Source organism: Zootoca vivipara, chromosome 7 (genome assembly GCF_965207765.1).
Source record: "Zootoca vivipara chromosome 7, rZooViv2.hap1.1, whole genome shotgun sequence".
Taxonomy (NCBI): Eukaryota; Metazoa; Chordata; class Lepidosauria; order Squamata; family Lacertidae; genus Zootoca; species Zootoca vivipara.
Window position 1 is genome coordinate 73,726,157 of NC_142590.1, and position 144,179 is coordinate 73,870,335.

The 144,179-nt window shown below is 44.2% G+C and overlaps 3 protein-coding genes and 1 long non-coding RNA gene across 5 annotated transcripts; 3 read left to right on the top strand and 1 right to left on the bottom strand.

Annotated features, from left to right (window-relative positions):
* Window positions 1-707: 707 nt before the first annotated feature.
* On the bottom strand, window positions 708-47,121 carry RBPJL (recombination signal binding protein for immunoglobulin kappa J region like). 2 transcript variants are annotated; one of them, XM_035121697.3, is made up of 13 exons: window positions 47,001-47,025; window positions 31,761-31,878; window positions 28,414-28,455; window positions 21,330-21,455; window positions 18,929-18,999; window positions 16,898-17,007; window positions 10,867-11,041; window positions 8,967-9,104; window positions 7,987-8,090; window positions 7,269-7,409; window positions 5,551-5,706; window positions 3,697-3,800; window positions 708-3,178 (listed from the first exon to the last, which is right to left on the bottom strand). In XM_035121697.3, exons 1-13 carry the CDS (start codon window positions 47,008-47,010, stop codon window positions 2,905-2,907), a joined length of 1,569 nt encoding a protein of 522 aa, XP_034977588.3. In that variant the 5' UTR covers window positions 47,011-47,025; the 3' UTR covers window positions 708-2,904. The 2 variants fall into 2 exon arrangements, with proteins under 2 accessions (XP_034977588.3, XP_034977589.3); XM_035121698.3 differs by lacking the exon at window positions 28,414-28,455 and having other exon boundaries at window positions 713-3,178; window positions 47,001-47,121.
* MATN4 (matrilin 4) lies at window positions 31,545-69,832 on the top strand. The gene is made up of 11 exons (XM_035121696.3): window positions 31,545-31,846; window positions 56,390-56,511; window positions 57,098-57,670; window positions 58,337-58,459; window positions 60,062-60,184; window positions 60,712-60,834; window positions 61,530-61,652; window positions 63,115-63,528; window positions 66,237-66,389; window positions 67,226-67,330; window positions 69,113-69,832. The coding sequence occupies exons 2-11, from the start codon at window positions 56,436-56,438 to the stop codon at window positions 69,166-69,168; spliced, it is 1,869 nt and encodes a 622-aa protein (XP_034977587.3). The 5' UTR covers window positions 31,545-31,846; window positions 56,390-56,435; the 3' UTR covers window positions 69,169-69,832.
* Window positions 69,833-81,500: 11,668 nt separating this feature from the next.
* Window positions 81,501-90,016, top strand: LOC148685140 (waprin-Enh1-like). The gene is made up of 4 exons (XM_088674591.1): window positions 81,501-81,695; window positions 84,066-84,197; window positions 86,056-86,187; window positions 87,541-90,016. The coding sequence occupies exons 1-3, from the start codon at window positions 81,614-81,616 to the stop codon at window positions 86,184-86,186; spliced, it is 345 nt and encodes a 114-aa protein (XP_088530717.1). The 5' UTR covers window positions 81,501-81,613; the 3' UTR covers window position 86,187; window positions 87,541-90,016.
* A 33,977-nt stretch (window positions 90,017-123,993) lies between these two features.
* LOC148685141 (uncharacterized) lies at window positions 123,994-130,424 on the top strand. The gene is made up of 3 exons (XR_015951151.1): window positions 123,994-124,421; window positions 127,583-127,798; window positions 129,726-130,424. It is a non-coding gene; the product is annotated as an uncharacterized LOC148685141 (long non-coding RNA).
* The last annotated feature ends 13,755 nt before the right edge of the window (window positions 130,425-144,179 follow it).

Consider the following 144,179-nt stretch of genomic DNA (forward strand, 5'->3'; position numbering starts at 1 on the left):
TCAGCAGAAGGCCATCAGTTGACCTATTCCCCCCTTCATGTGTTTTGAAATAATATCTGACATCATATACTTAGGTGGGGGTGATTTGGCCAAGGCAGCTTAATGGGGAGGCCTGGTTGACCCAGTTAAGTCTGGGGGCCAGACTTGTCCCACTACTGTCTGTCTCGAGAGACAATGGAGCTTCCCTCCAGCATTGAAGTTAAACAGCTGCATTAGCAACACTGGAGTGACCTCCCTGGGGCACAACAGTGTGTATGGAGGTTCTGGGCTGCCCAGACAACAAGACCCCCATCTCGGCCTCGCTGATGTGCTCCAAAGGAAAGCAGAGCAATATGTTTGGCACCAGCTTGGGGTGCAGGAGTTGCCAGAAGGAGGCGTACAAGCCACCATCCAACCGTCTTAGGGACCCCACTCCGGATTTGTGTAGGGCAGGCTTCCTCAACCTCGGCCCTCCAGATGTTTTGGCCTACAACTCCCATGACCCCTAGCTAACAGGACCAGTGGCCAGGGATGATGGGAATTGTAGTCTAAAACATCTGGAGGGCTGAAGGTTGGGGGTGCCTGCCTTAGCCTTTTCTTCTCCCGAAGATATCCTGCAAGGCAGCGAAAGTCTAGGATCAGAGTTTTCCTTCTAGATGGGCTTCCTTCCCAGGTTGGCGAAGCCCCATCTGGCTCTTGGAGCCCCTTATGCTGAACGTATAACATAAAAATGTAGGGTTGCATTCAACCTGAGGTGAACATTCCCGCAGTACAAGAACTTTCCTTAAGAAGTGGCATGTTCTCCCTTATCCTCCCTCTGTGTGCCCCCCTAAAATCTGATCTAGGGGTTCCCCCAATCCTCTGGACCATATTTAGGGATGGTGTGCATTACACCATAGGCAAAGGGTGTGTGTGTGAATACCATTGTTCTAGTAATAACCTGTTCGGGTTCAATTATTTATTTGAATATCACCTCTAATAAGTAAGATTTTGACAGCCCTCTCCTATAAATGTCAGGTTCCTTATTTTTATTTTTTTGGTCATGGGTCTGCTGTTGAACTGGGCAACAGTTGGCAACAAACTAGCTATGGGGCATCACTTTGGAGTTGAAAGGGTGGGCCAGGTGTTAACAAGGTCGGATTTTCATTTTTTCCTGTGAGCAAACGACTCTATGACAACACCCACCTTGACACAAAGCAGCATGGAAGCCCATCTCTCTGAAACCACCGGCACAAAATAACCCGAAATGCGCCAGCCACAGCTTTCCGCGGCTCCCACAAGACACACTGATGTACAAGAGACTCTTCCAGCTCTGGAGCCATGATCGGGGGAGGCAGAGAAAGGGCTTCTTGTTGGCACGACTCGCCTGGCACTTTGAGGATGCTGACGCTCGCTGGGCTGCGGTCTCTTTCCACCAGGCTCCTCTGTAGGCCTTCAGGAGTTCAACACAGGTTAAAAGCCAGTGTGTGGTTTTGGCACCGCACAGCTTTCTAAATAAGCTCCTAATGCTAAAGCAACATGCTTCAGAATATATGATTGGCCCTTTGATGCTGCATTCGCCCGAAGGTTCTAAATTAATCTTCAAAGCCCGCAACATGTGTACAGTGGGTATCTTGTGCATCCATGGAATTTGGATGCTTCTTGAGGCCCTTCCAAAACCGCTAGGGGACTCATTAATTAAAAAGCAGCTATGTGTGTGTTTGCCTATAAGTGGGACTGGACAGGGAAGATGTAGGGTTAGGCCCCACCTTAGGTGGCAGGTTGGGTGTGTGTGCATCCAGGAATGAGAGAGGAATCGCCTGAAATTGGATTGCAAAACAGACTCGCCTGTTCCAATCCAGGCAGATTATGATGATCTAGGCAGATCCTGCTCTTGTAATTTCAAAGCCCATGGCAGCAACAAGCCATGTGGCCCCTGGGACTGACCTGTGCTGGAGCTTTCCTAGGAAATGGTTAAAAGGACAGAGGCAACACTGCAGCCCTCAAGTCACCTTGCAAGTACTTTAATTTTCATTTATTTATTAACATTTATCTTGAAATGCAGGTGTCTGGCCATCTGAAAAATTTCTAACAATTGCTGTATGTACAGTACACTATCTTTTTTTATTTAAGTTTCAAATAAACGCAACGTAACTTATACAGCCCCGCATCCTCGTTCCATAGATAGTACAGCATATCATCTCCATAAGAAACAAGTCCAGGTGACCATCAAATGAATGTGTCTTTTCATATACAGGCATGTGATGCTGGTGTTCTGCAACTATGTTCTTTTGCCACTGCAGTCTAATAAGCGCTATTCCCCCCCCCCCACTCGTAATGTCCAAGAAATCCAGATTCTGCACTTGGAAAAGTTGAAATTCTGCAACCTGTATAAGTTATGCACATTGAACAATCCTGCATGATTTCCACGTAATGTATAATAGAATGCTATTTTGCACAATTTTTTTCAGCCTTGATAGTCACAACAGGCCCATCTTATTCAGCCACCTCTCTGGTGTTGGCGGTTTACAGGTGATATAGTTCATCACATACTTTCAGGTATATACATTAGGGCTGAGCGATATATCAATGTATCATACAAAACTTGTTTGAAGTCCATATTGTGATATCTGTGTCATAATTTTTGACCGGGCAATATATTGTGAATCATGATTGTGTGTGTGTGTGCTATGCAAAAATCACAATGCAGGAAAAAACTGTGAAGTCAGTCAATGCCTCTACATAGCTCCATCCCTATTTCAGAAATCATGATATACTGGTATATTGTGATGTTTAGCTGGTGATATATCACGATGCTGAAAACCAGATATTGCCCAGCCCTAAATAAGACATGAGAATTAAAGCTAAGATTCACAGGAAGCCAAATCTTTTGCTCTGTGCGTCGCCCAACTCCTGTTGAATCCTGGCATATACAGAGCACCAGCTCTAACTTTGCATGAAGAGGTGAAAGTTGGTCTTTGTGAACTGCTGATGGATGGTATCAAGCAAGGTGTCGGAATCGTGCATCACCTTTGGCAGGATTGGTTGTCCAGTGAAGAAACTCTGCTCTGGTGTGTATGTGAAACTGAAAGTGCTGGAATAAATCAGTCCGTCATTCCTTAGCAGTAGGAGAGGGACAGTGATGGGGTATCTCAGCCACCTCCAGTCACAGCTGAATGCAGAGATATCAGGAACAACACATACTAAGGTCTTGGGACTCCTAAGGAGGAAAAGAATGCACAACACAAGAAAAATGTGGTTTCTTCTCCCTTCCTGCAGTGACTCAAAGGTTTACATCAGCCCATTTCATTGAGCATTCATCCTGGTTTGCAGGAAAGTTATACGATGCCCATTGTTTATTGAACATTTGTTTAGATTTGTTTGTTATACAGTTATACAACACCACACCCAGCAATTATCCCACACATTCCAGTACATCTTCCATTCAAAGACTTCTGCAAGAACAAGGGGGCTTTCCCCCTCCTCTCCTTGCATGCCCCATACCCCCCAGGAGAATCTTTGGAACAGCACACAGGGGAAGGAGAAATGCTTTCGCTGATGGAGTGATCTGCTTAGTGCTATGTTGAATTCCTCCCTGTGAGTTTACAGCAAGTATACACTTGTTGAATGTAACCTGTGAACACCCCAGTTGTCTTGAACATACCCAAAGAATGGCAGCTGTGAAACTGCCCAGGTTAACATACCTTGTTTGCACAACAGATTGTCTCTTTGCTTTACCTGTACATGGTCTCGGCTTCCACATCTCCAAACCAAACCTTCAGGTTTGCATGCAAGTACTCGCCCTGCACTTCTAGCATCGCCACGTCCCCTCCACCTGCCAGCTGTGAGAAGCAGACCCAGTCGCAGGGAGAAAAGGTTATACACATCTCATCATGAAGTTAGAGCACAGCCTCGCCTCCCTCTTCCCCTTCCACCTTCTGAACCTTCTGGCATTAAAGAAAGCATGGGAGATTCCAGACTGGCTGTTTAATGGAGCATTCCTGCTGATGTATTTGGACAAGACTGTGTGGAGGTTATACAATGTTGCCTTTTCCTTGAGCATTCATCCTGATAAGGTGGTGTGGAGGTTACATGACATCTTGTTATCTCACATTTCCAGCGTAAATTCCTGGGACAGTTCTTATCTGACATAGGGCCTATAATATGGTTACCAGATTTTTTTTCAATGAATCCGGGGACACTTTGTTTTTGTTTTTTTAAAAACTGAGTAGCAACTGGGAGTCAGTAGTGGGGATCGCAAGGCAGAAGACCTTGGGCCCAAGCACACGTGCATATTGTATAAAGGTGCAAAACCCTTCTTTCATACCTTGTGAAACATAAATGCGCAGAGTTTTTAAAAAACTGGGCAACGGCGTGCCGCCCGCCATTGACTCCCAAGGCTTCCCCGATCTCCTGCCCCCTTCTCCCCTTTGTTTTGACAGATTGGGGGGAGGAGGCTCGGGAGTTGCGGGTGGGCTGCTGTTGCCCAAGAGGGGCGCAAGGTGTGCGGTTTCCCTACCAGGCAAGGTGCAAAGCACTTCTTTCACACCCTGTGAAACATAAATGCGCTGGTTTTTTAATTAAAAAAACTGGGCAACGGTCGGATGGCCGTGACTCCAGAGCCTCCCCCGACCAGTCAAAACAAAGGGGGCAGGGGGCAAGGGGCAGGGGATCTGTACCGCTGGATGTCCCCGGTTCCCCTTTGGCAGTGGCGGTGGTAGTGGCAGCCTCAGCAGCTCGGAGCCAGCCTGGTAGCGCAGTTGGCTCTGGCTGGCTTCAGGAGCTGCCTGCTGCTGTGGCGCCCGCCATTGTGCTGCACACAAGACACATCATATGGGGACTTCTGGAGAGGAAAAATGGTGGGTGGCACGGCAGCGAGCAGCTCCTGAAGCCAGCCAGAGCCAACTGTGCTACCATAATGTTGGCTGCCACATTTCCCGGGGACAGATTTGCAAATCTGGGAACATTCCGGGGCCAGAATTTGTCCGGGGACAGATTTGCAAATCTGGGGATATTCCAGGGACAGAATTTGTCCGGGGACAGATTTTCAAATCTGGGGACTGTCCCCGGGAGCCGGGGACGTCTGGTAACCCTAGCCTATAAAACATATTAAGAGGACAGAGAATAGGCAACAGCCTTCCAGCCAACATTTGTTAGATCTGAGTGATGTAGAGGCTGAACAATAGCATGTGGTGTCAACATAGTTCATTTAATATAAGTCACAAGTTTACCCTGTTTTCAACTCATCTTCCTTTCTCAAAGAGGCTCCCATATTACATACCCAAGTTTACACGCTTGTGGTTTACATTAAGTCAGCCAGAAGAATTGCTACCCTCCAATTTCACAGTCTGAATGACAAACCAGATGAGAACCCCCCTGGAACCCATCAGCATGCACTGAAAGAGTGAAAGAAGTGCACCTTCTGAGTATCCTGAGTATGGGAAGATGGGTGCGTGATTTAATCTCCTACAAGTAATCACATCCCAGGAAATGGGGATATTTCCGTATTTCATTAAAGCAGGTTCGCCAAAATTTCTGCCAGATTTTTTCCCTCTCCCTCACAAAGCAACCAGGCAGAAGAACTTGACTCACTTCCAGAGCTGTGATGAGAGGGACTGGGCTCACAGGATCCTGAATGCCAGTGAGGCAGTCACTGAATGTGTATTCTGCGGTTTCCGTCCCAATGATGGTCCAGCAAGAGCTGTCGTTCAGCAGCTCCCGGTTCACTTCCTTCGGACATGGTGATGCCTGTTTGAACCATCAACAACAACCTCACTGCGTATTTTAAAAAGAGGAGTTGAACTAAGCCCCAGTTCATGCTACCTGAATAGTGTGGTTGTGGTCAACTTTCTACTTGGAATTATTAAGGATCGCACTGGCAGTTCCCACATCAGTGCTGGTGACCCCCACCCACCCCAAGGAGGTGCTTTTCTGATGTGGGGGCTTTATGTCTGTAGCACTCCCAAGAGCTCATGGCACAGTATATGTGTCAGTCTTTAAGGTGTCATGTTGAGTTTAGTGTATTAGACTAACAAGGCTAGCCGTCTGGAAACTGTTCCAATTTCAGATGCCACTGACAGGTAGGTGATCCTGCTCACCTGTCAGAGTGGCCCATAGAGAGTTGGCTGCTTCTGGATCCAGTTCTCCCAACCAGATCCAGTTCTGGTGTATACAATGCTAAGTGAAGTGGACAATGCTGGCTCAATGAAAGGCAGGTTCCTACGTTCATACAAACGTTGCTGGACTCCAACTCCCATCAGCCCCAGATAGCATGTCTAATGGTCAGGGGCTGTGGGAGTTGTTGTCCAACACTATATTTGTGGACAGAGAAATAGGGATTTCTCAAAAAAAAAATTCCAAGGGGAGGAGAAATTCTCCAACAGTTTCTCAATCTAGGGTTCATTCACCATTAGCAACGGCAGTGACATAGGTTATTTTCTAAGCATTTTTCCACCACCCTGCTTCAAGTAGCAACACCACCAGCAGTGGCGGCAGCCAGGCCACCATTTTGTTTGAAGTCCAAAACTTGTTTGAAGTCCAAAACTTGTTTGAAGTCCATATTGTGATATCTGTTTCATATTTTTTGACCGGGCAATATATTGTGAATCAGGATTGTGTGTGTGTGTGTGCTATGCAAAAATCACAATGCAGGAAAAAACTGTGAAGCCAGTCAATGCCTCTACATAGCTCCATCCCTCTTTCAGACATCATGATATACTGGTATATTGTGATGTTTAGCTGGTGATATATCACGACGCTGAAAACCAGATATTGCCCAGCCCTAAATAAGACATGAGAATTAAAGCTAAGATTCACAGGAAGCCAAATCTTTTGCTCTGTGCGTCGCCCAACTCCTGTTGAATCCTGGCATATACAGAGCACCAGCTCTAACTTTGCATGAAGAGGTGAAAGTTGGTCTTTGTGAACTGCTGATGGATGGTATCAAGCAAGGTGTCGGAATCATGCATCACCTTTGGCAGGATTGATTGCGGCAGCCAGGCCACCATTTTGCATCTTCCACAATGTCTGGGACTTGTCATTATTTGGGGCACTGCATGTAGGAATGGCAACCGCCACTAAAATGGTTGAGAATGTCCACAGAAAATTCTGCAAAATGGTCTTCTTTTCCTGAGGGGCTTTGTTTCTCCCCCTTCTTGCTACTAAAAAAGGAATTCTGAAATAATTTCAGCTCTGCTCTAGCCCTGTGGCACAAATTCCAAATTAAATAATACAGCAATATTTTGATACAGCTGGGGTGGAGGGTGCTCTATCTCACTTGATCCCCCAGTTCTGCCCGTCATCCCTGTTACCTGGAACTGGACCACTTTCTCTGTGGAGAGGCTGAGATACATCCGGTCAGTGCCATGAAGCTGGAACGCACATTTATGCAGCTGGGAGACAGGTTCGTTCACATCCAACATCACTGATTGCTTAGCAACTTTCCGAATGATCTGGGGAGATGAATATACGCCTGGATTAACAGCAGCTCAGGGCGGGGGGAACCCTTCATGTTTTTGATTCTGGTATTGTCCTTAGGATACTGCTCTACTGAATTATCAGGACAGGGTTAGAAGGTTATCTCCAGATTTTACTGTACGGTTCTCAGTTCAAAAGACAAATAAAATGTGCATAAAAATTGTACTTTACAATTTTTACAATACTGCACAACACATATTTTGTGGAATATGACATTAAACGTAATATGGATTTTCATGAAGGGTGTTTTTTTTTAAAAAAATTGCAGAATGAATGCTGAACCTGGATGGAATGTATTTAGGACATGGACTACATAGTATGTGAAACACACATGATGGGCTGAAAAGATACTAATTGGTGGAATGTGGCAACCATGGCAAATTCCTGGGGAGGGAGAGGAGCTAGAAGAGGAGGCAACCATCACAAAATCTGGGTGAGGCACAGGATGCACGGCATAGTGTATTGAATTTCAGTTAACGCAAGAGAGTGACAGTGAGAAAGAGTTAAGATGGATTCTTGGTTTTTGCCTTCCAGTTGACTGCCAGTCCTTACCAGAGGGGGCAGGGCCATGCCGGTGGCTGTGCAGATGAGGCGAATGATGGAACCATAGTGAATGTATCCTTCTCGCAGGGGGAACTCACCCTGGGACTCACCCGCTCAATATAGACAAGGATGGGAGAAAAGGAAAAGAAAGAAAAGTGAGAAAAGGGTGAAAAGCTAGATGCAAAGAGCAAGAAGGAGAGACTTAACAGGAGCGCCTTATTTGACAAAAGGTTTTAAGACGGTGTGGGTAACCTCAGGCTTGGGGGCTGAGTACAGCCCTCCAGACCTTTCTTTCTGGCCCCCAGGCCACACCCCTTCCCAAGCCACACCCCTTCTTCCAAGGATGCACCCCTCACTGGCCCTGCCCCATGGCCTCCTTGAATGCTATTGCCTGGCTGCAAAGCACCCTTGAGCTGCGATAATGCCTTTTGCTTGCCTAGATGGAGGGGTGTAAACCTCTGGCACTTGTGTGGCTGGAATGTAGCCTAAGAGTCACACCTGTTTCTCCTCCCTCTTTTGCTTCTGGTCCCGCCCACCTTTGGCCTGTGGCCCCCAGAATGCTGCCTTTGAGGCATATGGCCCTTGAGCTGAAACACATTCCCCATCCCTGTTTTAAGGCAATCCCATTGATATAGACTCACTTGCAGTACCCAGATAGCAATCACAAAACAGTGTCTCCTTCCAAACCATATTTTATCCATCCCTTACACAAAACTCTCATCCCTTGGTCATTTTAACTCTATGGAGCAGTCCACCCTGGCCCCAAACATATTTATTAACTTCAACAGGGACGTTACAACGGATGCTAATTTTCCTAGTTTGATTAATTGCCAAGCCTTAATTAGCCACTTTTATTTTGGGCTAGGCTGCCACCCACTCCTGGGCACAGTGCCGCTGAATGTTGCAATGCCACTGGCTGGGAGGTCAGAACCACCAACGTCCCCACATTATTAGTGATTAAAAATGAAGATGTTGTTAGCAAACCTCACCCAGCTGAAGTGTAAAGGCTGCCCACTGCCTGGCACTTGCTGTGAAGGCGCCACCCTCAAACGAAAGATAACGGGTGCTGACAGTCTGGGAGCGCAGGCGGTTGAAGAGGGAGACCTTGGACCCAGATGGAATGCACACTGTGGGGTGGCAGGGGGATAGGAAGGAGAGCATCAGGGAAGAGATCAATGTAAATGGCTAAGTCCAGGTTTAATGCTGCAGCCCTGTACATGCTTACATAGGAACAAGCCCCATGAACACAGTGAGATTCGTGCAAGGAGTCAACATGTGCAGGATTTAGGGAAGCTGTTGCTGAAGACTCCACTTCTGCAACCCCAGAAATTTTGTCCTCCAGTAGCATTTTCCTCCTTTGCCAGGTGTTCTGTTGGGCTGGACAGAGGAGGAATGGTGGGAGCCCCCCCCCCTTTCCTGAACCTTCCCAAGGGCAGGAGACAGCATTGATTTAGAACAATGGTTTGCAGAAGAAGAAGAAGAGTTTGGATTTGATATCCCGCTTTATCACTACCCGAAGGAGTCTCAAAGCAGCTTACGAGTCTACCGCTCTTAACCACTACACCACACTGGCTCCACACTTTCAGAGGGGCATAGTCCTGGGGGGGGGGGGAAAGCTGGGAGATACTGGGTGAGGAACAGCTAGAAGTGGAAACACCAGGATAGAGAAAGCTGGCAGATTCAGTGTCTTTGGACAGCATTCCTGACCCCCCTTCGCCTAGGACTAGATGGGCTTTGACGGTGATAGAACAGAAAGCGCAGCGGTAACAAGCTCAGATTACCCAACGTAGGAGTGATGTAGATTAATAAGGATGGAGGGGGTGGGATATGCTTTCCTTTGTCTCTCACTGTATTAAATAAACTACTGTAACTGGTAATAATGCTCCTTTCGTTTGATCTGATTAATTACTGCCACTGGGGGAGGGATCCGATTCCCTGAAGCTGACATGTTCTTGCTTTAACATAGGAAGCTGCCTAATACCAGGTCAGAATATTTGTCCATCTATTCTCCAGGGGTGGGAACCTCAGGCTTGATGGCTGATGGTGGCCCCTCCAGGCATCTCCATCTTACTCTTGGACCTCTTCCCAGGCCACACCCCTCAACAGCCCTGCTTCACACCTTCCTTGAGAGTTTTTGCCTGGTGGAAATATGTCCTTGAGCTCTGATAATGCCACTTGCTTTTCTGGATGGCATACCCGCCAACATTTCTCCGCTGAAAACAGGGATGCACTATTCCGTTGTTGATGCTTTACTATTTAACCCCCCCCCATCTGACTGGGTTTACTCAGCCAACATATATAATAAAACATTAAACATAAAAAAATGCTTCCCTATACAGGTTTGCCTTCAGATGGCATGGGGGTCAGGTAACTCCACACCCTCCGACATTTCTTTGATGGAAATAGGGACATCCTAAGGAAAAGTGGGATGTTCTGGGTTCAAATCAGAAACTGGGACAGCTTCTGTAAATCTGGGACTGTCCCTGGAAAATAGAGATACTTGGAGGGTCTGGGATGGAGGATACAGAGTAAGTGTAGAAGCTATCCTACTGAACAAAGGAACATTTGGTTGCTCTGCTCACTTTTGTCTCTGGCCTTCCTACCTGGCACGTGGCCCTCAGAAGACTGCCCAGAAGAAGATGTGGCCCTTGAGCTGAGAAAGGTTCCCCACCTCTGGACTACTCTTACTTACTGGTACTGGTAGCAGCCATCTGGGATCTCAGATTCAGAGTCTGAACCAGCTTCTCCCATCTGCTCCTTTTAAGCATGTGCTCTATCTCCACGCTATGCCTCCTTCCTAGCCTGTTGCGTTACCTTCTCCAACTACAACCAGCCTAGCATCCTTTCTTGCGGCTTCCTGGCAAGGTGGCTGCCTCCATGTCCACTTACAGTCCGTATTCTTCAGGGATTGCTTCTTCTGGGAGGGCTTGGAGATCACTTTGATCAGCTTGCTGTGGAATGTGCCGATCTCCAGCCCGTTGCTGAAGAAGAGATTGACGACCAGCCGGAAGTGCTTCCTCTTGTCTGAGTCTGAAATGTACAGAGCTTTGGCACAGCTGAACACCTGCATCAAAGGGGGGGATTGTTATGGCTACAATCCTGTACACCAGTGGTTTTCAAAGGGTGGAAGAGGCTTGTTTATAATTATATTTTGGGAATGATGCATGTTCTTATGTAGCTGCATTGCTTTATACTTTCTTGACATCCCACGATCATATTATAAATCAGTCCTGTTCTATGTTATAAATCAAGCAGTGCTAAGAGTTGCTTCTGTTTGTTTTCCAATGCATTTCTTATCAATAAAAAAAATCCACTTTTTTATCCTGAAAGTGGGGCCCAGAGGAAAAAAAGCTTACACTTACCTTTGTGTAATGCCCATTGTACTCAAAGGGTCTTACTTACAGGTGGACACAAACATGATCGAACTGTTAGCGCAGGGGTCCCCAAACTAAGGCCTGGGGGCCGGATGCGGCCCAATCGCCTTCTAAATCCGGCCCACGGATGGTCCAGGAATCAGCATGTTTTTACATGAGTAGAATGTGTCCTTTTATTTAAAATGCATCTCTGGGTTATTTGTGGGGCATAGGAATTCGTTCATATTTCCCCCCAAAAAATATAGTCCGGCCCCCGACAAGGTCTGAGGGACAGTGGACTGGCCCCCTGCTGTAAAAGTTTGCTGACCCCTGTGTTAGTGTCTTCAATGTGCAGAACAGGAAGACTTTAACAACAACTGTGTAAATTGGATTACAAACCATCTTGCTTTGATAGAGAGATTAGGTTATACAACCCCTGGGAAAAAAAGCAGCAATGTTTTAACAAGATGAAAGGAAGGGATGGTGGGGGGGGGGACCTTCCAAGCAAGAAATATAAAGAAATGAGATGGTAGGGCATCGTTTTGTCTCCAGGACCAGTGAGCAGAAAAACAAACTGGCCTTCTCAGGGAATCGCATCAGTGTGAACTATCACTAGCTCAGCTTGTCACCAGCAAGAATGAAATGTGGGACGAAGCAACTCCCAGCAGAACTCATAATGGTCACCATTCACAGCCCTTTGAGGTTCATTTAAAGGGGAATGTGATTAGAGATGTTATTACAGGTGGGATGAAAAACTTGGGGATGGGGAAGGCTTTATTTACTTTGGGGTTAGGGAAATCCAAATGGAAAATTAATGTTCACGTGCAATTGGCTGTGCACAGCACAAGGAATCTCCTAGGTTTACAGTTCCCAGTCACCTTGGCGCTCCCTCCCCCCCCCTCTCTTCTGATAGGCTTTGCTTTCACAATGAGTTAAGCATTGCAGAGACAAAGGTCCCTTCTGTAGCCTTCTTGGCCCTTCTCCTGGCCCCAGCATTCTTCCAAGGCTGGAGATAATGCCACAGACATTTTGGTTCTATAAAAAGGTGCCAAGCTATCGCTCCCGCTCTTGATCTTTTGGGACCATTTAGGGGTTTCTTTCACCGCTTATCTGCCAATGAAAGAAGGTACTTTCACTTGGCAGCGAGCAATATCTATGTTCATCAGTAGAAGCCTACAGCTTTGCAAGCTGCGTAATCCCTGGCAGATCACCAGCCACGGAAAAAAAGCTGTGGAAGGACAAAGGCAGCGACGAAGGCAGATGGGTTTCTTTGAAGCTCCGGAGAGTCTGGCAAGAGGATAGTGATGTGAAGGAGTAAACAAAACTGACTTTTACGGAGGAAGAAACTGCGAATGCTGCAGAAGAAGGCAGAGGAGAACCAATATATTTGATCAAGTCTTCTGGAAAATGGTCAACATTTGAGCATTTCTAAGTGGATACCTGTAGCTATCCTTCGGGAGGTTGTGGAATCATCTTCATTGGAGGTTTATTAAGCAGAATTTGGATGGCCATCTGAAATGAATGCTTTAGTTGAGATTCCTGAATTGCAGGGGGTTAGACTAGATGACCCCTGGGGTTCCTTTGAACTCCACAACTTTATGATTCTACCTGCCTGATACATGTGTTGGTGAACTCACAGTTGTCTCATTTCACCCTTATTTTAAGGTGCGCGCCTAAATCATCTTTGGTGTACAGCAAATACGTGTGAAAGGAGCAGTGTGCAAAAATGTAAGGTGCCATGCGTTGAAGTATACATATTAAACTTTTGAAAATTCAATAAAAAAATGATTAACAAAAAAAAAGTAAGGCCCTTTCTCTGTTAGCTCATGTGATTGATCGAATGACCTAAGCTGTTGGCATCTGCCGTGGTTTGCGTGGGAAGTGAATTGCCATCTCTTCCTCCTAGTGGGAGGCTCCTGTCCTAGGGCCCTGACATTTTGTAGGCTAGTCTGTATGTCATCTGACATATATGCCCTTGCGGCACATGCCAGCCTGTAGCATGATGCTAGACTAGACTTCATCCAAGGGCAGTGTGCCTGTCTGGGGGCAGGCTTCCTGCAACTTTCCGTTACAGGAACGCAAAAGACATTCGAGCAAATCAAAGGCCTTTTAGTCTCTCAAGCAATAGTGCCCCGAGGGATCGTTCTCCTATCAAGTTACCAAGACTTTACGATCTAAGATGGGTGTTGCCTCTTCCTGCTCAAGGCACTAGCTGATCTCCTTAGAGACTTAATGCCCCCATACCAAGCCCAGCATTTCATTCGCCTCTTGGCTGAGGCCATGTTTAAGATGTCACAATGCTTGTTTATCCAATGGCAAAGGAGTGGTAATGGGAAATCACTTGGTGTTCCAATAACATCACACATTTATTTATAGGAATTGACCCCATATCCTTTTAATCTGGTGGCTATGTTTTGGTGGCTCGGCTCCAAAGAGGCTCCGCAGCTCATAAAGAATCAGAACTGGGAAGGATGGTAAATACGAGCACTGTGTCGAAATTTCACAACATTCAGATTTCATATTGGATTGTGGCACTGCCTTTTCTTCCTAGCGGTACGCAATGGTATGCAGTACCGCCACCTTTTTTTTGGTGGTGGTGGTTGGAAGGAAGCAGGAGGGCTCTTGGAGTCCGTTAGAGCATTGCGCCTCCTTCCCTAAGCTGGGCAAACACTTCCAGGGCTTGGAGGAAGGAGGCGTGAGCCTGTGTCCTGGCAGTCTGTGGGGCCGTATAACCCTGTGGCAGGCATCATCTGTTGTCTGATGCCAATGACTGATTCTCTCCCAATGCAAACACCAGCTTCAGAGGAGGTTTTTTTTTATCAAAACCACAGAAGGGGATTTGCAGTTTTAAAAAGAAACAAAGCTTATTCCTGTCAAACTGGCAAAAATCTATAGAACAAGTGCTAATAAGTGCTGGAAGTGTAAAGAGAAAGAAGGTCAATTTTACCACATGTGGTGGGAATTGTAAAATAATTAAAAGTTATTGGGAAATGATATATGATGAACTGAAGAAGATGTTTAAAATAACCTTTGTTAAAAAGCCAGAAGCTTTTCTGTTGGGTATAATTGGACAGGAACTACCAAAAGAGCAGAAAAAGTTGTTTTTGTATACTACAACGGCGGCTCGGATTATACTAACCCCAAAATGGAAGGACGACAACATACCAACAAAAGAAGAAAGGCAAGGCAAGCTTATGCAATATACAGAAATTGCAAAGCTGATGGAAAGAATCAGAGACAATGATAATGAAGAATTTAAAAAAGACTGGGAACCTTTTATTGTTGTATTTACAGAAATACTGTAAAGATATGGACTCACTAGAAGGGTTTGATTAAACACTTACAAGTAAGAAAATAAGATCAAAGGTTAAGTAAGGATAACATGGAATGAAATACACTATAAGATGTAATCCTGAAGGAAAATTTGGTATAAAACTGATAAGAAAATAAGAGTATCAAGGTATAAGATTATAAAAATAAGGTAATAATTAAGCAGTAGTAGTAAATATTTAAAGAACCAGAAAGGGAAGTCACGGTGTGTGTGTGTGTTCCTTTTATATGACAAATGTTACATTGTGTTGTTTGATTGAATATAAAACTGTAAACATTCAAGAAAATCTTTTTTAAAACCCCCCAAAATACCAACAAAGTTTGCTTGTTCAATGAGACTGCCAACAACCTGGCAGCATTAGGGAAGGGGGGAAAAAGGTATTCAGAGCTATTATATTAGAGACCAGTGACTTTTGATGTCCCCTCTCCTTTCCATCCCATCTCGTCATTAGAACTTACAACTAAAAACTTGATCTGGAGTTTGCCTATTTCCTCCTCCCTTCCTGTTCATTTTCCTTTTGTGCTTTGCCTTTTAAAATTGTAAGCCTTAGGGCAGGGAATTGGGTTTGTTTGTTTTAATAATAATCTGATCTGGGAGCCTTATCTGGCTGAGGAGTAGAATTTATAAAACACAAACAAACAACAAACAAACAAACAGATTCTAACTGCCATTGCATGGTAGATGGAAAGGCCCAACTTCCAACTCACTGGCAGTCCCAGTGAGGATCACATTGGCTGGGTTGTGTGATGTGTGGTGTACCTTATCTGAGTCTGATCCCTGCTAATCTATACCTTTCATGCACGATGGCCATCATGATGACATGGTGCCAACAAAATAAATAAAAAATTCCTTCCAGTAGCACTTTGGAGACCAACTAAGTTTGTCATTGGTATGAGCTTTCATGTGCATGCACACTTCTTCAGATGACAAACTTAGTTGGTCTCTAAGATGCTACTGGAAGGAATTTTTTTTCTTTCGACTACGTCAGACCAACACAGCTACCTACCTGTAACTAAATCATAGTGCCAAGTTACACAAGTTATGGACCTTGCCTTTCTCCCTGTGCACAGTGGAACCCTGTGAATGGCTGTACGCATAACACCACCTGCTGGATTTGGAAGACTGTACCTGAGTCCTTGGCTCAAACAATCCCCTTTGAGCTCTGTTTTCTTGCAAAATGTCACTGTTTATGAGGCTTCAACTTGTTTGAACTCTCACTACAACTCGAGCCATGCTCCACATCTTCTTTCTTCAGCATGTCTCAAGGCTGCTTTTGGATTGTTTCGGTACTGATCAGTCGATAAGGAACAATTTCTAATATGTAATTGCCCTTGCAAGACGTAAAAGATTACACACTAAACTATAGTATTTAAAATACTGTAAAAACAAACAGAGAAAAAGAATGGCATGTATGGGGCAGGGCAAAGAGGGCACAATCTAATGCATACCTACTCAGAAGTAAGCTCAAAGTTCAATGGGACTTATTCTCAGGTAACTGTACAGTATAGGACGGCAGGCTTAAAGCCAAAAAGATTAAAGCAAGTGTCGCATGTGGGTTAAATTCAGTTTAAACTGAATTCTCCCATTGAAAACAATTAATTTGACTGGGCCATGCCTCAAATTACTGGGGGAAAAATCAGGAAACAGCATCCCCCCCCTCTGCAAAAAAAGCAGCAGCAGTATTAAAAAAGAATGAGCATAAATATGTTCAATGCAAGACACAATTGTTATGTTTTGAGATCCATCATCATCATCATCATTTTTTTTTAAAGCGTGAGCTGAGTTTATTAACAATACATATCATAGCTGCCCTGAACAGATCCACCTTAGGAACATAGGGAGCTGCCTTATACCGAGTCAGACCATTGGTCTGTCTAGTTCAGATGGTCCATCTAGGCTCAGATGTAGCTGAGATGAGATGTAGAGCAGATGTAAATCAGATCTAGATCAGATGTGGTTCATCTAGCTCAGGCCATTGGTCTATCTAGCTCAGGTGTGTTTACAGTGACCTGAAGAGGCTCTCCAGGGTTTCAGACAAGGCTCTCTCCCAGCCCGACCTAGAGATGCTGGAGATTGACCTGAGGCCTTCTGTGTGCAATGCAGATGTTCTACCCATAGCTGTCAACTTTTCCCTATTCTCGTGAGGAATCCTATTCGGAATAAGGGAATTTCCCTTAAAAAATGGGGAAAAGTTGACAGCTATGGTTCTACCACTGAGCCTTCATTTGCTGCTTACCTTGGAATCTAGCTGCTCCTCAAAGTTTAGCTTCTGGGTCTCCACGTGGCTGCTGCTTGTGCCATCAAGTCCTATATAGCCACATACTTTGGAACTGAAGTCTGTTGGATCTTTGGCAGGAAAAGGAAAGGAAGTGAAGCAGAGATATCATGATGACCTCTAGGAAGCAGCAACATACGCAGAGAGTACCTCACTAGCTACACCTGATATGCAAAACCAACCCGGTCCACATGCTTGTTGATATTCTCAAAGAATTCTTTGTGGTCAGTTTTTATCTCCATCTAAAAAGAGGGTGTTGAAAAGAGAGCCCAGGACCTCCTATGTTCCAGCATAGCAGGGCTTGTTCACACTGGAGTTTACTGTGTGCTTGCAGCTGTTTGTGTTCCCATTTAATTTGCACAGTCCTCAAGAAATTACCCTTAATCTCACCAATATCATTGCTTCCCCCCTTGTAAATTCGTCACCTGATATGGGAAAAATCTGACTGCTTCCCCCCTTGTAAATTCGTCATCTGATATGGGAAAAATCTGACAAATTGGGGGAAATGGGGTTCCATTTTCATTGCAGATGCCCCCCCCAGTGCTTTTGAGTGGGTGCCTCAATTGTCACTTTCTGCTCCTCCTCCTTCTATGCTTTCATTTCTCTTCTGATTGTGCACTAGCCTATTTCCAGTATGCTCCTGGACAGAGGAATATATGTATTTATTTTGATCCCTTCTGATTTGCACAAACCCAGAAAACTGCACAAGCACATTTACAATTGCTTGACTGGGTGCCTTTGCACACTTCTTGTCTGGGGATTTTTTTTAAAAAAAATTACCCCCCCCCCCAAGATACACGTACATACAGCTATTTGTGTGCATGCCCTGTTCATACTTAACTGACATACAGGTAACTGAATCAAGAATTAGAAAGCATTACAATTCTATGATTTGATCACAAAAGTGAAAACCTGCAGGTAAGAACAGGAAACATTGAAGTTGCTTCACATATACAAATTCCAAATACATGCAGGTGTGGACTGCTCTGGTCTAATCTGAAGGAAGGGAAAGTGGATTAACAGCTAAATAATGTTCAAATGCAGACCCAGATCTCCCCTTTCAAAGCAATGCCGGTCTTTGTGTGATCACCTTCCTCTGCCCCTTGATGCGTCAGCAAATCCTGAGGCTGTAAAACTCTCCCTGTGGTCTGGACACATTTCCTGTAGTTGGCAGCCCAACCTGCAGCCCAACTGCTCCATATTTTGTGGTGTTTTTACAGGCTGATAGTTGGGGGGTGGTGGACTTCTCTGTAGCCACTGCAGTCAATAATCTGTCAAGTCTACTAGGAAGCAAGGGCCAAGGTAAACTTTGACCTAAGTACCGTAGACACATGTCCTGTTGATTCCCTTCGGTGTCCTATGGCAAAGAGTGATCAAAAGGAGCAGGGACACCCTTAGGCTAAGAAAGGAGGTGGCAACAGGGACTCTGCATGGCTCCAGATGAAAAACATAGTTGCATGGCGTGAGAACATAGTGGTGGCTCAGTTGAGAATGGGTGGCATTGAGCATATACTGTAGTGCTTTTCAACATTCAAAGCACCTCATGTGCATTATCTAGCTGCAATCTTTGCAAGAGACCTGTGACTTGAGTAAATGTTATTACACACACACACACACACCCTATTGCAGATGAAAGCAACTGGGGCTGAACTTGCCTAAGGACACCTAGTGAGTTCAGGGCAGAGGTGCGATCCAAACTGGGCACCTCCTGATTCTAAAGTAGGCACTTGTTCATTCAATGGCAAAAAAGGAGGAGCTACATCACCAAAAAAGAGAAAAACTATTTGCCCATTGACTTTTATGCATAGAGGCAAACTTAGAAATAATTACTATAATTTAAATAGAAATACAGTGATATAGAAACATTTGGGGGTTGTCCAGCCCAACTCCTCATCAAGGGACTCAGTGTCCCCCAAGTCCATGATCACTCAGAGAAGAATTAATGGCAACAGCGGAGAAGACTTCAGATGACAAGTGACAGCTGGGCAATACCTTTCATGTCTTCCTTCTTCAACTTCCAGCCTGGTCCAGTCAGGTAAACGCAAGGCGGGGGGCAGAAAAACCTGAGAAGAAAAGAAAAAGTATTTTGTCAGTAGCGAAAATGATTAAGCTGAGAACACTTCTCTGACAAGAGTCGTGGTCCCCCCCCCCCCCCCGAGAATTATGATACAAAACACATCACCATTATTTTATAAAAAGATGCAACGAAGGCTTGTACAAGGCAACACGCAGAAAAAAAATGGCAAGTATGGAAATAATTTTTTGAGCAACAAAATGGGGCAGGGTAGGATAAGAACAACAACAAAAAAGCAAACAAAGAGGGCCATATATTACTGTAATTCCTTTCCTAAGAACACCCACAAGGTTAGAAAATATAAAGGGGCTGTTTGAACAGGTAAACAGGTAAAATCGTTAGTAGGATTGGAATATCACTTGCCGTTTAAGGGTGAATTCTGGACACAATAGAGATGTAAAAGATTTGGATCATCATAAAAGATGCAGGAGGAAATTATTAATAATAGGACCCACAAAGGGGGAGGGTGGAAGTCCAGGAGATTCCTTGGAATCTTGTTTTTATGATTTCTGTTTGATATCTCTCTAAAATGTTAATTTGAAAAACCAAATCAATAAACTAAATAAAATAAAATATAAAGGGGCACCTATAAATAAAACTTTTCAGAAATCTTTTTTTCCTTATTAATTTATATAAGATTTAATACCAAGATAGCATTACTATGTACACTGTACAGGGATTTGTGTACAATATACACACAGAATTCCTATTATAACCTTCTGGATAACTAAATGATCACCCCTATTAAAGAGCAGTGGCATGGGCAAATGACTAAGCTGTCATGGTTCAATCTGGTACACACATGTTCCGATTCCTGCTGAGCCATAACATTCGCAGGATAACCTTGGACAGGTCATTACTTTGTATATGGAACTGTTTTTAATTGTTTCCAACATACGGAATTGTACTCATTGTTCATGTTTTTACCAAATTACTTTCCATAGTGCTGAGCAGGCACAGGGGTCTCTTGTTATGATCTGGGCTCCAGACATCAATATGGAGTAGCCACATCTATCAGAGGCGCAGCGAGCTCAACATGCCCCCCTACCGTGGAAGATGTGATTATATAGAGGGGAACGCTCTCGTTTCTTCACTTCTCCTTGAGGACTTGTCCCTGTGACTGTCTCAGCCTGGAATGTGGAAGTTTCACAGGCTGGGAACAGAGTTTACATTCACAGTGAGATCCTTAGACCAACACAAATAAATTGAGGTCCAAAGGTTTGGAAACGTGTTTTCCTGTGTTTTATTTGGGTTTCCGCTGTCTTTAAACTCACGTGAATGGCTAGGATTCATGCTGCATTGGTAGTGCGTAAAAACGTTGGTAATAAAACACACCAGAATGGGTGGTTTTATACTCCCATGCCATAATAGTATTTTTGAGGATGTTAATTATCTGACTCATTTAGACTTTAGCCTAACAAGTTTAGGGCCAGTTCTTTGGAAGGATAGCTGTGTTTCCGTTCATATATTGTTACTGGTGGCACAAATTAGGGAGTTTTGCATTAAAATTCAAAACAGAGTCATAATAGCAATAATAGCAATAATTTATATTAATGATGGTTTATTTCTTGTACCTCACCTATCTGACTGGATTACCCCAGCCACTCTGGGTGGTTTCCAACAAAATATAAAGGAACAAAACAAAACAGCAAACATTTAAAGCTTCCTGAAACAGGGCTGTCTTCCGATGTGTATGAAAGGACACATAAAACAAAAATTTATCCTCCATTGCTAGTGGAAACAATTCAGGTTTCAGCAACACAGTGTAATAGGGTTAAGCAAAAACGCAAGTGGGGAAATCTTCGCAAAAGTTATACATTGGCAACACAAGTGAATTCTGGCTCTATGCATTTCCTGGAAATGGTGATTCCACCAAAGAATCCTGTGAACTATAGTTTGTTATAGGTGATAGGAATTGTAGCTCCATGAGGAGGTAAGCTACCACTTTCAGGATTCTTTGGGTGAAGCCACATACCTTATATCAGTGGTGGCCAAACTTGGCCCTCCAGCTGTTTTTGCACTACAACTCCCATCACCCCTAGCTAGTCAGGGATGATGGGAACTGTAGTCCCAAAACAGCTGGAGAGCCAAGTTTGGCCACCGCTGCCTTATATGTTATAGTGTGGATGTGACCTAAGAAAGGGAATCGGATACCTCAGAAGCAGAGCTGGGTGTGCTTGAAAAACTACTGGAACACCATGAGACCCACAACTCATTTCACGCAGAGCACATACGCACACGCCACCTATTTAGTCTCTCTACTGTGGAGAGCCCCATGAAAATTCTGATTTTAACAGGAAGTTCAAGGTGATTTCCTACCTCTTTTCACTGCCATACGATTTCTGAGCAACTTTTGCATGGACTATCAGCACAGTCCGGTCAGATGGGAGCTGAAGGTACCTGCGAACTCCATTTTGGAGAGGGTCAGCTCCCTCTGGATTGGATCTGCATTGGAGGCAGTAGAGTAGAACCACAGGTATAAGTAAAGGGAGCTCAGGTGTATCATTTGAAAAGCCAGAACACATGATCAGCAGCCTCATGTATCACATTGATTACTGGATTCCTCCATTGGCCTGTGATATTGCGCTGCCTCTCTTTCTCCAGGGATACTTCCATAGTGTGAAATAACAAGGTGGTATACCACAATAATTTATTATAGTGTCAAAAGGCCCAGGAGAAATTATTTCTTTGATTCAGCCCTTAAATTCCAGATGTGGTTATATAAACCTCCTGTTGCATGTTGAATAACATATCTTGGCAAAAATAGAAGAAGAATAGCTGAATTGTACTCTATTAAATGAGAATCCCTTTAAGATGGCTCATCTACCAAGGATATGCTTTGGTAAGGAAACATAAATCCAACAGGAAAGAACACTGTTCTTTGCAACATCCAACAATGTTATTAAGCCACCCAAAGGCTTCAGCCAACTGGCTGGTTATCTCCTCTCATTGTTTTCTTTTTGCTCAGTCCCCTGCCTCCTCTGCCCTTTCCCCAGGTTCCAGGTTCCTTGTCTGTTTTGTACTCCCTTTCTCAGCCATCTCTTCCTCTGGGCTTCCTTCTCCTTAACTGTCCTGTCTCCTATGACCTACTTCCAATCCTCTAACTTCCTCATAAACCACTTCTGTCCTTTGGGCCAGTGTGAGGCTTTATCCCAGGCATAGGCAACCTTGGCTCTCCAGATGTTTTGGAACTACAACTCCCATGATCCCTAGCTAACAGGGCCAGGGGTCAGGAATCATGGGAGTTGTAGTTCCAAAACATCTGGAGAGCCAAGGTTGCCTCTGCCTGCTTTATCCCAAGCAAAGCTGACAATGATGCTTGCCCTCACATAAATTGGACTGACAACATGCTGACAATTCTTTACTCCTTGAAGTTGAAACCTTTCGAATCCTGGACAATCCATACCAGGAGATTTACTGCAAAAGCATGTTATACCTTCCAAGAAAATGCCATGTACTTGTGCAAAACTGTTGCCTTTACCTAGGTATTGCATTTTAAAACTGACAGCCACAGTGTGGTGTGGTGGGTATATTTGAGGGTAGCAGGTTATGAAGAAGCTCAACATTGATCACATTTCTCCTGATATATATAGGAACTGGGACGCCTGGTGGTGGAAAAACAATTCATGTTGCAGATCGCTCTGGTACAGAGCTATAAGCACTGACGTTTCTTTTGCCTGTCTATTTTATGCATTGATGGAAGGAGGGAAAAGAAAGCCTGCAATAAGACTGCAATCCTGTATATGCTTACCTGGGAGAAAACCTTGCTGAACACAATGGGACTTGCTTCCAAGTAAACACTCATAAGCATGCACTTTGATCTGAGAGGGCTTAGAAGCCTAAACGGCCAGCAGCTGGGTAATTATGCAAGGACACAGAAATTTTTTTTTTAATAATTATTTATTAAATTTTCCAAAATAAACACATTTAAAACATTATACAAGACAAACAAACACATAAACAAACATTCAAAAATACAAACATCCCAAAAAAACATGCTCCGCCAAGCTTGACTTCCCTCCCTCCCCTCAAAAGGTTTTCTAATCAGTTCTTATCTCGCAGTTCCTTTGTATCTAATCTTTAGGGTCAATTCGTAGGATTTATTTCACGCCTGCAAGTGTCTTTAAACCTTTACAGTTCATTTCCATATAGTCCACAAATTTACTCCAATCCCTTAGAAACCTTGTCTCCCTCTGGTTTCGAATCCTGCTAGTCAGTCTCGCTAATCTGCATATTCAATCATCTTTGTCTGCCAGTCTCCAATTGTCGGTAAGTCCTGGGTTTTCCATTTTTGGGCTAATAATGTCCTCGCCGCGGTTGTCGCATATAAGAAAAGGGTACTATCCTCCCTTGTTATCTCTTGGCCTATCAGTCCTAACAGAAAGGCCTCTGGTCTTTTGGGAAAAGTATATTTAAATATCTTTTTCAGTTCGTTATATATCATTTCCCAATATCCTTTAACCTTTTCACATTTCCACCACATATGATAAAAGTCCCCTTCCTTTTCATTACATTTCCAGCACATTCTATTACTCATTCTATACATTTTCGCTAATTTCACTGGAGTTAAGTGCCATCTATACATCATCTTCCAAACATTCTCTTTCAAAGCAGTACATGCTGTAAATTTTATTGTTTGGTTCCATAATTTCAACCACGCATCATATTCAATATTATGCCCAAAATCCTTAGCCCATTTTATCATTACCTCTTTCGTCAACTCATCTTTAGTATACCACTCTACCAGCAAGTTATACATTTTGGACAACAATTTCACTCTGCCCCCTAGCAACTCTGTTTGAAATTTGGACCTTCTCTCCTCAAAACCAATTTTTTTATCTTGCACAAATACATCATTAATTTGATGATATTGCAACCAACTCGTCAAATATACTTTCACCTCTTCATACGGTTTCAGTTTCCAACCTTGTTCCGATTGTCTTAGAAAATTTTCATATGTTGGTCTCTCACCTTCCATATTCACTTTTTTCACTATAATCACTTCCATTGGTGAGATCCACCATGGCGTCTTGGTCTCTAACAAGGCTTTATTTCTTTCCCATACTTCAAATAACGATCTTCTTATAACATGGTTCGTAAATCCTTTATGGGTTTTTTTCTTATCATACCATAGATATGAATGCCAACCTGCTCTGTTGTCAAATCCCTCCAAGTCCAACAAGTCCGTATTTTCCAATGTTATCCATTCTTTTATCCAACAGAGACATGACGCTTCAAAGTATAATTTCAAGTCTGGCATGGAGAATCCGCCTCTTTCGGTCTTGTCTACCAATATTTTATATTTTATTCTTGGTTTCTTCCCCTGCCAGACAAATCTTTGTAAATCTTTTTGCCATTCCTTGAATTGTCTTGTCCCCTTTATAATAGGTATTGTTTGAAACAAGAATAACATTTTGGGCAATACGTTCATCTTTACAGCTGCAATTCTACCGAGGAATGACAACTTCCTCCTATTCCATATCTCTAAATCTTTCTTTATTTCTTTCCATACCAATTCATAATTATCATTAAACAAATTTATATTTTTGGTTGTCATCCATATTCCAAGGTATTGTACCTTTTTTACGATCGCAATACCATATCTTTGCTGCAAATCTTCCTTCTCTTCTTTACCAAAATTTTTTATCATCATTTTCGTCTTTTGTTTATTCATTTTAAATCCTGCCAATTGTCCAAATTCTTCAATCACTTCTATCACTTCAGCAACACTTTCTTTGGGGTTCTCTAAAGTTACAACTACATCATCTGCAAATGCTTTCAGTTTGAATTCTTTCGCACCTAATTTAATTCCTTTGATGGATTGTTTTTCTCTAATTCTGTTTAGTAGCACTTCCAAGACCGTAATGAACAATAACGGGGACAGCGGGCATCCCTGTCTGGTCCCCTTTGTGATTTCAAATTCATCTGTCAAAATATTATTTACTATCAATTTTGCTCTTTGTTCCGAATATATTGCTTCAATCCCATTCAGGAAACATCCCCCTACCTTCATCTTTTCCAGGTTCTTTTTCATAAAATGCCAAGATATATTATCAAAAGCTTTCTCTGCATCAATGAACATCAGCGCCGCAGGTTTATCTATCCTAACCTCCAAGAATTCTATCACGTCTATAATATGTCTTACATTATCTTTTAATTGTCGGTTAGGTAGAAAACCTGCTTGGTCTTTATGGATCAAGTCCTTCAAGATCTCTTTCAATCTTGTTGCCATTATGTCTGCAAAAAGCTTATAATCATTATTCAATAATGAAATTGGTCTGTAGTTTTTTACATCTAAACCATCTGAACCTTGCTTCGGTATCAAAGTTATATAAGCTTCTTTCCATGTGTTTGGGGTCTTTCCTCCTTGAAGTATGTTATTCATTACTTCCACTAATACAGGGATCAACTGTCCATTCAGTACTTTATAATATTTTGCCGATAGTCCATCCGGTCCTGGCGCTTTTCCTTGCTTCATCTTCTTTATCGCATTCTGGATTTCTTGTGCAGTTATTGAGGCATTCAATATATTCTTCTCTTTTTCCATAATTTGCTTTAACTTATGTTTCTCCAAATATTCATTTATCTTTCTAGCATCTTCTTTTCCTTTACTATACAGGTTTTTATAATAATTTTGAAAGGCCCTTCTGATTTCTTTTGGGTCTTCAATTATTTCTTCCTGAACTTTAATTTTGTTTATTATGTTTTGATTTTGTCTTTTCCTCAGTTGCCAGGCCAACCATTTCCCTGTTTTATTTGCCGATTCAAAATTCTTTTGTTTCATCTGCTTTATCTTCCACTCTATTTCCTGATTCACCAACATGGAGAATTGTGTTTGCAACATCTTTATATTATTCTTAATTTGCTGATCGTACGGTTTGTCGATCAGCCTCTTCTCATTCTCCATGAGGTGTCTCAGAATTTCTTCTTTCTTCTTTTCTTTATTTTTCTTTAAATAACTATTTTTTTGTATTAAATAGCCTCTCATTACTGCTTTACTTGCATCCCAGACTATATCTATTCCAGTTTCTTTATGCAAGTTCCAATGGAAATAATCCTTCAAGATTTCTTTTGCTTTTTCCACAGTTTCTTTATTTTCCAACACTTCTTCATTCATTCTCCATCTAAAGGAATTCTGTTCTTTCCCTCTCATCTCCAAGAATACTGGATTGTGGTCCGACAATGTCCGTGGCGTTATTTCACTTTTTGTTGTCCTGGGTACTAATTCTTTAGAAATCCACATATGATCAATTCTTCCCGAACTTTGGTTTGGTTCTGAAAAAAAGGTAAATTGTTTCGTCGTCGGGTGTTTCACTCTCCATACATCTACTAGCCCCAGATTTTCCGTAAGTTCAAAGAACGATTTAGGTAATTTTCCATCATGCTTCCTCTTTTTTGTTCTGTCCAATTCAGGTATCGCCACTCCATTAAAATCAAGGACACAGAAATTGACTGAACTCTTTTTGGTATGTTTTGCAAATTACCCAGCATCTCAGTTCCTGTAATGACAGCTTTGATCCTAGCTCTATCTCTTTGCTGCATTCCTAGAACTCTGTGACACCTGAATAGAATTCAGAAACAGCCCGTGCTCTATGAAAACAGGTTCCTTATTCTTGGCTTAAAGGTCTGTAAAATAATCACAGCGAAAGCAGTGTTGATTATATAAGACAGGGATAGGGAAGGCTGTATTAGTGGAAGAACCATAGCTCATTGGTAGAGCATCTGCTTTGCATGCAGAAGGTCCCAGGTTCAATCCCCAGCATCTCCAGGTAGGGCTGGAAAAAAATCATGCTTGAAAGCTCTGAGAGTCACTGCCAGCCTATGGAAGCAATACTAGGCTAGATGGACCATGGGGTCTGACTCAGTAGAAGGAAGCTTCTTATATTCCTTGTGCTTCTATCACACCACCTTTGCCTCACTGTAAAACTATTGTCTCTTTCTGCTCTTTGTTTTACCTTGTGAAATGCAGTTTGGAAGCCCAGCCACTTGGCATGCTCAACCCAGTGGACCACATCTACCCTGTTCTTACACCACAACGGTCTATTGTTCTTAAAATTTTTGTTGGCTGAATTATTTCCATGTTCCATCTTCAGATTTCAAATCTACTGGAGACCACCCAACGTCCATCAGCTGGTTTAAATTTACATTTGTCAAAGTCTGTGGGCAATGGCTTTCTGGCACATGGTATATGTTTAGGATTACAGGGAAGTATTTGTTCCTTCTGACATTGATTATAGCCAATCCATACAAGGCTTTGAGTATTGTGTCATATTTATTACTTGGTCATGTCTGCACCAATGTGCTGCGCTGTTAGCTGGGATAGAGCTTTAATGTCTCTAAAGCACTTCTCTTCCAGTGCTTGAGCTCCCATCCAGGATTCAGATGGCTCTGCAAAGCAGTGCTAGGAAACATAATGTTATGAGTTTGGAGGAGTAGGCTGCATGTAGAGTAGGCTGCATCCAGGGTCTAACCCCTGGATCCAGCAAGTGTTAAAATGTAAGCCAGGCTAGCTTCCTGATGAGACAATTGTTTTTCAGCCATGACTATTCCATGAATCTTGGCCAGTGACTACAGGGGGTTCAGAACCATTTGGCTCTTTTCATGGATCTATAATTCACATGATGTTACGTGATATTTATCTATACATCTATTGATCAATCTGATGACCTATTTATTAATTCATAATGTAACTTAATGTGGAACTGCCACTTTTGGTCAAAATGCACAGCTCCACCATTTTTCTTCTCTATGGTCCTACGTGAATGGTATGCCAACTGATAATTAACACACGAGTGGGGATTTCTGCAGCTGCAAGCCATTATCACTATCAGTATTAAAGGGTATTCGCAAACGGCTAATTTTAACTATAGAACTGTAGAGGTGGAAGATATTTCAAAAGGTTCTCTAGTCTAACCCTCTGCCATTGCAGGGAAGCTGCTGCTATAAGATTCCTGATAGCTGGCCATCCAGTCTCTGCTTAAAAACATCTAATGAAAGAGAATCTGCCACTTCCCAAGGCAGTCCATGTTTACCGTACTTCAAATTCCTTATCTTGTAAGTTGAACCTATTGGTCCAGGGCCTGCCCCCTAGCACCAGAGAACAACTTTGCTTCATCATCTACAGGTATGTGCCAGTCCTTCAAATATTTGAAAGTGGCTATCGTATCACCTCTTTATCATCTCTTCTTTCTTTGTTGTTCTCCTTTGAACCTCTTCGTTTGTCGATATCCTTCCTAAACTGCAGGGCCCAGAACTTTACATTATACCTCCAGGTGAGACCTGGTCATATCAGAATCAGGTTGTACCAAGTCAAAGGGACAACTTCCTTAGAGCAGATACTCTTCTTATATTCTGGTAGTTTATTTGACATCTGAAAGTATCATCCTTGCCAGTTTCTACTCACTTGGCTAAGCTCCGTCCCCGTCCCCCCTGGCCAGGTCCAGCTCTGCACCAAACAGAAAGAATGTTTCCAAACACATACCAACAGTGGAATAAAGGAGAAAAACAAAACCCCTCCCTGGCTATTGAGGACTGTGGATAAAAAGCCTCAGAACGTGTGAATAATTTTTCAATTATGTAAAGTCAGAATTTGATGGACATGTTTCTTGATTGATATTTCCACCTGAACACAGCTGTCCTTACCACCCTCTTCTGGACAGGCAGCAACATGAAGCGCTCAAGACAAATTAAATGGAGGCATGATTGCTGTCCTGCCAAGGAAATTCCATGCAATTAAACACATCGCTAACATAAAAAGCAATGAAATGCTATTAATGTCCAGTTCATGTGCTGGCCAGTCAAGCACTCTCAGGACAGTACGAGTCTAACCTGTGCCAAGATTCTTGTTTACGTTTGTAGGAGTCACATGTACTCCAGCAGGTCCTGGGCCTGATTTCCTTCACACGTCTACACTCGATTACTCCTGTTTACCCCAATTTAAGTGGTGGAGCTTAAAGCCACCCAGAGCCAAATGTGGGTCATACATTCTTTGCACAGAAGGTGTACTAGAAGGCCCTAAATCTTTAAAAGACCAATACAGATTGGATAGCTTAATGCCTGATCACATCATATGCAGGTAACCCCCAATCTTTAATAGGAGCTGCAATATTGACAACACCCATTGACTCTTTCCAACATCAGCCAAGACTTGGGCAAATATCTCTTTAGCCTCTTGCCCTATTTTAACTGCTGAGCTGCTTTAATGGGGCTGTTTTACGATAGATTTAATAATGGGTGTTTATATCTTAATGTTTGGATGGGATCATTTTATTGTGTGTGGTGTAATTGTTTTTAAAACATTTTAAAAATTGGTTTCAGATAAATATGAAAACAAGAACCATTCAACACTTATCCAGCATCACATCTAATGCTGTTTGTTCTGTCCATTGACTTTAGACTTTAGGCTTATACATTCAATGGTCAAATACATTACTTAACGTCATCTATCCAAGCAGAAGACTGAGCAGACCTACATTGACTCCTAGTATGTTTCCGAGCACAATTCAAAGTGTTGATGCTGACCTTTAAAGCCCTAAATGGCCTTGGTCCAGTATACCTGAAGGAGCGTCTCCACTCCCATCATTCTGCCCAGACACTGAGGTCCAGCGCTGAGGGCCTTCTGGCGGTTACCTCGCTACGAGAAGCCAAAAGCCAAGTTACAGGGAACCAGGCAGAGGGCCTTCTTGGTAGTGGTGCCCACCCTGTGGAATGCCCTCCCACCAGAGGTCAAAGAGAACAACAATTACCAGACCTTTAGAAGGCATCTCAAGGCAGCCCTGTTTAGAGAAGCGTTTAATGTTTGATGGATTTCTGTATTTTAATATTTTGTTGGAAGCGCCCAGAGTGGCTGGGGGAACCCAGCCAGATGGATGGGGTATAAATAATAATAATAATAATAATAATAATAATAATAATATATTATTATTATTATTATTATTATTATTATTATTATTATTATTAAACAACAAGATCTTGATTCTGGTCAATAACATAGTTAAAGAGAGGGGTCCATGTTTCTTGAAAGGTACCTCTTTTTGCTTTGTCTTTAATCGCCCTCCTGTGTTTGGTGAGATGCTGAGACATTGTTGTATTCCAGATATTATTTTCCCATATATTAAGGAGTATTTCAGGGTGTAATATTAATTATTCTGTATTTTAACAATGTTGTGCAACTGTAAACAGCTTAGAAACCATATTGGTATCAAGTGGAATATAAATCCACACATAACAACAACAATAAGGATATTAACAACAGAGACTATGGTGGTGTGAGGGTCGAATTTAGGGGCAGGCAGTCCAGATGTTTGTCATGCTGTTATGTCTGTGTTGCGGGAAGGGGTCCCTACTGTTGCTTTTTAAATAATCTGTGGGGAAATGTAGAATGTCAGTGCCCATTCAACAAACTTCCTGTGTCAGAGTGATGGCGATGAGATCCATGGATGCACATTTAAGATATTCTATGACAGGGATAGGTCCCATGTTCAAACTATCCATCAAATTTGCAAAATGGGGTGTGTGGGATGAAACAAGTATCTGGTGATGGAAGCTAGGATAATGATGCCTGCTTTAAGCCTTTTCCAACCTGGTGCCCTCTACCTCTTCCAGCACATCCCAATGGTGAGGGCTGATGGGAGCTAGAAATCTGGAGGACATGTGGTTGGGGAGAGCAGAAACCAGAGATAACCAACACTGCATCCTCTGGTTGTTATTAGATGCCAGCTCCCATCAGCCCCGAACTACTGGCCAATGGGAATGGGAGTTGAAGTCCACCTTATCTAGAGGGCCCCAGGTTGACTGCCCCAGGCAGAGAACATGTGTGAAAACATGCATTTCCCTTTACATGCCATACTTTTAAATGTGTTTCTGAGAGGGGTTGGGGGTTACTGTTTTCTTTTCTTACTTTATTTTATGTATTTTGTGTTTTTATCTTGTGATCTATGCTGGGCACCGATGAAGCGCAGCATGCACTTTTAAAATAAATAATAACAATAATAATTATAAACTCTTGTTCCTTTGAATGATCTTCAAATATCTAAAGGGCTGTCACGTGGAAGATGGAGCAAGCTTGTTTTCCCCTGCTCTGGAGTGTAAGACTCAAACCACTGGCTTTAAGCTACAGGAAAGGAGCAATTAAACACAAGGAAGAACTTTCTGACAGTTAAGAGCTGTCGGACAGGGGAAACTCTATGGGAAGGTGGTAGGCTCTCCTTCCTCGGAGGTTTCCAAACAGAGTTTGGATGACCATCTGTCATGCATGCTTTAGCTGAGATTCCTCCGTCGCAGGAGGCAGGACTAGATGACCCCTGGGGTTCCCTTCTAGCTCTACGATTCTATGATCTGTCAGCCTGACTTGACCAGTCTCTTCCTTGGAGACTCGGGCTCCTGTCTCTCCCGCCTTCCTTGACCTTGCGAGACAGCCTCGGGGAACCCGCCCACCCCCACCCCGAAGATCTTCGTGGGAGAGGGCGGGAAGGAGACGGCGCCACCCACCCACCCACCCTGCGCGTTGCCAGGCGGCGTGGGTGGGGCCGGGCCCGCGCAGCCCTGCCACTCGCCATGGGGCTACAGCCCCACTCTTTGCAGCCTCCAGGGGGAGGGCTCGGCCCCCAGCCTCTCCCCACGCCGCCCCGGTTAAATGCGGCGCTCGACGCTCTGCCTCCTGTCAGTCCCGAGCAAGCGGCCAGAGCGCAACCGGCACAGCCAAGCAGCGGTCTCCCTTCTCTGCGCCCCACCCCGCCCCGCCGCCTTTACCTGCTCCAGGACCAGGGAGGCGTCGTCCGGCTGCCGCTCTCTTCGGCGTCGCGTGGCTGCCCCTCTTCGCCTTCCAGGCGGCCGAGGTGAGTGAGGGGCTCCGGGGAGAGCCGGGCACCTGAGGGCGAGAGAGCGCGGGGATGAGGGAGCGCATGGCACCAGGATTCATGACCTCCCCCGGGCAAGGGGGCAGGCTGGGTATCCTGCTGATAACGGGGCGCGGGGGGGGGCGTGAGGAGGCGAGTCCCTTCAATCCTGATTTTTTTTCTTCCTCATTCCCCGAGAAACTGTTTTCCCGCCGCTCCCCTGGCAAAAGGCAAAGCCAAGCTGGAGCATCTTCTCTGACTGCTTGTTGCATATTAGCAGTAGGTAAAAGGTAAAGGACCCCTGGACGGTTAAGTCCAGTCAAAGGCGACTATGGGGTGCGACGCTCATCTTGCTTTTCAGGCCAGAGTTTGTCCACAGACAGCTTTCTGGGCCAGGTGGCCAGCATGACTAAACCGCTTCTGGCGCAACGGAAGCGCAGTTTACCTTCCTCCCGCAGCGGTACCTATTTATCTACTTGCACTGGTGTGCTTTCGAACTGCTAGGTTGGGAGAGGCTGGGTTTGAACCGCGGACCTTCTGATCAAGTGCAGCTGGAAGACTAGAGGGAGTGGGGAGATGCGTGTGTGCACCAAGGTGGGGGTCCGGAAGCCATTTGGGGTTTCCACATATTATTTATTTTATTAATTGCATTTCTACGCCACCTTTTCTCCCAAGGAGCTCAAGGTGGTGCGCATGGTTCGTCTCCCTGTTTTATCCTCATAACAACCCTGTGAGGTAGGTTAGGCTGAGAGATGGTGATTGGCCCAAGGTCATGTTAATGCGTAGGAAGAGGGTTGTGTGTTACAGACAGAGAAGTTTTTGGAAAGAACACAAGGGATCGTCTCTCCCCCTACCCCAGGCATTCTACTTTTTCTTGACTTAAATACCACGATGGGATATACCCTGTTTCTCATATTTTAAGACATACCCATAAAATAAGCCATAGCAGGATTTTTACGCATTCAGCGAATATAAGCCATACCCCGAAAATAAGACATAGTGATAGGCGCAGCAGCAATGCCGGCCGTGGCAGGAGGAGGAGGAAAAAAATAAGACATCCCTTGAAAATAAGCCATAGTGGGTTTTTTTGAGGAAAAAATAAATATAAGACATGTCTTATAATATGAGAAACACGGTAGATAAACACCCAAGCCTTTTAAACCTCCATAAAAAGAGATTGCACACCTTTTCTGAGTAGGACTTTCCCTCCCTATCCAATTCCATGCAGCTTCATCCCAGTTACTCCTCAGATATTTTTGTTTATCTTTTAGGGAAATTTCTGCACCTCTGTTCATAAAATCTATCCCATCTTATCGGGTAAAAGATCAGAATTGCATATTTCTTGTAATGAGTTTCTGCCTTTCATATCCTTTTATAAATAATAATAATAATAATAATAGCAGTGTGTGTATTGGGGTGTGTGTGTATGTATGGTTTTTGCTTGTTATTATGGCATCCCTTTTCGTGTTTTTATATTGTAAACCTCCCTGTGATCTTTGGATGAAGGGTGGTGCAGAAATTCAATTTAATAAATATTTATAATACCCAGAAATCTGTAGCTCCCTTCTGAGTTTTTGTATAGGGCATTGTTTGCCAGGAAATGGATGGCAGTATTGGGATAGAAGAGCCTACTGCCTTCTTATTTGACCATCCTCTCACTCCCTTTTCTCACCTATCTACTAATTCATGTGAGACTCTTAATCTTAGGGTCGTGCGTTTGAGTCTGACATTGGGCAAAAAATTCCTGCATTCCAGGGGGTTGGACTAGATGACCCTTGTGGTCCCTCCCAGTGCTATGCTATGATCTGCTCAGAGGAGCAAGCCTCGAGCCAGGTATGCTGTTCATTGCTATGAAGAAGAATGGGGTCAGTTCGCTGGTCCATCTAGCCTAGTATGCTGTACTTTAAGGCTTTTCTAAATTTACCTGGAGATGCCAGAAACTGAACCTGGAACTTTTTATATGCAAAGCATGTGCATACATCATTCGGCTACAACCTTGTGATAAAGCATAGAGATCCTGCCAATAAATAAAGCTCCCTTTGACCACTCCTGTTCCTCACACAGCACCAGGGGATTGGTTCCTAAGAACTGTGGCTCCTTACAGAGCACAGACTTCCCTTCCCTTCCCTTCTTCTAAGCTCCCTCTGGCCTTGGGCATTTCAGATCTTCAAGCAACATCCCAAGGGTTGTTGGGGGTAAATTTGGAAATGCGGGTGCTTGGCTCAGGGATGCTTCATGCATGGTGATTTTCTTGCACAGGTATGTCACATGAATAGGAAATGTGTGCACCATCACATGCCATGAATGCACACATGCCTTCTGTAAAATAAATGCATACCTGTGCATTGCACATGCTGGTGCACATGCAGTGTAAACTTTCCCACAGAAATGGTAACTGTATAAAAAAGGCATTAAGATTTTTGAGCCACCTTTGTTTTCTCCAGCCATTTTTCCTGTTGCAATCTGGAAAGTTTTCCTTATCACCCAAGGCCCAGTGGTGCTGGTGAGGAATTTCCTAACATCTCCTTGTAAGGAAATGGTACCTACTTCTTGTATGGTCCTTGTAAGAAATGGTACTTACTTCTTAGTATGGTCCTGATTATCTAGAGCTGCTTATAGTAGTGGTTAGCAATCTGCTCTTAATCTTGAAGGTAACCAAACTTGTCTGAGACCTTGAATGCTTTTTGCAGCTGTTAACTCCGTAGCTTTGCTCCACACATGACTGTTAAGACTGATGCATGCTTCACTGCAGTGCTCTGAGCACGACAAGATCTGTCCAAGGCTATCATGTCTTCTTCCATGCCTGACTGTTTAGCTTTTACATCTGCTGTACATTGGCTGAAATTGTACCTGCAATCAAGGTACAATGCACGTGGTAGGCAAGTTTGCACAGGCAGTCATTTGCTGCCTAGGTATGTGAGCAGGCGAAATCAGTTAAGCAGCTGTAAGTAAGGGGCTGTTTCCTGTATCCAGCTCATATGTCACTGCAGTTTCTTGTTCTTATGTGTAGCATTGTGACCAAAGCTGGTGTTGGCAGGGGGCCGTGTGCCCTACACTATTTATTTCCTTTGTAGCAGATACAGTGGGATCTTTAGCTGTGGAATCAGCCAAGAATGACTAGGGCTGCAATCTAATGCACACATGACTTCCGAGAAGACATGTATAGGATTGTGCTGTATGGCTCCTACCCTGTTACTCAAAACATGCCAGTTCATAATGTGGGGTTTAACTAATCAATTTTTGCAGCAACCCAAACCCAGGGTAAGTTAATTGTGTTTAAGACCCGTTGGAATTGATGGGACAGAACTTTTACAATTGCAAATTAGTTTATTGCAATGGGATTTAAGTACAACTAATCTCTGGTTTGGGGCCAATAAATCTGCATATATTTGCATATGTATAAACAGTTCTGAAAAGGGGGTACTCAGTTTCATTCTGTTGTGTAGGGATGACGAGGAAGGGTTGCATCTTCTAAGACGATACATAGCACCTGTTATTTTGTATGTATTTATATTTAAAATCGTATTATTCCATCATAAAAATTGCTTATTAATAACCAATCAAGTAATGGAGTGTTGCTATTTACAGTTGAACACAGTGGGATTTCCTTACAAGTCAGTGTGCAGTGTCCAAGACTATAAATGTTGCAGACCTGAAACATTTTGACGAGGTTAGGACCTATAAAAGAATTCTCTGTAATTGGGCAAACTTGTTCCTGGAAGAAAACCATTGCATGTATAATGGCAGCACAGAAAGAGCTCCTATGTAAGAGGCAGAAGCATGTTCTATAGGGGCCTTGCTTACCAGAAAAATTCTAGTGGTTTTAGTGCCGAGAAGGCAGACAGGAAAGGCATGGCTCCATATTGGTGGAGTCAATGGGACTTTTGTCCCATAAACCCAGTGGTTAAAAGCGGCACAATAAATTATCCTTCGAAAAACCTTGCCAGCATCTCACACTGGAATCGCCAAACCTCTAAGAATGAAATCTTGTAAAAGCCAGGGGAATAAGCTGCCTTGAGGATGGTGTTTAGGACCTGGCAGCAAAGAAAACTTTTCTGAAGCGAATCTTTATGGTTCGCTTGCAGAGCTCAGCTTTGGTATTTGCCTCTCAGAGGGTGGCTCTGTACAGTAAGTGGATTTGCTTCAGAGATGGAATTGGCCCCGCATGAAATATGAATTCCTGTCTGGAATCCGGGCAGGAGAGTTTGGTGTTTTGTCCCCCCCCCAAAAAAAAGTAAAATGACACTACCTACCTAAACTAATAGGCTTTTACTGAAGCCATCTGGAAGAACTGTTGTTCAAATCTTTCATAACAAAAGAAAGAAAGAAAAAAGAAAGAAAGAAAGATATCTTCCCCTCCTTTAAAAAAATAATTATTATTTCATCAGACACCATTTGGTGAGAGAGTCTTTTCTTTTCTTTTGGTTCCCTTTTTTTACCAGACAATTGTATTTCTTTAAAATAGAATTCTGTGTGAATTTGTTCTGTTGTTCAGAACTCAATATGTCTCCTGAGGTTTCCTGCAAGGCTTCTCAAGCAAAGCTTAAAACATTCCTCAGTGTCTCCAACAGGGGCCCTTTGCTAAAATTTCCTAGGTATGCATCTAACCTCATTTTGAGAGGGGGGGAGGGGGATTGCTCTGCTCTCAAGTGTGTGGCTGCAACATCTGAAGAAAGTAGCTGGCATAGATGAATTATAGTCTGCCGCTGCTGGGAGAACAAATAAGAGATACTTGATCTGCCAAGTGCTTACACTGGAGTGCTCTAGGGTGAGTTAATGGTGCAAAGCTTATGTATATTGACTTGGGCATAAGTCTCATAATATTTGGTGGTTCTTACTCCCAGGTAAGTGCACATAGAATAGCAGTCTCAGGCTTCTGATGGCATCTTTTAAATGCCAATGGCACAGTCTGGCCTCTTCTTTGCCTCTGTCCCACTGCTGGCATTCCATGACCTATTGCAAAAGTGGGTGGCATACGCCCCTCTCCAACTTCCATCTAGACAAGCAAGAGGGATGACCACTTTTCAAGCACACGTTGCAGTTAGGCAAAAGCAGTGGCGGAGCTTCATGCTCTGCCACCGGGGGTGGAGAGCAGGCGTGCTGCCCCGACGGATGTGGCGCGCATTCTGGGGGCGTGATGCGCCGCGTGCAGGGGCGTGGCATGCGTTTTGGGGGCGTAGTGCGCCACATGCGGGGGCAGCTGCGATAGCACCCCAGGGATCGCGCTGCCCGAGGCGGCACACCCTCACCGCCCCCATCTTCCTACGCTACTGGGCAAAAGCTCTCGAAGCGGGTGCAGAACAAGGCTGGGAAATGGGGAGCTGCCTTATACTGAGTCAGACCAGTGATAGCAATCCCCCAGGCACTGTTTGCAACTGGCACAGGTCCAGTTGCAACCACATGAAGATCTCTAGATGTCAGGTTGGCAACTAACAGCTTTCTTAAACAGGTAAGAAGAAGAGCTTAGTCATTGCATTTATACACCACCTTTTCCTCCAAGGAGTACATGGTTTACACACACACACACACACACACACACCAAGTTAATCCCTACAGTGACCCTGTTAGGTAGGTTAAGAGGCTGTGACTGGCCCAAGGTCACCCAGTGAGTTTCATGACGGATGAAGAGTTGGACCCTCATCTCCCAGGTCCTAGTCCAGCACTCTAATCACTATGCCACACTGGTTTCCTAGAGTGATTCTGCTGTATAAATTAACTAGGCAACTAAATATGGGAAAAGCAAAATACTGCTTAGAGAAGGATCTGAAATAGTTTACTTGAAGCTTGAATGGTTTTATTCTGGGTCATTTTATTTGATGTTTTAATTCAGGGGTCAGCAACCTTTTTCAGCTGTGGGCTGGTCCACCATCCCTCAGACCATGTGGTGGGCTGGACTTTCTGGGCACCTCCCTATCATGCCAAACCATGGTTTAATGTGAAGTGTGAACAATGCCAATATTTAACTTCCAGTTGCTCTGCATTGATTCTCCCTTCCTGAAATATTGTTGCCTCAGGTTTCCTCATTGCAAGGTTTCTGCCTGTGGGTCTGCTTTATTTCTCTGCTCCAGAACCCCTGGTGTTTTGTGCTGCAGAGGATTATGTAGGTGCATTCTGGTGAGGACATACTCTTTGGAGAGGCACTTGCAAAGCTTGGTGGCCCTCACTGACATCATTTACCCATAATGCTAAATGTTCTGATTAACTGAGAGATTGTCTGTGGCAGCTTTGCTCCTATTCCTCTGGTCTTGCTTCTGCCACACTGCTGCGAACTAAACCTTGGTTTGGATTAGCATTGTGTCTGAATTCAAACTCGTGCTTTGTCTTCCCTAGACAAACCGTGAGGTGAAAACCAAGAGCAGACCTTGGTTACAGGTCATGATTTATCTGAAGAAAGGCAATCCATGAGCCAATCAGGGCCGTCTTAAGTGCCCCTGGCGCCGTGGTGCGACGGATCCCTCCGGCGCCCCCCCCGCTCGTTTCCCAGCATGGTGGGCGGGCGGGCGCAGCTGCGTGGCTGACCGGCGTGCGCAGCTCACGGCGCCACCCTGGCGGGCTGGCGCCATGGTGCCCTGCGCCACCCAGCCTGGCCGTAGGGCCAGCCCTGATCCCAATACAACCTCCTGCAGTTGTAGATTGCAGGGGAAGAATATTGGTAATGGTTTTCAGGAAAGTTGCATCTCACTGAGGAACTCTCCCAAATCCCTGGGTGAGCTTTTGTGGAAACATGGACCAAACTGTGGGAGGCAGTGGAAGACAGGAGTGCCTGGCGTGCTATGGTCCATGGGGTCACAAAGAGTCGGACACGACTAAACAACAACATAGGGTTCCCCCAGATATAGACCTACAATTATTATAGAGCAATTAAGTTCTCCCTGCTTCTCCCTCAGCCTTCTTCCAGCTTCCTCCAGACAGAAGGAGCTTTGACTATGTGGGTTCAAACCACTGCATGTCTGTCACCCAGATTTGGATCAGGGACTTCATAAAGGTTTCATTCAGAGGTTTGCCCCTACGACTCGCCTTTCACACTTCTATGTTACCCGCTTGTGAGGTGGAAGAATCAGTCTTCTGTGGGTTTTTGCAACACAGACATAGCTTTAAGTATCATATAACATTTTATATGTAGTAGTCTCCCCACTTCCCTCCATGCATCTTGGCAAAATGGGCAGATTGTTTTGAAATAGCCTTGTTAAAACAGGGCTTGGAATAGAAATGGGTGTAGGAGGTGTTACATATATTCCAAGAGCTTCATGCCCCCCCTTTCTTTCAGCAAATGAACATGGTACAACAGTTATTCTAAGAACAGAATTGCATGCTACCTGGTAAATGGCTGCTTTCAGACCTGCTTTTGCCAAGATAATGCACAAGTCAGGAGGCAGATTCCCAGGGGAGAAATGCCATGGATCCTTCCCTCCAACCCCAGTCCCGTTTCCCTCCTAGGTTGTTTTCCTAGGGGATGTTGGAAGGGGAGAATCGGTGGGCAAGAAGAACATTAAGTACTACCTCCCAAAATTAGATTCTCCTAGGGCCAGCCCTACTATTAGGCAAAGCAAGGCGGCTGCGTCAGACAGCAGATGCTGAAGGGCGTGGGAAGTGGTGGTAACCTGCAGGAGGGCAGATATGTGTGCCACACAGCCCCATGCCTTCTAAGCTACTCTGCTGTCCTCAAATGTGCTGAAGGACAGCATCATGCTGCAAGGATTGAAAGAAGATAAGAGCCTGCTGGATCAGGCCAATGGCCCATCTAGTTGGGCATCCTGTTCTCACAGGATGGGAAGCATACAAGAAAGACCTGAACATAACAGTTCTCTTTCTCTACTTATAATTCTCAGTAACTGGTACTCATAGAGGCATAATCCCTCTCTCCGACAGTGGAGGCAGAGTACTGCCATCCTCCATGAATTTCATAGAATCACTAGCTGGCCAGGCCACGCGTTGCTGTGGCTCATCCCTGTGATTCCCCCCCCGTCCCGATCTATGACCTATCCCGTCCCCTCCTGCCCCAACCCACACCCAGGCGAGTCCCCACCTCCATTCGGCCTAGTTCATAAAGGCGAGCCTCCATTCGGCCTAGTAGCTGCAGTACCAGTGTGGCCTCCGATAGAGGGCCAAGGTTTTCTAGCTGTAGTACCAGTGTAGCTAGAGGGCGCTGTGTTGCAACCTCTTCTGCCATCTATTTCCCAGCTTCCCCGGATGTCCACTGGAGGGAGCACTTTTTTGTACAGAAATCCAGGTTTCTACCTGTCCTAGGTGTGTCATCTGGTCAATGTAAGTGGATGGTTACACCCCTTCATGTGACTGTGATGTTGTGGGCAAAGTTGAGGGCAATCGGGCAAGCGGTTGTGGAGAAAGGTGTGGAATAACAAACACGCACCTTCTACATTTTTATATATATAGATAAAATTGTAGAGTTGGAAGGGGACCCTGAGGACAATCTAGTTCAACCCCTTGCAATGATAGAATATGCAGTTGTCCCATACGGGGATCAAACCTGTGGTGTTGGTAGCATCAGCACCATGCTCTAACCAACTGAGCTAAATAGGCAAGAAGCGTCTAGTCCTGTTTTAAAGGCATCCAAGGTGGTGGACATCACTGCCTCTTGTGGGAGCAAATTCCATCATTTAAATATGCACTGCGTGAAGAAGTACTTTATTTTGTCTGTCCTGAATTATGCCCGAGTCCTAGTGCTATGAGAGAGGTAAGATTCAGCTGCTGCCACTCCAGTCAGCTTCTCTGCAAGGAAGTGGCAGAGTGGCATATTGTCTGTTATGTTTCTTTTTAAATAATAGTAGTTATTTCTAAATTTGCATCCATGCATGTAAATCATCAATGCATAACTGGCTACTCTAATTAGCAGTGGTAGCTGCCCAGCTTTCTTTTCCTACTATAACTTCCTGCCTGCCTGCCTGCCTGCCTGCCGTTGCAAGAGACAGTAGTGACAATGGTGTTGGCAACCAGGCCATCATTTTGTAACCCCCCCCCGGCAAATGCTCCCACAGTGCCCTGGACCTGCTGTTATTCTAAGGATTTCCATGTGTGGGTGGGGTGGGAAAACACACACACACCAGACACACACACACACACACACACACACACACATGAAAAAATCCTTTTAAAGTGGCCTTTTTCTGGGGAAGGGTAGAGAGAAAAACAAAGCAGAAATTTTCTCATTAAAAAACTTCCTCTGAGAACATTTGGCTCAGCTCTAGTTCCAATTGATTTGACAGCTCTCTCAGTGCAATACTGGGATTGCCTAACTTCTTCTCCCTTTCCTCCATACCAAATATCTAATGCAGGCATGTCCAATGGGTAGATTATGATCTACCGGTAGATCACTGGACATCTGTGTGGTAGATCATTGGTAGATCATTGGCTCCCCCCAAAGAAGCTGAACAACTGTGGCTCCCCTAAAAAAAGCTCAACATTTTACCTACTCCTTGGGAAACCTCAACAACTTTGACCCGAACCCCCCCCCCCCATGGGCCTTCCTCTTTCCTCAAAAAAAGCTCAAAAACGTTGACCTGAACCCCCAAAAAGGTGGTAGATCACTGCCAGTTTTTAACTCTGTGAGTAGATCGCAGTCTCTTGGGAGTTGGCAACCCCTGATTATACATTGGCACTGGAGTATAGAAAAATGCCTCAGGCCTGCAGGGCTTTCTCATGGAGCTCCATTACATCTTCAGGAATTCAGTGGAGGCAGGTGGGAGAGAAATCTTGACCGGGGCCTCTCGCCATTATGTAAGGCAAAGATGGAGAATGAAAACTGTGCAGGCACTGATAGGGCCAGATCCGGGTCTGGGGGGGCTCTTAGCAATGTGCTTTCTGATTGGCCCTCTCCTACGTCAGTGGGCTTACTTGCTAACAGCTGCAGTGCTCCAGTGGGGTTGCCATTTACATTTCCCGCAAGTCCCCAGAGCAACATTACATCAGGGCATTGTGAGAGATTAAAATGACTCTAGATTCAGCTGCCAGGCACTCAGATTTGAGCACCATCTGAAAGGGTCCTTCAGGACAGACATCAGCAGTGAGACCTTATGGGGCTGCCCAAGCAGGCTGTTTTCTGGTACCCATTGTGGCTGCTGGTGCAAGAGCTCTCCTGGGGATGCAGTGCTCTGTGCAAGATCACCTCTTGATCACCAAAGGTTGTTCCCAAGGGAATTGATATTCTGATGTCTAGCAGTGTATAACATTTGCAGAGTTAAATCCTCTTTGTTCAAATTGTTCGAAACCTCAGAAATGCTTAAAAGAGAATTTAGGCTTTCAGTTGCTGCGCATGTGTGTTTCCAAAACTGCACGGGTTAGACAAGAGTCATGCAGCAGCTTAGCTTGGTCACAGGCAGATATTTGATTGGGAAGCAACTTTATCTTAGGCAAAACCCACAAAAGCTCAGAAGAGGAAACCCACCCACCCTGCTGAGATTCATTCCCTTTTCCAGAAGCGCTGCAAACTTCACCCTTTACTTAAAAGCTAAAGGGCACAGAGAACAGTAAATTCGCTCACAAAGCTGGCCTGAGACTGTGATTTAGATACTCCTCTCAGTCTGCAAAGGAACTTGGACAAGATGCCTGCATTCCTACCAGCTTACTGCACAGGGTCCCTGCGCCACGCTTTTGATCCCTTTAACCAGCAGAGATGTGTACACAAATGGAAAATCCAAATGTTCGTGGGAAGACCAAAGCAGCCAGTTCTAGTGACACCCCAGAACAGAAAATCAATGAGGGCAGTGTCCATCAAAATGTGCAAGTTAGGGTGGGTTTTTGGTAAACATTAAACCATATGGTAGATATTTCCCAAAGAGCAGCATATTTCACTGTTGAGCACCTTATCTCCCTGATGCTTCTCTAGAGCTGCTTTGGAATAGTGATTTAGAGTGTTGAACTATGACTTTGTAGACCTATGGTAGGACTGAGAAAGATAACCATCTGAAACCTGAATGCCTTAATAAAGATTGTGAGTAAGCAGTTCAATTCTATGTTTACTCTTAAGTAAGCCTTACTGTGTAGCACATGGCTTACCCCAGATAATCTTGGGAACTCTATTTTACCCTTCACAGAGCTACCATTCCCAGTATTACCTGGGAATAAATTTCATTGAGCTAAATGGGACATAATTTTCGAGTAGACATCCATAGTTTTGTGCTGTAAGTCTCTTTGCATCTTCTTCTGGAGAACCAACATCATTCCACCAGATACACATGGAAGCTTAATTCTTTGGTTTAGGGAAGCCAAAGGTGAATGATTATGGTTCTCCCTAACAAGACTTTGTGCTGAATTTTGACACCTGCTTGTATGCACGTTATCCAAAATCCATATTTACATATCCCAGCTTTGCATTAAGTTGCTCCAGATGGCTAACAGAATCAAAATGGCATAAAGCAAATTTCATTGAATCAGTACAAAGTGATCATGGGAATGATAAAGATTTGATGACAGGATATTGGTGTTGGCAGTTTATGGTAGCTGATAGAACACACATGAGAGTGCTTTTCCAAACTACATTACTGTTATGTGTCTCCTTGGCACATTTGGGCCTAAGGCTGCAATCCTAACTATGTAGCCTCAGAAGCAAACCCCATTAAATTTGGTAGGTCTTTTGTTGTTTAGTCGTTTAGTCGTGTCCGACTCTTCGTGACCCCATGGACCATAGCACGCCAGGCACTCCTGTCTTGCACTGCCTCCCGCAGTTTGGTCAAACTCATGTTCGTAGCTTCGAGAACACTGTCCAACCATCTCGTCCTCTGTCGTCCCCTTCTCCTAGTGCCCTCAATCTTTCCCAACATCAGGGTCTTTCCCAAGGATTCTTCTCTTCTCATGAGGTGGCCAAAGTATTGGAGCCTCAGCTTCACGATCCGTCCTTCCAGGGAGCACTCAGGGCTGATTTCCTTAAGAATGGATAGGTTTGATCTTCTTGCAGTCCATGGGACTCTCAAGAGTCTCCTCCAACACCATAATTCAAAAGCATCAATTCTTCGTAATTGGGATTAGGACTGCAGCCTTGTTGAACATTGTAAGAACACAAGAAGAGCCTTGCTGAATCAGACCAAAGGCCCATCAAGTTCAGTGTTTTGTTCTTACAGTAGCCAAGCTGATGCCTGTGGGGAAACCCACAAGCAGACCTTGAATGAATACAATGCTTGTAATAATCTCAACAGAAGAGAGGATCAGACTGGAGTTCCTGGCTGTGTGTCATGGAGAGTGAAACCTTCACACATGCGAGAAGCATTTTAGACATCTTCCTGCATGCTGGTATATTGGGAGTCCAGAAGGCAATTCAAGTAAATACTGAGCTCTGAGCTGAAGCAGGCATGTGTGCATATGGTGTGCATATTGTGAACACCTCTTGAAATAGCTACTTCCCAATTTCACCCAATTTTTAGGGGTGTGTATGACAAGTTGCAGAAGCGTCCATTTTTCTGCACCCCTAACACCTTTCAGCATTCTTCTCTCATGTGCCTGGCATTATGTGGGTTCTCCAGATCCTCTTTGAAGCCTCTGTTGATTGCGGCTTTCATGATATTCTCTCCCTGCTGCATTTCCAACCAGCACACAATCATTCGGAAGGATTTCTATTTGCACATAGCCCAGCCTTCTCCAACAAGATGCTCTCCGGATGGTATGGGGCTACAACCCCCAGCATCTGTGACCGTTGGGGTTGATGAGAGCTGGAACCCAGCTGTGTCTAGATAGCACTAGGATGGGGAAGGCCAACTTAGCTACATGGTGATTGCTTGTGTGATTACATCATTGTGGATAGGAAGAAGGTTGATGGGAAACTCACACGAAACAACACTGAACAGCTATGGTAGCAGAGCATTTCCAGGCCCTCTGAAGCCCCCCACAAACTACAGTTCCCAGGATTCTTTGGGTGGGGAGAATCATTTGCATTAAATGAATGCTGTGGATGTGACCTGGGTCCCTCAACGTTGGTGTCACACACATGCAGATGCCTTGGCGGTTACAGAGTACCGTTTTTAATCCTTCACTAGGGTAATAATTTGGCGCAAGTTAAAACAGGTTGGCTCGAAATAAGAAGAAATCAGCTCCTGCTCTGCAGAACATAAAAGGTAAAACGATCTCTCTGTTTTAATAAAGAGCTTTTTGTTCAGCTCTCTCACTCGCTGCTGAATTGGGCTGCGAGGGAGCTGAGCCGGGGAGCCTAACTCAGGCTTTCCACGTGGGAAACAATTTGTCACTGTGTCAGGGAGGCAAAGGCAGGTTCATGTTTCAGCCGTTTGCAGTGGGTTTGCCTGGCTGGGGATGGGGCAAAGAGCAAAGAAGTATGGAAAAATAATTACCATGCCTGGTGGGAAGCATTCAGTGCCGTGTGTTGGGCTAAGCTAGTTGTCATTCCCCACTGTGGCACTTTTAGAGGTCAAGAGGCAAAGCCGTTGCTGGCCATCCTCACGGTGCTTGTTCCTTTCTCTTTGTTTACATAACATCTCAAGCTGTGCGCCCAGCACAGCCCCTGGCCAGCTTTTCCTGAAACATTCTAACCTTGTTAAAGCACAGTAACACTCAGAAGAAGATATGGCCACACTATCTAACATGAGGCAGGAGGTACTTAGGAATGCAGCTGTCCTGTGTCCAGGAGACTCGTCTAGGTGAGCCAGCCTGGTGTGCCTGGTCCTCAGCACTCAGAGTAGGCACTCGGAACTGGCACAGCCTAGGAAGCCACCAAGCAGGAGTTGGGTGACCTGCAGCAGGTGATTCTGGGTTGTATGCAGTGAAGTCATTGAGTTTGCGGGACAATTTCAATGCGCAAAGGCATTGACTTTGCTGGAGTCAACCCTCTGGGTAGCACTCATCAAGCCTTTTTTAGAAGCTTTGATGAAATCTATGAGTGGGGCCTTGCTGGCTAGCCCCACCTCCATCACTGTGTGCCCCCACTGCCCCCTTCCCTCCCACTCGCTCCGTATTAAGTTGGCTGGCTTCAAACAGTGCTGGCTCTTCTTGTGGGGAATGCAGGGACCCCTCCCACTGAGTCATTGGGCATTCAATCTGGGCCACCCCTCTTCCTTCTGTTGGATATGCATTGAGGGTTTTATGTATTTATTTGTGTAGCTAAATTATTTCTAACCTAGTCTTCCATCTCAAACTACCAGAGCTGGCTACGAAGCAGAGTAAAATACAGAACATAAAACCATAAATGCATTAAATTCCAGAAACTACCATAAATGTCACCAGGAATTGAAAACACAGTAAATAACAGCACTCTCCAAAAGCACTGAAGCGGCTGCATACTTCAAAATAATTTCACAGCTAGCATCCTAAAGATGCCTTTAGTAAACTGATGAATGAATTTTGAGCCGGCACTGGAAAAAAGCATGTGTGGAGGTGTTCAGAATTGGGGTGCCACCACAGTAAAGGATTCTTCTGCATCAGAATCACTGTCCAAGACAATGTCCAAGTATATTTTCCATGCAAAATATACTGTGGAATGTTTTGACGGAGGATAGCCTAGTCGGTAGAGCATGAGACTCTTACTCTCATGCTCAGGGTCGTGGGTTTGAGCCCCACATTGGGCAAAAGATTCCTGCATTGCAGGGAGTTGGACTAGATCAGGCTTCCTCAACCTCGGCCCTCCAGATGTTTTGAGACTACAATTTCCATCATCCCTTACCACTGGTCCTGCTAGCTAGGGATCATGAGAGTTGTAGACCAAAAACATCTGGAGGGGCGAGGTTGAGGAAGCCTGGACTAGATGATTCTATGAACTCTATGATTTTATGATTGTAACTTTCTTTGCCAAAGAATTGAGAGCCATCGCTCAGTGGAAGAGCAGCTGCCATGTAAACAGATGTTCCCAGGTTTGATCCCTGGCATCTTCAGGTAGACTTGGAAGAGAATCCTGTCCAGAAACTTTGCTGTGTGTTATTCTGCTCTGCTCTGGGGCAGACAGTGTGTTCACCCATGTGATTCAAAATTGGAATATTCAAAGCATTTCTATTAACCAGCGTCCAGCAAAGGGGAGAAAAAAGATTAAATAAAGGATTGACCAGGCAGGCCACACTGAAACCCAAAGCGGCTGCTTTTCTTGAAACTCAGGATTTGGCTGTTAGTCCAGACAGTACAAAATGGGAACACAGGCAAGACATTGCTGGGTAGAGCAGTGAGAGGGAGAGAGCCAGGACTCCTATTGGGTTTCACATTGACATACCTGGCTCCATTATATGATCAGGGACCCCTTCTTCTAGCTTTTGATCATTCCAGGAACTGAAAGCCTGCAGCCTCCATTCGCTCTTTGACTTTCTCTCTCTCTGCTTCTTTTTATGCACTCGCAAGGGGACTGCTGGCTGAGATAAGCTTTTTTGGCTGCTCCCTAGTTCTGTGGAGTCCCCCCCCCCCAACCCTGCATCACGCCTTTTAAAAATTAGGAATCGTAGGCTGCCTTTCCAGTAGAGCCACTTATCTCTTGTCCAGCTTTGCCAAAACACAAATACCCTTATCCCCTCTGCACAGGTTGTGAAGGTCTTTGCTTTAGACAACCCATTGGAATATCCTTGGCTTTGCAGCAGAGCTCTTTTTTAATAATAATAAAAAAACAGCCCACAATCTCCAAGGCCTCCTGCTCAAATGCTTCCACTGCTGCTCAATATTTGCACATCCTTTCCCCAGCTGCTTTCCTGCTCCTGGCTTCTCACAAACCTCACACTACCACCGAACAACCGGCTGCAGCGATGGGGGCGGGGAGTTGAGGGCAATGCTGGTTCCAGGTTTTGTTTGGTTTTTTTTGGTTTTTTTTAGCAGGCTTGTGGGCAATAAGCGGGTCTCCTCCTTGTTCCCCCTCTTGCCCACTCACTCTGCCTCTGGGCCCAAATCTCCCTGCTGCTTAGGACAAGGGGTGGAGAGCCCTGGGGACTGAACGTGGCTCTCCAGGACTTCCTATTTGGCCCTTGCAACTGTCCTTGGGCTATCCCCTCCTTGAATGCTTTTTTTCCTGGCTTGAGTGTGTACCTGAACTGTGGAGTCCCTTGCTCGCCAGGACTGAGAGACACCTCTGGTATATATAGATGTGTTTAGAAACAAATATGCATAGAAACCTCTGGTCTTTGCATGGCTGGAAGGTTGCCCATTGCAAAGGTCAGAGTCATGTCTGATACGCCTCCCACTTTTGCATCTGAGCCCTACCATCACCTGCATGCAGCCCGCCTGCAAGGGATGTGTCCCTTGGGCTAAAGGATGGCTGGGTTTCAAGTTCCACATCTTTTCGAAAGTGCGAATTGAATAAATTGATCTTCAAACGGGAATTGGGTCGAGTTTCTCCCCCATCCCCATTGTGTACGCCAACTTGCGGTCCAAGGTTTCAGGAAGGAGTCTCCTAACCTTACCTGGAGATGCTGGGGATTGAACCTGAACCTTCTGCCTGCCAGGAAATGTTGTAGCACTGAGCTATGGCCCTTCCCCAAATATTGTATGGTGCATCTGAGCGGTCAAATCGATTTATTTTCTCATTCTTTCATTCATTCATTCATAGACATCTATAGCTCACACTTCATAATGGGGTTCTAGAGTGGGTTGCATGTAAATGGGAGGGATATACCAACCTCGCTCCTCACCCCTGCCAAGGCCTGCTGAAAAAGGTGCATCTTGACCTTGTCACAGGGAAACCCTACAGATCTTGATTCTGGGGCAGGTTTGTATGGGAGGAGGCACTCCTTGAGATATTTGGGACCAGTCCTGTCTGCCAGCATCCCGGCCACTGCATTCTGCACCAGTTGCAGCTTTCGAAATGAAATGTCTTCAAGGGGCAGACCCACATGGAGTGCATTGCAGTAGTCCATTCTTGAGGTTATCTGAGCATGGAGCACTACAGCCAAGCTTTCTCTGCCAAGGAAGGCCCATAGTTTGAGACAGTCACTCGTAGCCACTGAAGCCACCTGACCCTCAAGCAACATTAGTTGGCCAAGAAGCATGCCCAGCCTACTGACCTAATCTGTCTGGGGAGCGCAATCTCCATTCATAAAAGGTTGCCCACTCACTTTGCACACTTGAGAGCCTGCAACACACAGCACCTCTGTCTTGTCTGTATTCAGTTTCATTACACACACACACACACACACACACACACACACAGTAATCCTTACTATAATCCTGTAGGGATGGTCAGCAGTATTACTATGTGATTCCTCTCTGGTTAAAATAAATTGGTTCTCTCCTCATTTTTAAAATAAGCATCTCACTTCTCGCTTTTTCTCTCATTTCTTTTTCTCGAGTTTTTCTTTCTTTAGTTGAGCTTTTGAAATGGCCTGGACCCAGACAGAATCAGGCTGCTTGCCACCCTGTCATTGAAGCAAGGTTTGGACATGTAGAATGCAAGAAATGTTATGCATGGCACAGCTGCCCAAAACAATTTTTTGTGGTTATTGCTGCATTGCCAGAGAGAGAGAGAAATAATAATAATTTAAGAAGTGGTAAAAACAGTGCAGGTTTTTTTTTTTTTAAGTAGAAAGTGTTCCGCGCAAATGGCTTTTGTAGCAGCTGAGGTTTTATCTCACCGTGTGTGATTCCAAAATTAAGCTAACCCACATGACTTTTCAACTGGCTCTGTGGCTCATCACTCCATCCCTGGAGTGTCTGGGACAGAGGGGTAGTGGTAAATTGTGAAGGTGCTGTTCATGCAGAGATACTACGTCTTCAACAGGAAGTGAAGCCTTTTCTCATGTCCCTACAGTCCCTGGTTTTCCTTGACATCCAGTCTGACAAAGAGTTATGCTGGATTCGAAAACTTGCTTGCTATTTTGTGACATTTTGGTGGGATTTTAACCTTCAGCCTCATATGTGAATGTAAACCTCCCTCTTCCTCTGCTTAGCAACGGTTTCTATCTGAGAACAGCTTTAGTTGTTTGACATGAAGAGGATCGGCATATATCTTCCCCACACCACTCACATAAGAGCAGGATTAAGAGTCCCGCTCCTGTTGCTGTTCAGTGAGTCAGCACAGTCTAGTGGTTAGAGTGTCAGACTAGGAAATGGGAGACCCGGGTTCAAATTCCGACACAGCCGTGAAGTTCGCAGGGCGACCTTGGACCACTCCCTGCCTCTCCGTCTAACCTACCTCTCAGGGTTGTTGGGTGGATAAGAAGAGGGGAGAACCATGCCCTGCCCTGCTTGGAGGGAAAGGCAGCAAAAAAAAAAGTAAATAAATATTCCAGGGTGGCGCCGGAGATTGGGCACAACTCCTTTCGAGGTGCAAGCAGCAAAGCTGCCTTCATGGTACTTTCTCCAGGGGATGCCAACAATGCCTTTGCCCCTGCATTCATTCATATTCCTGCATTGCAGGGGGTTGGACTAGATGATCCTCAGAGTCCCTTTGAAACATTCAACCCCAGGGCTAAATCAGTAGGTGAGAGGAAGACTTTGTATGGCTTGTGCTAGCTCTGTCCCCCTTCATCACTGCCCCCTTTGCCCTCTGAGATGGAGGGTGACTGCAGCAGGGAGCCTGCTGTTCTTAGGTAGAGTCTCTGGAGGAGATCGAATCGTGAGAAATCAGGGTTCAACATCCTTTCAGTGTCCCTCCATGACCAGGCGCTCCCCAGCAGATGTTCCGAGGGATGGTGGTGATGGGGGAATCTAGAATGCTCTTCCCTGCCTGCATGTTGATTTAACCCAGAAGACAAATGTCCGAATAGCGCTTTAGGTACTTACACAAAGCAGATGTGGATGTGCTTTGATGCGGCTTGCAATGGGGGAAACTTCCACATGTGTTAATTTGAACAAGGATGCCTAGAAATGTCACCACACAGTCCAAACGATCTGTTGGCCCTTTATTTTCAGCATACCAAGAATCTGGCTCAAAGAGTGTGAATTTAGGTGATTGGGGGGGAGAGATAACAGAGGGATATAAAAGAAACAGTAAGGAGTAAGAAAGGGCCTCATGTAAGAGGGGAGCTTGGAGGAAGGCTTTGAACAGAGAAAAAAAGATGTGACACCAAGTTGGTATTCCGGGGGGAAATTCCAGGCATGAAGGGCAGCAGGTCTAGTGGGTAGAACTGTTTAAGAGTTGCTGACTTCAGGGCAGAACTAGAGTATATTCCAGGGTTTTTTAACTGAAGGGGCAGAGAGGAAAGAGACAGGTTTTTGCCATGTTCTGTGGAGTCAAGTGACATTACATACCATATTTAAAATTTATTATTATGTTATGTCCCACCTTTCTTCCAAAGAGCTGTTCCTGGTTCTCCCCCCACCCCCCAGTTACAAACAAGTCATGCCCCTCTTGTCCTGGTTTAACACTCTAAGCACCACACCTGATGACCAGTCAGATATGGGAAGGAAAGAGATAGGAAGAATCAAAGGCAGACGGGAGACTTTTCCTGCATGGATGGTGCTAGTATCAATAGTAAATGAGGCCCCAAGGGGGCTGGGGAAATTTAATGATTTATCATTTGTACCTTGTATCGGGTGGTCTAAACCACTGAGCCCTAGGGCTTGCCAATCGGAAGGTCGGCGGTTTGAATCCTTGCGATGGGGTGAGCTCCTGTTGCTTGGTCCCTGCTCCTGCCAACCTAGCAGTTCGAAAGCACGTCAAAGTGCAAGTAGATAAATAGGTACTGCTCCGGCGGGAAGGTAAACGTTGTTTCCGTGTGCTGCTCTGGTTTCGCCAGAAGTGGCTTAGTCATGCTGGCCACATGATCCGGAAAACTGTCTGCGGACGAATGTCAGCTCCCTCAGCCAGTAAAGCAAGATGAGCATGCAACCCCAGAGTCGTTCGCGACTGGACTTAACTGTCAGGGGTCCTTTACCTTTACCTAAATGATAGAAGTCACATAGACTTAGAGTATCCTTGATTACTGGACAATATATTTTGTGAACTTCTTGGTTCTATAGAGACTTACTCAACACACTGATTTCAAAGGGACTTAGGTTGCAATCTTATAAAAATTTACATGATAATAAGCCCCAATAATAAGTTGCTGGGGCTTACTTTTGAGCAGGCATGCGTACGGCCCTACTGTTGTTTAGGATCACAGCCTAAGATAGCAGAATCTTGACTATGTCCACTCAGAAATTAGTCCTATTGAATGCAAAGGTACTTACTCCCAGGTAAGTGGGGATAAGATTGCAATTGTATACACTAACTTAGAAGGAAACTCTGTTGAAGAATGGAATAAGATGTTTAGGATTGCAGCTTCATTCACAGAGTAATAAAAACACAGTTCTAAGCATAAGTATTTAATTAGCCACAATACTTATTCTTAAGTAAACATGGGTAGGATTGGTTTGTGAATGTCTGTTTTAGTCTTGCTGCTTGTAGTTCAAGAGTCCTGATAAATGTCACTGGATCCACTAATAGATAGGGGGTCAGATCATGAATGTAAGCAACCTTGTCTGCTTCTTTTTGTGTCTATGAGACCTTAAGACTTCAAAAATAATAATAAAAATCTTTTTGCAAAGGCAGTTTTTCTTCTTCTCAAAAACAGCTTGCCTGGTTAGAATAGTTCAGATGTGATTTCCTTAATTGCTTTTTTGGCATGTTTTCCTTAGCATATATTTGCATTTTTAACCCCATTTGACTAGAATCTTTTGATGCTCAGAAGGAACCAAGATTACCTGGCATCTCCTTGGGGAGTATTCAGTTCCCAATGAATGAAAAATTGCCACTTTTCTTAACTGACAGCTGTATGAATGGAGGTGTTTGGGTTTGCTTTTTGGCTCAGAGACAAATTTGTGTCAAACTTTGAAGACGCATGAAGGAGGAAAGCTTTCTGGTGCAAAGAGAGAATATTGTATGCATACAAAGAGAGCCTTTAGATTAACTGTAGGTGCTCAATACAAGTTCTTAGAAACGAGGAAATGGCATGAAGTGACAAGGTGTAAAATGATTAGGAGCGGTGAACAAAATCTTGTTTAGCTTGTGGTCATTTGAAGGCTAATTTTGAATGCTATTTTATGGATACAGGGGAAAATCTGTAGAATGGGCCACTGTTCTTCCTTGTTCGGAGTTAATAGCCTAATTGCCTGTGGAGGATAAAATTCACCTCTTGGTGACCAGGCAGCGTTTGAACATTGAGAAAGATTAGCGAAGGAAATCTATGTATATTTACTCAGGAGTCGGCACCATTTTGCTCAGTGACAGTACTTATATCAAAGTAAATACATTTAGATTGCAGTCTAAAGACTTGATCGCTCCCCCTTTTCAGGTGACCAGTGTAGGGATGGACAAATTTTTGTTATTTCTGGTTTCTCTCAGGCTGCGCACACATTACTATTTACTTTGGCTTCAGTGCGCTCCCATCACTACTGTTGGAAGCTGTAAAGACCTGGTGTTAGCCACAATCTGTAGGCTACAATTCTGAAGTTTCTTGAGAAATGCTCCAGTGTTTTCCATCTAAAAGCTGCAATTAAAAGTGAGGCGTGTACAGTTCAGACAGCCATTGCAAGTGCACAGAGGACAGCTTCATTGAATTTGCTTCGCTCCAAAGGATCCTGGGAACTTTCATTTGTTAAGGGCACTGAGGCTTGTTAGGAGACCCTTATTTCCCTCATAGAGCTACAGTTCACAAGAGTTCCCTGGGGAAAGAGGGATTGATTGTAAAACCACTCTGGAAACTGTAGCTCGCTGAGGGAAATTGGAGGGGGGGGTGTATCTCCTAACAACTCATCAGCACCTATTATGTACTGAGCTGAATCCTAGAACAATATTTCAGCACCCTTAATAAAACAACAGATCCCAGGATTCTTTGGGGGGGAAGCCATGGCTGTTTAAAGTGGTATGGTGCTACTTTAAATGTATAGTGCAGATGGGACCTAGTTTAAGATCCACAGAAGGTTGCCCAGGCCTGCCGGATAGCCACCTTACACCCCCATTTCCAAGCAAATACAAATAAAGTTTGCTTTTCTTCATTATTTTCCTTTCCAGAAGGGAAAGGAAACAGGGGCTGTCTCCTTTCTCTTGTTCTCTCCCCCTCTGCCCTTGATGCACAGCTAATTCCCATGGGTTTACTTTCTGAGACCGACAGATGCCAACAACAACATTTGGGTGACATGGATAGCTATTTTAACCCCATCTCTCAACCTGCGGTGCCTTCCAGGATTCGGGGGCCCATAACTGTTTTGATGGTAATGCATCATGGGGATGGGTGTATGCAATTGTTTTCAAGATTGCAGCAGGAGGAGTGTTTTAAACCTTCCCTTCCCAACTATCTCCTCTTGGGGGAAAGCAGAAGCTCCCTTTGACTGCCTTTTGCCATGGTGTCACTCTTCTTCCCCCATTCACAAATCCTCCCTAGAGCCAGCAAAGGAAACCAGCAGGCTAAGCTGCTTTGCATTGCAGTGGCCCCTGGTGGATATATCAAAACACCACATCTTTTTTTAAAGAATTCAAAGCTTGTCCCTCTTATTAGAAAGCTGGAAAACCGTTTCCCAACCTCATGGGTTTGCAAGCAATTTCAGTCATGATTTTTTGGCCAAAGCCACTATTTCCACAATGTCATTAAACTTTGGGGGTCTTTTGGGGACAGTTTGCAGTCATCCTAAATATTAGCAGCTTTTGTGGGGAGCAATCTGGGTCATTTCTCCAGATGCTTCTGTTGTAGCAAAACTGCATTCCCCCCTGCTCTTAGATATCAAAAGTTGTTTCTGGTGAAAATGCAATGCTCTCCCCCCCCCCAAGCTGCTGCAACCCAAATGAATTTGTTCACCATGCTGTGGAACAATTACATAAGGACATAAGAAGAGCCTGCTGGATCAGGCCAATGGTCTATCTACTCCAGCACTTTGTTCTCACGGTGGCCAGCCAGGTTCCAAACACTACAACCTTTCCTCATAGGAGAGTAGCTCAATCCCTTGATCTTTTTGGTTGTCCTTTCCCAACTCTGCAATTTAGGTAGGTAAAGTCTAGTAGTCAGCTGCTACATGCAGGCACATGGCTCATTCTTGGCCCAACAAACTGGGCCTTAGAATGGCTGTCTGTCTGTTTCTATCCCCAAAAGAGCCTGAAATGTTTGGTTGCTGTCTGTGAGTCCATTGAGAGAGGCACCTGATGAAAACCATCCAAGGTATTCTAGCAAGATACTTAGAAGCTTGTCCTGAATTTGATCACAGCAGAGCTATGCCTCTGTGGTGGGGAGAGTATGATTCTTGGCCCAGTGGCATGACCTTAACAATAAGTAGAGTTGTATCTTTGAAAGCAAAGAGCTGGGGCCATCCAATTTCTCTTTTATCTCTGTCACATTTCATCTCCAGAGCTCTGCTCATTATTTGCTTTCTGCTGCTCCAGATCACATAACCTATCTACCCTTGCCAAGCTGGGCACGGTGCCCATCCTTGCATTGTCCTCACCTTGGTATGTCTCAAATCGCTCCCCTTGCTAGCCCTTCTTTTCCCACTGAAAGTTCCTGTTCTCGGAAGGGTCCGATGCTAATCCTGTTCCTTGCTTTGGGTTGCTCTGTGGCTTGATTTGCAGCATGGGGAAGGATCACCAGCCCATGAACCAAATTAGGCCTGCCAGGGTTCATATGACATCTGGTGTGGGGCAGGCAAAGTGTGCTCCCAGCTTGTGTTCAGTGCCACTTAAGTTTAGTGCCAAATGCAAGCCACATGGCTTTGGCCAGGGTCATATCTGCCTGGCATCGCACAATGTTAGCAGAGGAAGGGGATTGTAAAGGATGGGTTAAATCACCTTACTTCCCACACCAGGGTTCCGATCTGGATCAGGTAACCCATGCTAGCTATTTGCCAAAACACCAACAGCCCCTGCACTTAAGAGCATGTGACCAACATTATGTGCAGTTTGGCTCTGATACTCAAGTGTGGTAACTTCCTTCCATAGAATAGCATCTTGAGTATAGGGCTGCCAGTTGGACTTTTCCTTTTTGCAGTGTCTTCTTCTGCCCTTCAGAGGCATAAGCAAGATGCTTGGCTCAAAGAAGGCTGAAAAGAGTGCCTGTCCTTAATAAATTGTTCCCGGTTTATATGTATGCTGAAACAAGGTTTGTCCAGCTGCCAGGACAGCTCTGTGTCTGAAAGGCAGACTGCAGTTTTACAGTGCCTTATGGATGTGGAACTGTAACACAGTATTTCTGCAGCAATACTACTAAACCACAAAATTGGTGGGGTGGTGGTGAAATGCCCTTGCATTAAGAGTACTTTGTTCAGTAACTTGGAGCTCAACGTGCTGAAATTTGCAAAGTTGCTGAAAGGACATGGAGACTTATGTTGTGTTCCAAAATGGATCCAGGCACTGGATCGGTGTCTGCTTGTTTTCCCCAGCACAGATCAAAAGCAGATGGTGGTGGTGGTCTCAATCCTAAGCACACACTCACCAGGAAGTAAGGCCTGCTGAACTCAGTGGGGCTTCCTTCTGAGTAAAACATCCTTAGGACTGTGCTGTTGTTTGTACTTGCCCAGTTCACTATTTCACATAGTAATTTGGAACACTTACCTTCAAAATTCTGATTTGGGAGTTGGGCTGCAGTCCTTAGTTTTCCACTGGCCTGGGAGCAAGCCCCATTGACTTGAATAGTAGACATGGTAAGGATTACAGCCTAAAACAAAAAAAGTGAAGGAAACGTAGCAGAATCTCATTGGACATTCTCTCTTTCCCCCCAGAAAATCTTCTAGACTTCTTCCTGGGATTCTGCAGTCTCAAAACTGAATGATGAAGCTGCTATACGTTGCCCCTCTCCTCCTCCTTGCCTTTACAGCATTGGAAGCCCGACCGAAACTCTTAGGTAAGCTGCCAGTCGAAAAGATATATAGAATCATAGAATCGTAGAGTTGGAAGAGACCACAAGGGCCATCCAGTCCAACCCCCTGCTGAGCATATAGACAGCAGATACCATTTGAATCAGAGCTGTATTAAGGATAGCAAGGAGTAGCCTGTGAATTCATTCTCACGAAAGGAACATAATCACTTCTGGGGTTTTTGTGGGGGTATTCTGCAGCATGTCCTTGACATAATAAAAGTGCATGAGTGTTGGATTTATACTAGACCATGCACACATGGGAGACCATGAAGCTCACTGGGTGACCTTGGGCCAGTCACTGCCCCTTAGCCTAACCTACCTCACAGGGTTTTCGTGGGGATTAAATGAGGAGGCAACCCATGTACACCACCCAGAGCTCCTTAGAGGAAAAAGGTGGCATACAAATGGGATAAGTAAATAGTAAATGTTGCTCCCATCAGTCTCAGCCAGCATGGCCAATAGTCAGGGATGATGGGAGCTGGAGTCCAGCAAATACTTGGAGGGCCAGAGGTTTCCCCCACCTTGGTAGAGAAAGTTGTGAAATGAGATCTCTCTTATTTCCCTCCTCCAGGGACGACAAAGTGTAAGACTGGCCCCCTGGACATTGTCTTTGTGATTGACAGCTCACGCAGCGTCCGCCCCTTTGAGTTCGAGACCATGCGGCGCTTCATGATTGACATCATTCACAACCTGGATATAGGGCCCAACGCCACCCGGGTAGGAGTGATCCAGTATTCCAGCCAGGTCCAGAACGTCTTCTCCCTCAAGTCCTTCTTCACCCGGGCGGACATGGAGAAGGCCATCAACGCCTTTGTCCCCTTGGCTCAAGGCACCATGACGGGGCTGGCAATCCAGTATGCCATGAACGTGGCCTTTACCACCCAGGAGGGGGCGCGGCCGCTGCACAAGAAGATCCCTCGTGTGGCAGTGATCGTCACTGACGGGCGGCCCCAGGACCGCGTGACAGACGTGGCAGCTCAGGCACGAGCGGCCGGCATTGAAATCTATGCCGTGGGCGTGCAGCGGGCAGACATGAACTCCCTCCGGGCCATGGCTTCTCCCCCACTGGAGGAGCATGTGTTCTTGGTGGAGTCCTTTGACCTCATCCAACAGTTCGGCAAGCAATTCCAGGACAAGCTGTGCGGTGAGTTATGGCGCCAGTGGCAGGGCGGTCAAGCCACCTCCCGTGGCCATTGTCAACATTCAAACGTGGTTCAGTGTGAGATCAGAACGTTGAGGGGAAAGGTGGCATGTTCCCCCTTCGAGGAAACCAGGATAGAAGATAGCTCAAGCGTTGTACATGCGTTCTTGCTTCTTGTGTTGGCTGCAACCTGTAATGGAGGTGGAGATGGAGTGGTTGTGAGCCCGTGAATTGATTCACAATTAATCAAATGCTGGTTCGTCAGTCAGTCTTGGCTGCTCTCTGCGAGTTTTGGACAGTCTGCCTGCCCCTTTTATAAATGTGAATTTAAAGCAATTGCGAGCAACTTTCTTATTAAGTTTTTAAAACATGTTTAAGTGTACATAATGCTCTGGGGACTGCTGCATGTGCAAGGGAGCGAGAGACAAAACTGGTTGCGTCACAGGCACCAGCCAATCAGTGTTGTGCACAGCCAGCTTCTGCTACCAGCCTGTAATACCATCCCCCACCCGCACTGCAGTGCTTAGCCTGGAGAGAGATATGCTTCCAAATTTCTAAATTGGCCCCACTAACAAAAAACTCTCTGTCTCCACCCTGATATATCCGTTCTCATGTGTAATGCAAGTGGGTGTAACCCCTATTTACCCTGTGCCATCTTGCATCTTCCAGGTGTTGATATGTGCACAGAACTGGATCACGGCTGCCAGCACACTTGTGTCAGTGTCCCAGGCTCCTTCTATTGTCAGTGTAACCCAGGATACAAGCTCAATGCTGATGGAAAGACGTGCTCCAGTAAGTAAGATCAGTTCGTTCAGTCAGACAGTTATTAGGGCTCATGAGACAGACAGTAATTCTCCCAGTTCCTAAACCTAGATTACAATGCAATTTACACACTGGATGAATTTTATTTTGCAACTGTGTCATTGCTGAGCTGCCAACGAGTAATAAGGTTCAACAATGAACCATCTGTATAATGTGGATGCAAGCTGAACATTTGCCGATATGGGAATAATGTGGCATACATTAGCCGACACTGTTTATTCTGGGTAAGAATCCCTTGCAAAACAAACAGTGCTGGGTGGGAGGAAGACTCAGAAATGGATCTGTAGATAATAGATTCAACATAGATAATAGACTTGTAGAGTTGGAGGGGATCCCAAGGGTCATGTAATCCAACCTCCCGAAATATTGGAATCACAGCTAAAGAATCTTTGACAGATGACCATCCAACCTGTTTAAAAACCTCCAGTGAAGGAAAGTTCACCACCTTCTAAGGTGGACAGTAGAACAGTTCTTACTGTCAGGAAGTTCTTCCTCTTTAGTTGGAGCCTCCTTTCTTGTAACTTGAATCCATTGATCTGGGTCCTGGGCCTGGAGCAGCAGAAAACAAGCTTGCTCTATCTTGCATGCGACAGCCCTTAAGATATTTGAAGATGGCTATCATACCACCTCTCAGTCTTCTCCAGGCTACACATCCCCAACACCCTCAACCGTTCCTCACAAGGCTTGGATTCCAGACTCTTTATCATCTAGTGCAGGAAATAAATAAGAGAAACAGCTGTGATACCTGCATTGCTGGTTGTTGTGCTGGATCCCTGGACTTCAGCTGATGGGTGAGGACCCTCTAGTGGATCACTGGCTGATCCAAGGCAGGTTGCAACAGCAGCGCTACTAACATGCAAATATATGGTAAAAGACTGAGAAGTGTTTTCACAAATCCATGTTTTGGTTAAAAGTGGGCCATGAGTCTGAAAGGGTTAAAGATTCCTGATGACACTTGGGTTCCCATCCCACAATTTTGTGATTCTGTGAAAGTGAGAATGTGCCTGTGCCTGTGACCTCTTATGAGGATGTGAGAGAAATTGGATTCAGTTAACATTTAAGGAGGAACCTATCTAATTTGCAGTTTCCAAAACAACGTATAAATGAAAACACAGCCATCCTTCAACGTTTGCACTTTTCTGGATTTTGCAATGAAGCTTTCTGGCCAAGCAATGTGTACAGAAATGCATACCCTGGAGTATGAGGGGGAAATAGCATACGAATGTGCATTGGATTTGGGTAAATTGCTTCGCAGAAATGCATATTTTGGGCAAAGTTTGCATACAAAAGTGCATATATTAGGAGAAATCCTAGCAAAAATGCAGGTGAATTTTCACAAAGACTTGGGGGGGGGGAAAGAGTTGCAAAATGAGGAAATGTGGAGGGCTGAACTGGAAAAATGAGAAGCCAAAAGCCAGCCGATCTGCCTACCCCCTAGCTTCTTGTCCACATGAATCGCTGTACCTGATATCCTCTGGCGGCACTCCCAGTGCCCAAGTACGCATGGACAAGCCTTACCTACGGCTTTTGTTTGCCCAGACCATGACATGTCCTTTTTTTAAACCTCTGCAGTCATCGATGCCTGTGCTGATGGGAGACACGGTTGTGAGCATCAATGTGTCAGCTCTCTCGGCTCCTACACTTGCCGCTGCCGGACAGGCTACCAGCTCAACCAGGACAAGAAGACATGTAGCAGTGAGTAATCTTGCATCTAAGGGCATCCTGCTGGATCAGATGAGAAACCTCTCTAGATCTGGATCTTCTTTCACACAGTGACTGATCAGGTTCCCCTGCGGAGCCCACAAGCAGAACTCTCCCCACTGTCGCCCCCCAGCAATTGGTATCAAGAGGCATGGAATTAGTATATTGCCATCATGATAGATCATGTCACCTCTTAGTCACCAACATGGTGGTCGTTCCTGATAGGGGAGTTTCTTCAGCCCCCTGTGAATTTTGGCTGCCCTTTTCTGCCTCTGTATGTACAGCCCTGTTTAGGGAAGTTTTTAAATGACTGATGTTTTAATGTATTTTAAATCTTTTATTGGAAGCCGCCCAGAGTGGCTGGGGAAACCCAGCCACATGGGTGGAATGCAAATGAATTATTATCATTATTTATAATATTAGGGAAGGGGTGGCTGAGTTGGCGGAATAGAGGCATTTTGCAGGAGGGAAGAATGGTTTCCTGATCACCTCGAAAGCATTTCCCCCCCTCTTTCTTCCAGTGATCAATTTCTGCAACTTCGGCAACCACAGCTGCCAGCATGATTGTGTGAATATCCTCAATGGGTACTATTGTCGCTGCCGTGATGGTTACACCCTGCAGGCTGATGGCAAGACATGCCAGGGTAAGTGTTGCATTGTGTGGCTGTGGCGGAGGACACCATATGCATTGGTGCAGGGGGGGGCAGGGGAAGCAAAAAAGAAAAGCAAACAAGTGAGCTAAAACATAGAGTGCAACATCTGGCTATGATTCATTACTAGGTTTGCCAAATGAACTGTTTTGAAAATGAGTTGGGATGTCTCAAAAGAAGACACCCATAGAGTTGGTGGAAGGGACGTTGATGTGCTGGATTTATGGGCTGTGACTTCAGTATGAAACATGTTCCTAAGAGTGCTGGAGAATCCTGGTGATCAACATAACCAAAGGCAATATTGCCTTTCTAATTTGCCTTAGAACCATAGAATTGTGGAATTGGAAGGGACCACAAGGGCCATTTAGTCCAGCCTCCTGCAATGGAGGAATTACAACCAAAGAATCCATCCAGACGGTTAAAAAAACCTCCAATGAAGGAGAGTCGAGCACCTTCCATGCTGGCCTATTCCCCTTTTGAACAGCTTTTACTGTCAGAAAGTAAATCCTAATATTTAGTTGGAATTGCCTTTCTGGTCATGTGATTCCGTTGGTTCGGGTCCTCCCCTCTGGAGCAGCAGAAAACATAGTTTATAGCTTCTTCACCATACGGTCCTAATGGTTCTCTGCCTGGTGCAGCGTACTGAACTCCGTAGCTAGATGAAATTATCCCCATGATTTGTGTTTCAGCCAGCGACCTCTGCAATAGCGTAGAGCATGGATGTGAATTTAAGTGCGTCAGCACTGCAGGCTCTTACCACTGTCTTTGCCCAGAGGGTCAGCAGCTCCAGGCAGACAAGAAGACATGCAACAGTGAGTATTAGGGGTCTTCCTTGCTATGGAATGTCCTTCATGCATGGCTCCTCTTTGATACCTAAAACAGATTCCCAGCCATGACATCTCACATGACACAGAGCATTTCAAATAGATGGCAGCCAGGTAAGTGGCGATGTCTTGATCCTGACTGATCACTCTTCCAGATATCTCTTAGATGGACACACATTCAGAGATACTGTTTCTGCTTTTAAAAATACAACAAAAAGTGTCCCAGTTGGCACGTAACAGAAATGCATGATTGGTTAGGAGGAGCTGAGGGATGCATTAGTTGCTGTGTGTTATTAGACTGGATTTGCCGAGGTGGGTGGCAATGGCCTCAGAGAAGAAAGAGTGCCTCCTGTATCGTGGGATCTAAGGTTACAACAGAGGAGTTTGTGTATTATTTGCAAAAATGTGTGACAGGAAGCAAAAGATTAAATAAAAAAAGTTAATAAGAGGTGTTCAGAATAGTGAGATCATTAAAATACTAAGCAGAATCCTGAATCATGAAGTACCACCACTTCTTGCATTGGTACTTTTGTGTTCTCTCTCTCTCTCTCTCTCTCTCTCTCTCTCTCTCTCTCACACACACACACACACACACACACACAAACACACACACACACACACACCACTTTCTATATAGAAGGAGCACATAGTACTTGCTTCTCATATTTTAACAGCTGCACAAAAATTATATGCCCAAAGATGAAAAGACATAGTACTCCCTTGTTGGAAAGAGTGGTTTATCAAAGTTTAGCATTTTGCTATAAAGACGAAATTAACCTCTTATCTAAGAGGAGGAGTACCTGATGATTATAGGAACAAATTCTGGGGGAGCTGTTGGCTTGAACTTTCTAAAGTTGTGCTTACCATAATCTCTTACTGAAAAACATTGGATAAAATGTAGAGAGGAACAGTATTGTATTTGTAAGAAATTTGCTTCATGTTCATTTTAAAGTTTCTTTTTATGATGTTGTAAAACTTCAAAAGGAAAAATAATTATAATAACAATATCCGGGATGTCAGGTTGTAACCCAATCTTACAGAGGGATTTGCATGTCCTAATTAGGCTGTGGTGTCAGTTGGTAGCAAGAGGGCACTGTTGACCCACAGTTTGTCTGTGTGGTTTGCTGAGGAAGCAGAATGTTGGTGATGCAAGAGGCAAGGCACAAGAGATTGCCTACTGAAAATCGTGTGTGTGAGGTACATTGTAGTTGTCTAGAAACAGTACTGGGATTGGGTTTCCAAAGGTCTTGTAAAGAGCTACATGATTGTGAGGGAATTCTCCAACTGTGTGAAGCTGGGATCCTCACAGCTTGGAGGTGCCCAGTCTGGACTTTTCAGCAACTTGAGGGTGATGGTCCAATATCCACCATATATCTCACTTTGCTGCTATTTCAGAAGACAAGGCTAACACTCGTCTCCTTTCGCCTCCCCTTTTCTCCTTGGGCTATAGAGTGCAAAGCTGGGCACATCGACTTGGTGCTGGTTATCGATGGCTCCAAGAGTGTCCGGCCTCAGAACTTCGAGCTGGTGAAGCAGTTTGTGAACCAGATTGTGGACTTCCTCGATGTGTCCCCTCACGGCACGCGCGTGGGGCTGGTCCAGTACTCGAGCCGTGTGCGCACTGAGTTCCCTCTCAACAAGCACACAACGGTGGCTGACGTCAAGAAAGCGGTGCAGAGGGTGCAGTACATGGAGAAGGGGACCATGACAGGCCTGGCCCTCAAGCACATGCTGGAGCACAGCTTCTCGGAGGCCGAAGGGGCCCGGCCCCTTTCCCAGAATGTGCCCAGAGTGGGCTTGGTCTTCACAGACGGCCGCTCTCAAGATGACATCTCTGAGTGGGCGAGAAGAGCAAAGGAGTCAGGTGAGGGTGTAACTGGGATCTGTCTATACAGGTGAAACTCGGAAAATTAGAATATCGTCGAAAAGTGCATTTATTTCAGTAACGCAACTTAAAAGGTGAAACCAATATATGAGATAGATGCATGACATGCAAAGCAAGATATGCAAACCTTTATTTGTTGTAATTGTAATTATTTGTCGTTAGGCGGGTCAATTATAAATGGAATGTAATTACTGAAATTTAATAGTGATGTTTATTTTTGTATTATTGTAACTATTTGTTTTATTACTGTGGAATTTCCAAAAGAAAGCATTTGTAAAAATAAAAATAAAAAATAATAAGTTGCATTATGGAAATAAATGCACTTTTCGATGATATTCTAATTTTCCGAGTTTCATCTGTAGGTATTGCGGAGCTTTTATTCATGGGTGAGGAGCTGAAAGGAGGTTGCTTCTGAATTTCTCCAATCAGTTAAAGCACTTGATCTCCAACTGTATGCATTTTGCCATACAACTCTTTTCTCTAGGTATGTTCTGGCCATAGAGGTTGGACTATGAATTGCCGCTGTGCCTCAGCGGTAGGACACCTGCTTTGCATGCAGAAGGTCCCAGGTTCAGTCTCCATTGTCTCCAGATAGGGCTGTCTGAAAGAAACCCTGGAAAGCCACTGCCAGGAAAGATGTAAGATTTCTGGAAATTTTGAAGCTGGTTGAGGTAATGTTTTTTTCTAGCTAGCCCCTTAGAAGTTGTGACCTGATGTCCTTGTGAAGCCCGGTGATTGACAGATGGGCAGCCCCTCTCCCATGTGGCAACATGGTCCAGCAAGGGTAGAGGAGTGTGGGATCCACCCAGTTGGCAGGAAAAGTTTCCTGACTCATGTGCTAGGGACTGAACCTGGAGTTTCTGTATGCAGACATGCTGTACCACCAAGAGATGCTTCCTTCTCTCTCCTTCTAGCACCTACAAATTCTAAACGGTTTCTTTCATGAGTTGTCATGGTTTCCCTAAAAGGATGCTGGGAATTGTAGCCATTTGGGCTTGCTGAGGATTCTGTTAGAGACCCCTTCATCACATAACTACAGTTCTCAGGATCTCATGGGGGGAAGGAATGCCTGTTTATTTTAAACTAGTTTGAAAGCTGGTTGAAAGCAGACAGGGGCTGAGCCACTCTGTAGGCGGACTGTCTGGGATGGCAATGCCTGCCTTCTAAGGGTTTGAGCCAAATAACTCCTTTGCTCTTGGCACCAGGCCAGCCAGAGGTTTGCTGGAGCATTCCAGCCAGTTTGTTCTGCCTCTGTGTTTCTGGGCAGTGTCAGGAATTTGTGGCTAATTAACGAATTCTCTCTCGTTTCCTCCTGTTATTGCCAAAAGGAAAATGCAGAGGAGTGTCAAATTACAGGGCCTAGAAAAAGTGAGGCGGTTATGCTGCTTTCTAGCCAGTCGCTGAACTCCCAAGAGATGAGAAAAAGGGAAGGTACAAGCAGCCTTTCTTATCCCTGCCCAGAAGAGGATAGGCAGCTTAAACCCAAAACAAGAAAGGGAGGAAAAAGAGGTTTTCATCCTTTGCCAGTGTTAGGCCTGGAAGCTGCCGCTTACTTCTCATTGAAAGTTGTGTCTTTTTCATTTTTTTCAGTCATCTGGTTCCAGGTTTTCAAGACTTGTTCTTTTCCCATAGGTGGATAAGAGCACGGTCATGATGGGACAGAGCAGGGCAGATAAAACTGAACACACAATATTTTTTAATCCTGTGCTCTCCTGTCTATAGCTCTCTCTTCTTGCATGGTATTCCACTTCATTGCCTACATGACAGGGATCAGCCATTTTGTATCCTGGGACCTCAAGGGCTCCTAATCTGGACCCCACTATTGACCCAGTCCCATAGAACTCCCATGATTCTCTCCCACTTCAGTTGTTTTCTGTCATGAACTCTTCCCTCATGGTGTGGGCGGAGGTTTTTGGAAGAGCGCTCTGTGCTTGGCGCAAGACCTGAGGTTAAAACTACTCTGGGAGAAGAAGGGGAAGGGGGTTAGATTTGCCCCATCCTAATTATGACCAGCTTGTGGTGATGCAGAGGCAGACTCGTTTTCTGGTAGCGCTGGTGTTATGGGACACATGTCCTACGGAAACAAGAGAGGCCTCATCCTTATTAGCTTTCCACCAGCTATCAATGATGCACCTCATTGCCCAGTCACCCCCTTGGTCTCTTGACCTGAGTCTCCTGCTTTAATTGCTGTGTTGCTTTAATGGAATTGTTTTATTGCGTATTTCAGCGATGGATGTTCATATTTTAATGGGATTGTTTTATTATGTATTTTAATTATGGATCTTTGCGTTTTAATGTTTGTGCCTTTGGTTTCTGTACTTTCTAAACTGTGTAGAAGCCTAGTTTGGCATTAAGCAGTATAGAAATCCACAAATTATAGTGATAATAATAGTGATTTACTAATACCCGGGAGACCTACTTCCATGCAGACCTGACCAACTAGGAAGACTGGCCAGGAAGGCTCTCTAAGCTGCATCATCAGCCTAGGCTTGCTATGCAAAGGAGAGTCTTCTTGGTGGTGGTACCCCAGCTCTGGAACTCCTCCCTCTCTCAGAAACAATTGGTTCTGTCTTCATGCACTATGTATGAATGGCATCCCATCGCACTGGCTATTGAGATTCAAACAAATTGCCTGAGTTCCCAAAAACTGAAACCCTTGTATCCTATACATGTTGCCGGTTCTGCAGGAATTACCATGTTTGCGGTCGGAGTCGGCAAAGCTGTTGAAGAGGAACTGAGAGCAATTGCTTCTGAGCCAGTAGAGCAGCACTTCTCGTACTCCGCAGATTTCAACACCATGACGAACATTGTCGACAACCTCAAAGTCAACATCTGTCCTGGTAAGCGATGGCGGAATCTTGGCGGCAACCTTTACTGCTATGCTTCTACTGTCAGGTATTTGAATGCCGTGCTCCAGGAAATCCTGTGAGCAAATAGCTCATTCTGTGCACGATCCTGTGTCCTGCCTCACATTACATCACTTTCCAGGTCATTTAATGCTAGATTTAGTATCCCCCCTAAAAGAAAGGGGGAAGCTGTGTAGAGACAGCCTGAACCTGTGTTCAGTGTGTATCGTGTGAACAGGTCTAGTAGTTGAGCTGCGGTACAGTTCTTCACTTGTGGTGCTCCACAGATGTGGAATCTGTGTGGCCATGCGCACAACAATTGAGCTGTACAAATCAACAAGCACATACTTGGTCACAGCTTGTATCCCTGTTCAGTGCATGTGTGAATAAGCCTCATAGCACAGAGACTTGGAGATGGTAAGGTGTAGACTTTCAATAATAATAATAATAATAATAATAATAATAATAATAATAATAATAATAATAATGGCTTTTCCCTATTAGAAAGTTAGAGCATTGCATATATTGCATGCAGTATGTCAATTAAGGTTGCAATTTGTGGCAATTTGAGAATTGTTCCCCCGACTCCTTTCAGTTCTTCATTGCAGCCCTTGGACAATTTTTTTTAAATCACAGAAAGCTAACTGCATTTCACATTTTGGTTGCCTTCAGTTAACCAACTTCGCCCAGACATTGTGTAGAAGTCAGTGGCAAGGTGATGATCACATCAGATCAAAGAAGATTTTCTATGGAATCAGGGGCCTCTGGTGCTATTAAGTGTCGATAGTGCTGATCTGAATATGTTTCTACTATATTTTATGTTATTTCAGAGGAAGGCAAGGGAGAAACTGAATTCCGCAACCCGTGTGAATGTGAAGCCCTGGTACAGTTCCAGACAAACAGTCTTGCAATCCTGGAAGACCTCACTGATAAAAATATCCTTTTTGGTATAACCTTCATGAAAAGTGAAAGCGGGCAGGAACATTTGGTATTTTGCCTCCCCCCCCCCTTTCTTGGAAGGATTTAGATTCTCATTTTAAGTATCCCATTCTCCAGGGTTTCAGAGGGCAAATTGTACCTAAAAGGGCAGAGTCTTGGGGGAAGTGCACACCAGAGCTCATGTGCAAAGTGTCTGCTGAAGTTCAGCGCTCTTGATGCCACCTTTGTGACAAGCAATAACTTCAGGGGTGGGAAGGTGGTCCAGCGGCTAGAATGGATGAGTTTGGGTGTGGGGAAAGCCAAGCCCAAAGTTCCATTAAGCAATGAAGCTTACTCGATGGCCTATGCAAGTCATTGTCACTCATTCTGATGATGTTAGGCTAAAATTGTGCTCTTGGGGTGGAACTAGGGATGAGTGAATCTGTTACTTTCAGTTTTCTCATTTTTATAACCTTAAATTCAAGTCCCCACATTTTTGCCTCATTTTGTCGATTCTTTTTTTTAAAAAGGCATGAAAATTTGCCAGCGTTTCTGTGTGAATTTCTTCCAATATGTACACTTTTTTTTTTGCAAGCAGTTTTCTGCAAGGTAATGGATTTCTGCATGCTATCCTAATGAGATTTTGAATTGTCTTCAGGGTTTTGTCCCAAAGCCAGTGAAGACTCCACCGTGAAGGGGAAAAGCCCCTGCAGGGTGAACATTCACCCTTGGCCAACTCTGCAGAGTTCACATGTCAGTGGTGGGTGTGGCCATGCTGCATTCATGGGCACACTTTCACACACCTGCGTGCACACTCAGGCAGGCACATGTACACAGGCACACAGTCCTCATGTGCCTCTCCATTCATCATATAATTATCTGATTACCCAGAGAGAAGGGGGAATTTGCATCCCCATCAGCTCACTGTGTCTAACCAGGGTTCAAATCCCCACTTGGCCATGAGGCTTACTGGATAACTTTGGTTCAGGCTTGCTGCCTTTCAGCTTAACCTACCCCACAGGGAGGTTGTGGGGATTATATGAGGAGGGTGAGATAACCATGTAAGTGTCAGGCTTCGGGGAATCAGATCCCTCCTACGGTGGCAGCCAAGAACCAGAGAAACAATAAAAGTTCTAACCAAGCAATTTATTCAGTAATTCACAGAGAGTGACGAAGGAATGTAGTTTTCCCTAAATAATGGCATTGCTCCAAGTAAAGTCCCACCCCCCTACGTCTTTCCTATTCAACATCACCCCTGTTAATCTGAGCTTTCTGCTTCTGAGCTCTTTATTCTACTACCCGCAATGCACTCCTGATCCTGGGAGGGGGGGTCAGGAATGCTTTCCAAGGACACTGAGTCTATCAGCTGTCTCTCGCCTGGTGCTTCTTCTTCCTGCTGTTCCTCTTCCAGTATTTCCCAGCTTCTGCCCTCTGCAGACTCTGAACTATGTCCTTCTGCAAACCACTGTTCTAAATCTATACTATCCTCCAGTTCTCAGGAAGGTTCGAGAGAAGGGGGGCGGTCCCCACCATTCCTCCTCAGTCCAGCCCCTGACAGTAAGCCAACTTTAGTTCCTTCCTTCCTTGGAGAAAACGGTCAGCTAGAAATGCAGCCATCAAATAAAAAAATAATAGTTGGGAGCCAGAAAAAATTGTTGGCGGTGTGTGTGTGTGTGTGTGTGTGTGTGTGTGTGTGTGTGTATCTCAGGCACCAAACTGGGAGGTTAGTTGCCCCTGCCTTGAGTTGTGAATGACTGTTCACATGATCTTGCATGTGCTAGTTTCCTTAATGCAGCCACTTGCTCAGATGACTGCCAGAATTGACCAGCTGGAAAACCAGGTTGGCAGAAAATGATCGGGGCTGAGAGACACCTCACCTTATGGGTGCAGACACATCCTGTTAACTCATCATTGGCGTTCCTGTTGTAAATGGTTGTTGGTTTTCATATAACACAAGCCTGAGGGGAAGCTGAAACTGCTCCCTACTTGCCTAGATAAAAAAAAAACCTTTAAAAAACAAAGAAACCCTATGTTGAAATACTTTCCTTCCCTTGGCTTGAAATGGATGGTTGGGCTGAGCCATTTGTCGAAACTGGTTGAGCCCCAACAGGTGGATGGTTCAGAGAAGACGCAGGAAGTGAGGCAGACATTATTTTCAAGAGTGACTGGGGTTAGTTGGCAGCCAATGAAGTCTTTCCTGGGGCTTTGCGGAGCACTCAAGAGCTCGGACATCAACATGCCTGGTCAAAAAAAAGAAAAGAAATCCTCTTCCTTGCTAAATTTCATTTTTATTTTTTTTAAATAAGGTTTGCTTATGGAGGGAGAGACATCGGCAGCTTTTCACGTTTTCAAGCTGAAGACCATGCTGTTTTCTCCCTTGTTATTCTCCACTGTGAAAAGCAGCGCCAGCAGCTCCTTTGTCTATAGCTTTCTGCTTCAGTTGCACACAAATACCTGCTTTTCAAAAAAAGGAAATATTATTTTAAAATATGTAAGTTAGAATGAGATGCTCCAGAAAACCCCCACCAAACTGGAGCATCTCTGATTGGAATACTCTGTTCCCACCCCCCAACTTGACTTTGACAGTATTGATGGAGAATTTGTTGTTTTCCCTCCTCTTTAAAAAAAAAGAAAGTTTTTTTTTTAAAAAAAGTTAAATATATAAATATGTGTGTTTGTGTGTATATATATATACAGTATATATATATACAGCATATATATATATATATATATATATATATATATATATATATATATATTTCTGAAAAGCAGGGCAGGGTAGTCTTATTTTTAAACAGTCATTTTTATATGTAAATTTTTAATAAACGGACCCAATAAACTTGCTGAAGATTTCTAATTGACTTCTGTTGTCTTTTCAAGTGTGGACCCTTGGAAAAGAATAAGTAAGCTGGTACCTACAGCAAGGGAAAGGGGAACATGAGATCTTCCAGATTTTGCTGGATTCCAACTCTCATCATTCTAAATTCTATTGCAATGGCTGATGGATGTTGTCCTTTAGCCTCTTGCTAAATCATAACTCCCCATTTACCCGTTAAAGGAGAAAGTCTCTTAACTGTATTTGCTCAATCCTTCTCTCACCAGTTGTGCAAACTTGGCAGTAAAGTGAATACTGTACAGTAAATTGAAAACTACTCCTAGAAGTAAGTCATAGTGAATTCAGTGGGGCTTACTTCAAAGTAGCTGCTACTATAATCATTCCATCAATTTCTGGTGCTAGGCTGTGAGTGTTGCCTCTTAGGTAACCAAAATGGTGTTGCCTAGGCTCAAGAGGGAGTCGTTGGCAGGCATGCTGGTGGGGGAAGCCCATGACTTACAGAGGTACAAGGGGAATCTCCCCTACAAACAGCCCAATGAGGATTGTGCACTCACTCAGTGGTTCATAGAATTGTAGAGTTGAAGGGACCCAAGAGTCATCTAGTCCAGTGTTTTTCAACTACTGTTCTGCGGCACACTAGTGTGCCGCGAGATGTTGCCTGGTGTGCCATGGGAAAAATTGAAAAATTACTTTATATATAGTCAATATAGGCACAGAGTTAAATTTTTTAACATTTTCTAATGGTGGTGTGCCTCGTGATTTTTTTCATGAAACAAGTGTGCCTTTGCCCAAAAAAAGTTGAAAAACACTGATCTAGTCCACCCCCTGCAATGCAGGAATCTCAGCTAAAGCATCCATGACAGATGGCCATCTAACCTCTGCTTAAAAACCTTCAAAGAAGGAGCATCCACAACTTCCCAAGGAAGACCATTCCACTGTCAAACAGCTCTTACTGTCAGAAAGTTTTTCCTGATGTTTATGGCAGAGCAAAGGGTTTGTGGGGAAATCTGCTGCCAAAATGGCAATTAAAGTAAAGAGACCCCTGACAGTTAAGTCCAGTCACAAATGACTCTGGGGTTGCAGCGCTCATCTCGCTTTACAGGCTGAGGGAGCCAGCGTTTGTCCGCTTCTGCAGACAGTTTTTCCGGGTCATGTGGCCAGCATGACTAAGCTGCTTCTGGCGAAACCAGAGCATTGCACGGAAACGGCGTTTACCTTCCTGACGGAGCGGTACCTATTTATCTACTTGCACTGTGTCCTTTTGAACTGCTAGGATTGGCAGGAGCTGGGACCAAACAACGGAACCTCACCCTGTCGTGGGGATTCGAACCACTGACCTTTTGATTGGCAAGCCCAAGCGGCACAGTGGTTCAACCCACAGTGCCACCCGCAATTACGTTTACTAAATAAGCATATGAAGCGGTTAAGACTCAGCAAGTTCCTGCATTTTTTGTAGAAGACAGGACTGTTTGATGTCATATCCCCTACTTCCTGTGGCGGGAAATAGGACAAAGGATCTTAATCTTTTCTCCTGCCTCTTTGTTTCGGTCTCTCTGATGAAGCCGAAAAGTGGATGGGAGGGAAGGGGATAGAACAGAGTGGCTGGAATCTCAAAAAGGGATATCTCACTGCAACATTTTTATGCAGTCCCACTTGTATTGTTAAAAATTCACACATACACTAGGGTTGCCATCTTTGTTCTGGCAAAATACAGGGTGGGGCAGTTGGGGAGCAATCCCTCCCCCAAATCTGGTGCTGAAGTGACTTCAAAGCAATCCATTGCAATCTACAGCAGGATGGCCCCTCTGGAATTTGTCACACATGTGTACACACACACACACACACACACACACACACACACACACACACGAATTTGTAAATCTGTGTGCTTGGCTACCCAGAGCTAAAATACATGACCTTCCACACACCCTTTCAAACACATGGATTTGGAAAGGATCCCTAACTTGGCAGAGAGGGGTGGGTGGGTAGGGGCAATACAGGACAAAACTATCAATACAAGACCTCACATTTTACATTGGAATATGGGACAATCCTGTATTATATAGGACAGGTGGCCACCCGACAGGCACCATTCGCATATGTGCGAAATAACTCAACACCCTGTTCCTTCCCAACGCAGCTTGTTCCCAAGCAAAGTATTCCAAGCAGCAATGAGAGGGCAGCTTCATACATTTATCCTGAAATCTCCTCTCCTGGGAAATGGCAAGAAATAAACTCTTTTCCCCTAACCCAGCCTTTATTCTTATGGATGGAGGGAATGGACAACTGGAGTGTTTGACTATGCTAATGAATGGGAGCCTGTGAAGGGAGGCAGACACCTCCCCCCCCCACACACCCCAAGTAGGAAGCTGGAGGCATAGACTTTTTTTACCCACAAGCAGAACAATCCTTGTTTTCACAGGTGAAACACTGAATGGAGCATTAACTCGCCAAGCCTTCCCAATGGGGTGGATTGCAATGGTTGATCATACCGCACACATTGCTGACAGCTGCACTTGGGGTCAAAGCAGAGAAGGAGTCCAGTGAATCAAAGCTGTGTAGATTTATCTTTGGTAGCTTAGCTCTGAATCAAGCAATTCATACATTGCACATAATGATTTTTTTAAAAAAAATGAGGCTTTGCACTAAAAAAAAAAAAGGAAATGAAATCTAAACCTAGAACGGATAATATAAATAAACATTTGTGGATATCTGCTTATTTTGCAACAATACACTCTTTGTTGCTTGCTTTGTTCCGAACCTGGCATTGATTCTCCTACTCAGCTATGTACATATTAGTACAGACTTACGTACCATGGCAGGAACAATCATAGAACTGTAGAGTTGGGACCTTGAGGGTCATCCAGTCCAACCCCTGTAAAGCAGGAATCTCAAGAACCTTTTAATGAGGGTGAAAGAGGAGAGTGCAAAATATGGTCTGAAGCTCAACATCAAAAAAAACCAAGATCATGGCCACTGGTCCCATCACCTCCTGGCAAATAGAAGGGGAAGAAATGGAGGCAGTGAGAGATTTTACTTTCTTAGGCTCCTTGATCACTGCAGATGGTGACAGCAGTCACGAAATTAAACGACGCCTGCTTCTTGGGAGAAAAGCAATGACAAACCTAGACAGCATCTTAAAAAGCAGAGACATCACCTTGCCTACAAAGGTCCGTATAGTTAAAGCTATGGTTTTCCCAGTAGTGATGTATGGAAGTGAGAGCTGGACCATAAAGAAGGCTGATCGCCGAAGAATTGATGCTTTTGAATTATGGTGCTGGAGAAGACTCTTGAGAGTCCCATGGAGTGTAAGAAGATCAAACCTATCCATTCTTAAGGAAATCAGCCCTGAGTGCTCACTGGAAGGACAGATCGTGAGAAGAGAAAAATCCTTGGAAAAGACCCTGATGTTGGGAAAGATTGGGGGCACTAGGAGAAGGGGACGACAGAGGACGAGATGGTTGGACAGTGTTCTCGAAGCTACGAACATGAGTTTGACCAAACTGCGGGAGGCAGTGGAAGACAGGAGTGCCTGGCGTGCTATGGTCCATGGGGTCGCGAAGAGTCGGACATGACTAAACGACTAAACAACAACATGACAGATGACCATCCAACTTCTGCTTAACATCCTCCAAGGAAGGAGAGTTCACCACCTTCAAGAGAGTCCATTCCACTGTCGGACAGCTATTACCATCAGAAAGTACTTCCTGATGTTTGGTAGGGATCTCCTTTCTTGTAACTTGAAGCCACTGGTTCGAGTCCTACCCTCCAGAGCAGGAGAAAACAAGCTTGCTCCATCTTCCATGTGAGAGCCCTTGAGATACTTGAAGAGTGCTACGCTCCGCGTGGGCTTTCATTGCACCGTCACCAACTCTCCCTTCCCTGATGTGCCCTCCCCTTCTCCCAAACTGACCAGCCAGCTTACCTGAGCCTCTTTCTTTCAAATGCCTTTGTTTTTTCCCCAACACCGATCATAGGAGTCATCAAACTTTTTGAGCCCATGGACACGTCTGCATTCTGGAGATGCACACTGCAACTGAGCACATGTTGCTTCATTGGCTACAAGAGAATACTTCTTTCAAGCCTAATTTCAACACAGGCTGGAGGGAGGAGTGGGGAGGGACCCTGTGGGTGCCAGCGATGGTCTCTATGGGTTGCCTGTGCTTGTGTGGGCACCAGATTGGCAATCCATGACTTATGGCATAATAAAATGAGAAGAGTTTGCTGGACCAGGCCAATGGCCCCTCTAGTCCAAAATCCTGCACTCACAGTGGCCAGTCAGATGCCTGCTGGAAACTTGCAAGCAGGACCTGAGCACAAGACTATCCTACCCACCTGTGGTTTCCAGAAACTGGTATTCAGAATTATTACAACCTCTCACTATGGAAGCAGAGCATAGCCATAATAGCTAGTAGTCACTGATCATTTCATTCCCCATAAAGAATGGTGAACCACTAGCTTACAAATGTGAACCAACCTCTGTTTTATTTAATGTCTCGCCAGCCACCTGGTAAATCTGCCGGTAGCACTTGATTTCTCTACTTTCTTTTACTTTGGGTCCCTCAAATTTTGGCGCGCAGTCCCTGTGGGATTTGCAAAGGAGGCAAATATTATTTGTATATGTGAGGTTGTCAAAAACATTCGCAATACCTTGGTCCCGAATGCCTTGAGAGTCGTATGTTTTGGCTCCCAAACGCCGCAGACCTGGGAGTGTTCCGGTTTGTGAACGTTCTTTGGAACTCGAATGTCTGACGCGGCTTCCATAGCTTCTGATTGGCTGCAGGAGTTTCCTGCAGCCAATCAGAAGCCGCACCTTGATTTCCAAATGTTTTGGAAGTCAAACAGACTTCTGGAATGGATTCTGTTCAACTTCTGAAGTACCACTCTATTTAAATTAATATTGTTAATGTGCAAGCATTTAAAAATAAAATTATTTCAATACAAATCGAGCACACCTGATAGTACCAAATCACATTTCATTTGGGGCTCCAAACAACCTGGAGTGATAACACTGGGAGTATCAAAAACATCTCCTGTATTCCCTGGAAAGGTGGAGGGAAACGGAAGTATTACATAGGTGTGTCAAAGAAGGGCAGGGCACTTTTTGGAAGACAACAAACGCTCCGCTTCTCACTCAGCAGCAGATCCAAGTTGACAAGCTGCTTCCTGACTCCCAAAATGCAGCTGATGCAATCAGCATCAGAGCTAGCACAAAGGCAAACCACACTCATTAAAACCTATTTGATGCATTTTGGAGCCACATGAGACATGACGTCAGGTGGGACCCATGGCCAGCTTCTCACATGGTGGTGAGACTGCGTGGATATCTGCTCTAAAAAGGGTTTCCAGGTTTCTGAGACTTAGATACTACGAATCTGTATGCACCAAACCATTTTTCTTTATTCATTTGTTCATTTGTTTGCTCATTGTTTATATTTATTGACCACTTACTATCTGAAATATCTCAAACATTTTACAATAGATAAATACCAATGTGCGTCTCTCTGTGTGAGTGCATAAATACATATATATGAGCACATCTATAAGAGCACACCCAAAGTATTTTGTCACAGACACTGATGTGACTGTGGCTTTCAAGTACATCCAAAAGAACGAAAACATGGCACGCCAACAACGCTTTCATTGAGCAACATGGGGAATGCCCAGCATTTAATTAAGAGCACAGACTCAATGACCAATGTAAAGGTCTCGTGCAAGCAACAGAAATGACACGAGGTCCAGATGGAGAGATACATATAATAATTGGGTGATTCTGGAAGATCAGAGCATTAGCAGGAACACAGTCAGAATTCCATCTCTGTTTTCCCATCATTAGTGACAGGAAACTTTTAATCCAAGCCTGGCGTAACACTTAGTATGGACATTAGTATTAGCCCGACTTGAAGAATATGGAGCAGATGATTCAGTAGGGGAAACACAGCCCAGAAATAGGGGAAGTGAACAACTGGCTTCGCAAATGGTGCAAACAGGTGTGGATTCTTAAATCACGGCCTGCAGTTTCTTGAAGATGGACTTCTGGCAAGTGATGGGCTGCACCTCACAAAAGTTGGGAGGAATGTTTTTGCTGTGAAACTCAAAAACCTCATCAGGAGGGCTTTAAACTGACTTATGTGGGGGAGGGAGACAGTGGTCCTGATGGTAGGAGTCTATCAAGTTCTGAAGATGATCATCCAAATGTCAAGGACCAAATGGAGCAAAAAGCACGCAGACCTAGTGATGGGAGGAAAATATCCTTAAATAAGAGACATGGGGGAATGATCAACGGTCTTCAATGTCTGTATACTAATGCACAGAGTATGGGAAATAAACAAGATGAACTTGAGCTCTTGGTACAGCAAACTAAATACGACATAATAGGCATCACTGAAACCTGGTGGGATGAGTCTCATGATTGGAATGTAGAAATAGAGGGATACAATCTATTTCAGAGAAATAGACCAAACAGGAAAGGAGGAGAAGTAGCGTTATATGTCAGGGATGTGTATACCTGTGAAGAGATCCAGGATTTAAAACTTCAAAGCCAAGTTGAGAGTATCTGGGTCAAAATGAAGGGAGAGAAAAATAACACTGATCTCATTGTGGGAGTTTACTATAGATCCCCAAGCCAAACTGAGGACACAGATGATGCCTTCCTGGAACAGATGACCAGGCATTCAAAAGGAGGTGAGATAGTAGTAATGGGGGATTTCAACTATCCTGATATTCGTTGGATGTCAAACTCAGCCAAGAGCATAAGGTCGAACAGATTCCTCACTGGCCTTGCAGACAATTTCATTGTCCAGAAAGTAGGAGAAGCAACAAGAGGATCAGCCATTTTAGATCTGGTCCTAACCAATAGTGATGACCTGGTTAGTGGGGTAGAAGTGGCAGGATCATTAGGTGGGAGTGATCATGCTCTTCTGGAGTTTATTGTTCAGCGGAAAGGAGCAACCAAGCATACTAAGACTCAAATCCTAGACCTTAAGAAAGCCGACTTCAGAAAACTTAGGGAAACGCTGGGTGAGATCCCATGGACAGAAATACTAAAAGGGAAGGGAGTTCAAAATGGTCAAAGGCCTGGAAACAATGTCTTATGAGGAACGGCTTAGGGAGCTGGGTATGTTTAGCCTGGAGAAGAGAAGGTTAAGGGGTGATATGATAGCCATGTTCAAATATATGAAAGGATGTCATATGGAGGAGGGAGAAAGATTGTTTTCTGCTGCTCCAGAAAAGCGGACACGGAGCAATGGATTCAAACTACAAGAAAGAAGATTCCACCTAAACATTAGGAAGAACTTCCTGACAGTAAGAGCTGTTTGGCAGTGGAAATTGCTACCAAGGAGTGTGGTGGAGTCTCCTTCTTTGGAGGTCTTTAAGCAGAGGCTTGACAGGCATATGTCAGGAATGCTTTGATAGTGTTTCCTGCTTGGCAGGGGGTTGGACTGGATGGCCCTTGTGGTCTCTTCCAACTCTATGATTCTATGACATTTGGCGCAGTGACAGACCAAGCTGATCGGGCGCCTGGGGCAGTGCACATGCCCTGCACCCAGGGGCGGGGACAGCTGCCCACGGAGGTGGGGACAGCCAGGGCAGGATGCTCCTGAGGGGGGAGGCAGCTGAGGGGGAGGCAGCAGGTGGACTGTTTGGGGCAGCATGGAGCCTGCAGGCGCCCAAGCCACTGCATCCCTCCCAGGAGAGATGCATGGCTAAGGCGCGCTGCAGGTTCCTGCAGTGAGTGGCACCCGGCATTTTGTCACCCCCCTTAGTGGTGATACCCAGGGCGGACTGCCCCCACCGCAACCCCCTTCCCCCGTCCCTGATGTGGCATCTTGCTGTGCTTGACTCTGTTCAAGGAGGTACCAAACAGGTCTGTCATCTATGCAGGCAAATGGCCAGGTGCAGATAAGGATGAAGAACTTCCATATTTAGGGCCATGCATGTTATGTGCTTTAAAATAAAAACAAAAACTGATTCTTTCCAAGACTGGCTCTACCATTAGGTAAAGTGAGGCAGCTGCCCCAGGTGGCAGATACTTTGGAGGCAGTATTTACACTTCCCTAGCTGTTGCCCTTCAGCACAGGGCATTCACACCCACCTGAGCTAGTGTCCTGGGGGTGCTGATGCTGGCTTGTTGCTGACCTGGCTTGGCTGTCACCTAGTCACCCAATGTGTTACAGAAAGCACTGTGGTCTAGCGGCCTGGTGGCTGCCCCTAACAATACTGAAACAGTGCAGCAAATGTGGGGGGGCATTATAGTAGCAGTGGCATGTGATTGGTGTTCAGGGACTGCCTGATTCCTTGGGTCATGAAGATTCTAGGCTGCTCGTTGTTCTGCCTCAAACTGTGTAGGTATCTACACCAATCGGCATTCCTGGGAATAGGGAATCAGCGCTTGGTCTGAAGGCCTGTTCGCTCAAGCCCCATCGCTACTGGCGCAAATGGGGAGGAATTTGCTTCCCACTTTTGGATGGAATGTGAAGAGGGAACGTACTGAGTCTTTAGCTGGGATGGTTTGCAGGGAGATGGGGCTTCTACCACCTGGAACTAGCCTTAGTTCCCTCTGTGCAGCCACCTTCTCTCCCACCTTGAGTTAATGGTGGAGGCTACGGCTGGTGGCCCTTCATGGGGCCTGAGTGAAAATTTCTTGGTGGACCCTAAAAAGACCATGTGGTCCATCTTTTCCAACAAATTCTCACTGTTTCAGCTTTCAAATGTGGTCTTTCTTTGGACCATTTGAGAAAAGTTGGGAACAAAGTAAATGTTTTTTTGAAAAGAAAAGAAATTTGCATGTGCTTGTGACTACCTGGTGTAAGTAATGAGGTGGCTGTGGGACTCCACTCATCCTTTTAAGGCAGGTTTACAACATCCTGCTTCCACTTGCAGCGTCACAGCACACAATGAAGAAAGGATTCCAGCCTGCAGACATTCCTGGCAAGACCACATGACTATGAACTATAGAAGCCTGCCTTCAAAGAAACCCAGGACACCGCGAGTGGATTTTGTGTTGGGTGTGTGTGTGATGGTCCTATAATTGTTCTTATTATGAATTCCATTTATAGATAGCTTACTATCTGTAGATCTCAAAGCACTTTACAGTAGTGTACGTGTATATCATAGGTAGGCAAACTAAGGCCCGGGGGCCGGATCCAGCCCAATAGCCTTCTAAATCTGGCCTGCGGACAGTCCGGGAATCAGTTTGTTTTTACATGAGTAGAATGTGTCCTTTTATTTAAAATGCATCTCTGGGTTATTTGTGGGGCATAGGAATTTGTTCTTTTTCTTCTTCAAAATATAGTCTGAGGCAGTGTTTCTCAACCTTTTTTGGGCCACGGCACACTTGTTCCATGAAAAAAATCACAAGGCACACCACCATTAAAAAAGTTTTAAAAATTAACTCTTTGCCGCCCTATATTATAATTATGACTGTAAGAAACACTTGCCAAATATTGCTTTCCGGTGAGTCAAGCTCATTGCGGCCACGGGCAGGGCGGGAGAAAGCGAGGCAAAGATGGGGGTGTGGGATAAAAGGAAGGAGGGGAGAGGGGAGCGCTTAGTGTTGGGAGAATGGCAGCTGGGCTGGAAGAGCGGTGGCGGCGCCTGCGCGGGCTCCCTCCTCGCGCGCTCTAGCTCTCCGCTGCCTTGCCGCGACTTGGCCAACTTTTCTGCCCACCAGCTCTCGCCTGCGCTCCTCCTTCCCCCCTCCCCCTCCCCCTCCCACTCTCGGCGCCGGATCCCTTTACCTTGGGAGAGGAAGGAGCCTGGGCGCTGTACGGCGGTGCTGCTCTCTCTCGGGGGGTTTTCCCTCCCAAAATTTATTTGCAAAAAAAAAGGGGGAGGCTCTGGCCGGCTTCCTGCAGCTAGAGCGAAAGGGGACCACGATGCTGCAAAATTGCCCTTCTCACGTCACGGCACACCAGCCAGCGTCCCGCGGCACAGTAGTGTGCCGGGGAACAGCGGTTGAGAAACACTGGTCTGAGGGACAGTGGACCAGCCCCCTGCTGAAAAAGTTTGCTGACCCCTGGTGTATATTGTAGTATACCTATAATATACAAGGATGAGGAACCTGTGACCAGCTATTTTTGGACTCTCATCTGCCTCAGTCAACATGGCCAGTGGTCAAACACCCTTCCATGTGCTGTTCATGAGGCAGAAACATGCTTTAAACACTACACCTCTTTATTTAAGCAGGCATAGGAGCCAACTCGTAAGGGCCAAGGTCCCTTCGGCCTCCCCAATACAATATTTGAGGGGAGCATGCCCCCCCCCCCGAGTTGATGGGCATTGCCATTCAAATGGTGTGCGTGTGCCACATCATGTGATTGATTATACGGGGCAGGCCTTACCTGCCCCCCACCATATTTTATTCAAGTTGGCACCCCTGTAAGCAGGCATTCCCACCCTCCTAAGATTCACCACATTGTTCTGTTTTATTATTTATTGGCATTTAACTGACTTTTTATTGATGGCTTCTGTAGTTTTGCTGATATGTTTCTTTGTATTTTTTTGGTTTTAAATGTTGCGTATGCATTTTTTACTTTTTAAAATTAAATTATCTTACCATGTTTTATGTAAATCACTTTTGGATTGTGAACAGTGTATAAATATTATTGATGATGATACACACACATACACAAGGTAAAATAAAACCAATGTCAAATAATTTGCATTAAAAAAAATTAAAGATACATAAGCAATATTCATATTGACAATACCAACATGAAGTCAGAGAGCATTGCAAGGCAGCAGAATGTACAAAATAAAACACACTACAGTACAGTATTCAGACAACCACTCACTCTCACCATCCACTCCCAGCTTTTAGGACACAAACAGGGTTTTTCTTCAGGTCTGAGGGCCTTGGACCCCCCAAGGGTCTCTCAGCAAACCCCACTGAACACTATGCACCATGTAGTAATGAGCTGACCATTTCACTCTAGATCTGAGGATCATTTTAATTAGAAATGCCACATAGTGATTCACATGCTTCTTCAGAAAAAAATAAAAAAGCATGTGCTGTGCTATTGAGCTGTTTAGTTCTCTCTCTGTCTGTCTTTTTGAAAACATCACAATCACCAGGTATTAACTCGAATATAGGAAGTCCTGGTTCTTTTACAACATGAGCCCTGCCCTGGTACCATTCCCAGGGGTGATTGAGTTTTCCTCACGTGCTGGAAGGAGCTATAATCAGGGTGTGACTCAGGAGAATTCTTTGAAGTTTGGGTGTTTATGCAGGCGCATTACAGGTGTCAACACCCACAGGTTTCAGGCCCTGCTGCTACAACAACGCATGCAATCTATAAAGATGCTGCAATGCAATTATTTCCAAGGGCCTGAAAAGTGTGATGCTGCTGATATTAAGTATGAGGTAGATGGGGAGACATATAATCTTAACCCTACCCACGCATCTGTTTAAATACAAGTCTTGTTCTATTCTAAGTGTTCACACCCGATTCCTGAAGGCACCATGAAGACACCGACTGTCCTTCTCCTTGTGGGGCTTCTGGCCCTTTGGACAGAATTACCCCCTGCAACTTGTTACAGAATAGGTAGGTAAGATGCGAAAAAGTTGAAAGGCGATTCTGGAATACAGGACAGGGGAAAAAAACATTTGGAGTAGCTAAGGCTCGGTTATCGGTAGTTATATCCACAAAGCCATTTCAGGGCAAGTAACTTTGTCCTGAGATAAACAGGACTTTGTCCTGCAGAAGAGAGAAACGGAATTCATGCTGTCTTGCTATATAATATTTTTGTAAGGGAAAAAGTTGCCATGGTGTAGTTTGTGTGACTGCCAGCAAGCGGCAATGTGAGCTGCAGCATGAGCAAGCAGAGCAGGAATGGCAAGCGAGTCATTAACAGAGACGGCAGCCCCCACTATAATTCTGCACATGCTTGCTTTGCAGCTCTATGTTCCTGAACTCTGTGAGTCCAATGGGACTTATTTCCAGGTAGTAAATGTGCTTAGAGCTGCAGCCTTTTAAGGGCAAACATATGTTTGTCTATACCCAGAAGTTGAGTTGAATGAGACTAATTCCCAAGAGAATTCTCATGAGAAGAGAAGAATCCTTGGAAAAGGCCCTGATGTTGGGAAAGATTGAGGGAACTAGGAGAAGGGGACGACAGAGGATGAGATGGTTGGATAGTGTTATCGAAGCTACGAACATGAGTTTGACCAAACTGCGGGAGGCAGTGCGAGACAGGAGTGCCTGGCGTGCTATGGTCCATGGGGTCACGAAGAGTCGGACACGACTAAACGACTAAACAACAACAATTCCCAAGAGTGTGTGAAATATTGTAGCCTGAGAAGTAAGTTGCATTGAGCATAGTGGGAGTTAGAGCAAGCATGTATTTAGGACAGCATTGCAATACTAACAATATTAATAATAATATTATTACTACTACAGTACTACTAATATAAATAAATAAATTCAGGCTACCTTCAATTAAACAGAGCTGGTGGTGTCTTAGGCACTCTGGAGAAGGCTGCCAGTGGGCATGGACAGAGTTTTGTAGTTTGCATAAGGGATACAGAAATCCAAGAGCAATTATTAATTCTCTCTAAAGCTAGACTGTATTTTTGTGTGTGTGAGTGAGGACATGATTGAATTCCATTTACAGTATTCAAGTATACAATACAGATTGGAATGTTGTGAAAAAGGTAGCAGTGCAGCAGAGCATATGTGACAAAGACTCAAGTCGCCAAAAGTGATGGATTGTTTTTAAATGCGAAATAATTGTTTATGTTGTTTATTTTTATATTTTTTTAATTTTAGTATTTTTAGACTGCTTTGACATATGCTTTAAACAAATAGAAGAGCTGAACAAACCACATATCAATATCAATATCTATCTACTCTTTCCTTCTTTCTTTCTTTCTTTCTTTCTTTCTTTCTTTCTTTCTTTCTTTCTTTCTTTCTTTCTTTCTTTCTTTCTTTCTTTCTACCATAGCTTACCATGCCTGCTGGCAACTTTGCATCTTTAGAGATAGGCAACATTTTTTTTTTTGATTCTCACATCTTGGGAGAATCAGCTGATCACAATGACAATTGTAATTTCTTTTTCTTACAAATGAAATGTTTAGCTGGAAACATCTTAAAAGAGATTAACAAACCATTCTTTGTTTATATAGAACTTAAATTGCAAATTCCTTTGTGTGTCTCATTTATCTTCACAAAATCATAGTGAGTTGAAGGATTCCCCTGACTTACAGATTAAGTTACTGATTCTGAAAAATTGGGGACTTTCGGACGTGCTGTTTATTAACACAGATTTGGCTGGCGTCCCATCACTTTTCTAACTGCAAAAAATGGAGGGGAGAAACATGTTGGAAAATTCTACTGGAAAGTTGTCATTTAGCAGCATTTTCCAGGGTTTCTGGCCTACATAAGATTTGGATAGGTTGTTGTTGTTGTTTAGTCGTTTAGTCGTGTCCGACTCTTCGTGACCCCATGGACCAGAGCATGCCAGGCACTCCTGTCTTCCACTGCCTCCCGCAGTTTGGTCAAACTCATGTTTGTAGCTTCAAGTTGGATAGATGGGGAACCTATAAAATACGTGTGGAGAGAATGTAGGATAGTGAGCTCTTGCATGCCTAAAATGTGAGCTTCCTAATTATAAATTCAAATGCAAATTTTGCTACAGACAACATGGTTGTACTATAGTCAATAGAATTTTAAAATACATGAAAGTTCATATTTCGATGTTCAGATGCTGTTCTTTTTTATTTTTGTGCTCTTTTTATTGTAATTATTAGTATGTTTTGATTGATTTCATTCATACACACAAACACGTATAAAATTGTAATTATATTAATGATTAACTGTTTTTAATGAGAGTTTCTCCTCTCCCACACTTTTCCCTGTCAATGAAAAAGGTGGGTAGTAGTAATAATAACAACAATAACAATAACAATATTTCAGGGATGTGCCCAGGAAATCCATTTCGGTGCTCCATGCCAGGAATTAGTCGTTGCAGGAGTAACTATGACTGCCCACGTAACCTCCAGTGCTGCAACTACAGTTGTGCCAGGGTTTGCAGAGCTCCACAACCAGGTATATTCATTCATCAATGACTGACATTTCAAGGTACAATTTCTTAGGGCATGCATATTAGTGGGAACAGGGAAGGGGAAAACCAGTTTGTGCAAGATGTGCCGCCATTGTCTACCTTATTCTCTAGGGCAGCTAAGCTCTGCCATTCAAAAGGATATTAGTGGGTGCAAATGTATAGGTGCAACAATATATTCAATAAAATATGAACTGGTGTCAGGAGTGGGTCAGTAATAAAACACCCAGTGTCAGCAAAGTCGACTCTTTATTCAAAGAAACCAAAACAGGCCTTGTGATCACAGGAACTCTCCCCAGTATTGTAGGTCTTGCCCCAAGGAGGCAGTTGCAAGGACTGGAGGTCCCTGCCTTCCCACCCCTCTCTAAGATTCCTCCCCCAGTTCCTTCCCCAGCAGCCCAAGCCTTCGTCTTGTCTCTGCTCTGCCCTCTTCATTCCTCCGAGTGTTCTGGGAGACCAGAAGGAAGGGGAGCTGGTCACAGCAGATGGGGGAAACTCTGTGGTTTCTGCAGGGCCGTCTTACCCATAGGTGCTAGGGGTGCAGGGCACCCGGGTGCTGGGCTTTCAGGGGCGCCAGGCCGAGAGTCCAGGGCCCGAGAGTTGAGTCCGGGGAAGAGCCCGCCCATTGGTTGGAGCGCCGCGGCAGGCTCTTCTGCTGCAGGTGGCTGTGCACCGTGAGTTCAGGGGCGGCCGAGCCAGTGAGACGCTGAGGTGGGCGGCCGGCTCCGCCCTCCTGCACGCCTGGGGCTGGGCAACCTGGGGGGGCGGCGGGCAGATCAGCTGATGCCACCATTCCTCTGCATCCAGCCCTTTTCTAGGGGCCAGGTGGGAGGGACCTACTCAGAGTCCTCTCTATGAAGCAGATGTGTTTGGCTGTGAGTAGGAACAAGGTGTGTGTGTCTTTTTAATAATGAACTGCATCAATTCACCTTCCTTTTACCCCTCTGAGAAAAGTGTAATGCTGGAGCTGGCATTGCTGGGCACCTGCCAAGGCCCACCTCTTGCAGAGGGCACATTGCCAATACCTGGAGACCCCTTGCTCTGCACCCCCTACTCCTTGTTGTTGCTGCCACTTGGGCAGCTCCTCGCTGCTCATTCAAACAAATACCCTCTCTTACCATGCACGCAATGATAAGAGCAAGGAGATAGGGCAGGGTTCAGCAACCTTTTTCAGCCGTGGGCCTGTCCACCGTCCCTCAGACCATGTGGAGGGCCGGCCTATAGTTTGGGAAAAAATATGAACAAATTTCTATGCCTCACAAATAACCCAGAGATGCACTTTAGATAAAAGGACACATTCTACTCATGTAAAAACATGCTGATTCCCGGACTTTCTGCAGGCCGGTTTGAGAAGGCAATTGGGCTGGATCTGTCCCCCAAGCCTTAGGTTGCCAACCCCTGAGATAGGGAGCAGCATTCATTTGTTACCTCTTGATTTCCTGTGCACACTTGTGCCTAGAAGGACAGTCAATATTTCACCACCCATTTGTAGGATGTCAACTTGATGGCCATTTCAAGTAAGTACAAAAGAAGAACAGCCACCATTTCCCCCACCCATCTGCCCACCCAGAGGTGCATGGGGGGGGGAGCTAGCATTACTGCTCTGACTTCAGAGCAATGGTACTACCACATGTCTGAAGAGACGCCAAGTCTGTAAAGTACACATAGAAAGTTGAACCAGATTGTCAGGTCTTGCAGCTCAGGCTGCGAACTCGCTGATTACTCATTAAAATGTGGCTTTTGGTACAGCCAATAGGGCTGCACAATAGTCAAAAGAAATATTAGAATGCATTCATTAGTGTCTGAACATTGGTTAACGGTGCTACTATTGTTTTCCCTTCCCAGTGATATCTTGGTATTGCCCACGAAATCCATTTAGGTGCACTGTCCCAGGAATTGATCGGTGCAGATCTGACTATGACTGCCCAGGAAGACAAAGGTGTTGCTACTACAATTGTGCCAGGTCCTGCAGATAAGGTATCACCATCGATGGCTAAGGACATCCCATGGACATCATCTTGATAGATGCAGGCAGCCCAAATGATCAAGGGGATGGAGCACCTGAGGAGAGCTTGCAGCATTTAGAGCATTTTAGTTTAGAGAAAAGATTAGTAAGAGGTAACACGATAGAAGTTTATAAAATTATGCACAGCATGGAGAAAGATATGCTGCCTAACAACATGAGAACTTTTTTCACATCCATGAAAGCTGAATGTTGGAAGATTCGGGACAGATAAAAGCAGTGCATTGTTAAACTATGGAACCCACTCCCCCAAGGGGCAGTGATGGGTACCAACTTGCAGGGGTGCCAGTTCCTGGGGGCTGAGCTGTTTTGGGGTCCCTCAATACCTTTTGGGAAGGGGCTGGGGGACTCCTGATGTTGAGGGGGCAGAGGAGGCCGACTGTGGGTCCAAGCTTGGCACATCTCCAGTGGCCGGCTCCTTCCCCTTCTCCTCCTGCTGCGGAGGGGAAGGAGGGTCAAAGCAGCCTCCTGCCTGTGGACAGCCACAGCCGCTGGCCATTGAAGCCACACGGCCACTGCATTCAGCTCTATCCCTGGCTCCTCCCAACATCCTGGCATCACACACACAACACTGGGCCCAACGTCGCCCTCGCAAGTTGGCACCTCTGCCAATGTGGTTGGGTTTGAAAGAGGAGCGGGCAAATTCATGGAGGACAATGCTCCGTATCCACAGAGACAGTATGCTTCCATATGCAAGTTGCTGGAAACCACAGGATGGGAGAGCCTGAATAAGATAGATGCTTGAGTCTTGCTTGTTGGTTCCCCACAGGCATCTTGGTGGCCACCGTGAGAGCAGGATGCAGAACTAGATGGCCCGTTGTTCTGATCCTGCAGGCTCTTCATCTTTTCCTGTGTTCAGAGTCTTATGATGGGCCTGGGACAGTCAGAGAAGCTGGGAGCCACGGGAGGTTATCCCTATACCAACAGTAATTGGTCGACTCAAAGATATCACCCTGTCAATTTGGATTTTATTTTGATCTGACAAATTTATCAGAATTTGGCTACTGAGCACCAGTGCAGGGCACTTCTCTCTAGGACACCAGAAAGGGCTACGCTCTAGGCTTATATGTCTGACAAATGAGGGGGGGAGACATGGTAAGATATTCAAAATGCTAAGATTCCTAATTATAAGGATTTAGTAGGAGGGACCTACTCTGAATTCTCTCTTCCAGGGAGGTAAGGACAACAACAGGCGGGAACATTTTCGGAAATGACTCCGAGGCTGGGAGTGAGGAGGTACAATCGATCAGGATTATTTTGTTCTCTGTCACCAACCTTGTTGTTTTCCGTCTCCTTTTCCCATCCAGAATAACATCCTGTTGGAGCATCATGCCAAAGAAAACCCAAAACACCTGAGATGCAATACCTGTGCCTGAAATTCGCCCAATTATTCATCATTTCATCATGCAGGGAAACCACTTTCTACCCAACTGAATGCGAATAAAGGGTTTATCTGACTGAGTCATAATCAGAGTAGATCCATTGAAACCCATTGACTTTTGTTAGTAAATCAAATTATTTTTGTGGGTCCGTTCTGAGTATGACTTAGTTGGATACCACCAATAGTCTTTTGTTTTTGTTGTCAGCATTTCTCATCTGAGTCTCAGGACATCATGTGGGAGGAGAACAGAAGTGAAGGAAGATGTTTTTACTCGTTGCTTAAAATATTGGTGGTCAGCTATAACGTCTCCTTGGAGATTTTCTTGCATGGGCCACATATTGACCAAGAAGCTCAGATGAAACAGGAGCATTTCTGTACATTCATCTATTGGACTATAAAAAAGGACCTTGCTCTTGTGGTTGACAGTGAAGAAGTCAAAATCTGCAGCGAAATGTGTTACATAGTAGGTTATGGGCTATTGGTTATTTAAATTGAATATACAACTTCTAACACAGAGCAAGCTTCCAGATTCATCCCAGTGGGTGAGAAACTCCTTGCAGTTATAACTCTGACAGTTTATTTCCAGTTCCTGCATTAACCTGGGAAATGTTTATGCAACAAGAAATCACCTTGCAACACCAGTATTTACAAACACCGTCATCACAAAATAGGAAGCGTTCCTCCTGTGGATCCAGGACTTATTTGTCTCTCTCTTTCTCTTTTTGAAACTGTAAACGGAAAAGTCATACAATTCCACTTGCAGAAGAAATAAATGGTTCAAATTGTATATGCAAATTGTTATTCCAGTGTGGAAGAGCTGCAGTCTATATTATTTTATATTGCTCTATTTCAATTTGAGATTTCCCCAAAACAGCAGCCCATCTGTTGCAGAGCAGGAACTACACAGCCAGTTCTATCAGGTGAAAATTCTAGGTAGGCTGACCTTGCAAGCTGCAAGATCTCAATGGAGAGAATCTTGGGGCCTCTACACACTTTCATTTGTCTTGCACTTTCTTAGGATTTGCATCAGATCAGTAGAACTGGCCCAAAAGCTTTTCATTTATAGTATGACGCAGAAATAGGAAAAACCACTGTATCAGAACAAATGAAAAATCCCTTAAAACCCAAATAGAAATTTGTTCCCCTCCTGATCCAATCCTTTTTCAGATTCTTGAATGGAAAAAGCATACACTTTCCCTCGTGGTGCATTGTGTGTTGTTGTTGCTGTTCTTCTTCTTCACTCGTAGCCGAGTAAGATTGTATTCCATGAACACGGTATTAACAGTGAGTATGTAAGTGACTTGGAGGCTAATTCTGGATCCACACTGGACCGCAGTGGGGACATTGGTTTCCGGGTGGAAGTTGATCATGGTGAGGATTTGCCAAGCGTGCCTTCCTCTTAGCACGTTTCTCCCTTGTGTCCAGAATTCGAGTGTCTTCAAAGCCCATGACACCTTTGGTAAAGGCTGTTCTCCAATTGGAGCACTCTCATGCCAGTGCTTCCCAGTTGCCGGTGTTTATATATTCCTTGTTCCAAAGTTCAATGGTCTTTTACAACCACTGGGTGGTGGCCCCGCTGGGCGTGGTAATCCAGTCACGGAGAAAGGGAGGCAGACTATGTTTAGGGTACCTTTTCTAGCCCCTCCCTCCTTTCAGGGTGAGCAAAGTGGATCCTAAATAGGACAGCTCAGTCATGGATACAGCTGCCGAGCTGCTCAACTGCCTCATTCCTTGAGTCAGAGCAACTGAATCTGTATCCACCACCCATGTGCCAGTTCATGACTAGGGGCATCCAGATTTCACAGTCCTGCCCCCGTTACCATTTGCTGGTCGCCATGGGAATTTGGGGGTTTGGGATGGGGTTTTGGAAGATGCCTGTGAGTGAATTGGGGCGGTCAGCAGCGAATGGCGCTGCCCCCTCAAAAATTCGAGGGTTTGATTTGACGATCACTAATTGCTGTTGTTTTCCCTCTACCTTTCTCTCTAGTCCTTGATCTATCCCTTACCTACGTTCTCCCTCCAGGCTTTGTCTAAACTTGATATTATATCAACGAGACATTATTTTACTTGACCTTTTGAATTCAATAAATTCTTTTTTAAAAAAAAATACTATAATCGAAATAGTATTAACAACAATTACAGTATATTAACAGGAATAACAAAGCAAAACAACAACATCAAAAAAGGGGTTATAGTATAAGATAAAATAAAGATGAATCTCAAAATTATTTCGTGGAATGTAAACGGATTGAACAACAAAAATAAAAGAAATAAAGTAGGCCATATTTTAAGGAAACAAAGTTGGGATATAATATGTCTCCAAGAGACCCATGTTAACATCAAACATGAAAGGGTACTAAAAAATGAAAAGCTAGGAATGGAATTTATTACAGCAGGCGAAATGTATATAAAGAGCAAATGGAATCCAGAATTAATTTGGAGAGATAAAGAGGGGAGAATAATAATAGTAAAGACAACAATAGAGGGGGCTCAGTGGTTTTTGGTGGGACTATATGCGCCTAATGGAGGAAAGGTGAATTTTTTCAAAAAAGTAGAAACTCAACTAATGAATCATATAGGAGGGAAATTTATAATAATGGGGGACCTAAATGGTGTAACCAACCCGGAATTGGACAAATCAATAGCCAAACATAACAAAAAAGTGAATAGATTGCCTAATTATTTTTTTTTTAGGGATGATGGAAAACCTAGAACTGGTTGATGCATGGAGACATAAAAATCCAATTCAGAAAGAATTCACCTTTTTCTCAATGTGCCACCAAACGGCGAGCAGGATCGATACAATATGGGTCCCAAAGGAGACTTTATTAAAAATTCAAAAAGTAGAGATCAAAGCACAAAGAATTTTCGATCATAGCCCCGTAGAAATGATCTTAAAAGACGAACTTAAAGATAGAAGATGGAGGCTAAATGTGTTCCTTTTGAACAATGAAAAAAGAATCCAAGAGGTAAATAGAGTGATGAAAGAATACTTTGTGGATAATAACAACGGAGATGTTGACCCTCAAGTGGTGTGGGATGCCGGAAAGGCAGTAGTAAGGGGCTACTTTATACAAGCAAATTCGAACATAAGAAAGTTAAGAAATAAAAAGATGGAAGATCTAAAAGAAGAAATAAAGAGAAAAGAAAAACTTTGGTACAAAACAAATTAGAAAGAGATTATGCATGAAATAAAAATTTTGAGGGGAGAATATGAAAATCTGGTCGATAATGAAATAGAACAACAAATCCAATTTTGGAAATATAAAAATTTCGAATGGGCCAATAAACCAAGTAAATTATTATCATGGCAAATAAAGAAGAAGAATAAAGAGAAAATTATAAGCAGAATCAATTTAGAAGGAAAGTTTATAGATAACCCTAAGGAAATTATGAAGGCCTTCCAAAATTATTATAAAGCATTATACCAAGGAGAGGAGGTAAATGATAAAGAGATAGATAATTTTGTAAAAAAAATCAATTTACCCAAATTGACACCGGAAAAAACTGATTTAATAAATAAAGAAATTACAATGTTAGAATTAAAAGAGGCCATAAAAGATATGAAAAAAGGGAAAGCCCCCAGCCCGGATGGCCTACCAATTGAATACTATAAAAATCTCCACGACGACACTCTGATCCATCTGAAAAATTTAATGAACACGGCTCTAACGAAAGGATCCATCCCTAAATCTTGGAGTGAAGCGCAAATTGTACTCCTCCCCAAACCAGACACAGACTCAGAAAAAATAAATAATTACAGTCCGATTTCATTACTAAACACCGATTATAAAATTTTCGCAAAAATCCTAGCAAACAGAATAAATAAAATTATAATCCATAGAGACCAAGCGGGTTTCGTTAAAGGCAGGAAGGTAAAAGACAATATAAGAATCATCGTCAATATATTCGAATGCTTAGAAAATAGAAGAGACAAAAAAGCGGCAATTTTAGCCATTGATGCAGAAAAAGCATTCGACAGAGTATCATGGAAATTTATGCTGAGAGTAATAAAAGAAGTAAAATTAGGGGATAAAATGGAAAGGGCAATTGGCGCAATATACGAAAATCAAAAAGCTAATTTGCTAATAAATGGAAAACTTACAGATAACATAAATATCACAAGAGGCACCAGGCAGGGATGCCCTCTCTCGCCATTGCTCTTCATAATCACGTTGGAATCGTTATTGAAAACAATAAGGGAAGATGAAAAAATAAAAGGTATAATAATTGGTAATAGAAAATATAAAGTCAGGGCTTTTGCTGACGATTTAGTGATTACAACGGAAGACCCCCTAATTAGTGTCCCCCAAGCATTATCAAGAATCATAGAATACGGGAAATTAGCAGGACTAAAATTAAATTATGACAAAACGAACATGTTAACAAGAAACATGGAAAATGAAGAAAAAAGTGAATTACAAGAAATAACTGGATTAAAAATTAATTAAAAAATGAAATATTTAGGAATCAGGATGACAAATAAAAACATTGATCTAATACAAGAGAATTATATAGCCACATGGAAAGAAATAAAAAAGAAAATGGAAACTTGGAAAAAACTAAAGATATATTTTATGGGTAGAATATCACTAATTAAAATGTGTGTTATATCAAAAATGAATTATTTATTCCAAAACTTGTCGATCTTAGGTAAAGAAAAACATTTTAAGGATTGGAAAAAAGACATATCGAATTTCATTTGGAATGGGAGAAAACCAAGAATAAAGTACAAAATTATGATAGACCACAGAAAGAGGGGGGGGTCGGACTACCAGATATAGAGTTATATCATGATGCGGCAGCCCTGACTTGGCTCAAAGATTGGATGGATTTAGAAAATAATGACCTGTTGGATTTAGAAGGAGAAGGAATACGTTCAGGATGGCATTGGTACCTTTTGAGAGACAAAGTAAGCAAAAAAAATACCTTTATGTTTAATATTATAAGAAAATCTTTATATAAAGTGTGGCAGAAATATAGAAGATATTTCGAACCCAGAACCCCCTGGTGGGTATCCCCACTAGAAATCGTGGTCGTTAAAAGACGCAACATGGAAGGCAGGTGGCCAACCTACAAAACCCTCTTAGAGGAAAAAGAAGGTATATTAAAATTAAAAGATTATACAGAAGTCAAAAGCCATTTTAGCAGCTGGTTGCAACATTTCCAAGTAAACCAAAGGTTCCAACAAGATAAAAAAATTGGATTCGAGAAAGAAAAATCAAAATTGGAGGAAATACTATTAGGGTCTAAGGAAAATCATATAAAAAATTTATACCAAATTTTATTGACATGGGAAACAGAAGAAGAATTAACAAAAAAATTCAATGATTAGATGGGGTCAAGATTTGGGGAAGATAATAACGATGAATAAATGGGAAAGCTGATGGGATAGGGACTCAAAATTTACACCCAATTATGATATAAAAGAAAACCTGCTAAAAATGCAGAATAGATGGCATTTAACCCCGGACAAATTGGCAAAGATGTATCCGGGTGTTAGCAACCAATGTTGGAGATGTCAAAATGAGACAGGCTCTTATATTCACATGTGGTGGGGATGCAAACACATCAGGGTGTTCTGGGAGGAAGTTTACAGGGGATTTAAAAAAAATAGTGAAATACTCATTTAAGAAAAAACCGGAGATCTTCCTATTAGGCATGTTAGGGGAAGATATCAGGCCACAGGATAGATGTTTGATAAGTTATGCCACAGCAGCAGCAAGACTACTAATTGCAAAAGACTGGAAGTCTCAAAAGGTACCAACCAAGGAGGAATGGCAAATTAAAGTAATGAATTATTGCAATTTGGCTAAGAAATATGAAGAAGTAAAGGGAATAAAGAAAGAAGATAGTGCGAAAAATTGGAAATCATTCATGGACTATATTAAGTGCCAGGCGGAAAAACCAAAACGCTCAAATGATAACATGGCAGAGAGAGAGGAAAAAGAGAAGAGAAAGAAACAGGACATAAAAGGAAAGAAATAGGAAAATAGGATAGAAAGAATGTACAAAAAGTTGTAGAAGATCAGCAAAATAAATGGTATGTTGTTGGAAAAGAAATTAAAAGGTGTAGATATAGATAAGAAGAAAAATTGATAAGGCAGTTTAGTGAAGGTTGAGAAGAAGGGGAAGGGGTGGGGGGATGGGGGGAAATTAATAAAATAAATTGGTAAGGATCTGATGTATTTTAAATGTTGATTAACTGAATGGATATATATGTGTTTTCCGTGTGTTTTTTTGGTTCTTTTTTTATCTCATTTTTTCTTTTGTACATTTGTAGATTTTGTGTAACGATTTGCAACAACCAATAAAGTTTCTTAAAATTTTTAAAAATAAAATAAAATTTGACATTCTGAGCTGTGTGGGTGGTCTTCCTTTAATGGCAATAAAATCACGGTCCATTTTTAACTTGTGCCTGTTTGACCCGGGGGGGGGGGGTTTCCTGGAGAAGCAACAACATGACATTGTGTGCTTGTGTGTAGGAACGCAATGGACCGCAAGAAACGCTCCCCCACCCCCGAAAAAGAGCAAGAGCAAAGGAGGGCATGCGCAGCTATGCGCTGTGGTATGAGGACCTAGAATCCTGGACAAAACTTGTGGATGGCCCAGGACAAAACTCATCTGCAGCTTGACAAGCAGAAGAAAACAAAGCACAAATGGAAGTGTGGATAAACCTTCAGTCCATAATTACCACCACCAGAGGGCAGACAAGAACTATTGGCTAGATTTGTGAAACTTACCCAACCCAATTCTCCTTAAAAAAAAAACAACCTTCAGCTCTCTATGACTGCTAAAGGTCTCTTGTAGACAACCTGTTTATTGAGCAGTCATTCCGATTTCTTATAGGGTGGTCGTGCTAAGCAATTTCCCAGCACATTTCTCCTTCACCTACCTCTCTACAAACAGTTGGGTTTTTCCTGAAAGTGCGTTTCCCCCCGCAATAATGTCAAATCCATTTTAACTGCATTTGCTAGTAGGAGATTAAATCCCACCTGCAAACCTATTTGTGTGAGTACAGTCCAGGACAGTACAACTAAATCCAATTATCAGTTGCTGTCCTCTCCCCTGCTTTCTTTGGCAAACATGGAACTGATTTATGGAAAAGCAGAACAGATTACAGAGCCAGGTTTAGATTTATTTCTTTTAACTCTTTAAACAAAATAGTCATAAAAAATATTAGCCAGAAATTGATTTCAAGGTACCTAAGGCTGAAAAGGTGACTAAAATGAACCCTTGTTTACCTATATTCTAATATACCTCATTAGAGCATGAGAGGGCTCAATAGGGAGCCATGCGTCCAACTTTATTGAAGACGCTCCTCTATTAGAAGGCCCTGATTTGTGTCTGACTTTTTTCACTTCCTCCTACTATAGTAGCTCTGTCTACTTTTCAGCATGGCAATATCTGAAGTTTTTTTGTGCAAAGATACACATGACAGACCCTTTTGGCTTCTTGAAAAATTCTTTTATTTTTTTAAAATCAGGCATACAATCATACAACACACAATATAACATACAATCTTGCCTTACCTATTATACAAAACAAAAAGAGAAAAAAGAGAAAAAAGAAAAGAAAGAGAGAAATAAATCTTTATAAAAGGTAAAGGGACCCCTGACCATTAGGTCCAGTCATGACCGACTCTGGGGTTGCGGCAATCATCTCGCGTTATTGGCCGAGGGAGACGGCGTACAGCTTCCGGGTCATGTGGCCAGCATGAGAAAGCTGCTTCTGGCAAACCAGAGCATAACGCGGAAACGCCGTTTACCTTCCCGCTGTACCTATTTATCTACTTGCACTTTGACGTGCTTTTGAACAGCTAGGTTGGCAGTTCTTTATACATCTTTATCTTTATACTTCTCCATAATTACATAAAGTATCAACATATTTAAAAAAACTTCCAATTATTTTCACTGTATTTTGATTTTTAACAATATTATATTGCACAGTTCTATACTTCTGTTTTTTTACTTAAATTTTTCCTTTTCCTTTCTATTTTGTGTTCAGTCTAAGTCTGCCATTAGGATTCCATTTATGCCATTATTTGTTAGATACTCTTTAAACATCCTCCATTCCTTCTGAGTTGTTTGCTTCTATAAAAACAAATCATCTGTATGCTGGAGGTGTAATAAGGAAAATGGATCTTTTTTACATAGAGCCCTCCTTCTTTTACATAGAGCCCTCCTTCTAAATCCAACAGACCTTCTCCGAAGCCCCGGTGCATGCCACTGCCAGTCCCCCAGAGCCTATAGGAACGCATTGATTAAGTTTCAATGCATTCCTAAGGGAAACTGGGACTCGCTAGATGAAAAATTCGTTACACGAATAGACCCGTGGAACCAATTAATTTCGTCTAGCGAGGCACCACTGTACTTGCTATTGTTGCCACACTACAAGCGGTCTGTGATGGCAGTGCAAAGGAATGCCTTAGAATTTTCCGTTGTTGCTTTTCTTTTTTTCTTTACTTTTCTAAAAAAAAAACTCCTGCAGGGCAAGTGACACTAGAGGAAGATTAGCAAATGTACGGTAATTTTCCAACTCAACTGTAGCCTTGCAACTCCATAAATACCAGCCTTTTTCAGTTCTGAGCAGTAGTGCTTGATTGCTGGACGAGCCATGAAGACACTGGCGACTTTTGCCCTTGTGGGACTTCTAGCCCTTTGGGTGGAACTACCTTTCACAGCTTGTCAGAACATTCCAACAGGTGAGGCATAAAATCAGCTTCTGCTTGAAATGGGAATTAGATGGGAAAACCACTGAAAGTAGCTAAAGCACTTCCTTCCATGTGGTCAGTTAATGGAAGGAGTTCTGAATCCTGCATAATCAGCTGGAGCAAGAAACAGGAAAGCCAGGTGATGTTAGGAGGTAGGCAGCAGTCCTATATCCATTTCCTTGGGAGCAAGCCCCACTGGATCTTGTACCACTCAAAGATTGGTGGGGCATGCAACAATATTTTTGAAGTTTAAAGGAAACCCCATTTCTTATTGTTTGGTGTGCTTACAAAGCACCTGAAATCGGATAAGACTAGTCCACTGGTTGTGCTTGAAAGTAGTCTTTGGTAGTTCAACAATAGATCTTGTAGAAATATTTTTTTAAAATGTCCAGTAGCACTTTAGAAACCAACTAAGTTTGTTCTTGGTATGAGCTTTCCAATCACCAGTCTAGCTGCCGCATTCTGGATTAGTTGTGCTTCCGGGTGACCTTCAAAGGTAGCCCCACGTGGAACGCATTGCAGTAGTCCAAGCGTGAGATTTCCCCCACCCATCTGCCCACCCAGAGGTGCATGGGGGGGGGAGCTAGCATTACTGCTCTGACTCTGGTTCACTTCAGAGCAATGGTACTACCACATATTTGAAGAGACGCCGAGTCTGTAAAGTACACATAGAAAGTTGAACCAGATTGTCAGGTCTTGCAGCTCAGGCTACGAATTCGCTGATTACTCATTAAAATGTGGCTTTTGGTACAGCCAATAGGGCTGCACAACAGTCAAAAGAAATATTAGAATGCATTCATTAGTGTCTGAACATTGGTTAATGATGCACCCATTGTTTTTCCTCCCCAGTGATATCTTCGTATTGCCCACGAAATCCATTTAGGTGCATTGTCCTAGAAATTGATAGTTGCAGAACTGACAATGACTGCCCAGGAAGACAAAGGTGTTGCTACTATATTTGTGGCAGGTCCTGCAGATAAGGTATAACCATCGACGGCTAAGGACATCCAATGGACATCATCTTGATAAATGCAGGCAGCCCAAATAATCAAGGGGATGGAGCATGTGAGCCATAGCTGCCAAGTCTCCCGTTTTTCACGGGAAACCCCCGTATTTTGTTACCGTTTCCCACTGTCATCCCAAATTGATTAATATCCCGTAAATCCCCCGGATTTAACCATGTCCCAGCTCCCGGCTGTGTAGAAGTGACTTCTGGTGCCGCTCTGCCCATATCTGGGCACCGGAAATCGGGCAGCGCCGGCACCGGAAGTCTGGACATGCGTAGAAGCGACTTCCGGTGCCGCGCCGCTGCTGATCCTGGATTTTTCAATCCAGGAGTTGGAGGGTATGATGGGAGGAGAGGTTGCAGCATTTGGAATGTTTTAGTTTAGAGAAAAGATTAGTAAGCGGCAACACGATAGAACAGGCATCCCCAAACTGTGGCCCTCCAGATGTTTTGGCCTACAACTCCCATGATCCCTAGCTAACAGGAGCAGTGGTCGGGGAAGATGGGAATTGTAGTCAAAAACATCTGGAGGGCCGAAGTTTGGGGATGCTTGCGATAGAAGTTTATAAAATGATGCACGGCATGGAGAAAGATTTGCTCCCTTTCTAACAAGCCAAGAACTTTTTTCACATCCATAAAAGCGGAATGTTGGAAGATTCAAGACAGATAAAACCAGTGCATTGTTAAGCTATGGATCCCACTCCCACAAGGGTCAGAGATGGCTAGCAACTTGCAGGGGCGCCTGTTCCTGGGGGGGGGGCGAGCTGTTTTGGGGCCCCACAATATATTTTGGGAAGGGGCCGGGCGACTCCCGATGTTTAGGGGGCAGAGGAGGCCGACCGCGGGTCCAAGCTTGGCACAGCGGCCGGCTCCTTCCCCTTCTCCTCCGTGGCTGTGCCAGGAGGAGGAGCAGCTGCTGGCCATTGAAGCCGCATGGCCACTGCATTTAGCTCTGCCCCAGGCTCCTCCTGACGTCCTGGCATCACACGCACAACCCTGGGCCCAATGACACCCTCGCAAGCTGGCACCTCTGCCAACTTGGTTGGCTTTGAAGGAGGAGCGGGCAAAGTCATGGAGGACAATGCTCTGTATCCACAGAGACAGTATGTTTCCGAATGCAAGTTGCTGGAAACCACAGGAGGGGAGAGCCTGAATAAGATAGATGCTTGAGACTTGCTTGTTGGTTCCCCACAGGCATCTGGGTGGCCCCGTGAGAGCAGCATGAAGAACTAGACAGGCCGTTGTTCTGATCCTGCAGGCTCTTCGTCTTTTCCTGTGTTCAGAGACTTATGATGGGCCTTGTGCAATCAGAGAAGCTGGGAGCCATGGGAAGTTATCCCTATACCAGGCACCCCCAAACTCGGCCCTCCAGGTGTTTTGGGACTACAACTCCCATCATCCCTAGCTAACAGGACCAGTGGTCAGGGATGGTGGGAACTGTAGTCCCAAAACAGCTGGAGGGCCGAGTTTGGGGATGCCTGCCCTATACCAACAGGAATTGGTCCACTCAAAGATATCACCCTATCAGTTTGGATTTTATTTTGATCTGACAAATTTATCAGAATTTGGCTACTGAGCACCAGTGCAGGGCACTTCTCTCTAGGACACCAGAAAGGGCTAAGCTCTGGGCTTCAAAGGGACACTTATATGTCTGACAAATGAAGAAAAAACATGGTAAGATATTCAAAATGCTAAGATTCCCAATTATAAGGATTTAGTAGGAGGGACCTACTCTGAGTTCTCTCTTCCAGGGAGGTAAGGACAACAACAGGCGAGAACATTTTAGGAAATGACTGGGAGTGAGGAGGTACAATTGACCAGGATTATTTTGTTCTCCGTCACCAACCTTGTTGTTTTCCGTCTCCTTTTCCCATCCAGAATAACATCCTGTTGGAGCATCATGCCAAAGAAAACCCAAAACACCTGAGATGCAATACCTGTGCCTGAAATTCGCCCAATTATTCATCATGCAGGGAAACCACTTTCTACCCAACTGAATGCGAATAAAGGGTTTATCTGACTGAGTCATAATCAGAGTAGATCCATTGAACCCAACTGACTTTTATTAGTAAATCAAATTATTTTTGTGGGTCCGTTCTGAGTATGACTTAGTTGGATACCACCAATAGTCTTTTGTTTTTGTTGTCGGCATTTCTCATCTGAGTCTCAGGACATCATGTGGGAGGAGAACAGAAGTGAAGGAAGATGTTTTTACTCGTTGCTTAAAATATTGGTGGTCAGCTATAACGTCTCCTTGGAGATTTTCTTGCATGGGCCACATATTGACCAAGAAGCTCAGATGAAACAGGAGCATTTCTGTACATTCATCTATTGGACTATAAAAAAGGACCTTGCTCTTGTGGTTGACAGTGAAGAAGTCAAAATCTGCAGCAAAATGTGTTACATAGTAGGTTATTGGTTGTTTAAATTGAATATACAACTTCTAACACAGAGCAAGCTTCCAGATTCATCCCAGTGGGTGAGAAACTCCTTGCAGTTATAACTCTGACAGTTTATTTCCAGTTACAGGTAGGTAGCCGTGTTGGTCTGAGTCGAAGCAAAATAAAAAAATTCCTTCAGTAGCACCTTAAAGACCAACTAAGTTTATATTTTGGTATGAGCTTTCGTGTGCATGCACACTTCTTCAGATACACTAGAAACAGAAGTCAGTCTAGTGTATCTGAAGAAGTGTGCATGCACACGAAAGCTCATACCAAAATATAAACTTAGTTGGTCTTTAAGGTGCTACTGAAGGAATTTTTTTAGTTTATTTCCAGTTCCTGCATTAACCTGGGAAATGTTTATGCAACAAGAAATCACCTTGCAACACCAGTATTTACAAACACCGTCATCACAAAATAGGAAGCTTTTCTCTTGTGGATCCAGGACTCATCTCTCTCTCTCTCTCTCTCTCTCTCTCTCTCTCTCTCTCTCTCTCTCTCTCTCTCTCTCTTTGAAACTATAAATGGAAAAGTCATACAATTCTACTTGGAGAAGAAATAAATGTACCTATATGGTTCAAATTGTATATGCAAATTGTTAATACAGTGTGAAAGAGCTGCAATCTATATTATTTTCCCAAAATAGCAGCCCATCTGTTACAGAGCAGGAACCACACAACCAGTTCTGCCAGGTGAAAATTCCTGGTAGGCTGACCTTGCAAGTTGCTAGATCTCAATGGAGAGAATCTTGGGGCCTGTACACACTTTCATTTGTCTTGCACTTTCTTGGGATTTGCATCAGATCAGTAGCACTGGCCCAAAAGCTTTTCATTTATGGTGCGGCACAGAAATAGGAAAAGCCACTGTATCAGAACAAATGAAAAATCCCTTAAAACCCAAATAGAAATTTGTTCCCCTCCTGATCCGATCTTTATTTCAGATTCTTGAATGGAAAAAGCATACACTTTCCCTTGTGGTGCAGTGTGTTGTTGTTGTTGTTGTTGTTGTTGTTGTTGTTGTTGTTGTTGTTGTTGTTGTTCTTCTTCTTCTTCTTCTTCTTCTTCTTCTTCTTCTTCTTCTTCTTCTTCTTCTTCTTCTTCTTCCTCCTCCTCCTCTTCCTCTTCCTCTTCCTCTTCCTCTTCCTCTTCCTCTTCTTCTTCACTCATAGCCGAGTAAGATTGTATTCCATAAACACGGTATTAACAGTGAGTCTGTAAGTGACTTGGAGGCCAATTCTGGATCCACACTGGACCGCAGTGGGGACATTGGTTTCCAGGTGGAAGTTGATCATGGTAAGGATTTGCCAAGCGTGCCTTTCTCTTAGCTCGTTTCTCCGTTTTGTCCAGAGTTCTAGTGTCTTCAAAGCCCATGACACCTTTGGTAAAGGCTGTTCTCCAATTGGAGCGCTCTCAGGCCAGTGTTTCCCAGTTGTTGGTGTTTATATATTCCATGCTCCCAAGTTCAATGGTCTTTTACAACCGCTGGGTGGTGGCCCCACTGGGCGTGGTAATCCAGTCAGGGGGAAAGGGAGGCAGACTATGTTTAGGGTAATTTCTAGCCCCTCCCTCTTTTCAGGGTGAGCAGAATGGATCCTAAATAGGACAGCTCAGTCATGGATACAGTTGCCGAGCTGCTCAAATGCCTCATTCCTTGAGTCAGAGCAACTGAATCTGTATCCACCACCCATGTGCCAGTTCATGACTAGGGGCATCCAGATTTCACAGTCGTGCCCCCGCTACCATTTGCTGGTCGCCATGGGAATTTTGGGGTTTGGGGTGGGGTTTTGGAAGATGCCTGTGTGTGAATTGGGGCGGTCAGCAGCTCATGCCGCTGCCACCTCAAAAATTTGACATTCTGAGCTGTGTGGATGGTCCTCCTTTAATGGCAATAAAATCACGGTCCATTTTTAACTTGTGCCTGTTTGACCCGGGGGGGGGGTGGTCCTGGAGAAGCGACAACATGGCATTGTTTGTTTGTGTGCAGGAACACAATGGACTGCAAGAACCCCCGAAAAAGAGCAAGAGAAAAGGAGGGCATGCGCAGCTACGCTGTGGTGTGAGGGAGCAAGCAGAGGAAGGGTAGGGCAAGAAGGAAGAAAAACAGAAGTGATGGACAGAGTACCACATGTTTTCAGGGATTCCTCCTTGAAATAGTGAGCAGTAAGGTGTGGTATGAGGACCTAGAATCCTGGACAAAACTTGTGGATGGCCCAGGACAAAACTCATCTGCAGTTTGACAAGCAGAAGAAAACAAAGCACAAATGGAAGTGTGGATAAAACTTCAGTCCATAATTACCACCACCAGAGGGCAGACAAGAACTATTGGCTAGATTTGTGAAACTTACCCAACCCAATTCTCCTTAAAAAAACAACAACCTTCAGCTCTCTATGACTGCTAAAGGTCTCTTGTAGACAACCTGTTTATTGAGCAGTCATTCAGATTTATTATAGGGTGGTCCTGCTAAGCAATTTCCCAGCACATTTCTCCATCACCTACCTCTCTACAAACAGTTGGGTTTTTCCTGAAACTGCGTTTCCCCCCGCAATAATGCCAAATCCGTTTAAACTGCATTTGCCAGTAGGAGATTAAATCCCACCTGCAAACCCATTTGTGTGAGTACAGTCCAGGACAGTACAACGAAATCCAATTATCAGTTGCTGTCCTCTCCCCTGCTTTCTTTGGCAAACATGGAACTGATTTATGGAAAAGCAGAACTGACTACAGAGCCAGGTTTAGATTTATTTCTTTTAACTCTTTAAACAAAATAGTCATAAAAAGTATTAGCCAGAAATTGATTTCAAGATTCCTAAGGCTGAAAAGGTGACTAAAATGAACCCTTGTTTACCTAAATTCTAATAAACCTCATTAGATCATGAGAGGGCTCTATAGGGAGCCATGCGTCCAACTTTATTGAAGACGCTCCTCTATTAGAAGGCCCTGATTTGTGTCTGACTTTTTTCACTTCCTCCTACTATAGTAGCTCTGTCTACTTTTCAACATGGCAAGATCTGAATCTGGTTTGTGCAAAGATACACATGACAGACCCTTCCGGCTTCTTCTTCTTCTTCTTGAAAAATTCTTTTATTATTTAAAAATCAGACATACAATCATACAACACACAATATAACATACAATCTTACCTTACCTATTATACAAAACAAAGAGAAAAAGAGAAAAAAGTCTTTATAAAAGTGTTATGTACTGAGCTGAATCCTAGAACAATAGGATTCAGAATCAGCGGGAGCTACCCAATCCAACTCCAGGTGGAAGTGAATCCGCAACCTGATTGGCCTGCTGGAGCAGCCAATCAGGCGGCTGGCAGAAGTGAATCTGCTACCTGATTGGCCTGTAGGAGCAGCCAATCAGGCTGCAGGCAGAAGTCAATCCACAATATAATTGGCCCACAGGTGTAGCCCTGAAGTAGCCAATCACGCAAGGCCCATTGTGTAAATACTGTATATAAGCAGATGGTTTTGGTAAAAGAGGGATTCGTCTTCTGTTCTTCTCCTTGATGAATATGAGCTGAATAAAGAGCATGAAATTCACTCTCGACTCCGAGTATATTTCACTGGCGACGAAGGTGGGATCCTGCTGAGCTGACCGCCACCACGCACTGCACCGCAGCACCGCCACCTGCTGCACCGCTGCACCGCTGCATCGCACCGTGCATCCAGGCTTCAGCTCCAGGACCCAAGGAACCCAGAATGGCAACCGACAGCAGCTTCTTGCCATTCAAACCAGCATCAGGAGACTGGGAAGGGTACGCCGCCCGTTTCAACTTCCTCCTGCAAGCGAAAGAAGTCACCAACGATGCCATGAAGAGGGCGACATTCTTCAGCGTCTGTGGAGAGGAGACGTTTGAAATCGCCCGGGCTCTCCTTGCACCTAGAGATGTCGCTACCGTCTCTTACAAAACAATAATGGAACGGCTGAAGGAGCACTTTTCACCACAGCCCTCGGTGGTAGCTTGCCGAAATGCCTTCTACGCAAAGCGGCAAGCCCCGGGGGAAACCATAACTGGGTTTGTGACCTCCCTCCGCCAAGCCGCCCGGTTATGCAACTTCTCAGAATTGGAGAACATGCTTCGTGACCGCCTCGTCGGTGGCCTGAGGGACGAGATGTTGCAACGACGCCTCTACGCCAAAAAAGACCTCACGTTCCAGATTGCTCTGGAGGAAGCCCTGGCAACCGAAGCCGCCGAGAGGTCAACGCAAGAGGCACGACCGGCCCCGCCATCCCAACCGAGGGTCTACCACGAAGACCTCACCGACGAATCCGAATCTGACAGGGAGGAAGTACACCGAGTACAGCGGCGCACTCAAGCAGCACACACACCACAGCAGCCTCGACGTGAAGGAGGGAACTGTGCAAGCTGCGGGGAGAACCACGAGAGGAGGACCTGTCGTTTCCGCAACGCAGAGTGCAGGCAGTGCAGAAAATTGGGACACATCGCCCGGGTGTGTCGGGCTCGACTCACCCGTCGACAAGCATCAGATGACCGACCCAGGAGCCCCAGGTCACACGGCACCATGCACCAAGGCAACTCGACGGAGATCACGGACTACCAGGTATTCCAGTTGCCCCATCCCAGCACAGAGAAAATTTATATAGAGGTACAGATAGAGGGAGCCCCATGCCGCATGGAGCTGGACACGGGTTCAACTCTATCCATAATCTCGGCCCGAACATTAAGGGAACTGTGCCCTAATGGGGGTCCCAAACTAAGGCCGGCCCCATTCACCCTCCGGGACTTCCAGAAACGTAAGGTCCCTACTATGGGGGTGGGGACCTTCAGGGTGCAATATCGAGGGCGAAAGCAACAATTGGACTTGCTGGTAGTTAAGGGCCCCTACGTTAGCTTACTGGGACTGGCATGGTTTGGACCTCTGGGGCTAGCCGTTACCGGGGTGAACCGCACTAGCTTACAAGTGGACGTGGACGCCATATGCAAAGAGTTTCCAGGGGTTTTCGATGGGGCATTGGGACGATATACAGGACCCCCCATTGCCCTACAGCTAGACCCCGCTGTACGACCCATCAGGCACAAGGCCCGCCGGGTCCCGTTCGCCCTGAAACCCCGCATAGACGAGGAATTGGACCGGCTCGTGGAGCAAGGAGTGCTGGAGCCGGTGCCCAACGCCCCCTGGGAAACTCCAATTGTCACACCCGTCAAGCCTAACGGTTCGGTCCGCATCTGTGCAGACTACAAATGCACCATAAACAAGGCTCTCACGGCCCATGCATACCCAGTGCCAGTGGTCAGCCATGTCCTCGCCACCCTGGCTGGGTCAAAAATCTTTGGCAAACTGGACTTGGCCCAAGCGTATCAACAGTTGCCTGTGGACGAAGCCACAGCAGAGGCTCAGACGATTGTGACGCACAGAGGGGCATTCAGAGTAAAGCGGCTGCAATTTGGCGTTAGCGTGGCACCAGGCATATTCCAGAATCTAATGGACTCTCTCCTTAAAGGGATTCCTGGCGTCACCCCCTTCTTCGATGATGTACTGATCGCCGGGCCCACACCAGAGGAATTTGAGGACCGCCTCCGCTCCGTCCTGCACCGTTTCCAGACGGCGGGCCTCAAGGTGAAGCGGGAAAAGTGTTTACTGGGAGTGCCGCAGGTGGACTTTCTGGGATTTAAGGTGGACGCAGAAGGGGTCCATCCAACCGGTGACAAGGTACGGGCCATTTGTGAGGCCCCAGCGCCCAAGAGCAAGCCCGAACTTCAGTCATTCTTGGGACTATTGAACTTTTACCATGCCTTCCTTCCCCATAAGGCAGCGGTAGCGGAGCCCCTACACAGACTCCTAGATAAAAGGGCCCCTTGGGTGTGGGGCCAGCGACAAAGGGCCGCATTCCAGGCAGTCAAGGACTTGCTCGTCTCAAACTCGGTCTTGGCACACTTCGACGAGAGGCTGCCAGTGGTGCTGGCATGCGACGCCTCTCCCTATGGCATCGGCGCTGTCCTGGGACACCAACTCCCGGATGGAAGAGAGGTGCCGGTGGCATACTTCTCCCAGACGCTTGCTGCAGCCGAACGAAACTACTCACAGATTGACAAGGAGGGTCTGGCAATCGTGAAGGGCGTAAAAAAATTCCATGATTTCTTGTACGGGCGGCCCTTTACCATAGTGACTGACCACAAGCCGTTGCTTGGCCTGTTTGCCCCCGAGAAGCAGACCCCCCAAGTGTTGTCTCCACGTGTCCTCAGGTGGTCAATTTTCCTTGCCGGCTACCAGTATGCACTAATCCACCGCCCTGGGAAGGCGATGGGCCACGCAGACGCACTCAGCAGGCTACCACTACCAGAAACAGGCCCCGACCCAGCGCCTGCGCAAGAGGTTATGACCCTGGAGCTGCTTCCCGACCGACCCATTCAGGCACAAGAAGTTGCGCACCATTCCACAAAAGATAGGGTCATCTCCCGGGTCCTGGACTGGGTGTGGCGAGGATGGCCCAGCAGCAGCCCCGGGCCAGAATTTGCTGGCTACACAAACCGCAAACATGAACTGTCGGCCCACAAGGGGTGCCTGTTATGGGGAAGCAGGGTTGTTGTTCCCCAGCCCCTCCGCAAAAGGGTCCTCACAGCCCTACACGAGACACACCCAGGGGTAGTGAGGATGAAGGCCCTTGCCAGGAGTTATGTGTGGTGGCCGGGGATTGACAGAGAGATAGAGGCCTGGGTCCAACACTGCCAGACCTGCCAAGAATCCCGCCCGGATCCCCCAAGGGCCCCAGTCCAGCCCTGGGAGTCCGCCCGACATCCATGGTCACGCTTGCACGTGGACTTCGCTGGCCCCTTCCAGGGAAAAACATTCTTCATAGTGGTGGATTCCTACACCAAATGGCTGGAGGTCGCACTGGTACCGTCCACTTCTACGGCGGCAGCCATCCGGGTACTACGTAAGCTGTTTGCAACCCACGGGCTCCCTGACACCCTCGTCTCGGACAATGGAACCGCATTCACGTCAGAGGAGTTCCAGACCTTCACGGCGCAGAACGCCATCCGCCACATCCGCTCAGCACCATTCCACCCTGCCACCAATGGCCAAGCGGAGCGCATGGTGCGGACCACCAAGGACAGCCTCCGCCGCATAACACAAGGGGACTGGGAATACCGCCTTGCCGCATTTCTTCTAGCACAGCACAGCACCCCAAGCACAACGACGGGCCGGAGCCCAGCTGAACTACTCATGGGCCGGCGCCTTGCAACTAGACTGGACCGACTTCACCCCGACAGAGCTCAGGATGAGGTAGTGGTGGGGAAAGGCAGGAACCCCCGGACATTTGTGGCCCAGGACCCAGTGTATGCAAAGAATTTTGGGGCAGGCCCAGCATGGGTACCCGCCACAGTCACCAAGGTGACCGGCCCCGTGTCGTACGAGGTACTAACGGAAGGGGGGCAATGTTGGCGCCGCCACTGCGACCAGCTACGGCGACGATTCCCAGGAGGAACCCGGGAGGAGAGCGGGACAGAGGGGTCCCAAGGGGACAGCAGGGCAGTGAGGCCTGTAGAGCAAGAGGGGTGGGCAGGGGAAGCAGAAGCAGTAGGCACAGAGGGGCGCCCCGAGGCTGGAAGGACACCGGAACCAGAGTCACAACCTAGTGGTTCAGTGGCGCCAGACCAGACAGCCCCGGCACAGCCAGCAGCCTCGGAACACGAGCCAGAACCAGAACCCCTGACCAAGGAACACCCCAGGCCACAACGCACACGGAGGCGGCCAGCAGACCTTGGGGACTACGAATGCAACTTCCCGGGCAGGACTGGAACTTAGAGGGGAGGGGTGTTATGTACTGAGCTGAATCCTAGAACAATAGGATTCAGAATCAGCGGGAGCTACCCAATCCAACTCCAGGTGGAAGTGAATCCGCAACCTGATTGGCCTGCTGGAGCAGCCAATCAGGCGGCTGGCAGAAGTGAATCTGCTACCTGATTGGCCTGTAGGAGCAGCCAATCAGGCTGCAGGCAGAAGTCAATCCACAATATAATTGGCCCACAGGTGTAGCCCTGAAGTAGCCAATCACGCAAGGCCCATTGTGTAAATACTGTATATAAGCAGATGGTTTTGGTAAAAGAGGGATTCGTCTTCTCTTCTTCTCCTTGATGAATATGAGCTGAATAAAGAGCATGAAATTCACTCTCGACTCCGAGTATATTTCAAAAAGGTAAAGGGACCCCTGACCATTAGGTCCAGTCATGACCGACTCTGGGGTTGCGGCACTCATCTCGCGTTATTGGCTGAGGGAGCCGGCGTATAGCTTCCAGGTCATGTGGCCAGCATGACAAAGCCGCTTCTGGCGAACCAGAGCAGCGCACGGAAATGCTGTTTACCTTCCCGCTGTAGCTGTACCTATTTATCTACTTGCGCTTTGACGTGCTTTTGAACTGCTAGGTTGGCAGTTCTTTATCCTTCTTTATCTTTATACTTCTCCATAATTACATAAAGTATCAACATATTTAAAAAAAACTTCCAATTATTTTCACTGTATTTTGATTCTTAACAATATTATATTGCACAGTTCTATACTTCTGTTTTTTACTTAATTTTTTCCTTTTGCTTTCTATTTTGTGTTTAATCTGGGTTTAGTCTAAGTCTGACATTAGGATTCCATTTATGCCATTATTTGTTAGATACTCTTTAAACATCCTCCATTCCTTCTGGGTTGTTTGCTTCTATAAAAACAAATCATCTGTATGCTGGAGGTTTAATAAGGAAAACGGATCTTTTTTACATATGTGGTGGAGTTGTTCTGAAATATTGATATATTGGAATAATATACAGTATATGAAGAACTTAAAAAATTGTTTAAAAGCACATTCAAAAAAAGACCAGAAATGTTACTATTAAACATTCTACCAAATGATATTAAGACAACTAAAAGGGTGTTACTTATGTATGGGATAGTAGCAGCTTGAATACTGATAGCCAGAAATTGAAAGAATAAAACCGTACCAAGCATAGCAGACTGGCAAGTTTTTATGTTAGAATATCTATAGTTAGCAAAAAACAACAGGAAGAATAAGAGGACAAACGAAGCAAACAACCCTTTTGGCTTCTTTGATTATGTTTTAGTGTTCTGGCTGGGTCCAGTTCTTGAAAGAATTTTAATCCCGGTATAGTTCTTGTGAGATGGGCCTATGTTCATTGGTTTTTATTCAAACATGGCAAGAGGAATCTGGAACACAATGTTGTAATGTATTGCTCCTGTTCAGGGTTCCAACCAGCCATCCCCAGGATATTATGGGAATACTTCTCCGAATCGTGGGTTTGCACATGTTGTTATTGGACTACAACTCCCATCATCCCTGGTTACTGCTAGCTTAAGGATGATGGGAGTTGTAGTCCAACAACAACTGGGGACCCAAGGTTGAGAAAGGCTGGCACAGAGATACTGAGCTATATGGATCAGTCATCTGACTCAGTATAAGGCACCTTCTGATGTTTCAATCAAATCAAATCAAACTTTATTTGCTTAGCCAACAGGCCATAGCATCAAAAAGACGAACACTAACAAAAATACATTACATATATGGTTACCAATAAAACCTATTAAGCCTATTAAAACCCAAGGTAAAAGCTGGGTTATCATTCATCGAGGTCCCTCTGTCCCATGGGCGGCAACCTTCTCTCTGGTAGATTGTTCCGAGCCCAGCCAAATTGGAAGATTGTGAATATAGCCTCAGGGGGATGGTCAGGACAGGGAGAAAGATAATAATAACCAAATAAGCCGGGGGTTATAAATAAAAATAAGTTAATAATCTCATACCTTAAAATTTAACATAAATAAAATGATAATAATAATGCTTATAAAATCAGAGACGGGGAATCCAGGTGCCTACACTGCTATCATTCAAATAGCGGCTCTCAGTCTCATTGCTCTCTCGATAAATCTGGCAACCTTCTCTGTTATCGAGCTGTTCTGGTCGGCTAGGAGTGAAAACAATTTGGCTTCACATGAGCGGCCCGGGATGGCACAACATCGGCATGATGGTCTCATCCCTCAGATCTTTATATAGGGAGCAAGACAAGAGAAAGTGTGACACAGTCTCTACGTAGCCGGATCCACAGGGGCAAAGCCAGTTCTCGATTGGAATTTTTTGGTATCTACCTTCGAGAATAGCTGAGGGTAACATATTTAGTCTGGCCAGCATAAAGGCCCGTCTAAATTTTGGGATAGTTAGGTTAGACAGATATGGTGCCCGAGAGTCAAAGTGGGAGGGGGGCATAAAAGCGTACCAGGAACTAAATTTCTTAATAGAGGCCAGATTATTCTGCAGTTCGATGTCCTTCAGGCGTTGGTCAATAAGGGTTTTTGCCCTGGGGAGACCCATTTTAAGTAAGTGCTGGGCTTGGAGGCCACATGTAAGTAATTTTTGATGCACTGCTTTGGACCACAAACTTCTGTGTGCATCCCGTGTAACTAGGGGCAATAGGCCAGATGGATTTAAATTTAAGCGAAGCCAATAGTTGAATGTTCTTAGCCAGGTTCGGGTTTCAACAGAGGGGAGGCCGGTCTCCAGTCGTAGGGCCGCGTTTGGTGCACATGGTGGAACGGCTAGAATCCGTCTTAAGAATGTAGATTGGACAGTTTCAAGTGTGCTGCAATAATTTCCCGTCCAGATTTGGGCCCCATAGAGTAACTGTGCCAACGGTTTTGCTTGAAAAACCTCTAGAGCTGCTGGAATATGCCTGCCTCCCTTCGTATAGTAGAAGCGACACAGTATCTTGGCACTTTGGGATGCTTTTTCCCTAGCGTATTTATGATGGGCCTCCCAAGACCCTGTTGACTGGAAAACTATTCCAAGGTATTTGAAGATTTTGACCTGTTCTATTGGCCGATTGTCCATCTCCCATCTGTGTGGTCTGTGTCTCCTAGCAAAGACCATGACTTTAGTTTTTTGGTGATTTACCACCAGTTGATCTCTCCTGCAGTAGGCTGAAAATTCTCTTAGTAGCCTTTTGAGGCCTACTTTAGTTCGTGATAGGAGAACCGCATCATCCGCATAAAGGAGTGCTGAAATTGATTTTTCGGCCAGTTTAGAGGCATGAAACTCCGGGGATGTTAGGTATTTGACCATGTCGTTTATATATAAATTGAATAAGGCCGGGGCCAAAATGCCGCCCTGCTTGACTCCTTTGGTGGATGGTACAGGGCCAATTAATTGCCCATTAACTGAGGTTCTTACATACAGCTTGGAGTCTTTGTATAGGCTTTTTATCAAGAATAGTAATCTTTTGTCAATGCTGGAGGTGTTTAATTTGGCCCAAAGTTTGACTCGTGAAATCAAGTCAAAGGCCGCCTTCAGGTCAATAAAGGCTGCATATAGAATCCCACGTGTTTTCTTGACATATTTGTCAATGAGATGTGCTAATACGAAGCAATGGTCAATTGTTGTTCTGCCCTGTCTGAAACCGGCTTGCTCCTCTGCCAGAACTGCCTCGGTTTCCATCCAATCAATTAATTTAGTGTGGAGGTGTTTGGCGTACAATTTGCTGGGGATAGAAAGAAGGCTAATGGGTCTGTAGCTTGCTGGATCTACCATAGGACCCTTTTTATAGATTGGGATGATTACCGCCTCTGTCCAGCAACCAGGGATTGTGCCTGTTGAATCGATGTATATAAATATTGACGCCATTATAGGGGCCCACCAGCTAATATTGATCTTCATGAGCTCTGCCGGGATGTGGTCTATGCCCAGGGCTTTGTTGTTTTTCAATTGGGCAATTAAAATTAATTTCCCAACCTCCTCTACGGAAACAGGAGGCCAATATGGTATGTTCTCGGAGTGAGCACTTGTGTCATTGTGCTGGACTTCCTCATCGCAGAAAAGGGTTTGAAAATATTTCATCCACTCCTGGGGTTCTACAGTACATGTGGGACTGATCCGCTCCTGGCCCAGGAGGCCCGTGATGGTACGCCAGAAGGAGGTTGTGTCTTTCTCATTTGAGGCCTTCACTAGATTACACCAGGCCAATCTCTCAGCTTTTTGTTTTTTCCCCTTTAGTAGCTGTTTATAGTTTCGTCTTAAATAGACATAAGCCATAAATAGCGAGGGTGCTCCAGTGTTTCTGTAATTCCGATAGGTTGATCTCAGACGTTTCCTTGCTTGTCTACATTCCATATCAAACCATCTCTCTTGATCCTTTGCCCGCTTTGTAGCAGAGTTAAGTATATCAGTTGTTAGGAAGGTCTTTAGTCTTGCTAGTAACTCGTTGAATGAATCCAGGGCCTTTCCCCCGGTGTTAGCTGATACAATGGCTGAATAGATGGTCTTCACGTCTTCCGAATGGAGGAGATGAGTTAGCTCTATATTGAGCATGGCAGTCCATTTAATTCTTCTAGGGGCCGGTGATCCCAGATTAACGGAGGGTGTGTGGTAAAGGTTAGTCGTGGGTTTGTTAAACGATGGACCATCGAGCGCTAAAATTAGTGGGAGATGGTTGCTTTCGGTGTTATGTCCCACTTGAAACTTTGACACAAAATCATAGGCGAATCTTGAAATCAGTATATAGTCTATCACACTTCCTCCCGCCTTTGAAAAATGGGTATACTCCCCTGGACGATCTTCTTCCTTACTGCCATTTAATATCATCAGCTCCTTTCTTTTTGCAACCTGGGCTAGGCGTAGCCCCGAGAAATTGCATTTACTATCTTTGGAAAGTCGTGTAACACCTGCCTCAGTTGAACTTTCAGGGTCCTGAATCTGATTATATTGGCTGTAAAGATTGTTATCATCAGTTCCCATGCGGGCGTTAAAGTCCCCCCCCCAATTATAATTGGTGTAGAAGGGTGGGAAGATTCTATGGACTCTAGGAAAGTCTCTAACTCTGCCTAGTTAGCTTTAACTATAGATTTTTTTTGGCAAGGGGGCAGGTAGACATTGACCAGTACAAGTGCATCTCTCTTGAATTTAAGTATGACTGCCGTGGCTAGGGAATTGCAGTTTGGGAGGGCTTTTAAGGAATGTTCCAGCTCTGTGGAGATAAAGCTGGCTAAACCTCCACTAGGCCTGCCTCCCCTTACAGAAGGAGTAGCATATAGGGAGTGACAAGTGTAGCCATTGAACAGAATGGGGTCGCTATGCCAGGTCTCCTGCAGGAGGATGATATCGAATCGCTTCAAGAACACTTGTTGTTGATTGTTTTTCTTAGCACGCCACCCTGCAATATTCCAGGACAACAGCTTTAATTCTCTGTCCCTCCATGATGTAAATTTGTGGAATCCACGGTGTCCAGTAACCCCTTTACATCTAAAAAAACACTCCCATTAAGTTTGTCAATAGGCATCTGCTTCATAGAGGGATGATTATCCTTGGCTCTAGGAGACTTAAAGGGAGGGTTTGAACTTGGGGGAGTAGCTGTTTCATTTGGAGAGAGTTTTTGATAGCTGAGCCAGGTGCTCGGGGATGTCACAGTCTGGTTTAATTCTGCCTTACCATACACCAACGGGGACTGCGGTTGGTATCCTGAATCTACACATTTAAAGGAGCCTCCCACTGTCCTCTTGCCCACTAGGCACTTGGGGGATATAGGCCATATGTGTGAGCCTTCCATAGTCTTGACATGGGCCTCCTTTTTAACCAGTCTGCTTCTCAGAGTGTCCAGTCTATCCAAGATTTCCTTTTGGGCTGGCATCTGCAGTGACCAAAACCGATTTATTAAAGCATGTTCTTCTACGGAGAAAGAGTCCTCTCTGTCGTTCGAATGAAGTTGTGTGTCAGGAGGGGCTAAGTCTTCCTGCTGGTGCCCTAGGCTCTGGTTTTGTTGCATGTGCGCTCTGACATTTTGTTCCTCTGTCCCTGGTCTCCCTTCCCCCTTGGCCAATAGGGAGAATAGCGGGGCTCTATTTTCAAAGATTCATAATAAATCTATTCCTTTCTTTAAAAATAGATTTCTTGTTCTAAAGATGAAATTAACCAGTTTATGATCTGTGAAAGTGATCAGGGCACGTACCGAATGTCCGTCTTGATATAGGTAATCTATACTGACTAAGTCGGCTGCTTTAACTGCCCCAGGTAAAATGCTGTTTATAATAGTCAGCAGGTGCCTCACACGGTCTGTCCCTGTGCAAGGGCCCATTGGTTTTGGATAGTTCGCGAATACAATCTTTTCCGGGTTTAGGACCAGGGTCCATTTTTTCTTTATACAAGGGGCTTTGAATTCCAGCGAGTTCCCGTCTATGTTAGAAATTCCTGACTTACTTCTGTTTACAGTTACGACAGGGGCCCTAAGTGAATTCAAGATGGGATCATCCAAGTGTGGTTTGGTTGCTTTTGTCAGGCCGGGCGAGCACAAGGGAAGAACAGCTGTGGAGGGGCTTATTTCTTTGAGCGTACTTGGAGAATTATTTTCACATATGGGAGGGGGTTTAGTCTTTGGTGAGTCTTTCTTGTCGATCTCTATGGTGCCTTGCGCTTTGGGGTTTTTTGTGGATATAAGAGGTGATGATAATAAGTTGAAGAGTTTCTGCCACAGTTTTTTACTGCCACTGTTTTTTACTTCTCGACGGCTTAAATTTTTTGATGTTTTTAGTTTTCTTCGTCTTGGGTTCCGGTTTTCTTTTGCGTGAGATCTTTTTACATGGTGTGTGGATTCTAGCGTCTGAGTCCGGAGTCTGATCTGTGACTCTTTTTGCCTGTTTGAAATTCTGCACAAGTGTCAGGAGTAGGCCATTTGTTACTGCTAGGAATTTTTTTATATTGTGGAGGTCTGTGCGTATCTGATGTATTTGGTCATGTGGCTGGTCACCTCTCTCTTCCAAACTGTTGGCATCAGCTGTAGGCTGAGGGCCTTGCTGGTTCTTCCTAAGATTCTGAGTTGATTTTTGAAGATTGAGGTCATTGGAGTTAGGGGAATTACTCGTCGTTCTCAGCTAGGGCAAGTTCCTGCGCGCAGCTCATGGAGTAATTTGGGCTTTCATGATCAGTTTGTAACTCTTTGCGTTGTATTGACCAATCCAACACAGTAGGGACGACTTCTTTTAGGGTGCTCTCGCGCTGTGGATTCTTATTCCCTTCTTTATGAGGGAAATAATTGGTGATTTTACTTTGCCTCCTTCGGGGCTCCAACTCCCCCTGAGGTGATATTGGCACAATTCCCAGGTCCATATAGTTCTTTCTTGTAAAGACCATATTGAGTATGGGGGGGGGAGGTAATTGGGAGCAGTTTGCTAGAGTCTCTTAGTCCTGGGTCCTAAAGAGAACAATTACCAGACCTTTAGAAGGCATCTCAAGGCAGCCCTGTTTAGGGAAGCTTTTAATGTTTGATGGATTTTTGTATTTTAGAATTTCTGTTTTTTTGGAAGCCGCCCAGAGTGGCTGGGGGAACCCGGCCAGATGGGCGGGGTATAAATAATAAATTATTATTATTATTATTATTATTATTATTATTATTATTATTATTATTATTACTGGGGGTTTTAACTTTTTCCTCCCCCTTCACTTAGGTCGATCACGAGCAGACATGACAGATTATGCTTGTCTTCCAGTTTCCCGCCTTCAAATCTCAGGCTACGGCTTGTTTTACATGCAAGGTTTCATGCTTGTCCCTCAGCTTGTTAGAGCCTCCAGGGTTATTGCTCCCAACTTTCCACCTTAAGTTCTCAGCTTAAGGCTTCTGATGCTTGCTGTCCTATGGAGCCTTCCCCCTTATATATACAAGCAGAAAATGCTGAGACTGTCTCCAATACCCTCATAGACCCTCAGAGGTGTTGTAAATGGCTATTAAATCAGGAGGGTTTGTTGCAGCAGAGTAAAAGGGCTTGTGCCAGGGGATAATTGTGAAGCAGAACTTGCCTTTAGTTTCTTGGATATTCGGCCGCTCCTTCTTTCTCCTTCTCTTTCTTGGCGTCCTCCCAGGAAGGAGTATCTTCTGATAAGCAGCTTTGTAGATTTAATAGCTAGTTGTATGTTTCCAAACCAAATTCAGGTTAAAAATAATAAGGTTTGTAAGCCTTAGAGACTGATAGAAAGTTAATGAGAATTGATAAAAGCTGATAAAACCACATTACTAATGCGGAGCTCAGACCGGGGCTGCTGCTAACGATGCCATCTTGGCTCCGCCTACCCTTTAAAAACCTGTCAATGTTTCAATCAGTAATGACTAATTCCTATTGGCCATTAACTTCACAAACATGGCGGTCTCCTCCTGAGGACACCATCCATTTCTGTCCTTCCTACACTTTGCCACAGCAATCAAATGCAGACTTTGTGGCTACAACATCCAGCAAGTTCTCTCTCTCTGTCGCCCCAACCCTTTTGCCTTTGCTTAACATCCATTAGCATTGTTATAAGAATTCTGAGGTCATATATATATATATATATAATAATTGTTCATAAAACATGTACATGAATGTACAGAAACATGTCTGAAGCAGCACAGGAAAACAGGCCTGACTGACACCATTTTGACTCTCTCTGACCAGGTGTTCCTCTGCAAGGAAGAAGGGGGGGTGGGGGAACCTTCTCATTGTCTCAGGAATTAAAGTGATAACCCTGGCATCCTGATACCTGAGTGCCAGACAAAAGGGTGTGATTAACTTGGCTGGGAAACAGGGAAATGTAAATATCTCTCAATTTTGTTGATTAGGTTTTGGGGGCAGGGGGCAGGGTCCAGACTGCTCAGATTACTGCCACCAGACCTCCCCGTTCATGATGTACCTATGATGAATCTAGGGAGAGCGGTCTTGGGCTACACCCCTTCTGTGACATATGGATGATGCTTCTGGGGGGTGGGCTGAAACGAATTTCAAATTTCTTTTTAAGGACAGGACACCTTTGTTTGGGGCCTTCCTTGTTCTCCTGCGTGAGAGGAAGGACCCTGTTGCAACAGCGAAAATAAAAGTGCCTTGCTTCGTACGTCCTGGTTTGGTCTCTGTTATTTGGTGGGCAGGAGACGCTTAAATTTGTCTGCTTGCCTGGATCCTTGGGCGCTCCCTGGGTCAGGATCCATTTCTCTGGGTTCATAGGAACCAGCTTAAATTTTACAACAATTTGGCGACCACTTCGGGGACCCAGTTTTGCCTTGAGCTCCGGGTTCACTGAGGATGGGGAGCCCAGCGCGCCCTTGCCTCTTTTGCAGGGGGGTAAACCAACCTCAAGGTGGCGCTGTGGGTTAATCCACAGAGTCTAGGGCTTGCTGATCAGAAGGTCGGCGGTTCGAATCCCTGCAACGGGGTGAGCTCCCGTTGCTTGGTCCCAGCTCCTGCCCACCTAGCAGTTCGAAAGCACATCAAAGTGCAAGTAGATAAATAGGGACCGCTCCGGCGGGAAGGTAAACGGCGTTTCTGTGTGCTGTTCTGGTTCGCCAGAAGCAGCTTTGTCATGCTGGCCACATGACCCGGAAGCTGTCTGCGGACAAACGCCGGCTCCCTCGGCCTATAGAGCGAGATGAGCGCCGCAACCCCAGAGTCGGACACGACTGGACCTGATGGTCAGGGGCCCCTTTACCTTTTAAACCAACCTCAGGACTCGAGGCGCTTGGTAGTAATTGAGAGTCCAAGCGGGACCCCCAGGACGAAGCAACGTTTAAAGGGACAAGGCAGTTTTTCTTCAGTAACCAGTGGGAAGCTGGAGACAACGGGATTCGACTGAAAGGATCGGTCGTGAGTATTAAAAGGGGACACGCGGTGGGCTAGAACTGCAGCAACTAAAAATCTAAATCTCTATTCCTCACTGTTCTCTCCTTTTCTGTTTCTTACCTTGGGCTCTAGTTGCAGCTAAGCTGCTAGGCATAAGGGACAAAGCAAGAACTAGAAGCCTTTGGGACCTGTCCTTTCGTTAAAAACGAAATACCCAGAAGGATGGGTCCAGCTCGCTCCTGCCAATCTGCGCAGGAGTTCTGAGCAATCTACCCAACCTTATTCCGTGTTCCTCTGCTCTTAATCTTCGGGTGAAGACGCCCCTCTGCCATGGCGACCCTTGTTGGGTATGACCCATGATCAGAGATTGCAAGTGCGCCCGTTCCTTTCCTACTACTTTGTATCCCTCAGTTCCGACCTGACATTGCGTAGGCAAGCGTTCAGTAGGATCTGAGTCTAGTGTGTAAGAGGCAGGAAAGTTGCTGCAGGACCCTAGGCAATTAATGACCAGGAGGGGGTCCTTAGGTATCTAGCCGCACCAGGCCGCCTAGTAGTTAGTGCACGCGAACGGTAGGCAGGAACACCACTAGAACGTGGGGGTGAGTCATAGACTCGGGAAGTTAGAGTGTCCAAGGAATAGGGTCGGGGACCCGAACTGCAGTATAAAAAGACAGAAGTAAAATGGGTGCAACCCACTCTAAGGAATTCCTTTCCCAGACTCCCAACCGAGGCAAAGCACAACTGAGGCTTGGCTCCGGTAAGGACTTTGAGGATGAAAGTCCACTCCAATACGTTCTCTTAAATTGGCACGAAATCCCCGGGGCGGACAAGCTTGAAGGGAACCAATTGCAAAAACTTTGTAAGAAAAAAAAATTGGGTCCGATTTACTATGGACCACCCAGATGAGGGGAAATGGCTACCAGGAGGTTCCTTTAACATACAGAGAATCTCCACTTTAAAATTGACCCTGGAAGACCAGTACCCCCTTCAGAATGTTTACACGTTACATGTTGTCTGTTTTATGTGTTGTCTGTTAAGTGTATGTGCGTCTGTTCCTTGTGTCTGCTATAGTTCATTGTTCCCCTTAAAGTAAATGAGAGATGTAATCCAGGTTTAGGAATGTTAGGAGTTTGTGTTTAAAATTTGGCCATGACACCCACAGACTGCCTTTTTAAAGCACGCATAGTTTAAAATAATATAATAATAAGGCAAGCTTGCTTAAATAATCTTATGTAAGGGCTTGATCAACCCAAAAACAATGGCAAATATTTAAAAGAGTGGAGTTAGTGTGTAGAGGTTTGTTTTAAAGAGGCTGTAGAAGGCCATTTTTTCCTCTCCAAAAGTAAAAAGAGGGGGCAGGATGAAGGAAAATAAAGAGTAGTAAGTTTGAAAATGCTTGCTCAATGCTTTGAAAATATTTTGAAACTTGAAAATGTTCACTTCATGAGGTGCGCAAATGTTTGTTATTGAGAGAGGCTCTAAAAGGGAGTCTTTCTCCAAGTGACTAGAGGAATATTGACTAAAGGAAAATTGAACAGCTATTCCAATAAAGGTGATTTGTTTGTCAAAAGTAGAGCTTCCATAGCCAGGAATTGTCTATCTGAGTCTAGTTTTAACTTCAATTGTGTTGGACAGAAGGGTTATTGTTGGGCTCCTGATATCAGTCTCTTAAGGAAAAAACTCATCTGCTAAAAGGTTCTGTATAAAGTTGGTATTTTCATTCAAATCTTGTGAATCCTGTATCTTAGAGGGTTAGACTAAATGACCTCAGGGTCCCTTCTAACCCCCATTTTAGAGCTATGTGAAAGGCAATGTGTCTGATGTGGTGATGGGTTGAAATTCAGCCCAGCTCTGTTTTCTGGCAAGGAAAGATTATTGGTTTTCAGAGTTGGAACAAGAGTGTCATTGTTGTTTTTTATGGAGTGATTATATAAGTTTTTATCACTTTGTCTATTAAGGTTTAAAGTTTAAGCACATATGAAAGTCTTGAACATTTCCCAATCTTTATCCAATCTTAAGGTTTGCTAAAGGCTTCTATATAACGTTGGTACTTTTAATCTTCCCTTTCCTTATTTTTCCCTTAGTACACACGTGTGCTTCCGTGATAGGGCATAGCCTGTGTTTCCTTCCCAGTCAGGCATCTGTACTCAAATGTATGTGTATCCTAAGGGCGGTGATAGTGTTGAGATCCCCACATTTCAGAAGGGGTGGACTAGATTACTCAAGCACTGAAAAGTGAGTTTAAACTCTGGTGGCTTAGTGAAATGGCCTGAATTCAGTCAAGCTTTACTCTTTGGTGGAGAAGGATGGAAAGACAGATTTTTAAAGTTTGGCATGAAGAGTTTGAGGTGCCACTTAGAAAGAGGTAGAGATGGTATATCATACGTTGAAAATGAATGTCTGGGGTTTTTCCCCCCACCATATTGTCAGCTATTTTTTAACTGCAAAACTCCAGCCAACAGTTCAAGCACATACAAATTCATAATCAAGCAGAATGAGCCTTGACCATCCCTGTACATAAAGGCCAGAAGAATTAGTCTGGAAGATGGTGAGGCCGAGATGAGTGAGAATGTTGAATATCATTAAGTCTGCTCTGGCCATATTACCCATAGATAAGGGGGCAGAGAACATAGTCTGCCATGGCTGTAATAAATTAATTAAAAACAAACAAACAAACGAAAACATTTGCAATTACGAATTCACCCCAAACCCTGTAGATAAAGGGGGCAAATCGAGATTTATTTTGCCTGGGGTATGAGATGTTTATTTGGTGACTTCATTAGGACTTTAATCTGACCCAACTTGTATTGCAGCTTCCAAGTTAGTTTAAGGTTTATAAGCCTGCTTCTTAAGCAGCAAGAAACAAGAAACAATGTATCAAATTGTATTAGGACTCCAAACTAGGAAAACGAATTTAAACTGGCTCTGAAAAAAACAACAACAACACTGCTATGTTTCTATCTTTTGTTTGAAATCTAACCTTATTTTTAAATCTACTCTTTCCCCTTCCCTTCCTTTATTCAGATGGTAATTTGGTCAAGAGGTGCAGCACTTTAAAAAATGGTATAATAGACTGCCGAATCATGAACTCTGTACATGCACAGAGGCTATGTCAGCTTGAAGAGGAAAATAGAGGAGAAAAAGGAGGTTTTAACTAAGGGGCGAAAAAGTTATAATCTGCTCATGAAATTCAAATTTCTTAATGTAAAGCTTTGAACCACTGAGGGAAAACAACCTCATGTGTGTTACTGCTCCATCAAAGTTAAATGGTTGCCAAGTTTCAAAATATTAACATGCCAGATTCTTTCCACAGGTATAAATAGCAGAGTACTCCTACTATATGTCTGTCTCTTGAGTAGTTTATAAATTAATTAAGAGGTTCAAGGTTATGCTTTGCACATGAAACTTAAATTCTAATTTCCTTATGTAAAAATAAATAGATAAAGAACCATTGAACCATCAACTGTTTAGAAGCTGCCAATTCCAGTTCAACATGCAAAACTTTTCACAGCTCTCCCACTGTATACCTATACATTTTAGGAACAACATTTCCTGACAAGATTTTCACATGAAATAATTTCCCCCTTCCAGCAGGATACTGAGATTCAGGGTGCGGAGAAATTCTTTCAGAACCTTAATGCAAAATTATCTCCCAATGGGGGGGGGGGGACATGCCACCTAAACAAGCCCCCTCCACACTTGGAAATTCATAGAAAATTGCTGTCTACCAGTTGACAGACTATGCAAACAAAAGGCTCCATTGTTCTTTCCTAGCAGGTACTCAGGATGGATACTTATCTCCCATTTGCATTTCACCCTGAAGCATTACCCTACGTTAATATAACCCTCCCTTTTCTAATGTAGCAATGATTGAGTGTTTTCCCAATTCTTTTTCTTCCACAGCACAAAAAAAAGGAAAAAAAAGTGAGGAGTGAGGAGATACAAACAGTAATTTCATTTCTCTTTGCCTTTGACGCTTCTCTTTAGCTTATAAATAATCTGATTCCATTTATAATTCTTTTTTTTAAAATCTGATAAGTCCAATTTCATTTGAAAAATTGTTGTGTGAGTGGTAATCTAAATTTTATTTTGTTTTATTTTTGTATCTTTTTTTGTATTTCTACTTTTTCTTTCTGTGCATACAAATGTAGCATCTAACTCATTCTTTCCTGTAAATAATAATAATAATAATAATAATCCCTTTCAAACAAGATACGTGAACCTCAAAGAGAATTCAGAACCACATAAGGAAAATGTTAATAACTTATCGATTGTGTCCTAATTAACAAAATTCTTGTCCTTTGTTTCCTCCACAGCCAAACTAGGTGAAGTAAATTAAACTGACTGAGTAGACAATAACAGCAGTAATTAAATATGAATGATAATAGTAATATTTAAATGAATAAAATTCTTAACTATGATCTTATATTCTTTGCAGCTTCCCAAGAAGAAATTTCTAGAATATTCTCCCCTTTCTTGACTATTTATCATTATTATTTTTTAACTAATTATATCTTCAGGCCCCAACCCACTGCAGGCCTATTTTCAAAAGGATGTTTTACAGGAAACCAAATTGACATTTTATCTCTTTGATCACAACCTAAGAAGGAGGACCTAGAAAGCTATAACGTTTCAGCAAGGTTTAGAAGTGCTGTTATAGAAGTACTGTTAACTTCCTCCCAGTGACTCGAAGGCAGACAAGAAAACCCCCTTGTTGGAGATACATGCAAAAGCAGCAAGAATTATCTCAAGTTCACCTGATTGCCTCAAGATATACAAATGGCGTATAATTAATAATTTGAAGGTTTTGTGCATTATGTGTTATATAGGAATACTGAAATGTGTCAAATGACTTTGGGACAAAGGGGGAAAGTGAATTGCAAGGACATTCTCTCTCCTTGACCTCAAGACTCTGTGCCCTAGGATTTAAAAGCAGCCGGAATTGTCTCAAGATCATGATGGCCTCAAGACATACAACTGATATATAATTATTAGGTTTTATGTTGCGTGATATTCGACAGAAACATTGAACTATGTCTGACAGTATGTTATTTCCACAAGGAGGGGGAGGTGAACCAATTTTGTGTTTAATTGTTGGGGTTTTTTTTAAAAAAAATGTATAGTGTCCCAATGTTTTTTTTTTGTATTATTGCCATGCATTGTATGCCTTTTAAAGGATCAGGATATTGCATAGTCCAGTATTTAGATTAGATCAACTTATGACCACGTTTTCTTGTCCCACCTGGCACTCTGCAGTGTGCCAGCCTTCTTACACAATTTTAGATTGTTTTAAATCATTTTACCAAGAATAAGCCCCAAGATCCATGAAACACCAGATAAATGAAGGTATTTATGTCTTGATTTAACAGGAATGATCCCTTTTAGAGTTAAATTTGACTAATTTGGACATGTTTTATGGGGCTGTATAAATTTTAATTTGGCTTCAGTTCTAATTGGGCAAGTGTATCCAAGGTGCAAGTAGCTTTCTTCCTTTAAGAGCAACTGGGCAACTCCCTACAGTGCAAGGCCAGAGCCTATAATAAAGGCCCATAGAAAGCCCAAGGCAAAGGCATCTCTCTCATGACATGTCCAAACCTGTGGCAGCTATGGTGAGTGCCAGGCGACATGGTCAATATGAAAGCCCTAAGGGGATTCACCAGGGATTGTTGCTGTTGTGCCACGATGGAGGTGTGCAACCAGAGGAGAGCTAGCTTTTGACACCTGAGAACACACAAAAGGGTAAACAAGCAAACTGCACTTTCCAGTCAATATTGGTGGACCATCCTGTTAAATGTAATACATAGACCATTTTTGAGAAATGCTTCTCCCAAAGTACTAAAACAACACATCTGGTTATTCTTTTGTGGGGCAACAATTTTTAAGAAAAATTATAGCCCCAAATGGGGGATTGTTATAAGAATTTTGAGGTCATATATATATATATATATATATATATATATATATATATATATATAATTGTTCATAAAACATGTACATGAATGTACAGAAACATGTCTGAAGCAGCACAGGAAAACAGGCCTGACTGACACCATTTTGACTCTCTCTGACCAGGTGTTCCTCTGCAAGGAAGAAGGGGGGTGGGGGGAACCTTCTCATTGTCTCAGGAATTAAAGTGATAACCCTGGCATCCTGATACCTGAGTGCCAGACAAAAGGGTGTGATTAACTTGGCTGGGAAACAGGGAAATGTAAATATCTCTCAATTTTGTTGATTAGGTTTTGGGGGCAGGGGGCAGGGTCCAGACTGCTCAGATTACTGCCACCAGACCTCCCCGTTCATGATGTACCTATGATGAATCTAGGGAGAGCGGTCTTGGGCTACACCCCTTCTGTGACATATGGATGATGCTTCTGGGGGGTGGGCTGAAACGAATTTCAAATTTCTTTTTAAGGACAGGACACCTTTGTTTGGGGCCTTCCTTGTTCTCCTGCGTGAGAGGAAGGACCCTGTTGCAACAGCGAAAATAAAAGTGCCTTGCTTCGTACGTCCTGGTTTGGTCTCTGTTATTTGGTGGGCAGGAGACGCTTAAATTTGTCTGCTTGCCTGGATCCTTGGGCGCTCCCTGGGTCAGGATCCATTTCTCTGGGTTCATAGGAACCAGCTTAAATTTTACAACAGCATTAAGAGTGCCAGCAAATTCCTGATTTGCTTGCTTTTTATTCTCCAGATTATAGTGGAATATGAAGAGCTGTTAAGACCCACTGGTTCCAGTACTTGCTGTTGTTGCCACACTACATGCGGTCTATGATGACGGTGCAAAGGAATGGCTTAGAATTTTCCGTTGTTGCTTTTCTTGTTTTCTTTTCTTTTCTAAAAAAAAAAACTCCTGCAGGGCAGGTGACACTAAAGGAAGATTAGCAAATGTACGGTAATTTTCCAACTCAACTGTAGCCTTGCAACTCCATAAATACCAGCCTTTTTCAGTTCTGAGCAGTAGTGCTTGAATGCTGGACGAGCCATGAAGACACTGGTGACTTCTGCCCTAGTGGGACTTCTAGCCCTTTGGGTGGAACTACCTTTCACAGCTTGTCAGAACACTCCAACAGGTGAGGCATAAAATCAGCTACTAAATGGGAATTGGATGGGAAAACCACTGAAATTAGCTAAAGCACTTCCTTCCATGTGGTCAGTTAATGGAAGAAGTTCTGAATCCTGCATAATCAGCTGGAGAAAGAAACAGGAAAGCCAGGTGATGTTAGGAGGTAGGCAGCAGTCCTATATCCATTTACTTGGGAGCAAGTCCCACTGACTCTTGTACCACTCAAAGATTGACGGGGCATGCAACAATATTTTTGAAGTTTAAAGGAAGCCCCATTTCTTATTGTTTGGTGTGCTTACAAAGCACCTGAAATCGGATAAGGTTAGTCCACTGGTTGTGCTTGAAAGTGGTCTTTGGTAGTTCAACAATAGATCTTATAGAAATATATATATTTTTTTAAAAAAATGTCCAGTAGCACTTTAGAGACCAACTAAGTTTGTTCTTGGTATGAGCTTTCCAGTCACCAGTCTAGCTGCTGCATTCTGGATTAGTTGTGCTTCCGGGTCACCTTCAAAGGTAGCCCCACGTGGAACGCATTGCAGTAGTCCAAGCATGAGATTTTCCCCACCCATCTGCCCACCCAGAGGTGCATGGGGGAGGGTGCTAGCATTACTGCTCTGACTCTTTTTTTAATATAATTTTATTGATTTTATAATAAGCATAAAGAAAGAACAACAACAAAAATTTCAAAGAAGATAAACACTCATGTTCTCACACCTTCTCCCCCCCCCCCATGAGTCCCCTCCTGCCACAAGGAAGGCCCATGCTGAGCTGATAGTCGAAAGTGGTTCATTTCAGTGGCTGGGTTTCTCCCCTACCCTTCCTCCCCTCCCCAACGCCCACCCCTGCCACCGGTGGGCCCCATAGCTGCCAAGTTTTCCCTTTTCTCGCGAGGAAGCCTATTCAGCATAAGGGAAAATCCCTTTAAAAAAGGGGTAACTTGGCAGCTATGGTGGGCCCCAGAGTAACAGGGGAAGACAGAGCCGGGTGCCCGCCCAGCCAACATTCCATACTCTTATCATATTATAAGAACAAAGAGAAGAAGAGAGGAAAAAAACAGCAAAAAATAGGAAATAAAATCCCTACCCCCACCCCAAAACCCACAAAAAATAAACCAAGAAAAACATGAAAAAGAAAAAAAGAAAGAAAAAAGAAAAATACATAATTTTACATTGTCCATAACATTGTTTTTAGGGGCTTCCCCAATCTCCCCCCTCTCCAATTTTCATTATTTTAAATCATCTTAACAGTTTCTTTTCTCCATATCTCCAATCATCTTTACCAATTATTCTAACCTTAATTTAAGAATGATAATTCCTTTCAATTCATCACACAATTTCTAAATTTCACTTTTATCACTTTCATAAAATATCTTACTCTAATATTATCACCAACTATTTTTCTACCCTAGCCTAATTTACCCCTCACTAGACTTTTCTTGATTTTTAAATCTTATTTCATATCCCAATTCTGATTTATAATGTAATTATTCTCCAACTGCCCTGCCCTCCCCGTTACCCAACACCCCTTCCCTCCAGCGAAATCCAGTTCACAGTCCTGTTTCAATCCTGTTAAACCATTTTAACAATCTCATTTACATTCTCTCTTCATCCCACCCCTTTCCCCCCATATTTTATCTTCCAAGCCTCATTGTAACCCCCCTGAGTTTCAATTCTTCTTTGGTTGCCTTTTTCCTTTCTCTTGTGGTAAATCTGAGGTTCTGCCAATTCCTGTCGTCCCCTTTGAAGAAGGAGGACAGTCCTCCTGTTGTTTTGCAGTAGAATATCTTCTTCTCTATCGTGGTGGGCATCATTTTGTTTTATAATCTCACAGTTTTTGTCGCTATTTTCTCCTGCATTGTCTTTGTTATTATCATTCCATTCAAAGTCTATATCTTCTTCATCTGCAGAGTCCTCTACAAATTCCTTTCCACTGTCCACCACCTGTGTGTGCTGCGTTGAGTCTTGTGATTGTATATATTCTCCAATAATGTCACTCTTTAAGCACCTCAAGAGTTCCAAAACAGTCTTTTGGAATTCAGGGGAATATCTTTTTGTTGACATCATTCAATCCTGTCAAGGTCACTGCTTATCTTGTATGGTGGGAAATAGTTACTGTTGTTATTCTCATCCACTTTTAAAGCCAACTGGCTGTCTTTTCCATATAAAATTCCAAATGGTGTTAAAATGTCAATAATAAAATCCAACTTTCTTGTTCTTTATAATCCTAATCCTCTCGCTGGGGCAAATGGGTTGCCGGTCTCCAGGGAGTAATAGGGTTTTTCTAATCTTCTTTGCAGGGGATTTTTACTTTTTTATAATCCGCTCCCCCTTTCACCCTGCTTCCAGGGGAGGTACTCTTTCGTCTTTGAGGTTTTCCTTATTAAAAAGTCTTTTTTACTCCCGGCTAGGGAATTTACTTTACTGTTTCTTCAATCCACCGGCGGGAGGAGATGGCTTCCATTTCTCTCTCTCTCTCTCTCTCTCTCTCTCTCTCTCTCTCTCTCTCTCTCTCTCTCTCTCTCTCTCTCTCTCCCAGTTCCGAATTGAGATTTAAAAATATATAGCCAAATTACTTACAGTCCAATTCTTTAATTTCTTCTTTGGAAGAATCCAGTGCTCCCCGTCTCCGGCTCGGAGCTTCCCTTCGCTAGAGCAACGATGGCGCTCAAAATGGCCCCTGCGACTTCAACCCTTCTCGCCCCGGTGCACTTACTAGCGCTACCGGGGAGTATGGGGAGTCCGGATTTGGGGCTCTGCTGAGCAATTCGCCCTCGGGACGCTCGACCCAAGGTTCTATGGGGCACAGCGTTGCTCCCGCTGCCCTCCCCCCCTCTAGCGAAGGCGGGCTGTCTCGGAACGAGACAAAACCCCGCCGATCGACGCTGGCGCTGGACCGGAAGCCCGCATTACTGCTCTGACTCTGGTTCACTTCAGAGCAATGGTACTACCACATATTTGAAGAGACGCCGAGTCTGTAAAGTACACATAGAAAGTTGAACCAGATTGTCAGGTCTTGCAGCTCAGGCTGTGATATCGCTGATTACTCATTAAAATGTGGCTTTTGGTACAGCCAATAGGGCTGCACAACAGTCAAAAGAAATATTAGAATGCATTCATTAGTGTCTGAACATTGGTTAACAATGCTCCCATTGTTTTTCCTCCCCAGTGATATCTTCGTATTGCCCACTGACTCCAGTTAGGTGCAGTTTCCTAGAAATTGATCGTTGCAGAACTGACAATGACTGCCCAGGAAGACAAAGGTGTTGCTACTACATTTGTGGCAGGTCCTGCATATCCGGTATCACCATCGACGGCTAAGGACATCCCATGGACATCATCTTGATAGATGCAGGCAGCCCAAATAATCAAGGGGATGGAGCATGTGAGCCATAGCTGCCAGGTCTCCCATTTTTCACGGGAAACCCCCATATTTTGTTACCGTTTCCCGCTGTCACCCCAAATTGATTAATATCCCGTAAATCCCCCGGATTTAGCCATGTCCCAGCTCCCGGCTGCATAGAAGTGACTTCCGGTGCCACTCTGCCCATGTCTGGGCACCGGAAATCAGGCAGCGCCGGCACCGGAAGTCTGGACATGCGTAGAAGCGACTTCCGGTGCCGCGCCGCTGCTGATCCTGGATTTTTCAATCCAGGAGTTGGAGGGTATGATGTGAGGAGAGGTTGCAGCATTTGGAATGTTTTAGTTTAGAGAAAAGATTAGTAAGCGGCAACACGATAGAACAGGCATCCACAAACTGTGGCCCTCCAGATGTTTTGGCCTACAACTCCCACGATCCCTAGCTAACAGGAGCAGTGGTCGGGGAAGATGGGAATTGTAGTCAAAAACATCTGGAGGGCCGAAGTTTGGGGATGCTTGTGATAGAAGTTTATAAAATTATGCACGGCATGGAGAAAGATTTGCTCACTTTCTAACAAGCCAAGAACTTTTTTCACATCCATAAAAGCTGAATGTTGGAAGATTCAAGACAGATAAAACCAGTGCATTGTTAAGCTATGGATCCCACTCCCACAAGGGTCAGCGATGGCTACCAACTTGCAGGGGCGCCTGTTCCTGGGGGGGGGTGAGCTGTTTTGGGGCCCCACAATATATTTTGGGAAGGGGCCGGGCGACTCCCGATGTTTAGGGGGCAGAGGAGGCCGACTGCGGGTCCAAGCTTGGCACAGCGGCCGGCTCCTTCCCCTTCTCCTCCGTGGCTGTGCCAGGAGGAGGAGCAGCTGCTGGCCATTGAAGCCGCATGGCCACTGCATTCAGCTCTGCCCCCGGCTCCTCCTGACGTCCTGGCATCACACGCACAACCCTGGGCCCAATGACGCCCTCGCAAGCTGGCACCTCTGCCAACTTGGTTGGCTTTGAAGGAGGAGCGGGCAAAGTCATGGAGGACAATGCTCTGTATCCACAGAGACAGTATGCTTCCGAATGCAAGTTGCTGGAAACCACAGGAGGGGAGAGCCTGAATAAGATAGATGCTTGAGACTTGCTTGTTGGTTCCCCACAGGCATTTGGTTGGCCACCGTGAGAGCAGCATGAAGAACTAGACAGGCCGTTGTTCTGATCCTGCAGGCTCTTCGTCTTTTCCTGTGTTCAGAGACTTATGATGGGCCTGGTGCAATCAGAGAAGCTGGGAGCCATGGGAAGTTATCCCTATACCAGGCATCCCCAAACTCGGCCCTCCAGGTGTTTTGGGACTACAACTCCCATCATCCCTAGCTAACAGGACCAGTGGTCAGGGATGGTGGGAACTGTAGTCCCAAAACAGCCAGAGGGCCGAGTTTGGGGATGCCTGCCCTATACCAACAGGAATTGGTCCACTCAAAGATATCACCCCATCAGTTTGGATTTTATTTTGATCTGACAAATTTATCAGAATTTGGCTACCATAGCTGCCAAGTTTTCCCTTTTCTCGCGAGGAAGCTTATTCAGCATGAGGGAAAATCCCTGTAAAAAAGGGATAACTTGGCAGCTATGTTGGCTACTGAGCACCAGTGCAGGGCACTTCTCTCTAGGACACCAGAAAGGGCTAAGCTCTGGGCTTCAAAGGGACACTTATATGTCTGACAAATGAGGGGGAAAAACATGGTAAGATATTCAAAATGCTAAGATTCCCAATTATAAGGATTTAGTAGGAGGGACCTACTCTGAGTTCTCTCTTCCAGGGAGGTAAGGACAACAACAGGCGGGAACATTTTAGGAAATGACTCCGAGGCTGGGAGTGAGGAGGTACAATCGATCAGGATTATTTTGTTCTCTGTCACCAACCTTGTTGTTTTCCGTCTCCTTTTCCCATCCAGAATAACATCCTGTTGGAGCATCATGCCAAAGAAAACCCAAAACACCTGAGATGCAATACCTGTGCCTGAAATTTGCCCAATTATTCATCATTTCATCATGCAGGGAAACCACTTTCTACCCAACTGAATGCGAATAAAGGGTTTATCTGACTGAGTCATAATCAGAGTAGATCCATTGAAACCCATTGACTTTTGTTAGTAAATCAAATTATTTTTGTGGGTCCGTTCTGAGTATGACTTAGTTGGATACCACCAACTATTGGACTATAAAAAAGGACCTTGCTCTTGTGGTTGACAGTGAAGAAGTCATAATCTGCAGCAAAATGTGTTACATAGTAGGTTATGGGCTATTGGTTGTTTAAATTGGATATACAACTTCTAACACAGAGCAAGCTTCCAGATTCATCCCAGTGGGTGAGAAACTCCTTGCAGTTATAACTCTGACAGTTTATTTCCAGTTCCTGCATTAACCTGGGAAATGTTTATGCAACAAGAAATCACCTTGCAACACCAGAATTTACAAACACCGTCATCACAAAATAGGAAGCTTTCCTTCTGTGGATCCAGGACTCATTTCTCTCTCTCTCTGTCTCTCTGTCTCTGTCTCTCTCTCTGTCTCTCTCTCTCTCTCTCTCTTTGAAACTATAAATGGAAAAGTCATACAATTCCACTTGCAGAAGAAATAAATGTATATGGTTCAAATTGTATTTGCAAATAGTTATTCCAGTGTGGAAGAGCTTTATTCTATATTATTTTATATTGCTCTGTTTCAATTGGAGATTTCCCCCAAATAGCAGCCCATCTGTTGCAGAACAGGAACCACATAACCAGTTCTGTCAGGTGAAAATTCCAGGTAGGCTGACCTTGCAAGTTGCTAGATCTCAATGGAGAGAATCTTGGGACGTGTACACACTTTCATTTGTCTTGCACTTTCTTAGGATTTGCATCAGATCACTAGCACTGGCCCAAAAGTTTTTCATTTATGGTGCGACACAGAAATAGGAAAAACCACTGTATCAGAACAAATGAAAAATCCCTTAAAACCCAAATAGAAATTTGTTCCCCTCCTGATCCAATCCTTTTTCAGATTCTTGAATGGAAATAGCATACACTTTCCCTTGTGGTGCAGTGTGTTGTTGTTGTTGTTGTTGTTGTTGTTGTTGTTGTTCTTCTTCTTCTTCTTCTTCTTCTTCTTCTTCTTCTTCTTCTTCTTCTTCTTCTTCTTCTTCTTCTCTCATAGCCGAGTAAGATTGTATTCCGTGAACACGGTATTAACAGTGAGTCTGTAAGTGACTTGGAGGCCAATTGTGGATCCACACTGGACCGCGGTGGGGACATTGGTTTCCGGGTGGAAGTTGATCATGGTAAGGATTTGCCAAGTGTGCCTTCCTCTTAGCTCGTTTCTCTGTTTTGTCCAGAGTTCAAGTGTCTTCAAAGCCCATGACACCTTTGGTAAAGGCTGTTCTCCAATTGCAACGCTCTCAGGCCAGTGTTTCCCAGTTGTCAGTGTTTATATATTCCATGTTCCCAAGTTCAATGGTCTTTTACAACCGCTGGGTGGTGGCCCCACTGGGCGTGGTAATCCAATCAGGGGGAAAGGGAGGCAGACTATGTTTAGGGTACCTTTTCTAGCCCCTCCCTCTTTTCAGGGTGAGCAGAGTCGATCCTAAATAGGACTGCTGAGTCATGGATACAGCTGCCGAGCTGCTCAACTGCCTCATTCCTTGAGTCAGAGCAACTGAATCTGTATCCACCACCCATGTGCCAGTTCATGACTAGGGACACCCAGATTTCACAGTCGTGCCCCCGTTACCATTTGCTGGTCGCCATGGGAATTTTGGGGTTTGGGATGGGGTTTTGGAAGATGCCTGTGCGTGAATTGGGGCAGTCAGCAGCTCATGCTGCTGCCCCCTCAAAAATTTGACATTCTGAGCTGTGTGGATGGTCTTCCTTTAATGGCAATAAAATCACGGTCCATTTTTAACTCATGCCTGTTTGAGCCGTGGGGGGGGGGGTCCTGGAGAAGGAACACAATGGACCACAAGAACCCCCCAAAAAAGAGCAAGATAAAAGGAGGGCATGTGCAGCTGTGCTGTGGCATAGCTGCCAAGTCTCCCGTTTTTTGCGGGAAACCCCCGGATTTTAATCTGTTTCCTGCTGTTATCCCAAATAGAAAAAAATCATGTAAATCCCCCAATTTCTTACCTGCCAGTGAGGCTCCTGGCCATGCGCAGAACCGATTTCGGGTGCCGTTCTGCCCATGTCTGGGCACCGGAAATTGGGCAGAGCGGCACCGGAAGTTGCTTCTACGCATGTCCAGACAGATTATACTGGAATATGAAGAGCTGTTAAGACCCACTGGTTCCAGTACTTGCTGTTGTTGCCACACTACATGCGGTCTGTGATGACGGTGCAAAGGAATGCCTTAGAATATTCCGTTGTTGCTTTTCTTTTTTCTTTTCTTTTCTAAAAAAAAAAAACTCCTGCAAGGCAGGTGACACTAGAGGAAGATTAGCAAATCTACGGTAATTTCCCAACTCAACTGTAGCCTTGCAACTCCTTAAATACCAGCCTTTTTCAGTTCTGAGCAGTAGTGCTTGATTGCTGGACGAGCCATGAAGACACTGGTGACTTTTGCCCTTGTGGGACTTCTAGCCCTTTGGGTGGAACTACCTTTCACAGCTTGTCAGAACACTCCAAGAGGTGAGGCATAAAATCAGCTGCTGCTTGAAATGGGCATTGAATGGGAAAACCACTGAAAGTAGCTAAAGCACTTCCTTCCATGTGGTCAGTTAATGGAAGAAGTTCTGAATCCTGCATAATCAGCTGGAGCAAGAAACAGGAAAGCCAGGTGATGTTAGGAGGTAGGCAGCAGTCCTATATCCATTTCCTTGGGAGCAAGCCCCACTGGATCTTGTACCACTCAAAGATTGACGGGGCATGCAACAATATTTTTTAAGTTTAAAGGAATCCCCATTTCTTATTGTTTGGTGTGCTTACAAAGCACCTGAAATTGGATAAGATTAGTCCACTGGTTTGCTTGAAAGTGGTCTTTGGTAGTTCAACAATAGATCTTGTAGAAATATATATATATAAAATGTCCAGTAGCATTTTAGAGACCAATTAAGTTTGTTCTTGGTATGAGCTTTCCAATCACCAGTCTAGCTGCCGCATTCTGGATTAGTTGTGTTTCTGGGTCACCTTCAAAGGTAGCCCCACGTAGAATGCATTGCAGTAGTCCATGCGTGAGATAACTAGAGCATGCACCACTCTGGTGAGACAGTCCATGGGCAGGTAGGGTCTCAGCCTGCATACCAGATGGAGCTGGTAAATAGCTGACTTGGACACAGAACCGACCTGGATGAGTATTGTTAGTTGTCCCCTGTGTTACAGAGGGCCACATGGCCTCTACCAGAAGCCAGGCATTTAGTGTTGTTCGTCCCATACTGCAAAACAAGTTGGTAGAGCATGAGACTCTTAATCTCAGGGTCATGTTTTGCTATCCTTGTTTCATTTAACTTCACAACAATGCTTTTAGGCATAGCATATTTGGGTATTTCTTAACCCTGCTATTTTCTACTTCCAGAAAAATCTGGAACTTGCCCCCCAAATCCATTCAGATGCAGTGTAAAGGGATAGGATTTCTGTGATTATGACTCTGACTGCCAGGGAATTCGAAAGTGCTGCTACTTCAATTGTGGCAAGACGTGCAGAAACCCACAATGTATAGTGCATAGCTAAACCTGGTTCTTCTGTGTTGGCTTTTTGTGTCAATTCCCTACAATATGTTGTCATTTAGTGCTTTAGGTTAGCCTGAGACACAGTAATCTGCTGAAGGCAATCAAATGAACTTCATGTTTAAATAAGGATCTGAAGTTAGGATTCCCCAGACCAAAACCAATACTCTATCCATTCCCCATGAGTAGAAACAGCAGGTAGGAAAAAGCTATGTAAGTATCTGTGAGGCTCTAAAGCAGGCATCCCCAAACTTCGGCCCTCCAGATGTTTTAGACTACAATTCCCATCTTCCCCGACCACTGGTCCTGTTAGCTAGGGATCACGGGAGTTGTAGGCCAAAACATCTGGAGGGCCGCAGTTTGGGGATGCCTGCTCTAAAGTATATAAAGAGCCATTGCAGATGCTGATTGCAATTAGATAGCTGCCAGAATTCAAAATAACTGATCCACTCTGGCAGATATATAAAATGAAATAGACAATGGGCTACCTTTTCAATCATTGCTCCATCCCCCAAAATTGGAAGATAGACACAAAATGTCACTTTGTACAAAGCATAACTTTCATAGAAAGTATTATCTTCCGTAACTGGAACATAGATACAAAGTGTTCTCTCGACGGAAGAGCAAAGGCAGCCTCTCTCTATCAACAGCTGGTTCTTTGGAATTCAATCTGGGCGCCATACAAATTCCCAAATTCTTTCTCTCTTCAGCACACAACACCCGTCTTCACTGGAGAAGAGCTTCTACTTCCAGCAATTAGTGACATCAGGTTACATGTGAATCTCGGGGTCATTGATGTTACCTTTCTCAAGATTCACATGTAACATGATGTTACTAAACAATGACCACAAGGAAGGAAGGTTTGCTGTTTAGTAACACAAATTGTTACCTAACAACATAGGTGATGAATAAACAAGCAAAGAGTCGTGAAAAAGGCAAAGAGCCGTAAAATTTTGCCAAAGTGTTTGCACCCTGGAACTCTGCTAAATGGGGACTCCTCCCCTCCTGAAGATTGCAGCCTAACTTGGCTTGAGGGGCTGCCCCTCTCTATGTCCATCTGCGGGGCTGCACTACATTCATTTATCCATTCATATATATTTTTTGCAACTCTACCCCTCCTTTTTTTTAAAAAAAAAACCCTCCTACAACAACCCTGAGAAGTAGTCAAAAAAATGAAAAAAAATCCTTCCAGTAGCACCTTAGAAACCAACTAACTTTGTTCTTAGTATGAGCTTTTGTGTGCATGGACACTTCTTCAGACACACACACACATATATATAATTCTACTGCGTCAGACCAACACGGCTACCTACCTGAATATATCTTGTGATTTGCTTTTGATTTTGTAATACTTCCAAATATCTGCTTGTGTGACTACCTTGCATAGGGCTATGCTCTCACCTTTTCCTATTGCAGGCAAACCTGGAATCTGCCCGAGTGATATTTGCGGATGCAGTGGCCCTCAACCTGATGAGTGCAAAGATGATTCTTCTTGCCTAGGAAGGCAAAAGTGTTGCTATTTTTGTTGCGCAATGCGCTGTAAGGATCCAAAATTCCAGGACGGCTGAGACATTTTTCTTGGGTGGATGTAAGTCTGATGCCACACTTTACCTCTTTCTCCGCCTCGAACACTCGCAAGCACAGTCCCAAATGGCTATGTCATTTGTTTCTTGGGAAACCCAGCCAGCTGGGTGGGATATAAATAAATTATTATTATTATTATTATTATTTATTAATGAATTAATTTATTATTATTGGAGGAGGAGGAGTTTGGATTTGATATCCCGCTTTATCACTACCTGAAGGAGTCTCAAAGCAGCTAACATTCTCTTTACCCTTCCTCCTCCACAACAAACACTCTGTGAGGTGGGTGGGGCTGAGAGACTTCAAAGAAGTGTGACTAGCCCAAGGTCACCCAGCAGCTGCATGTGGAGGAGCGGAGACACGAACCCGGTTCTCCAGATTACAAGTCTACTGCTCTTAACCACTACACCACACTGGCTCTCCAGTAGTAGTAGTTTCTGCAAATAGTAGTAGAAGTAGTTTCTGCAAATACAGTAGATCCAGTCCCTATATTGTCTCTTGCTCTCTCTGCTTCCTTTTCAAACTGTTGAGGCAGTTTGAGCATTCCCTCACCATTCATCTGTCCAGCTGCGTAGGGGCAGTTGCTGTCTCCCATATAGCTTTGCAGAAGGGAAGAGAGGCACACACACACACACAATAAAAATCAGGTCTGAAACAGCCTTTCCAGGCCACTCACACTGGAAAATAATCTACACACCATTGGGGATGGGTGGGTTAATAAATTATGTCTAACTCAAAGTGTGGGAGGAAAATAGGAATCCCTGTAGGCCATGTGAGGGGGGGGGGTTAATAAAAGAATTCACTGGATGCCTGGATTGAAAACACTGGACTTTGCACACTCTCCATCAGGAGAGAACCCCCTATGGTAGAGTTTAAACACCCAAAAGTCAGGCAGCCGTATAGTGTTAGGAATATAGGCTGTTAGACCTTTCTATCCCATTTAGTCTGCTTGTAAACAGTGCTCCTCTCTTTCTACCCCTCTTGCAATAAACAGACCCCTTACAAAATATTCTAAAGGTCAGATTCATGCATTTATCCAAGCAGCAGCAATGAGAACACAGGCAGAATACTCTTGGGTAGAAAATAGAAGAAGATGGCTTCAAACACATGCTCTAACCTTGGAGCAAAGCTTAGATATGTCCTCCACGATCAGTTGCATGGAGTGAAGAGAGAGGGAACAGGAAGAGAAGCAGCTTTACTTCTTCCTTCATGGAGAAGAGGGGGTGTGATCCAGCTGAGTCTAGGAAGAGAATTCTCTGATCTTAACCCCTTCATGCACTAACTAGCACTCATGGATAGTTATGTTTGATTGCCAACTCCTGTAGTCATATAGTACATGGCTTCCTTCAAAGAACTGTAGTTTACGGTTGCTGGAGTTGTGGCTCTGTGTGTGTGGGGGGGGAGGGGGGTAAACTACAGTTCCCAGGACTCTTTTTAGTAAGACACCTGCTTTAAATGTACTGTGTGCAAGCAGTCTTAGAGGAGCCACTTTAGTTTCTATGTACAGCACATAGGGATTCAAGGGAGAGGACAGATACAGAACATGGTGCCACTGGTTTGGAATTCATTGCCAGATGTTCTGGATTTAACCAGGACTGGGGTTGGCTACATCACTACAAACGATGATCTTTCATTGTGCGCTTTGCAGATTAAATAGCCACCTGCAAAGGCGAGGTGTGTGACTAAGCCTATTGTTCTGGAATACTTGCTATTTGAATCAGGTTAGTGTTGCTTGATTGATTCATGTTTACCTTATGTAACAGTTTCTCTCATTCCAAACCCATTCATGTAGACATTGTGCAATATTTTTGCTCTGCACTTCATGTGCACATCCCACAACAAACTTGCTGTAACCAGTAATGGCTGGTGATTCTACGTGAGGAGCCAGTTTACATATTATAGCCGTACCTGTCTTCCACTTAGTGAGAGAGAAACGTACTCTGCAACAAAATTCACATTAGTGGCCGAGAAGGGTTCTCTTCAAACCAGATCTCCAGTGTTCTAACAACTGCTAGAAATAATATAGAATATTTATATAATTGTCCAGTAGGACCTTAGAGACCAACTAAGTTTGTTCTTGGTATGAGCTTTCGTGTGCGAAACTTAGTTGGTCTCTAAGGTGCTACGGGACAATTTTTTAATTATACATTTATATATATATTTCTACTGTGTCAGACCAACATGGCTACCTACCTGAATCTAGAACTGCTAGAAAGTAATGTTCCCAATGTTTTGATTTATTTCCAAGATGTTTCCCCTTCATCCTAAAATGCCTGAAGACCACAGATGTTGGTGGCTCATCCTGTTTATAAAGATTGGGAAAGAAGCAAAATGTTCGAGTGGGAAATGGGCTTCTTTTTCATTACTTTTCTATTTCCCTGCTAATAAACATTTTTAAAAAAGCTTGGTCATCTGTGTTGATTGTCTTTTCTTTTTTTTCTTGAATGGGATGTGCTGCTGCTGCTCATCCCTGTAGGTTTACAGTCTAAAGGAGAGGCAGCAGCATGGGTGTAGAAGTTAAAGTGTCCGACTAGGAGTTTGGAGACCAGGTTTCAAATCCTCACTCAACAAGCTTCTTAGAAGAAAGGTGGGATATAGATGGAATTATAAGTAAACAACTGACTGAGCTCTCCTATCCCAGCCTGATCACTGAGATTGTTTGGATAATGACGATGACAACAACAACAACAACAACAACAACAACAACAACAAACAACAACAACAACAACTTATTACTTATACCCCACCCATCTGGCTGGGTTTCCCCAGCCACTCTGGGCAGCTCCCAACAGAATATTAAAAACATGATAAACATTAAAAAAACCCATTCCAAACAAGGTTGCCTTCAGATGTCTATTTCCTTTTTTTAAAAAATAATATTTTTATTAGAATTTTGCAAAATACAAAAATAGGTATAGCACAATCCAATAGAGAAAATGAAAAACAGAAAAGAGAAAAAGAAAAAAAGAAACACACAATTAAAGATTCTTATTCCTTTGTTTGTTAACATTGAATAAAAGGACTTCCTCGGGAATCCCTTCCCCTGTGGTTCTTTAGCACATTTATAATTTAGCTAATTCTATACCATTATAATCACCTTGTATAATCTTATTTTACTCCTTACATTTAACATATTCATAGATTCCACAGTTTATTTACAACCTAATTGTGATCTTAATATATCACTTTTGCATATTTTTTTAAAATATAACTTAAAGTCTTTCCATTCTTCTTCTGTCGCTTCCTCTCCCTGCTTGCGGATTCTTCCGGTCATCTCAGCCAGTTCCATAAACTCCATCATCTTCATCTGCCAGTCATCGATCGTTGGTAGTACATGCGATTTCCAGTTCTTGGCAATTAGAATTCTTGCCGCCGTCGTGGCATACATAAAAAAAGATACATTTTTCTTAGGAATTTCTTTTCCGGCGATGCCCACTAGAAATGTTTCTGGTTTCTTAACAAATGTGTTTTTCAACACTTTCTTGAGTTCATTATAAATCTTATTCCAGAAGTCACTTACTAGTGGACACGTCCACCACATGTGGTAAAAGGAACCCTCTTCTTTTTTACATCTCCAACATTTATTGTCATAGTTGTGATAAATCTTAGCTAGTTTTACTGGTGTAAGATACCATCTGTACATCATTTTCATTATGTTTTCTCTTAGTAAGCTACAAGCAGTAAACTTAATATTCTCTTGCCATAATTTCTCCCATTCCTCTATCATAATATTATGGCCAACATCCTTTGCCCACAAAATCATAAAAAATTTTGTTTGTTCATCTTTCGTATGCCACTCAAGCAGTAGTTTATACATTCTGGAAAGTAATTTGATCGTAGGTTCTAACAATTCTGTTTCCAACTTTGACTTCTCTGATTGAAAACCAAATATTCTATCCATTTTAAACACTTCATTAATCTGATGATATTGAAGCCAATCATCTAATTTGTATTTCAACTCCTCATATGTTTTTAACTTAAATTGGCCTCCTTCTTCACACAACAAATCTCTGTATTTTAGCCAACTGGTTTCCATATTTAACCTTTTACGAACCTTGGCCTCCAAAGGTGAAATCCAATTGGGTGTTTTTCTTTCTAACAAATCTTTATACCTGGTCCAAACATTATACAATGATTTTCTAATTATATGAGTTTTGAAGCCTCTGTGGGCCTTTACTTTGTCATACCATAGATATGCATGCCAACCATATACATTGTCGTAACCTTCTAAATCCAATATAACTGTATTTTCCAACAAGAACCAATCCTTCATCCAGCAAAAGGCGGCTGCTTCATAGTATATTTTAAGATCAGGCAGGGAGAAACCTCCTCTTTGTTTATCATCAGTAAGTATCTTATATTTAATTCTTGGCTTTTTCCCTTGCCATATAAATTTTGATAACACCTTATGCCATTCTTTAAAACATTCCAACCTATCAATTATTGGCAGAGATTGGAACAAAAATAACATCTTTGGCAATACATTCATCTTAACAGTACGGCCCAACAGAGACAGTTTCAAGTTTGTCCAGGTTTCTAAATCATTCTTAACTTCATTCCACAATTTAACATAATTATCTTTAAACAAATTCAGATTTTTCGACGTCATATTGACACCAAGGTATTTCACTTTCTTAACAAATAACAAACCAGTGGCTTCCTGTATTTTTTCTCTTTCCTTACTGTCTAAATTTTTGTCTAACACTTTGGTTTTGCTCTTATTCAACTTAAAACCTGATACACTTCCGAATTCATGGATTACTTCCAGTGCCCTCGGTGCACTGGACTCTGGATCTTGTAAGGTCAGCACAAGGTCATCTGCAAAGGCTTTAAGTTTATAATGCTTCTTCCCTACAGTCACCCCCTTTATTTCCTCATCTTTCCTAATCATATTGAGTAAGACCTCCAGAACCGATATAAAAAGCAGGGGGGAGAGGGGACACCCTTGACTTGTACCTTTTTCAATTCTGATTTCTTCTGATACCATATTATTTACAATTATCTTGGCTTTTTGTTCGGAATAGATCGCACTTACTCCATTCAAAAAACATTGGCCCATCTCCATTTTTTCTAAATTCTTTTTCAAAAACAGCCAAGAAATATTGTCAAAGGCCTTCTCCGCATCAATGAACATTAATATAGCTTTTTTGTTTATCTTCTGTTCCAGCATCTCCAAAATGTCCACCACATTCCTAATATTGTCTTTCATATGTCTTCCCGGTAAAAAACCGGCTTGATCATGATGGATAAGGTCTTTAAGAACCTTTTTCAATCTAGAGGCCAGGATGTTGGCAAATATTTTATAATCCACATTCAGATGTCTATTTCCTTGACATCTGATGGGAGGGCATTCCACAGGGCAGGCGCCACTACCGAGAAGGTCCTCTGCCTGGTTCCCTGTAACTTTGCTTCTCGCAGTGAGGGAACCACCAGAAGGCCATCGGAGCTGGTTCTCAGTTGTCCGGGCTGAACGATGGGGCTGGAGACACTCCTTCAGGTATACTGGGCCAAGGCCATTTAGGGCTTTAAAGGTCAGCACCAACACTTTGAATTGTGGTCAGAAATGTACTGGGAGACAATGTAGGTCTTTCAGGATTGGTGTTATATGGTCTCGGCAGCCACTCCCAGTCACCAGTCTAGCTGCTGCATTCTGGATTAGTTGTGTTTCTGGGTCACCTTCAAAGGTAGCCCCATGTAGAGCGCATTGCAGTAGTCCAAGCGAGAGCGTGCACCACTCTGGTGAGACAGTCTGCGGGCAGGGAGGGTCTCAGCCTGTGTACCATATGGAGCTGGTAGACAGCTGCCTTGGACACAGAACTGACCTGGATGAGCGTTGTTAGTTGTCCCCTGTGTTACAGAGGGCCACATCCTCTACCAGAAGCCAGGCATTTAGTGTTGTTGGTCCCATACTGCAAAACAAGTTGGTAGAGCATGAGACCCTTAATCTCAGGGTCATGGGTTTGATGACCCTCGTGGTCCCTTCCAATGATATGATTTTATGAACTCTATGAAACCCTCGTTCAGCAGGCATCCTAGCTTTTGACTTTAAGGTGCCAACAGACCAGTGCAGTTGTTTAAATTTTCTTGAGTGGTCTGCCATTACAACAATTGTTCTGTGTTGTTTGCAAAGGTTTGTTTTTGCTGTCCACCACTCTGATGCTTTATGCTTTAAATAAAGAAATAGATGCAGAAAGGGGGACAAGGAACATGAAACATAAGGAATGTGAAAAAGACCCAGGAGCCAGTTCAGACATTGATTAAACACCACGATCCCAAGTGGCAATGTAATTAATTCCAATAGCAAGATGCACAACATGTAAGCAGTGAAAAGACTATCCAGAGCATATGGTGACTTCTAGGGCAATGTACAGCTGGAGAAGTCTGTAAGGCATTTAGTATTTTCTTCTAGGGAGTGACTGGAGCAGGTCGAGACCAGTTTCTGACCTTTGGGCATTAATGTTACATAGAGCAACAGAAGGAATTAGAAACATGTATGGTGTTCTTGGAAGACAAACAGGAAGAAGAGATCTGGAGGGTGGTGGTGATGTCTCAGTGCCCCAATGCAAAGGTAAATGCTGTTTTCTTCTCCAGAATTCGTGGTGGTGGTGGTGTGGACACACACTATTTGCTTTCTTTATTTGTTTCTTTTTAAAGTAAGTTAGAAAGCAAACTGTGGAGGCAACGTTATAAGGCTTCAGCAGGCAGCAACACTGCTAAGGACAGTTAATCACTTAATCACAATTGCTAAGCAATCAGATGATAATTAAATAAAGCATTTCCAGTATCTTCCCCGCTGAAGAGATTCACTCTCTTCCAACAAAAACAGCTTGCAATGAGATGCAAAGTGAATGATGCAGGAATTAATGAGGAACAGGGAAGAGTGGCGAATCCCTGCAACGGGGTGAGCTCCTGCCCACCTAGCAGTTCGAAAGCACATCAAAGTGCAAGTAGATAAACAGGGACCGCTCCTGCGGGATGTTAAACGGCGTTTCCGTGCGCTGCTCTGGTTCGCCGGAAGCAGCTTTGTCATGGTGGCCACATGACCCGGAAGCTGTCTGCGGACAAACGCCAGCTCCCTCGGCCTAAAGAGCAAGATGAGCGCCGCAACCCCAGAGTCGGACACGACTGGACCTGATGGTCAGGGGCCCCTTTACCTTTACCTTTAGGGAAGAGTAGAGCAGAGCAGAGTAATTGGCATTATATGCACTTATGGGGGCTCGTTACCATTGGCCAGCTGAGCAGCCCTACTTTGGACTTGGGCCTCCCAGAACAGCAGAAGAAATAGGAGAAACTTGTTGTTGCTGGTGGTGCTGGAGAAGCAGGAGGTTAGCCTGCCTGGGTACTTTACATAGGTGTATTTATTTGAACACTTTACTCCAAGTCCACATTATTTAATCTACTTGCCAAGTGTCCTGCCTTTGCAGGATAAAACACAATTGGCTGGATCAGGTATGTTTTACTCAAAAGTAGCTCTCTTGAAAGAAATGATGCTTCCTTCCTACTGAGAAAAAAAATGTCACATCGCACTCCCTCTTTCTGATTTTCTATTTTCCATGCACTGCTGTTCCTGGCATGCTTGCCATCACTGGGCTGATATTCATCAATATACAGCAACCATAAAACCAAAATACAAAATGAATCAGGAAATAAAACCATCAAAACATTTCACAGCAGCAGAAAGTTAAAATTCCCATATACATTTTATCACAAGGATATTCAAGGTTGGCAAAACGTTTGTGTGTGTGTGTGCCTTGCTTTGAGTTTGGAAAACCAAACATTTCCTTCTTGCATATTTGTGTCTTGCTTCTCTCCCCCCCCCCCCCCCGGAGCTCAAGAGATTGTTGTCGTCACCCCCCTTTTTTATCTTCACAACAGCTCTGCAAGGTAGCAATTGACAGTTCAGTCACCAAGGCTGTGAAATTGCAAGCAGCAATTCTTGCCGATAGATTGTTCTGAGCGGGGGAAATACATTTGTGTGGTTGGGTCGCCACAAGCAGAGTGACGGAGCAAGCAGAGGAAGCAGAGGAAGGGTAGGGCAAGAAGGAAGAGAAACAGATGTGATGGACAGAGTACCACATGTTTTCAGGGATGCCCCCTTGAAATTGTGAGCAGTAAGGTGTGGTTAGACTAGAGGTCCTAGAATCCTGGACAAAACTTGTGGATGGCCCAGGACAAAACTCATCTGCAGCTTGACAAGCAGAAGAAAACAAAGCACAAATGGAAGTGTGGATAAAACTTCAGCTCATAATTACCACCACCAGGGGGCAGACAAGAATTATTGGCTAGATTTGGGAAACTTACCCAACGCAATTCTCCTTTTAAAAAAACAACCTTCAGCTCTCTATGACTGCTAAAGGTCTCTTGTAGACAACCTGTTTATTGAGCAGTCATTCCGATTTCTTATAGGGTGGTCCTGCTAAGCAATTTCCCAGCACATTTCTCCATCACCTACCTCTCTACAAACAGTTGGGTTTTTCCTGAAAGTGGGTTTCCCCCCCGCAATAATGCCAAATCTGTGATTTTAGTGATCACAGCGTTCCTTTCTAGGTGCTCACAGACCGTTTACCTTCCCACTGTAGTGGTACCTATTTATCTACTTGCACTTTGACATGCTTTCGAACTGCTAGGTTGGCAGTTCTTTATACTTCTTTATGCTTCTCCATAATTACATAAAGTATCAACATATTTAAAATAACTTCCAATTATTTTCACTGTATTTTGATTCTTAACAATATTATATTGCACAGTTCTATACTTCTGTTTTTTACTAAAAAAATTCCTTTTGCTTTCTATTTTGTCTGGGTTTAGTCTAAGTCTGCCATTAGGATTCCATTTCTGCTTTTATTTGTTAGATACTCTTTAAACATCCTCCATTCCTTCTGGGTTGTTTGCTTCTATAAAAACAAATCATCTATATGCTGGAGGTGTAATAAGGAAAACGAATCTTTTTTACATATGTGGTGGAGTTGTTCTGAAATATTGGAATATTGGAATAATATATATGAAGAGCTTTTTAAAAAATTGTTAAAAAGCACATTCAAAAAAAGACCAGAAATGTTACTATTAAATATTCTACCAGATGATATTAAGACAACCAAAAGGGTGTTACTTATGTATGGGATAGTAGCAGCTA

Coding starts and splice junctions, on each gene's coding strand:
- LOC148685140 (XM_088674591.1), top strand. CDS start 81,614: ATGAAGACACCGACTGTCCTTCTCCTTGTGGGGCTTCTGGCCCTTTGG. Junction 81,696..84,065: donor TGCAACTTGTTACAGAATAG/GTAGGTAAGATG, acceptor ACAATATTTCAG/GGATGTGCCCAGGAAATCCA. Junction 84,198..86,055: donor TTGCAGAGCTCCACAACCAG/GTATATTCATTC, acceptor TTCCCTTCCCAG/TGATATCTTGGTATTGCCCA.
- RBPJL (XM_035121697.3), bottom strand. Junction 28,456..31,760: donor CCTCCCTGGTCCTGGAGCAG/GTAAAGGCGGCG, acceptor TGTTTGGTGCAG/AGCTGGACCTGGCCAGGGGG. Junction 9,105..10,866: donor ATCCCTGAAGAATACGGACT/GTAAGTGGACAT, acceptor GCCACCCCACAG/TGTGCATTCCATCTGGGTCC.
- MATN4 (XM_035121696.3), top strand. CDS start 56,436: ATGATGAAGCTGCTATACGTTGCCCCTCTCCTCCTCCTTGCCTTTACA. Junction 60,835..61,529: donor TGATGGCAAGACATGCCAGG/GTAAGTGTTGCA, acceptor TTTGTGTTTCAG/CCAGCGACCTCTGCAATAGC. Junction 67,331..69,112: donor GGAAGACCTCACTGATAAAA/ATATCCTTTTTG, acceptor TAATGCAGCCAC/TTGCTCAGATGACTGCCAGA.